Below are 144,179 nucleotides of genomic sequence, written 5' to 3'. Positions count from 1 at the left end.
GTGTTACCATGCCCGCCTCCTCTTGTGCTCGATTCTCACATGGTGAAAATGTTCTTTGAAGTTGTGAGGCGTGTACTCTGTTCTCTCCTTTTCTCATTCTGTGCTTCCTCCGCTGCTCTGTTACATTTTTCCTTACCCTTTGCTGCTGGCTCGCAGTTCTTCATCCTTTTTCATCTTTTACTCCTCAGCTTCAGGTGTGTCTGATCCTGGGGGCCTCACACTTTCCTCATTTCATCTCTAATGTAACAGTAACTCTGCTCATCCTAGCTCCCTCGCCTGCTCCACTCTTAGCCCCCTCCGGTACACGCCCACTGCCTCCTCTGCTTGTTACCTTTGTTCGGTTTCTCATCCATGTCTCTGGTCTGTGGGGCGTTTCAACACATGTGCAATCTTTGAAATATCTGTATCCTTCTAGCTTCCTTTCTCACTCCCATTCTCTCTTGCTTCGGCTTCTCTCTCGCCTCCTTCCTACAGCAACAGTTTCAGTCTTTTTCCGGACCATATAATGTTTTACGGTACTCTTGTGTTAGTCCCCCTCAATTACTTACCTTTAACTCCTAATTCAGATTCCATTTCCTGTGTTCACATGTAGTCACTGTTTAGCCCCACCTGTCGATCCCCTCTTATGACCACCAGTTCCACCGTCTTTCTAACTCCCCTTTAGTCGACTGCAGCCCATCCTGCCCGATCCTACTTTTGTTCTTTTTCTTTTAGCCCCGAGGCACTGGGGTGCTCTCCCTTCATCTGTCTGTAATGCTTCTGTCATGAGCTCCTTCCATGAGCTACAAAAGGCCAGGCTTTCAAGCTTATTCTCCCCTTCTTTGCCTGCCCTGTTCCCATGAGGCACTGGGTCAGACTAATTTGCATATAGCCAGGTTCTGAACTGGGGTGATGCAGTGAGCTAAATAACGGTGATGGATTCAGCCCTGATCTCTTGACTGGGTAAGAGTGTTCTGCTTAATTCAGACACTCTGTTCATCACCACCCCCTTTTTTGAATCGTTTTTGGCCACTATAGGTGTGGCAGGGTATACTCAGACATGAGTCCCTTGCTCACTGCACCACCAGGATTCAAGCAAGCCGGGCCGACGACGGCTGAAATGCCAGAAACCGGTCCCCGGAAGCTTGTCTCCTTTCCGGTGAAGAATTGGCTTGGTAGTTTGGTCTGCCCTGTTCCCATGAGGCACTGGGTCAGACTAATTTGCATATAGCCAGGGTCTGAACTGGGGTGATGCAGTGAGCTAAATAACGGTGATGGATTCAGCCCTGATCTCTTGACTGGGTAAGAGTGGTCTGCTTAATTCAGACACTCTGTTCATCACCACCCCCTTTTTTGAATCACTTGGTTCAAGCATGGCAGGCTCTGTCCTTCTTTAAACAGTAATTCTCTTGTGTGTCTGCACAATCCGTGGTGTCCACAATGAAAGCACTTTTTTTAAAAAAACTTTTTTTATTGAGTTTTTGTTCAATTCAAAACAGTACACTAGTAATCATACATTACACCAGGTTATAACAGTCAGTACATTGCTTGGCGTGCGGTGGCAGTTGTAAGTACAAATTTATACGTGTGCATATCAGGAGAGTGGTCATCCAGATCTATTCGTTTACTGCATTATCGTTTGGCAGTCCAACTTTACATTTCCCCAATACAGTGATATCAGCTCATTTCCGCATCTAGTTATTTCCCAGGACTGTATCAGCCCAGCATTCTAAGCGGACAGGATTACTCAAGCATCAGGCAATTACATTGAGTGTATTCCAGGTGTTTCCTGCTCACGGGGTGCACCTCATCGATCACAGCTCCTGCCCTTTTGGTCTCAATCCACACATCATAACATACTTCATCCACCCTTAAAGTTGGAGCTAAGACCTTCCCACTGTAATCTGTGTGCTCAAGTATTGTGTCTCTCCTGGATGTCTGATTTACCTTACGCCAGCAAATAACATTTCAATGGTGCCCAGATGTCATGTGGTCTAGAGGCCATTAGTAACAGTTCAGCATATGTCGCAAGTTGTTCCTGGCCATAAATAAGGTCATTTAACCAGTCCTTGAATTTAGGCACTCTCCCCCTGCCCCATCTGCATGCCACTCTTCTTTTAGCCATGAGTAGCGCCATTGCAATATTTGCGGTGTGACGCCTGTAATGGTTCGACGTATCCCAGGAGTGCCAGGACTGGGGAGGGCTCTACCTCTACATTTATTATTTCGGATAGGGCTTCAAAAACTTGTATCCAGTATGTTTGCACCCCCTCGCAAGCCCATGCTAAGTGTAAGATGTCGGCTCCTGGGGCGTTTGCAAAAACAACAAGTGATGGACTGAATGTGGATCAATGTCACACACTCCCCCAGTCAAAAGATCTGGGCCCAAATCCATCGTTTTTTTGCACTCCACACCACCCAGGGTTAGACAATGGCGATATGCAAATCAGCTCTGACCCTGTTGCCCCATGGGAACAGTCCAGTCCGAACTACAAAAGCCATGTCCTTCCCAGAACGGAATCAAGCATCCGAGGACCGGACCTGTTTCGAGGTAACACCTCTCATCAGCCCGGCTAGCTTGACTCCAAGTGGTGTGGAGTGCCTGGGACCCACGTCTGGGCATCCCCAGCGCACTTAGGGCGGCAATTGCAAAAACAACAAGTGATGGACTGAATGTGGATCAATGTCACACACTCCCCCAGTCAAAAGATCTGGGCCCAAATCCATCGTTTTTTTGCACTCCACACCACCCAGGGTTAGACAATGGCGATATGCAAATCAGCTCTGACCCTGTTGCCCCATGGGAACAGTCCAGTCCGAACTACAAAAGCCATGTCCTTCCCAGAACGGAATCAAGCATCCGAGGACCGGACCTGTTTCGAGGTAACACCTCTCATCAGCCCGGCTAGCTTGACTCCAAGTGGTGTGGAGTGCCTGGGACCCACGTCTGGGCATCCCCAGCGCACTTAGGGCGGCAATTGCAAAAACAACAAGTGATGGACTGAATGTGGATCAATGTCACACACTCCCCCAGTCAAAAGATCTGGGCCCAAATCCATCGTTTTTTTGCACTCCACACCACCCAGGGTTAGACAATGGCGATATGCAAATCAGCTCTGACCCTGTTGCCCCATGGGAACAGTCCAGTCCGAACTACAAAAGCCATGTCCTTCCCAGAACGGAATCAAGCATCCGAGGACCGGACCTGTTTCGAGGTAACACCTCTCATCAGCCCGGCTAGCTTGACTCCAAGTGGCGTGGAGTGCCTGGGACCCACGTCTGGGCATCCCCAGCGCACTTAGGGCGGCAATTGCAAAAACAACAAGTGATGGACTGAATGTGGATCAATGTCACACACTCCCCCAGTCAAAAGATCTGGGCCCAAATCCATCGTTTTTTTGCACTCCACACCACCCAGGGTTAGACAATGGCGATATGCAAATCAGCTCTGACCCTGTTGCCCCATGGGAACAGTCCAGTCCGAACTACAAAAGCCATGTCCTTCCCAGAACGGAATCAAGCATCCGAGGACCGGACCTGTTTCGAGGTAACACCTCACATCAGCCCGGCTAGCTTGACTCCAAGTGGTGTGGAGTGCCTGGGACCCACGTCTGGGCATCCCCAGCGCACTTAGGGCGGCAATTGCAAAAACAACAAGTGATGGACTGAATGTGGATCAATGTCACACACTCCCCCAGTCAAAAGATCTGGGCCCAAATCCATCGTTTTTTTGCACTCCACACCACCCAGGGTTAGACAATGGCGATATGCAAATCAGCTCTGACCCTGTTGCCCCATGGGAACAGTCCAGTCCGAACTACAAAAGCCATGTCCTTCCCAGAACGGAATCAAGCATCCGAGGACCGGACCTGTTTCGAGGTAACACCTCTCATCAGCCCGGCTAGCTTGACTCCAAGTGGTGTGGAGTGCCTTGGACCCACGTCTGGGCATCCCCAGCGCACTTAGGGCGGCAATTGCAAAAACAACAAGTGATGGTCTGAATGTGGATCAATGTCACACACTCCCCCAGTCAAAAGATCGGGGCCCAAATCCATCGGCACTCCACACCACTTGGAGTCAAGCTAGCCGGGCTGATGAGAGGTGTTACCTCGAAACCGGTCCGGTCCTCGGATGCTTGATTCCGTTCTGGGAAGGACATGGCTTTTGTAGTTCGGACTGGACTGTTCCCATGGGGCAACAGGGTCAGAGCTGATTTGCATATCGCCATTGTCTAACCCAGGGTGGTGTGGAGTGCAAAAAAACGATGGATTTGGGCCCAGATCTTTTGACTGGGGGAATGTGTGACATTGATCCACATTCGGTCCATCACTTGTTGTTTTTGCAATTGCCGCCCTAAGTGCGCTGGGGATGCCCAGACGTGGGTCCCAGGCACTCCACACCACTTGGAGTCAAGCTAGCCGATGAGAGGTGTTACCTCGAAACCGGTCCGGTCCTCGGATGCTTGATTCCGTTCTGGGAAGGACATGGCTTTTGTAGTTCGGACTGGACTGTTCCCATGGGGCAACAGGGTCAGAGCTGATTTGCATATCGCCATTGTCTAACCCAGGGTGGTGTGGAGTGCAAAAAAACGATGGATTTGGGCCCAGATCTTTTGACTGGGGGAATGTGTGACATTGATCCACATTCGGTCCATCACTTGTTGTTTTTGCAATTGCCGCCCTAAGTGCGCTGGGGATGCCCAGACGTGGGTCCCAGGCACTCCACACCACTTGGAGTCAAGCTAGCCAGGCTGATGAGAGGTGTTACCTCGAAACCGGTCCGGTCCTCGGATGCTTGATTCCGTTCTGGGAAGGACATGGCTTTTGTAGTTCGGACTGGACTGTTCCCATGGGGCAACAGGGTCAGAGCTGATTTGCATATCGCCATTGTCTAACCCAGGGTGGTGTGGAGTGCAAAAAAACGATGGATTTGGGCCCAGATCTTTTGACTGGGGGAATGTGTGACATTGATCCACATTCGGTCCATCACTTGTTGTTTTTGCAATTGCCGCCCTAAGTGCGCTGGGGATGCCCAGACGTGGGTCCCAGGCACTCCACACCACTTGGAGTCAAGCTAGCCGGGCTGATGAGAGGTGTTACCTCGAAACCGGTCCGGTCCTCGGATGCTTGATTCCGTTCTGGGAAGGACATGGCTTTTGTAGTTCGGACTGGACTGTTCCCATGGGGCAACAGGGTCAGAGCTGATTTGCATATCGCCATTGTCTAACCCAGGGTGGTGTGGAGTGCAAAAAAACGATGGATTTGGGCCCAGATCTTTTGACTGGGGGAATGTGTGACATTGATCCACATTCGGTCCATCACTTGTTGTTTTTGCAATTGCCGCCCTAAGTGCGCTGGGGATGCCCAGACGTGGGTCCCAGGCACTCCACACCACTTGGAGTCAAGCTAGCCGGGCTGATGAGAGGTGTTACCTCGAAACCGGTCCGGTCCTCGGATGCTTGATTCCGTTCTGGGAAGGACATGGCTTTTGTAGTTCGGACTGGACTGTTCCCATGGGGCAACAGGGTCAGAGCTGATTTGCATATCGCCATTGTCTAACCCAGGGTGGTGTGGAGTGCAAAAAAACGATGGATTTGGGCCCAGATCTTTTGACTGGGGGAATGTGTGACATTGATCCACATTCGGTCCATCACTTGTTGTTTTTGCAATTGCCGCCCTAAGTGCGCTGGGGATGCCCAGACGTGGGTCCCAGGCACTCCACACCACTTGGAGTCAAGCTAGCCGGGCTGATGAGAGGTGTTACCTCGAAACCGGTCCGGTCCTCGGATGCTTGATTCCGTTCTGGGAAGGACATGGCTTTTGTAGTTCGGACTGGACTGTTCCCATGGGGCAACAGGGTCAGAGCTGATTTGCATATCGCCATTGTCTAACCCAGGGTGGTGTGGAGTGCAAAAAAACGATGGATTTGGGCCCAGATCTTTTGACTGGGGGAATGTGTGACATTGATCCACATTCGGTCCATCACTTGTTGTTTTTGCAATTGCCGCCCTAAGTGCGCTGGGGATGCCCAGACGTGGGTCCCAGGCACTCCACACCACTTGGAGTCAAGCTAGCCGGGCTGATGAGAGGTGTTACCTCGAAACCGGTCCGGTCCTCGGATGCTTGATTCCGTTCTGGGAAGGACATGGCTATTGTAGTTCGGACTGGACTGTTCCCATGGGGCAACAGGGTCAGAGCTGATTTGCATATCGCCATTGTCTAACCCAGGGTGGTGTGGAGTGCAAAAAAACAATGGATTTGGGCCCAGATCTTTTGACTGGGGGAATGTGTGACATTGATCCACATTCGGTCCATCACTTGTTGTTTTTGCAATTGCCGCCCTAAGTGCGCTGGGGATGCCCAGACGTGGGTCCCAGGCACTCCACACCACTTGGAGTCAAGCTAGCCGGGCTGATGAGAGGTGTTACCTTGAAACCGGTCCGGTCCTCGGATGCTTGATTCCGTTCTGGGAAGGACATGGCTTTTGTAGTTCGGACTGGACTGTTCCCATGGGGCAACAGGGTCAGAGCTGATTTGCATATCGCCATTGTCTAACCCAGGGTGGTGTGGAGTGCAAAAAAACGATGGATTTGGGCCCAGATCTTTTGACTGGGGGAATGTGTGACATTGATCCACATTCGGTCCATCACTTGTTGTTTTTGCAATTGCCGCCCTAAGTGCGCTGGGGATGCCCAGACGTGGGTCCCAGGCACTCCACACCACTTGGAGTCAAGCTAGCCGGGCTGATGAGAGGTGTTACCTCGAAACCGGTCCGGTCCTCGGATGCTTGATTCCGTTCTGGGAAGGACATGGCTTTTGTAGTTCGGACTGGACTGTTCCCATGGGGCAACAGGGTCAGAGCTGATTTGCATATCGCCATTGTCTAACCCAGGGTGGTGTGGAGTGCAAAAAAACGATGGATTTGGGCCCAGATCTTTTGACTGGGGGAATGTGTGACATTGATCCACATTCGGTCCATCACTTGTTGTTTTTGCAATTGCCGCCCTAAGTGCGCTGGGGATGCCCAGACGTGGGTCCCAGGCACTCCACACCACTTGGAGTCAAGCTAGCCGGGCTGATGAGAGGTGTTACCTCGAAACCGGTCCGGTCCTCGGATGCTTGATTCCGTTCTGGGAAGGACATGGCTTTTGTAGTTCGGACTGGACTGTTCCCATGGGGCAACAGGGTCAGAGCTGATTTGCATATCGCCATTGTCTAACCCAGGGTGGTGTGGAGTGCAAAAAAACGATGGATTTGGGCCCAGATCTTTTGACTGGGGGAATGTGTGACATTGATCCACATTCGGTCCATCACTTGTTGTTTTTGCAATTGCCGCCCTAAGTGCGCTGGGGATGCCCAGACGTGGGTCCCAGGCACTCCACACCACTTGGAGTCAAGCTAGCCGGGCTGATGAGAGGTGTTACCTCGAAACCGGTCCGGTCCTCGGATGCTTGATTCCGTTCTGGGAAGGACATGGCTTTTGTAGTTCGGACTGGACTGTTCCCATGGGGCAACAGGGTCAGAGCTGATTTGCATATCGCCATTGTCTAACCCAGGGTGGTGTGGAGTGCAAAAAAACGATGGATTTGGGCCCAGATCTTTTGACTGGGGGAATGTGTGACATTGATCCACATTCGGTCCATCACTTGTTGTTTTTGCAATTGCCGCCCTAAGTGCGCTGGGGATGCCCAGACGTGGGTCCCAGGCACTCCACACCACTTGGAGTCAAGCTAGCCGGGCTGATGAGAGGTGTTACCTCGAAACCGGTCCGGTCCTCGGATGCTTGATTCCGTTCTGGGAAGGACATGGCTTTTGTAGTTCGGACTGGACTGTTCCCATGGGGCAACAGGGTCAGAGCTGATTTGCATATCGCCATTGTCTAACCCAGGGTGGTGTGGAGTGCAAAAAAACGATGGATTTGGGCCCAGATCTTTTGACTGGGGGAATGTGTGACATTGATCCACATTCGGTCCATCACTTGTTGTTTTTGCAATTGCCGCCCTAAGTGCGCTGGGGATGCCCAGACGTGGGTCCCAGGCACTCCACACCACTTGGAGTCAAGCTAGCCGGGCTGATGAGAGGTGTTACCTCGAAACCGGTCCGGTCCTCGGATGCTTGATTCCGTTCTGGGAAGGACATGGCTTTTGTAGTTCGGACTGGACTGTTCCCATGGGGCAACAGGGTCAGAGCTGATTTGCATATCGCCATTGTCTAACCCAGGGTGGTGTGGAGTGCAAAAAAACGATGGATTTGGGCCCAGATCTTTTGACTGGGGGAATGTGTGACATTGATCCACATTCGGTCCATCACTTGTTGTTTTTGCAATTGCCGCCCTAAGTGCGCTGGGGATGCCCAGACGTGGGTCCCAGGCACTCCACACCACTTGGAGTCAAGCTAGCCGGGCTGATGAGAGGTGTTACCTCGAAACCGGTCCGGTCCTCGGATGCTTGATTCCGTTCTGGGAAGGACATGGCTTTTGTAGTTCGGACTGGACTGTTCCCATGGGGCAACAGGGTCAGAGCTGATTTGCATATCGCCATTGTCTAACCCAGGGTGGTGTGGAGTGCAAAAAAACGATGGATTTGGGCCCAGATCTTTTGACTGGGGGAATGTGTGACATTGATCCACATTCGGTCCATCACTTGTTGTTTTTGCAATTGCCGCCCTAAGTGCGCTGGGGATGCCCAGACGTGGGTCCCAGGCACTCCACACCACTTGGAGTCAAGCTAGCCGGGCTGATGAGAGGTGTTACCTCGAAACCGGTCCGGTCCTCGGATGCTTGATTCCGTTCTGGGAAGGACATGGCTTTTGTAGTTCGGTCTGGACTGTTCCCATGGGGCAACAGGGTCAGAGCTGATTTGCATATCGCCATTGTCTAACCCAGGGTGGTGTGGAGTGCAAAAAAACGATGGATTTGGGCCCAGATCTTTTGACTGGGGGAATGTGTGACATTGATCCACATTCGGTCCATCACTTGTTGTTTTTGCAATTGCAGCCCTAAGTGCGCTGGGGATGCCCAGACGTGGGTCCCAGGCACTCCACACCACTTGGAGTCAAGCTAGCCGGGCTGATGAGAGGTGTTACCTCGAAACCGGTCCGGTCCTCGGATGCTTGATTCCGTTCTGGGAAGGACATGGCTTTTGTAGTTCGGACTGGACTGTTCCCATGGGGCAACAGGGTCAGAGCTGATTTGCATATCGCCATTGTCTAACCCAGGGTGGTGTGGAGTGCAAAAAAACGATGGATTTGGGCCCAGATCTTTTGACTGGGGGAATGTGTGACATTGATCCACATTCGGTCCATCACTTGTTGTTTTTGCAATTGCCGCCCTAAGTGCGCTGGGGATGCCCAGACGTGGGTCCCAGGCACTCCACACCACTTGGAGTCAAGCTAGCCGGGCTGATGAGAGGTGTTACCTCGAAACCGGTCCGGTCCTCGGATGCTTGATTCCGTTCTGGGAAGGACATGGCTTTTGTAGTTCGGACTGGACTGTTCCCATGGGGCAACAGGGTCAGAGCTGATTTGCATATCGCCATTGTCTAACCCAGGGTGGTGTGGAGTGCAAAAAAACGATGGATTTGGGCCCAGATCTTTTGACTGGGGGAATGTGTGACATTGATCCACATTCGGTCCATCGCTTGTTGTTTTTGCAATTGCCGCCCTAAGTGCGCTGGGGATGCCCAGACGTGGGTCCCAGGCACTCCACACCACTTGGAGTCAAGCTAGCCGGGCTGATGAGAGGTGTTACCTCGAAACCGGTCCGGTCCTCGGATGCTTGATTCCGTTCTGGGAAGGACATGGCTTTTGTAGTTCGGACTGGACTGTTCCCATGGGGCAACAGGGTCAGAGCTGATTTGCATATCGCCATTGTCTAACCCAGGGTGGTGTGGAGTGCAAAAAAACGATGGATTTGGGCCCAGATCTTTTGACTGGGGGAATGTGTGACATTGATCCACATTCGGTCCATCACTTGTTGTTTTTGCAATTGCCGCCCTAAGTGCGCTGGGGATGCCCAGACGTGGGTCCCAGGCACTCCACACCACTTGGAGTCAAGCTAGCCGGGCTGATGAGAGGTGTTACCTCGAAACCGGTCCGGTCCTCGGATGCTTGATTCCGTTCTGGGAAGGACATGGCTATTGTAGTTCGGACTGGACTGTTCCCATGGGGCAACAGGGTCAGAGCTGATTTGCATATCGCCATTGTCTAACCCAGGGTGGTGTGGAGTGCAAAAAAACAATGGATTTGGGCCCAGATCTTTTGACTGGGGGAATGTGTGACATTGATCCACATTCGGTCCATCACTTGTTGTTTTTGCAATTGCCGCCCTAAGTGCGCTGGGGATGCCCAGACGTGGGTCCCAGGCACTCCACACCACTTGGAGTCAAGCTAGCCGGGCTGATGAGAGGTGTTACCTCGAAACCGGTCCGGTCCTCGGATGCTTGATTCCGTTCTGGGAAGGACATGGCTTTTGTAGTTCGGACTGGACTGTTCCCATGGGGCAACAGGGTCAGAGCTGATTTGCATATCGCCATTGTCTAACCCAGGGTGGTGTGGAGTGCAAAAAAACGATGGATTTGGGCCCAGATCTTTTGACTGGGGGAATGTGTGACATTGATCCACATTCGGTCCATCACTTGTTGTTTTTGCAATTGCCGCCCTAAGTGCGCTGGGGATGCCCAGACGTGGGTCCCAGGCACTCCACACCACTTGGAGTCAAGCTAGCCGGGCTGATGAGAGGTGTTACCTCGAAACCGGTCCGGTCCTCGGATGCTTGATTCCGTTCTGGGAAGGACATGGCTTTTGTAGTTCGGACTGGACTGTTCCCATGGGGCAACAGGGTCAGAGCTGATTTGCATATCGCCATTGTCTAACCCAGGGTGGTGTGGAGTGCAAAAAAACGATGGATTTGGGCCCAGATCTTTTGACTGGGGGAATGTGTGACATTGATCCACATTCGGTCCATCACTTGTTGTTTTTGCAATTGCCGCCCTAAGTGCGCTGGGGATGCCCAGACGTGGGTCCCAGGCACTCCACACCACTTGGAGTCAAGCTAGCCGGGCTGATGAGAGGTGTTACCTCGAAACCGGTCCGGTCCTCGGATGCTTGATTCCGTTCTGGGAAGGACATGGCTTTTGTAGTTCGGACTGGACTGTTCCCATGGGGCAACAGGGTCAGAGCTGATTTGCATATCGCCATTGTCTAACCCAGGGTGGTGTGGAGTGCAAAAAAACGATGGATTTGGGCCCAGATCTTTTGACTGGGGGAATGTGTGACATTGATCCACATTCGGTCCATCACTTGTTTTTGCAATTGCCGCCCTAAGTGCGCTGGGGATGCCCAGACGTGGGTCCCAGGCACTCCACACCACTTGGAGTCAAGCTAGCCGGGCTGATGAGAGGTGTTACCTCGAAACCGGTCCGGTCCTCGGATGCTTGATTCCGTTCTGGGAAGGACATGGCTTTTGTAGTTCGGACTGGACTGTTCCCATGGGGCAACAGGGTCAGAGCTGATTTGCATATCGCCATTGTCTAACCCAGGGTGGTGTGGAGTGCAAAAAAACGATGGATTTGGGCCCAGATCTTTTGACTGGGGGAATGTGTGACATTGATCCACATTCGGTCCATCACTTGTTGTTTTTGCAATTGCCGCCCTAAGTGCGCTGGGGATGCCCAGACGTGGGTCCCAGGCACTCCACACCACTTGGAGTCAAGCTAGCCGGGCTGATGAGAGGTGTTACCTCGAAACCGGTCCGGTCCTCGGATGCTTGATTCCGTTCTGGGAAGGACATGGCTTTTGTAGTTCGGACTGGACTGTTCCCATGGGGCAACAGGGTCAGAGCTGATTTGCATATCGCCATTGTCTAACCCAGGGTGGTGTGGAGTGCAAAAAAATGATGGATTTGGGCCCAGATCTTTTGACTGGGGGAATGTGTGACATTGATCCACATTCGGTCCATCACTTGTTGTTTTTGCAATTGCCGCCCTAAGTGCGCTGGGGATGCCCAGACGTGGGTCCCAGGCACTCCACACCACTTGGAGTCAAGCTAGCCGGGCTGATGAGAGGTGTTACCTCGAAACCGGTCCGGTCCTCGGATGCTTGATTCCGTTCTGGGAAGGACATGGCTTTTGTAGTTCGGACTGGACTGTTCCCATGGGGCAACAGGGTCAGAGCTGATTTGCATATCGCCATTGTCTAACCCAGGGTGGTGTGGAGTGCAAAAAAACGATGGATTTGGGCCCAGATCTTTTGACTGGGGGAATGTGTGACATTGATCCACATTCGGTCCATCACTTGTTGTTTTTGCAATTGCCGCCCTAAGTGCGCTGGGGATGCCCAGACGTGGGTCCCAGGCACTCCACACCACTTGGAGTCAAGCTAGCCGGGCTGATGAGAGGTGTTACCTCGAAACCGGTCCGGTCCTCGGATGCTTGATTCCGTTCTGGGAAGGACATGGCTTTTGTAGTTCGGACTGGACTGTTCCCATGGGGCAACAGGGTCAGAGCTGATTTGCATATCGCCATTGTCTAACCCAGGGTGGTGTGGAGTGCAAAAAAACGATGGATTTGGGCCCAGATCTTTTGACTGGGGGAATGTGTGACATTGATCCACATTCGGTCCATCACTTGTTGTTTTTGCAATTGCCGCCCTAAGTGCGCTGGGGATGCCCAGACGTGGGTCCCAGGCACTCCACACCACTTGGAGTCAAGCTAGCCGGGCTGATGAGAGGTGTTACCTCGAAACCGGTCCGGTCCTCGGATGCTTGATTCCGTTCTGGGAAGGACATGGCTTTTGTAGTTCGGACTGGACTGTTCCCATGGGGTAACAGGGTCAGAGCTGATTTGCATATCGCCATTGTCTAACCCAGGGTGGTGTGGAGTGCAAAAAAACGATGGATTTGGGCCCAGATCTTTTGACTGGGGGAATGTGTGACATTGATCCACATTCGGTCCATCACTTGTTGTTTTTGCAATTGCCGCCCTAAGTGCGCTGGGGATGCCCAGACGTGGGTCCCAGGCACTCCACACCACTTGGAGTCAAGCTAGCCGGGCTGATGAGAGGTGTTACCTCGAAACCGGTCCGGTCCTCGGGTGCTTGATTCCGTTCTGGGAAGGACATGGCTTTTGTAGTTCGGACTGGACTGTTCCCATGGGGCAACAGGGTCAGAGCTGATTTGCATATCGCCATTGTCTAACCCAGGGTGGTGTGGAGTGCAAAAAAACGATGGATTTGGGCCCAGATCTTTTGACTGGGGGAATGTGTGACATTGATCCACATTCGGTCCATCACTTGTTGTTTTTGCAATTGCCGCCCTAAGTGCGCTGGGGATGCCCAGACGTGGGTCCCAGGCACTCCACACCACTTGGAGTCAAGCTAGCCGGGCTGATGAGAGGTGTTACCTCGAAACCGGTCCGGTCCTCGGATGCTTGATTCCGTTCTGGGAAGGACATGGCTTTTGTAGTTCGGACTGGACTGTTCCCATGGGGCAACAGGGTCAGAGCTGATTTGCATATCGCCATTGTCTAACCCAGGGTGGTGTGGAGTGCAAAAAAACGATGGATTTGGGCCCAGATCTTTTGACTGGGGGAATGTGTGACATTGATCCACATTCGGTCCATCACTTGTTGTTTTTGCAATTGCCGCCCTAAGTGCGCTGGGGATGCCCAGACGTGGGTCCCAGGCACTCCACACCACTTGGAGTCAAGCTAGCCGGGCTGATGAGAGGTGTTACCTCGAAACCGGTCCGGTCCTCGGATGCTTGATTCCGTTCTGGGAAGGACATGGCTATTGTAGTTCGGACTGGACTGTTCCCATGGGGCAACAGGGTCAGAGCTGATTTGCATATCGCCATTGTCTAACCCAGGGTGGTGTGGAGTGCAAAAAAACGATGGATTTGGGCCCAGATCTTTTGACTGGGGGAATGTGTGACATTGATCCACATTCGGTCCATCACTTGTTGTTTTTGCAATTGCCGCCCTAAGTGCGCTGGGGATGCCCAGACGTGGGTCCCAGGCACTCCACACCACTTGGAGTCAAGCTAGCCGGGCTGATGAGAGGTGTTACCTCGAAACCGGTCCGGTCCTCGGATGCTTGATTCCGTTCTGGGAAGGACATGGCTTTTGTAGTTCGGACTGGACTGTTCCCATGGGGCAACAGGGTCAGAGCTGATTTGCATATCGCCATTGTCTAACCCAGGGTGGTGTGGAGTGCAAAAAAACGATGGATTTGGGCCCAGATCTTTTGACTGGGGGAATGTGTGACATTGATCCACATTCGGTCCATCACTTGTTGTGTTTGTTTTGGCTCCTGGGGCGTGGCATCTATCGCAAGTATCTGTATCGCGCAATCGTTGCCTATGCATGCGCGCAGGTGTGAAGTATAGTCTGTGTAGTTACTTATAGTGAATAATTCTAAGTCAACTGCTTGATGAAATTCGCTCTGTCTGCTGCGCACAAAAGTTCCACTGTCTATCCGTTAGTTCCACACCCAGCTCCGGGTCCCGCTTTGTTCTAGCTATCGGAGTTGGTAGGTCTCTCATCCTGTGTACAGTCTTATAGATTGTCGATACTAATTTCTTAGCCTGCGCTCCTTGTACAATACTCTGTAGCGGTGCAAAAAATAGGAGGTTCGTTAGGAAAATCAGGTGTAATAGCCCTAAGTCCCTGTCAAAGCCGAATGTATAGAAAGGTATCGAGAGGTGATTGTTGTATACCCAAAAACAGGTGCTCTAGTGTTCGGAATGTACCTTTATGATCGAGATCACCCCAAGTTTTAATCCGCGTGCGTTCCGCTAATTTGTGAAAGATAGTCTCCTGCAGCAGGGGCATGTCAGGATGGTAAACTAGTGGTAAGAGCGGTGAATATAACAGAGGTGTATCCAACAGTTTGCCCAATTGGGACCACGCGTTCACTGTACTCATCACTGTTGACGGCGTCTTGTCTCTGCCAATTGGCAGGATAAATAATGCGCCCTCAATAGGGACTGGCAGAGCTAGCCAATGCTCTGCTGCTATCTGAGGCATATATCGAGGTTGGTGCACCCAGAAAAAAGCATAGTGTGCCTGCGCACTGTAATAATACAACTCGAAATCGGGAATCCCAAACCCTCCCTGAACAAATGGCAGAGTAAGCATTTCCCATTTGAGTCTTGGGCTCTTGCCTCCCCACACCAGACTGATTAGTTCCAACTTCAGCTGTTGAAAGAAGTGCCTCCCGGGATAAAAAGGAATGTTCAAGAATAAATATAATAACTGCAGTAGTAGCACCATCTTTATTATGGACGGTCTACCTGCCATTGACAGTGGCAAAGTAATCCAGCGTGTGATTTTGTCTGAAATTTGGACCATAGCTGTCCCGTAATAGTCACATCAGCTCATCTCTGTTTTTTTATATACGAATCCCCAAATATTTAAACTCATCGTCACACCAGGGTATGGGGGAATCCATGGGGAAGTTAGTTGTCGCAGCCGTGAGGGGAAAGCAGTAGGACTTTGCTCCAATTTATTTGGGCACCGGAAAGTCTGCCAAACCTTATAAATTCTCTTAGGATGGGATTCATATTCCGTTGGGGGCACAAATTTACAGCGTGATGACATCTGCGTATAGAGAAATTAAGATGTGTCGCAGATTGCATTGCAGTCCCTTGTCTTTATGATGTTGCCTCAGTTTCGCCGCTAGTGGCTCCACTGCAATCGCAAAGAGCAGGGGTGACAACGGGCAGCCCTGCCTTGTGCCTCTCGTAATGGGTATGTCCTGAGACATCCTCCTGGTAATGACCACTTTAGCTGTGGGCGATTCATATAATAACCTACCAATCCAGGATAAAAATATAGGTGGGAACCCCATGCGTGTCATCACTGCGAACACATAATCCCATTCCAGGGAATCAAATGCCTTTGTGGCATCTAGATACAATGCCGCCATATGTAACTCATCAGAAACATTATTCATAACTGTGAAGAATGTCCTCCGGTTGTGAGACGTTACCCTACCTGGCACGAAGCCTGACTGGTCAGGTAATATCAAATTTTCCATAAGGAGATTAAGACGTGTATCAATAAGTTTAGCTAATAATTTTACCTCACAGTTGAGCAATGAAAGAGGTTTATAGGAGTCACAGCTCCTTGGCGTTTTCTCTGGCTTTAGTAGCGATGTTATGAGGGCCACTCTCATTGGAGGGGGGGTAAGTGTCCCACTTCTAGCGCATCTTCGTATTCTTCTCGCAATATTGCGGCCATAAATTCAATATAGGTTTTATAGAATTCAATCGGGATACCGTCCGATCCAGTGGCTTTGCCTGATTGCATATGCATTATGGCGTCCCGTACTTCATCTAATTCAAACTGGGTGCTTAAGAACCGTCGTTGGGTATCATTCAACCACCCCAGTGACACATCCTCTAAGTATTCAGTGAGGTCAAGTCTGCCCTCCCTCGTAGTAGTGTACAGTTTGGTGTAGTGCTCAGTGAAGGCATTCAATATATGCGTTGTATCTCTATATACTCTCCCATCTCTATCTTCAACTACGAGCACCACATTTGTAGGCCGCATCAGTCTGATCGTTGCAGCTAGTGCCTTCCCCGGTCTTTTACCTTCGCCATACCGGCGAGCTGTCCAGTATCGTCCCCTAAATCTGGATTCCCGGTTGGCTTCCTCCCTATATTCCGTGAATTTTTTAGCGTGTCGTCCCCTCTGGGTTTATGGACAGGGATTCCTCAAGCAATTTCAGTTCATGCTCGAGAGGGGTCAGTGCCTTCACTATGCTCTTAAGGACCCCTGATCCTTTCGCTATACATATCCCCCTCAGGGTGACTTTAAAGGCTTCCCATATCGTTTCGACACTCAACAGTACCCTTGTTTCGTTCAAAGAAATCCAGCACCTCCTCCCTGAGTTCCTCTTGAAAGACAGTATCAAGCAGTATGGTCGGTTGTAATCTCCAGTAAGCTCTGAGGGCCTAAATCCTCAGCAGACGAGGTAAGCCGTACCGACGCATGATCTGAGTAGGTCCTGGCTAAGTGTTTCACCTCAGTGATCGCAGGACACAGCCCAAGTGACAGAAATGTGTAATCTAATCTTGCCCATGACGCAGCGTGAGCAGTAAAATGTGTGCTCTCATGTGCAGTGGGGTGCAGATGTCTCCAGGTATTCACCAAGTCATATTCTTGCGGTATTGTGTGTAACTCAGCGCGTGCTTGGGTATAATGATGGGGGGCCGGGTGTGATCTATCCACTACTGGGTTATATGACACATTGAAATCCCCGCCCCATATTATATGGTCGGACCCGATGTCCATAATTGTGGCCCAGAGTTTAGTAAAAAATTGAGGGTCATCTATATTTGGACCGTAGCAGCATATTAAGGTAATCAATATGTGCCCCAGTCGTCCCCATATCACACAATATCTCCCTTGTGCGTCACCTCTCTCTCCTGTCACAGTGAACTGTGTACCACTTTTTATCAGTATCGCAGTGCCCCTCGCATACGATGAGTACGAGGAAAATATCCTGTGCTCTGCCCACCTACCGGCAAATGTGTTATTAGGTTGGGGTTTGAGCTGAGTTTCTTGTAAGAAGACCACATGTATGGCATGTCTGTCAAGATACGATAGCACTTATTTATTTTATTTATTTTTGCCATTTGTTAAGCGCACGATTACCCTTAGGCGTCTTGGCGCTAGATTTCCTCAATCATCCTGAAAGCTCAGCGTTTCTTTCGTGGGTCACCCAGCCCTCTCACATTCCATGCTATAACATTTAGATCACTCAGGACCGTGGATTTCGTTTATCACAGCAGTTAGACCGCCTATAGGATAGATTACTCTGGAACTCACCATCACCATTTCGCAATATAGAGCTAGTATTCATTGATATTGAGCGTATAATGTCCTGCTACCTTTTTAGTACTTCAGTAACATCTCTGTAACAGGAACAGTCCCACTGCATGACATCCAAGCGTACTGCCCTACAACAACCCTTCCCCCACCCCCGCCATACATTCCCCTCAACCTGTTTACATCCTCGACGACATGTTCGTCATGTGGCCCAATGTCAAAACTTAACCATGCTATGCAGCAACATCTATCTCCCTTTTCCCCTTCCCCTCCCACCTCCCACTGAAGCAACCCCAACTTGCCAGAACAGCCTACCCGCCCGCTTCCCTCATTGTCTAATAACAGCACCTTTAACACCCAGATGCCACAAAGCAACATGGGGGTACACCCGTTTGGGGACAACTTTAGGTAGCTACACAGCCACTCCCCTCACCTCGAGCCCTGCGACCTGTACGACCTCAGGGCCTAGTCTGAGGAATGGAAGTGGGGCCTGGAATACATTACCACCGGTAGAGTTGTAAATGTCGTTGGTATCTCGGTCATCAAGTGTCCCCAGCCTCGTCGCATTGTTCGTGAGTCATCTGCAAAGTGTGTCTTTTGTGGTGAGTGAAGGTATATTCCATGGAGTCCAAACCTCATGACTCCTCATCTGTTTCCCGTGCGTCGTCTCGTTGCGCAGAGCCCAGTCCATTTGTTCCCTGTTGCTCTCGTCTTATAGTGCGTAAATAGTCCTCCACTTGTTGCGGGTTGGTAAAGAAGTGCTGCTTCCCGTGATGTGTCACCCGGAGCCTCACGGGATACAACAGTGCGTAGTCAATTTGCGCTGCACGCAGTTTCTTCTTCACCTCAATGAACTTACACCTTTCCTCTTGCACCTTTGGAGTGAAGTCCGGGTAGATCGAAAAGGAGACTCCCTCGTACGACAAGTTTTGCTTGGTGCGCGCTGCACATAAAGCCACATCTCGATCTCGATAATTTAACAAGCGCGCAATAATGGGCCTTGGTGGGTTCCCGGGTGTCGGCTTCGGTCCTAGTGACCGGTGGGCTCTCTCAACGATTAACTGCGTGGAGAAGGCGTCCGATCCAATGGTGGCCAGGAGTAGTTTTTCTATATAGTCCTCCATGCGTCCGGTATTTGTGGACTCCGGCACACCTGTCACGCGAATATTGTTACGTCTACTACGGGCTTCCAAGTCCTCATTCTTAGCTGCAATCACTCGTAGGAGGTTGTCCATTCTTGCGAGTGGCGTCGTGTGAGTAGCTGTGGTATCCTCATTGTCGGAGATACGTCTCTCCGTTTCCTTGATCCGCTCCTCATGCAAGTCCAGTTTGTGGGCAATGGCGTCCATTCTGGAAGACATTCGATCCACCTTATCTACTACCATGACAAATCCCCGTCTCATTTCCTGTAGTATCTGCTGCATATCCATGTCTGGTGACTTTGCTCCATTTCCCGCCGCCTTCGCCCTACTCGGCTCTCCGGCGTCCGATGCTGGCTTTAAACCTTTTTTTGCGGCGGCATCAAAGTTGAGTTTTGGTTGGCGAGTGTTTTGTTTACCCATGGCGCCGCTGCTGTTAATGCCCGGATTTCTATCACTGCTTCGTGAGGCTCTCCTATCGTAGGAGGTGCTGGATCCAGCCTTTTTGTGCACCTTTTGCAGCTCCTCTCGTAGCGCTGGCACTATATGGTCTATCCCGCCTGTTGCGTAATTTACAAGGCTATACACTTCACAGGTGCCGATCTAGTGTATCTGCGTAGTCACGTGCCCCTGGGTAGGGTCTTTCTTCGTATCGCCTGTGTCGCACTTTACTTACTGTTGTGACCTCCCGTTTTGCCCAGGGTCTCCTTCAGCAGTAGGTCCCACTCCTGCCAGTCATCCAGCCCTGCTGCGCTCACGCAGGTCACACTGCACTCAGTTCAGTTACCTCCAACCTTACCCGCAATTGCGAGCTATACTGATGTTCCTATGTGTCCTTAGTTGCCACTCCCGCTTGCCAGGACGGTCTGCTATGGGGTCTTGGCGTTATGTTGGCGCATTTATGTTTCGCTGCAACTATCTGTCCATTATGCCATACTCCTTTGTTGTGACCCTCTACCAGTCTAGGCAGCTATTCTGGCCTTCTAGTAATGCTAGCCACCTCCTCGCCGTGCCTCGCTATTGCAACGCCGTTACCTGGGCGCCCTCGTGGCAACTCTGCTAGTGCTGCAGTGCTCCTCAATCCCCTCTGCGCCGATCGTGCCGGCGTGGAGGTGACAACAGTTGCCCGTCCTTGATCCTCCGCCAGGCACTCAGGCCAGGTCCTCTCGCAGTATGCTTCAGACGTTCCGTAATCAGACCTTCCGTTATACTTCCCTTCAGTGCGTGGCCAGGTACACTTCTCGGCCCAGACCACAAGTTTGGATTTCCAGCGTCAGCGTGTGTTCCTCCGCTACGTTTCTGTGTGAAACCACTGTCCGATATCTTGCGGCTTCTAGGGGCCTGTTCAGACTTCCGATGCAGCGCAGTCCGCTTCAGTGTGCTCGCGGCTCCGCGGAGGTAAAGCTTGCCAAAATATTCAAGTCTGCCACTGCTTCAGCCTATGCCTCTGGTGGCAAGCCTCGGAATGCCGTGGTTTCAGGCGCCGCGCACCTTGCACCTCACGTCTCCAGCGCAGCTCCCAGTATTCTCTTTCATGTCCCTATGCTCTGGTATGCAGCTTCCGATCGCTCTCAAACTTCCACCGAGGCTGAAGCTCACCGCTGTGCACATTTGTAATAACAGGTACCCAAGTTTTGTGCCGGGTAATCAGGATAGTTGAAGGATTAATTATCCAGGCAGCAGGAGCCTCACCGAAGCGCGCCAATTCTGCGTGCGCGCCCTCTAGCGCCCCCCACAATGAAAGCACTTTGTGAATAACTTGGAGAGAATTGCCTGTAATGCAAGTAAGTCTTCCTGTAAACTTTCCTTAAAGAATTAAATGCCACAGACAGTATACAAATTATATTAGGGGTTTCTTTGTTATTGTTCTCCAAATTAAAGATCTATTGATTGGAGCCTTTGGAAAACATGTCTTTATGACACTCGCCTTGAGGAAGGAAGTAAGGCCGATGAGACACTGAACCCAAAAGGTTCCTTCAAATTAGTGAGAGAATAATCGATTATACAGTATTCGCCACTTATACGTTAACAACAGTCTTTACAACTACAACACTCCACAAGGCCACTATAGGTTTACTGAATATGAAGTGCGTCTGAAACCATTCTGAGCCATGGTTAACATTCTGAGCCATGGTTAACATTCTGAGTCTTGAGGCAATACCTGAGAACCGTTTGTGTAGGGACTTCTGAACAGATCAGTAATGTTCACAGCCATTGATGAGTCAATACATGGACGGCAGGTTTGATCTCATGCACTCCTTCTGTGTTAGGGAGGGCCTTCTCCTTCTTCACTCTGAAGGTGAATCTTCTCCCAGTCCACCAAAGTGCACCAGGAGAAGAGGCTGCAGTGCTCCCACCTGCTAGGAATGTGGAAGTCCAGCAGGCAAAGCATACACATACCATGTGGATCTGAGTTTGCTGTCACAATGTGAGAGACAACAGTTCTATACTCTTAAAGGATGTCAAGTAAAACAAGGTTAAAGAAGGTTTGGAAACTTTTTGTAGTAAAAAAGTCTAAAACAGTCACTCATCAGTCCACAATCATGTCACCAGGAGATGGGAAAAGAACTGAGGTAACTGCCACCTACAGAGCGTGCCAGAATGCTGTAGGGCCTTAAAGCCACAGTGTGAGATTGCAGACTTGTTTAGCCGTAGCCTATATAGCTACATTTTCCTTATTCACTTACCCTCAGTTCCTTTGAAGAAGTTTTGTCTTTGTCACCTATTTCCTGGTAACACTTACACATTTCAAGTATGTTAGTTTATTTAAGTAAATAAAGGGACTTGGCCTATATAGGCTGCAATAAGATTTACTTTTAAATAAGAAGGTATGGCTTCCTGAAGAAAGACAAAGATCAAATATATTTATTTTGGGAGAAGTGATCCGAGATCCTGCATTTGGGCAGGACTGTTCAGAGTGTATGATTTCAGTGGAGATTCCCAAGAAGGATTTCATATAAGGAACTATTCCCTCTGGGGTTAAACTCCAAATGAAATTATACAAATGCTTCTGATTCAATCTTTGCTGGACACTGAGAAGAAAACTTAAACACTTCTGTTGGTTTTACCCCTCACGCTCCAGAATCCCCTAGAATAGATGCAGAAATACTTCAGTATCTGCTTAATCAGAAGTTTGAAGTATGGAGGGGAGCAGTACGAGAAAAACATTTACTTTCACACTTATGCTGCTTTTTCGTTTACGCGATGCCGCAGGAGCCCCATCAGTTTGATCTGATACTTTTGGGTTTCATCCATATGGATCATAAGAAGCTTGGCTTTTTAGTGAAAGTAAGAAGACTATAACGTCAAAGGTTTTAGATAATATAAAAAAAACAAGAGGGAAACGTTATAGAGTCTGTATCTGGTTAAACAGTGAACACCACAGGCTGCTGCTAGGAGAATCCAAGAGACAGAGGAACAGTAAAGAAAGGGCCCCGATATCTGATCCTTAAACTAGCCTTGAGCAGAGAATCCATGGGACAGAGAACAGTAAAGAAAGGGCGCTGATATCTGATCCATAAACTAGCCTTAAGCAGAGAATCCAAGAGACAGAAGAACAGAAAGAAAGGGCCCCAATATCTGATCCTTAAACTAGCCTTGAGCAGAGAATCCAAGAGACAGAAGAACAGAAAGAAAGGGCCCCAACATCTGATCCTTAAACTAACCTTGAGCAGAGAATCCAAGAGACAGAAGAACAGAAAGAAAGAGCCCCAAAATCTGATCCTTAAACTAACCTTGAGCAGAGAATCCAAGAGACAGAAGAACAGAAAGAAAGGGCCCCAATATCTGATCCTTAAACCAGCCTTGAACAGAGAATCCAAGAGACAGAAGAACAGAAAGAAAGGGCCCCAATATCTGATCCTTAAACCAGCCTTGAGCAGAGAATCCAAGAGACAGAAGAACAGAAAGAAAGGGCCCCAATATCTGATCCTTAAACCAACCTTGAGCAGAGAATCCAAGAGACAGAAGAACAGAAAGAAAGGGCCCAATATCTGATCCTTAAACCAGCCTTGAACAGAGAATCCAAGAGACAGAAGAACAGAAAGAAAGGGCCCCAATATCTGATCCTTAAACCAGCCTTGAACAGAGAATCCAAGAGACAGAAGAACAGAAAGAAAGGGCCCCAATATCTGATCCTTAAACCAGCCTTGAACAGAGAATCCAAGAGACAGAAGAACAGAAAGAAAGGGCCCCAATATCGGATCCTTAAACCAGCCTTGAACAGAGAATCCAAGAGACAGAAGAACAGAAAGAAAGGGTCCCAATATCTGATCCTTAAACCAGCCTTGAGCAGAGAATCCAAGAGACAGAAGAACAGAAAGAAAGGCCCCCAATATCTGATCCTTAAACCAGCCTTGAACAGAGAATCCAAGAGACAGAAGAACAGAAAGAAAGGGCCCCAATATCTGATCCTTAAACTAGCCTTGAGCAGAGAATCCAAGAGACAGAAGAACAGAAAGAAAGGGCCCCAATATCTGATCCTTAAACCAGCCTTGAACAGAGAATCCAAGAGACAGAAGAACAGAAAGAAAGGGCCCCAATATCTGATCCTTAAACCAGCCTTGAACAGAGAATCCAAGAGACAGAAGAACAGAAAGAAAGGGCCCCAATATCTGATCCTTAAACCAGCCTTGAACAGAGAATCCAAGAGACAGAAGAACAGAAAGAAAGGGCCCCAATATCTGATCCTTAAACTAACCTTGAGCAGAGAATCCAAGAGACAGAAGAACAGAAAGAAAGGGCCCCAATATCTGATCCTTAAACCAGCCTTGAACAGAGAATCCAAGAGACAGAAGAACAGAAAGAAAGGGCCCCAATATCCGATCCTTAAACTAGCCTTGAGCAGAGAATCCAAGAGACAGAAGAACAGAAAGAAAGGGCCCCAATATCTGATCCTTAAACCAGCCTTGAACAGAGAATCCAAGAGACAGAAGAACAGAAAGAAAGGGCCCCAATATCTGAACCTTAAATTAACCTTGAGCAGAGAATCCAAGAGACAGAAGAACAGAAAGAAAGGGCCCCAATATCTGATCCTTAAACCAGCCTTGAACAGAGAATCCAAGAGACAGAAGAACAGAAAGAAAGGGCCCCAATATCTGATCCTTAAATTAACCTTGAACAGAGAATCCAAGAGACAGAAGAACAGAAAGAAACGGCCCCAATATCTGATCCTTAAACTAACCTTGAGCAGAGAATCCAAGAGACAGAAGAAAAGAAAGAAAGGGCCCCAATATCTGATCCTTAAACTAACCTTGAGCAGAGAATCAAAGAGACAGAAGAACAGAAAGAAAGGGCCCCAATATCTGATCCTTAAACTAACCTTGAGCAGAGAATCCAAGAGACAGAAGAACAGAAAGAAAGGGCCCCAATATCTGATCCTTAAACCAGCCTTGAACAGAGAATCCAAGAGACAGAAGAACAGAAAGAAAGAGCCCCAAAATCTGATCCTTAAACTAACCTTGAGCAGAGAATCCAAGAGACAGAAGAACAGAAAGAAAGGGCCCCAATATCTGATCCTTAAACCAGCCTTGAACAGAGAATCCAAGAGACAGAAGAACAGAAAGAAAGGGCCCCAATATCTGATCCTTAAACCAGCCTTGAGCAGAGAATCCAAGAGACAGAAGAACAGAAAGAAAGGGCCCCAATATCTGATCCTTAAACCAACCTTGAGCAGAGAATCCAAGAGACAGAAGAACAGAAAGAAAGGGCCCAATATCTGATCCTTAAACCAGCCTTGAACAGAGAATCCAAGAGACAGAAGAACAGAAAGAAAGGGCCCCAATATCTGATCCTTAAACCAGCCTTGAACAGAGAATCCAAGAGACAGAAGAACAGAAAGAAAGGGCCCCAATATCTGATCCTTAAACCAGCCTTGAACAGAGAATCCAAGAGACAGAAGAACAGAAAGAAAGGGCCCCAATATCGGATCCTTAAACCAGCCTTGAACAGAGAATCCAAGAGACAGAAGAACAGAAAGAAAGGGTCCCAATATCTGATCCTTAAACCAGCCTTGAGCAGAGAATCCAAGAGACAGAAGAACAGAAAGAAAGGCCCCCAATATCTGATCCTTAAACCAGCCTTGAACAGAGAATCCAAGAGACAGAAGAACAGAAAGAAAGGGCCCCAATATCTGATCCTTAAACTAGCCTTGAGCAGAGAATCCAAGAGACAGAAGAACAGAAAGAAAGGGCCCCAATATCTGATCCTTAAACCAGCCTTGAACAGAGAATCCAAGAGACAGAAGAACAGAAAGAAAGGGCCCCAATATCTGATCCTTAAACCAGCCTTGAACAGAGAATCCAAGAGACAGAAGAACAGAAAGAAAGGGCCCCAATATCTGATCCTTAAACCAGCCTTGAACAGAGAATCCAAGAGACAGAAGAACAGAAAGAAAGGGCCCCAATATCTGATCCTTAAACTAACCTTGAGCAGAGAATCCAAGAGACAGAAGAACAGAAAGAAAGGGCCCCAATATCTGATCCTTAAACCAGCCTTGAACAGAGAATCCAAGAGACAGAAGAACAGAAAGAAAGGGCCCCAATATCCGATCCTTAAACTAGCCTTGAGCAGAGAATCCAAGAGACAGAAGAACAGAAAGAAAGGGTCCCAATATCTGATCCTTAAACCAGCCTTGAACAGAGAATCCAAGAGACAGAAGAACAGAAAGAAAGGGCCCCAATATCTGAACCTTAAATTAACCTTGAGCAGAGAATCCAAGAGACAGAAGAACAGAAAGAAAGGGCCCCAATATCTGATCCTTAAACCAGCCTTGAACAGAGAATCCAAGAGACAGAAGAACAGAAAGAAAGGGCCCCAATATCTGATCCTTAAATTAACCTTGAACAGAGAATCCAAGAGACAGAAGAACAGAAAGAAACGGCCCCAATATCTGATCCTTAAACTAACCTTGAGCAGAGAATCCAAGAGACAGAAGAAAAGAAAGAAAGGGCCCCAATATCTGATCCTTAAACTAACCTTGAGCAGAGAATCAAAGAGACAGAAGAACAGAAAGAAAGGGCCCCAATATCTGATCCTTAAACTAACCTTGAGCAGAGAATCCAAGAGACAGAAGAACAGAAAGAAAGGGCCCCAATATCTGATCCTTAAACCAGCCTTGAACAGAGAATCCAAGAGACAGAAGAACAGAAAGAAAGGGCCCCAATATCTGATCCTTAAACCAGCCTTGAACAGAGAATCCAAGGGCCCCAATATCTGATCCTTAAACCAACCTTGAGCAGAGAATCCAAGAGACAGAAGAACAGAAAGAAAGGGCCCCAATATCTGATCCTTAAACCAGCCTTGAACAGAGAATCCAAGAGACAGAAGAACAGAAAGAAAGGGCCCCAATATCTGATCCTTAAACCAGCCTTGAACAGAGAATCCAAGAGACAGAAGAACAGAAAGAAAGGGCCCCAATATCTGATCCTTAAACCAGCCTTGAGCAGAGAATCCAAGAGACAGAAGAACAGAAAGAAAGGGCCCCAATATCTGATCCTTAAACCAGCCTTGAACAGAGAATCCAAGAGACAGAAGAACAGAAAGAAAGGGCCCCAATATCTGATCCTTAAACCAGCCTTGAACAGAGAATCCAAGAGACAGAAGAACAGAAAGAAAGGGCCCCAATATCTGATCCTTAAACCAACCTTGAGCAGAGAATCCAAGAGACAGAAGAACAGAAAGAAAGGGCCCCAATATCTGATCCTTAAACCAGCCTTGAACAGAGAATCCAAGAGACAGAAGAACAGAAAGAAAGGGCCCCAATATCTGATCCTTAAACCAGCCTTGAACAGAGAATCCAAGAGACAGAAGAACAGAAAGAAAGGGCCCCAATATCTGATCCTTAAACCAACCTTGAGCAGAGAATCCAAGAGACAGAAGAACAGAAAGAAAGGGCCCCAATATCTGATCCTTAAACTAACCTTGAGCAGAGAATCCAAGAGACAGAAGAACAGAAAGAAAGGGCCCCAATATCTGATCCTTAAACTAACCTTGAGCAGAGAATCCAAGAGACAGAAGAACAGAAAGAAAGGGCCCCGATATCTGATCCTTAAACTAGCCTTGAACAGAGAATCCATGGGACAGAGAACAGAACGAAAGGGCCCCAATATCTGATCCTTAAACCAGCCTTGAACAGAGAATCCAAGAGACAGAAGAACAGAAAGAAAGGGCCCCAATATCTGATCCTTAAACTAACCTTGAGCAGAGAATCCAAGAGACAGAAGAACAGAAAGAAAGGGCCCCAATATCTGATCCTTAAACTAACCTTGAGCAGAGAATCCAAGAGACAGAAGAACAGAAAGAAAGGGCCCCAATATCTGATCCTTAAACTAACCTTGAGCAGAGAATCCAAGAGACAGAAGAACAGAAAGAAAGGGCCCCGATATCTGATCCTTAAACTAGCCTTGAACAGAGAATCCATGGGACAGAGAACAGAACGAAAGGGCGCTGATATCTGATCCTTAAACTAGCCTTGAGCAGAGAATCCAAGAGACAGACGAACAGAAAGAAAGGGCCCCAATATCTGATCCTTAAACCAGCTTTGAACAGAGAATCCAAGAGACAGAAGAACAGAAAGAAAGGGCCCCAATATCTGATCCTTAAACTAACCTTGAGCAGAGAATCCAAGAGACAGAAGAACAGAAAGAAAGGGCCCCAATATCTGATCCTTAAACCAGCCTTGAACAGAGAATCCAAGAGACAGAAGAACAGAAAGAAAGGGCCCCAATATCTGATCCTTAAACCAACCTTGAGCAGAGAATCCAAGAGACAGAAGAACAGAAAGAAAGGGCCCCAATATCTGATCCTTAAACCAGCCTTGAGCAGAGAATCCAAGAGACAGAAGAACAGAAAGAAAGGGCCCCAATATCTGATCCTTAAACCAACCTTGAGCAGAGAATCCAAGAGACAGAAGAACAGAAAGAAAGGGCCCCAATATCTGATCCTTAAACCAGCCTTGAACAGAGAATCCAAGAGACAGAAGAACAGAAAGAAAGGGCCCCAATATCTGATCCTTAAGCCAGCCTTGAGCAGAGAACCCAAGAGACAGAAGAACAGAAAGAAAGGGCCCCAATATCTGATCCTTAAACTAGCCTTGAGCAGAGAATCCAAGAGACAGAAGAACAGAAAGAAAGGGCCCCAATATCTGATCCTTAAACTAACCTTGAGCAGAGAATCCAAGAGACAGAAGAACAGAAAGAAAGGGCCCCAATATCTGATCCTTAAACCAGCCTTGAAAAGAGAATCCAAGAGACAGAAGAACAGAAAGAAAGGGCCCCAATATCCGATCCTTAAACTAACCTTGAGCAGAGAATCCAAGAGACAGAAGAACAGAAAGAAAGGGCCCTAATATCTGGTCCTTAAACTAACCTTGAGCAGAGAATCCAAGAGACAGAAGAACAGAAAGAAAGGGCCCCAATATCTGATCCTTAAACCAGCCTTGAACAGAGAATCCAAGAGACAGAAGAACAGAAAGAAAGGGCCCCAATATCTGATCCTTAAACTAACCTTGAGCAGAGAATCCAAGAGACAGAAGAACAGAAAGAAAGGGCCCCAATATCTGATCCTTAAACTAACCTTGAGCAGAGAATCCAAGAGACAGAAGAACAGAAAGAAAGGGCCCCAATATCTGATCCTTAAACCAGCCTTGAGCAGAGAATCCAAGAGACAGAAGAACAGAAAGAAAGGGCCCCAATATCTGATCCTTAAACTAGCCTTGAGCAGGGAATCCAAGAGACAGAAGAACAGAAAGAAAGGGCCCCAATATCTGATCCTTAAACCAGCCTTGAACAGAGAATCCAAGAGACAGAAGAACAGAAAGAAAGGGCCCCAATATCTGATCCTTAAACCAGCCTTCAGCAAGGAATCCAAGAGACAGAAGAACAGAAAGGGCCCCAAATCTGATCCTTAAACTAGCCTTGAGCAGAGAATCCATGGGACAGAGAACAGTAAAGAAAGGGCGCTGATATCTGATCCTTAAACTAGCCTTGAGCAGAGAATCCATGGGACAGAGAACAGTAAAGAAAGGGTGCTGATATCTGATCCTTACACTAGCCTTGAGCAGAGAATCCATGGGACAGAGAACAGTAAAGAAAGGGCGCTGATATCTGATCCTTAAACTAGCCTTAAGCAGAGAATCCAAGAGACAGAAGAACAGAAAGAAAGGGCCCCAATATCTGATCCTTAAACTAACCTTGAGCAGAGAAGCCAAGAGACAGAAGAACAGAAAGAAAGGGCCCCAATATCTGATCCTTAAACCAGCCTTGAACAGAGAATCCAAGAGACAGAAGAACAGAACGAAAGGGCGCTGATATCTGATCCTTAAACCAGCCTTGAACAGAGAATCCAAGAGACAGAAGAACAGAACGAAAGGGCGCTGATATCTGATCCTTAAACTAGCCTTGAGCAGAGAATCCAAGAGACAGAAGAACAGAAAGAAAGGGCCCCAATATCTGATCCTTAAACTAACCTTGAACAGAGAATCCAAGAGACAGAAGAACAGAAAGAAAGGGCCCCAATATCTGATCCTTAAACTAACCTTGAACAGAGAATCCATGGGACAGAGAACAGAACGAAAGGGCGCTGATATCTGATCCTTAAACCAGCCTTGAGCAGAGAATCCAAGGGACAGAAGAACAGAAAGAAAGGGCCCCAATATCTGATCCTTAAACCAGCCTTCAGCAAGGAATCCAAGAGACAGAAGAACAGAAAGAAAGGGCCCCAATATCTGATCCTTAAACTAACCTTGAGCAGAGAATCCAAGAGACAGAAGAACAGAAAGAAAGGGCCCCAATATCTGATCCTTAAACCAGCCTTGAAAAGAGAATCCAAGAGACAGAAGAACAGAAAGAAAGGGCCCCAATATCTGATCCTTAAACTAACCTTGAGCAGAGAATCCAAGAGACAGAAGAACAGAAAGAAAGGGCCCTAATATCTGATCCTTAAACTAACCTTGAGCAGAGAATCCAAGAGACAGAAGAACAGAAAGAAAGGGCCCCAATATCTGATCCTTAAACCAGCCTTGAACAGAGAATCCAAGAGACAGAAGAACAGAAAGAAAGGGCCCCAATATCTGATCCTTAAACTAACCTTGAGCAGAGAATCCAAGAGACAGAAGAACAGAAAGAAAGGGCCCCAATATCTGATCCTTAAACTAACCTTGAGCAGAGAATCCAAGAGACAGAAGAACAGAAAGAAAGGGCCCCAATATCTGATCCTTAAACCAGCCTTGAGCAGAGAATCCAAGAGACAGAAGAACAGAAAGAAAGGGCCCCAATATCTGATCCTTAAACTAGCCTTGAGCAGAGAATCCAAGAGACAGAAGAACAGAAAGAAAGGGCCCCAATATCTGATCCTTAAACCAGCCTTGAACAGAGAATCCAAGAGACAGAAGAACAGAAAGAAAGGGCCCCAATATCTGATCCTTAAACCAGCCTTGAGCAGAGAATCCAAGAGACAGAAGAACAGAAAGAAAGGGCCCCAATATCTGATCCTTAAACCAGCCTTGAGCAGAGAATCCAAGAGACAGAAGAACAGAAAGAAAGGCCCCCAATATCTGATCCTTAAACTAACCTTGAGCAGACCACAAGCTGTTGTTGGGAGAATCTGAGTGACAGAGAAGCACTAACAAGAAGCCTTCAAACTTATCTTATGCACACCACGAGTCAATGCTGGGAGAATGTCATGATGCCGTTATTTACTTAAGGTAGTTTCAAAAGGACAAGGGAACCCTTAAGGTAATCAAGGACCTGGGGTATTAGTATAAACAAGAAACAATGGTCCTTAATTTAATACAATGTTTAAGACAAGATGCATTATAGACCACTATTTGCACTATAAGTAAGCATGTGTCCAGCCGGACACTAATTTAATCAATGTCAAGGTATACAAAAAATAAGGTGAACAAATTTACAGTGGGATACAGTCCTGTATCCAGTACATATAACACATAAGAGAAAAAACTAGGGTAGAGAATTTGCAGGCAATTAGGAGAAAGGGGAGGCGCTAGTGCCAGTACAAGATAGTCTAGTTGACCTCATGTAGTTTACACAATTCAAGTGAAAAATGGGAATGGTTGTGTCACTACATAAACTGTCGACGGCGTTTCGATCCTACAAACAATAAGGGATCATCATCAGGACTAACAATGAATTGCCTGAATGTGCCAGCCTAATGATTGCTGGGGAGCAAGGATCGGGAGGACGAACCGTGGATTGGGATGTCTGGGCGGGCGCTGTACCCGCGTCTGGTAATTAACAGAAAATTCAGGGCAGGAAGTGAGGTGAGATGGTGGCAACTGATGGAACCTGCATCTGGGATTAATTTCAACCCACAGCTGGATGCAGGGTTTGAAGGCCTGGCGTGAGGATACCTGCGGGGCTCCTGGCAGGATACCAGCCAATTTTCAGTGGCAGGCGGTCCTGGAGCGGTAATAGTGAAAAACGCGGTGCCCCTATTTCATCTTAGTTTCCAGAACGGGACATTGTGTGGTCCTTCCTGCCTCGATGGCGCATACTATGCATTTTTTGTATACCTTGACATTGATTAAATTAGTGTCCGGCTGGACACATGCTTACTTCTAGTGCAGATTGTTGTCTATAATGCATCTTGTCTTAAACATTGTATTAAATTAAGGACCATTGTTATTTACTTAAGGCCAGAGCCAGGCACTAGGACCCCAGAAACTGTGATGAACCTCTCCTGTGAACACCGTCTACTCGAGGCAGGGACCAGCAGTAAAAGGGAAGGGACCGAGAGCACTTGTATTACAAAGGACAAGATTTCTAATGTTGCTGCCTCACAAGGCGGCTTGTAACTAGTCCATAAATAAAAGAAGTTGATCTTACTGCAGGTGTGCTGCTCGTTTCTTTAAATGAGGAGGTGCCCTGGTGACAAGGGGTTGATCAAATAATTTCTTTTTCAGCATTAGCAAGATGAAATTTCAATTCTATCAAGGGCACGGAAGCAAGGATTATGCTTCTCGGTCTTCACTTTATTTTGACAGCAGCCAATGGAAAACTTTAAACTGAAAAGGCTACATTTCCCATGAACATAACAGTCACATGCACCAATCATAGAGCCCTATATAACATCACACCGCTATTTTATGTCCTCTTTCTTTGCCCAAATTCTGGGAATTAACGGTTTGTAACTTCAAACAATATGGCATCCAGTGAAAGAAAGCCACAGAACTCAACCTGAGTCTAACTCAGAGACCCTTGTCCAAGGGCATTGAACTACCTCATGTAATTACAACAACATCTGTAGAGGCCATTAACCGCTGAAGAAGAACTTCTATCATATTCCAAACTCATCAAGGTTTGTGTGCACTTCTGATCACTCCCTATGAGGAAAGAAACAACAGGTGCCGTTATCACTGGCTATCATAAAGAAAAGACTAAAAACCCAGAAGTGTGGGGACTCATCATACCATCATTTATTATATCTAAACAATATATCTTATTGAGAATGAGTCACCTGATATCTTCTGTTTGACTGAGACCTGGCTACAGGAGGCTGACACGGCTATTCTTAACTTGGCCTTCCCCTCTGAGTACTCGGTTTACATGCTTAATCGCTCCACTAGAGGTGGGGGAATAGCGCTTGCTGTCAGATCCTGCTACCCCTGTGATTGGAGAGGTCTAAAAATTGCAGGCTGCGAAAGTGCCTCATTTAAGATTTCCATCACCCCCCATTTCTCCTTTTCTGGCATATTGATTTATCGTCCCCCAGGCAGCGACGTGGCATTCAGGGAGGCACTCCCAGACGCTATTAGCACGCTGGCTGTAGAGTGTGCCAATTTCTCTATTCTTGGGGATTTGAATCTCCATTTTGACAATCTGACCGCGCCTGCCGTGAGTAGCACTTTGGCCGATCTTGAGGCCTTTCAATTGTCTGAATTGATCACGTATCCCACACATGTAGGTGGACATACTTTGGACCCCTTCTTTACGAATCTCGCAGAGGCAAGGGTCACAACCCCTTCCCCCCTGGCCTGGACGGATCATTTCTTGGTGACGATCCAGTGCCCACTGTATGAGCACCCTCTTAAACCCACGGTCCGGGTTGTCCCGAGATGACATTGGAATAATCTAAAACTTGAGGATTTTCATCGCCTTTTGTCTGAGGACCCGCTGGGCCCGTTGGACACTATAGAAACGGGCTACGACCGCTTCTGTGAATGGGTCACCCGGGCCCTTGACTCCCTTATTACGGTGGCTTTGAGCAAATGCGGATCAAGGGACCCCAGTCCTTGGTATGATGGATCTTTGCGTGCGCTTAAAAGTACGTGTAGACGCGCTGAGAGAGAATGGCGGAAAACTTATTACATCAGTAAAAAAGCCCTGTATCTGGCCTCCATCAAATCCTACCATCGCGCTGTCTGCAGAGCTTGTGCGGCATTCTATGCTCTTGAATTCCGCAACAGCACTAACCCATCTAAAACCATCTTTAAGGCTCTCAAAGATCTGGTGGCAAAAAAGGCCTCTGTGAATGAAACTTGTTCAACTTCACATTGCGAAACCTTGGCGGCCTTTTTTCTTGAAAAAGTCCAAGCCATCTATCGAGCCTTTCCCACGGCTATGCCCCATGGCGGAGGGCTTCTTAGCCCTCCAGTGCAGGATGTCTTACACTCTCTTCCCTGCCTACCACCTGAAAGCTTCAAGAAATTGGCTCAGCAAGTTAAGTCTGGGTCTCCGGCAGACCCTTTAAGACCGGCTTTGTTTAGAGACCCGGCATCTCTCGACCTTTTGCCGGTCTGTTCCTTGATTAATATCTCGCTTGCATCAGGTTTGGTTCCCGCCAAGTGAAAACAGGCAGTGGTTATGCCTATCCTGAAGAAGCCGTCTCTGGACTCTAGTAAACCTGAGAATTATCGTCCGATACCGCTTCTTCCGTGGCCGGCAAAAGTAGCGGAGGCGCATGTGAATATTGCTCTCTCAGACCATCTTACGCAGGTTAACATCTTGGACGCCACGCAGAACGGATTCCGAGCTGGGCACAGCACGGAGACAGCCCTCCTCTTCATGGTGGAACACCTGCGCACTGTGCTAGATTCGGGTCAAACGGCGGCGCTTGTTTTATTAGATCTTAGCGCCGCCTTGACACCGTCTCGCACAGGATTCTTTTGCAGCGCCTGGAGGAAGCTGGCGTCGTTGGTCCTGCTCTTCAGTGGTTCCGCTCTTTTCTTGCTGATCGATCTTTTTGCGTGGCCGTCCCGCCCCACCAGTCAAAATCTTACCCTCTGGATCTTGGGGTCCCTCGGGGATCTTCTCTGAGCCCCACGTTGTTCAATCTCTACGTGAGGCCGCTGGCTGATGTCGTCAAGCAGTGGGGTATGAATATGGTGTCATACGCTGACGACACTCAGCTGGCGGTCACGCTCAGCGGGGATTCTTGTTCGGATGCCCCTAGATTCCAGAATGGACTTCGGGCGGTTGCCAGCTGGATGAACTCCAACTGTCTCCAGCTGAACGCAAAAAAGACAGAAATTATGATCATCGGCAAGCAAGCGGAACTCTGGGGCGATATGTGGTGGCCTTCAGAGCTTGGTCCCACCCCGACCCCGGTTTCGGAGATAGAAAATCTCGGGTGTGGTTAGACCCTGCCCTTAGCTTTGTCTGCCACACAAAGAGAACTGCTGCATGCTGTTTCGGTATCCTGCGTGGCTTAAGACCTGTGTTAAAAAATTTTGACGCCTCGACCAGGCAGCTTGTGGTGCAGGCGACGGTGATTTCTCGGCTCGACTATGCCAGCTTCCTCTTGGTAGGGATAAATCAGGCCGAAATGACTCGTCTACAACGTGTGCAAAACGCGGCCGCTAGAGCAGTTGTTGGTCTACCCAGGTTCTGCTCCGCTGCCAACACTTTGCGCTCTCTTCATTGGCTGCCGATTAAGCAGAGGATTCAATTTACTGTGCTCTGTCTCTCCCACAAGATCCTCAAGGACTCCCCTGCCCAGATTCTTTTGAATCTCTTATCTCCCTATGTTCCGGCCCACCCTCTACGTTCGTTGGACCTTGAACTTGCAGTTTTCCCCCGGTTCAAGCGTAGCCGTGCTGGCGGCCGCTCATTTCGAGTACGTGCTGCGGCCCTCTGGAATTCCCTTCCTTTAAAGATTCATGTCATTGATGATCTTTTCGCATTTCGTAGGGCCGTCAAGACCTTCCTATTTCCTTAAAATCGCTTTACCTTCCAGTTTGCCATCTTTTTAAGCTGTGTTATGTTGTTACCTTGTCAGGCGCCAGGACGCTCCTTTGCTGGAGCAGCTGTGCGCGTAATAAATGCTCATAACATAACATAACATAACATATACGCATTCTCTGGTGGGATAATCCTCGCATCTGTGTCTTTAATAGATTTGAAAATTGTTATTGCGAGTGGTAGGAGATTTTTATTCTATGCCAGGAAAGGAGGCTCTGATTATGCTTGTTCAAAGCTGTGCCACCACCACTGAAGCAACATCCACAATAGGCTTATAAAAAAACGACTTGTAAATAGATTCGGACTACCAGTCCGCTGCTTTCCGTATATCATCCAGTTGGGACCCCAGCGTAAAAGACTTGGAGGCCATGGCACCCCTAGCTGAATGTGCACCAAAAATAGAAGTTTCAATTCCTGCATCCGATAACAACCAACGTATCCACCTGGCTAAGGTGGCAGGTGCAACAGGTTTAAGGGGTTTCTGTAATTCAATTAACATATGACACCCCATGACATAACGAAACTCGCTAGTACTTACCTCATAAGCTTTCAAACATTATACTACACATTGTTTGCAATTACCAGGGAATGCGGCATAAGAAACGAACCTGGAATTGGACTTCGCCCTACTGGTGATAGTAAATTGCACTCTCTCCAGAGAGAATATTCTACCTGAGGGATCCAAGGCTCTTACATCCGAGACCCTTTTGCAAGAAATTAAACATAAAGTTATTATCAGTTTGGGTGACAATTGTTTACGTGATCAATATTTTTAATTCAGCCAATTATCTAAGAACTTAAGGACAACATTGAAGTTTCACAAAATTAAATATTTTGATTGAGGGGGGTTGGACATTCGAATACCCTGCATGAGTTTACACACCACCGGATGCTCACTTTTGGGCTTACCTTCCAATGGAAGCTGTCCAGCTGAAATCGCAGATCTCATATTATTAACTGACCTGTAAGCCATACCTGCAGATGCTAGAGAAGGCAGGAAATGTATAACTGTACATGAATTTGCACCAACGGAATCTGCACTCTGTTCATCTCGCCAATCACACCAACGCCCCCATGCTGAAGCATAGCGTTTCTGTGTGCTCTTGGACCATTCCAGTCTGATGAAGGCCACATTGTCCTGAAAAATGCCTGGCAAACTCCATCTCTCCCAGAAACACTCCATGCGAATAGCAAGAGGTGTCCCCAGAGGATGAGGCTACCCACTGGGTCAAGCAACAGGTCCATCAGAATGGAATTCGCACTGGACACGCAAAAGCCAGTTTGAGGAGTACTAGAAACCATGCTTGCGCTTCCTGAAATGGAGTCACTAGAACTATCTCGGCCCTCTGATGCCTCACCTGGGAAAGAACTCTGGGAATCCTACATGGAGGAAATGCGTAGCTCAGGAACGGGGACTAATCCTGAAGGAAGTAATCCGTTGCCTTGGCCTCCCTAAGGGGGACCAATCCTGAAGGAAGGAATCCGTTGCTTGGGCTTCCAGAAGGGGGACCACTCCTAAAGGAAGGAATCTGAAGGAAGGAGTCCTTCGCTTGGGCCTCCGGGTCTGGGCGCCAGCTGAAGAATGATGGGTTCTGCTGGCTGAGGTGAGAGGTGAACAGATACACTGTGCAGGGACTCCACTTGTGATAAATCGCATTGAAGATCTTTGTATGAATTCTCCAATAGCTTTAATCCCAGAGGTGGCGAAAATGCCAATCTGCAATGGTGTTGCTTAGACCTGGAAGATACTCCGCCACCACTGAAATCCGATGCTGGGGGTAAAAATGCCAAAAGTCTTTTGCTATCCCTGCAAGGAGGCATGATTTGGTTCTGCCCAATTTGTTGACATACCAGCCCCACAGATACATTGTCCATCCCTGGGATACACTCCCTATTGCAAAAGAGCGCTCTAGAAGTTCCAGGAAATTGAGTGTTCCTCCTGTCACTATCGGCCCCATATGAAGATCAGACCACATCTCGCACCCCAGCCCCACCGGCTGGCGTCCAACTCGATAATCATTTCTGGAGCAGAGCCAAAAATCGCCCTACCGTTTCATGCCTCCATGTGAGTTAACCATCGGGACATTTCCGTAGTAGTCTCCATCGGCAAACTGACCTGATCTGAATATTGAGGCCATTCTGAAGGTGTAGAATCTTGAGTCGTTGGAGGGCTCTGTAGTGGAAAGGACCTGGAAAGATTGCCTGAATCCAAGAGACTGAAGCCCTACAAGATTTGCTATTGATCTCAAAGATATTGTCTGGCTGTACAAAGCAGACCTCAATTCTTTCTTGATATTCTACACTTTCTGAGCTGGAAAGACCCATTGTGTAAGGACTGAGTCTATCTGAAACTCTAGTAATTCCACGTGTTGAGCTGGGACCAGAACCAACTTATGGGCATTGATAATAAAGCCTAAGTCCTAATGAAGTTGGATCGTCCATTCTAGATGTGCTAAGATGGTCTGAGAACTCTGAGCCATAAGTATAATGTTGTCTAGATAGACAATCAAATGCACTCCTTTTGCCAGAAGGGTCTCCACCACCAGCCTCATTATCTTTGTGAAGAACCAAGGTGCGGAGGAGAGGTAAAAGGGAAGGAGTCTGAACTGGTAACATTTCCCCAGCCATAGAAACTGAAGAAAACAACAGTGAGGGGAATACATTGGGACGGTCAAGTATCCAAACGAACCAATCAGTCACCCTTCCTGAAGGATATCCCTCAGAAAGTAGACACCCTACATCTTTAAAGACCAGTAAATAAAGGTCAGATGTATTACTAGTTGTGACCCGCCCCCTTTCTTCTCCACAAGTAAGATGGAGCTGAGAAACCTGTGAGGATGAAGAGTCGCCAGGAGAGTTTGCATTTCTGATGTGATAAAATCTTGCTCTTGCTGGGAAAAATTAATCTCTTTGAATGGGGAACTCAGGCAAGAGGTTGCTTAGATCTTCAACCTGTACCCTTGGACTAACCCAAGGACCCACAAGTTTTGGGTCAACCTTGCTAACTGTGCAGCAAGAGACTGGTTCTGCCCCCCAAAGAAACCTCAGAGAGAGAAAAGAGTCTCACCTGTAGCTAAGGAGTCCTAGGAGAATTCTTGTGCCTCTCTGTAAGGCCCTCTTCTGAAGCGGTTCCTTCCGCCCAGGGCTCACGAAGAGTAAAAGGTGGAGCTGTAAGTGGCGTCATACTCACCACCCCTACCTCGTGAGTAGTAATCACGTTGTGGGCCTTGGTAATAAACCCGACTGGACACACCCACTCCTTCTGAAACGTCCAGCCCTGTGAAAAAGGGATTGACGGAAAAACGTATTAAGATATCCCTGGGCTCTGTTGAGTGAACTGCACCCCGCTACAAACTGGACAGCTCCTTAGTAAAAGAACACCCTAGGCTACCGGACCGGCATCCGAAGTTGCCAGCTACTTTAATTCATGATCAATCCTCGTGAAGACTGATCACCTGCACTCTGTAGAGATCGTGCAGTTTGGGTTCCCTAGCTGAGACACAGCTCTTTGAGCCCATCCCACTAAGATATGGCGGGTGCTGAATCCTTGGCCTGGAAATCAAGTTCCAGGATCTTAGTGAAAGGGTCAGTAACATCCAATAACTTGTCCTGGCAATTGCGCCAGGCCATGTACAGTCCCTTCTTAGGATCCTTGGATCACTTTTAAGGAAACTGACCACAGTCTGATCTACCTCCGGGGTTTCAGTCACGTTGCTGGGAAGATCTAGCCTGGGGCATTCAGAGTGTAGTTCGGCCCTGACCTCCTAATCAAATCCATGGCGGATGTGGGACTGCACATAATCAGCCACCTCCTGCGGGAGGAACCAGCTGGTGGAGCAAGGTTGGATGTTACCTCGCTCAAAATCAATCACATTTGGGTGTTACTCTGACTCACTGTGGTGAGTTTTGCGCCGTCTTCTGCTGGAACCTGGTGTGTCTTCCTGGTCAGTTACTGGAATCAGAAGAGTCAGCGGAATGTTAGGCTGACAATGACGCAGTGGGAGGAAGTGCACTATAATGCTCCCCTGAGTGGAATGCGAGGAACACACAGTAAGGCTTTATCGCAAGATCTCGGGCTACGGCCCGGTGTGTATGCCTAAATTGCTTTTTGCAGATATAATGGGCCTTTCTCTTAAAACAAGATATTTTCCTCACTGGCAGCCAGTCCAGGTCCTTCGGCAATGGAGTTGAAGAAGTACTGGAGCGGCAATTGAGAACAAGCCTGTCTGCAGCATTTTGAACAACCTGAAATTTGGCATCTAAGGTCTCATTAGCATCCGCTAAAAGGGCATTGCCGTAGTCTAGTCCAAGCCTCAGTAATAAATAGGCTAGAGTCCTAGGGGCAGAGGATGGACGATAGGGGAATAGTCTGCGCAGAAGGTGCATGTTATGGTAACATACTCCGGTGGTAGCCAAGATGTGCATTTTCATCTTTAAGGCTTGGTCTATTTTCATACCAAAATTCTTTACTGCGTGTTTGGACACAGGGGTAGGCCCCAGTTGTCTCTCCAGGTAGAGGAAGCTTTTCCAAACAGCATGATCTCTGTCTTATTTGCATTCAATTGGAAATGGTTCTTATTCATCCAATTGGATGGCTAACATGCCCAGGATGGCTAACATGCCCTGGGCGCAGCGCTTTTTTGGCGCTGTCAGATCAGGCCGAAATAAAATATCAACTGGGTGTTATCTGTGCATGAGATTATTTCAAAGCCAAAGGGCTCTGCGATCCTGGGATGGGGAGCCATATAAATATTAAACAGAGTAGGGTGGAGGCAGGAACCCTGTGGAACACATTTGTCTAGGATTATCTTGCGAGAGGAATATGGGCCCAGGATGACAGTTTGATGTCTATTTTTCAGAAAATGATGGAATCATTTGAGTTCTGGGCCTTGTATTCCGATCCCTCGCAGCCTTTCCAGCATCCTTGTGTGAGAGACAGTATCAAAGGTTGCAGAGGGATATAAAAGTACATGCATGACTGGGTTACCTGCATCTAGCCCAAAGCGCAGGGAGTCTGTCCTATATTGTTCCTCCTGATACTAGTCCAATTCAGTCTCAAAAGGGTGATGCATGGCCAAAATGCTGATTGACAGGGAGGAATGCTTCAAAGCTTCTAGGAAGTAGCTCAAGGCAGAGTGCAATGAAAGAAGACCCAAAAACAAGCACATACAATAGAGCGTGGAGGAAGCAGCCTGTCAGCACTCTAGACGAAAGCCTGAAGAAATTATTGCAACAATGTCACAATGGTGACCGAGAAACTTGTGTCTCTTGACCAGATCATACTTGGACATTTGTACCAAGTGACGAATGCTAGAAATGTCAGGACTGATCATTACTTGGCAGTATTGTATTTCAGCTGGGAGGGGTAACTAGACCTAAAAAGGTTGAGGTATCTTCAGACCTCCCTGTGGATTGTTGGTTGGGCAGTGATTTGGAAACTTCAGTCTTAGCTGAAGTGGAGCTAAGGACTCATGCAGAAATGTTGGGCATCCCTGCAAGTGGGTTTGTTGTGACCAGGTCACAAGCAAAACAGCTGTCCAATGTACAGGCCCTAGATCCTGGAACAATGGACCAGGTGCCTTAGAAGAAGAGGAGCAGAAGGGGAAAGGTTGGGCCTCCCCCAGACTCAGAGTGAGGGTCAGTCTCTTAGGGAGATGATCTTGGGCATTGTGAAGGAACTGCCTCAGATGAACTTGAACCCGATCAGGTTGAGTTCTAGGGGTCAGGGGGGCCTTCCAGAGCAGATCTGAGTTTGGAACAGCAGACCTGCCCTCTCTTGAAACCCTCAGACGGTAAGCTGCTACTGAGGCTACTGGGAATGTCAATGGATCCCACAGAATCTACTGGGAGGAAGGATTTATGTACTCAGAGGGTAGAGACCCTAAGCCTGGTGCCACCAGGAGGTTGGTTGTATCCCAGAAGTTTGGAGGTTTCCTGCTCACCCCTGCACATGCCATTCCCCTAGAAGGACACTTAGGGCAAAGTAAGACTTGGGACAGGCTTGTCCCTCACTTTCACTGGCCCCACATGTCTGAGGACACAAAGGAGTTTTGTCGCTCCTGTACCACCTGCCAAGCCAGTGGCACATCAGGTGGCATCACAAAGGCCCCCTTTATCCCACTTCCAGTGGTTGTGGTTCCTTTTGAGAGGGCTGAGATTGATATAATTGGTCCCATGAACCCTCCTACAGCATCTGGGAACAGTTACATTTTAGTGATGGTGGACCATGCCACGAGGTACCCAGAAGCCATACCCCTTAGGACCACTACAGGTCCTGTGGTGGCAAGGGCCCTCTTAGGATTCTTTTCCAGAGTGGGCTTTCCTTTTTTTTTTTTTTTTTTGTATTTATTGTTCTTAGGACAACAAACTGCAAACATTATCACAAATTAATGTACATCAAATTCATCATCAAATAGCAATGTCCACAGAGTGGGCTTTCCTAATGATGTTTTAACTGACAGAGGTACATTACTGCAATGTGGAAAGTGTGTGGACTGAATAACAAATTCACTACACCCCATCATCCTCAATGCAAATGGTTAGTTGAAAGATTCAACAAAACCCTAAAGGGTATGATCATGGGCCTCCCAGAAAAGCTTAGGCGAACATGGGATGTCCTTCTGCCCTGCCTTCTCTTTGCCTACAGAGAGGTTCCTCAGAAGGGGGTTGGCTACAGTCCTTTTGAACTTATGTTTGGGCACCCAGTTAGAGGTCCCTTGTGTCTGATGAAAGGGGATGGGAGGTACCTCTCAAAGAGGACATAGTGGGCTATGTACTTGGTCTCCGCTCCAGGATGGCTGAGTACACGAAGAAGGCAAGTAAAAACTGGAGGCCAGCCAAGAATTGCATAAAGCTTGGCATAGCCAAAAGGCTCTCCTGACTATTTATCAGCCAGGTCAGAAAGTGTGGGTGTTGGAACCTGTGGCTCCAACAGCTCTCCGGGACAAGTGGAGTGGACCTCACACTATCATTGAACACAAGGGTGAGGTCACCTACCTGGTGGACCTTGGCACTCCCAGAAGCCCCCAGTGGGTTCTTCATGTGAACAGGATAACACGTTTTGTGGACTGGGGTGACATGGGCTTGCTCATGGCAACTGATGAGGAGGAGGAAGAGAGTGACCCTCTCCCTAATCTCCTCTCACAAAACCCTGATGATGGGTCAGTAGATGGTGTAGCCTTGGCAGGCAGCCTCACTGACCAACAGCAGATTAATTGCAGGAAGGTCCTCAATCAATATAGGCATATGTTTTCTTCGACTCCCAGTTCCAGTTAAACCACCTGGTGTGCCCATGATGTGGACACAGATGAGAGTCTACCTCTTAAAAATAAGATTTACAGGCAGCCCGACCATGTCAGAGATTGCATCAGGACGGAGGTCCAAAAGATGCTTGAGTTGGGAGTAATTGAGCCCTCAGATAGCTCTTCGGCTAGCACAGTAGTAGTCCTTGTACCTAAATCTCATACCAAGGGTGGAAAAAGAGAGATGAGGTTTTGTGTAGACTACAGGGGCCTCAATGCAATCACTAGGACTGATGCTCACCCAATTTCTAGGGCAGATGAGCTTATTGATACTTTGGCCTTAGCCAAGTTCTTTAGCAAATTTGACCTCACTACTGGCTATTGGCAAAGCAGACTAGTTGAGGATGCCAAACCAAAAGCAGCATTTTCAACCCCTAGTGGGAATTATCTATTTATGGTAATGCCCTTTGGCTTGAAGAATGCACCTGCCACATTCCGAAGGTTGGTGAATACAGTTCTCACAGGCCTGGAAGCCTATAGTGCAGCATATCTAGATGATCTAACTGTCTTTAGCTCCACGTGGGAGGATCACCTGGTCTAGCTGAAGAACTATCAAGGCTATCGAGTGCCAGATAGGGCACAGTAAGGTTGTGTACTTAGGCCACCTGGTAGATGGAGGCCAGGTTCAACCACTACAGAGCAAAATGAAATGGACTGCTTCAACTACACAGGCTCCGGTCAGAGCTTTCTTGGGCCTGACTGGGTATTACAGAAGATTTGTCAAAGGATATGGGTCCAAAGTGACTCCCTTGAATGATTGCACATCAAAGAAAATGCCCACGAAAGTTCAGTGGACAACCAGCGGTCAGAAGGCATTTGATGATCCCAAGCAAGCCATGTGCACTGCTCCCATTCTGTAAAGTCCTGACCTCTCTAAAACATTCATTGTCCAAACAGATGTATCCTAGTTGGGGGTAGGGGCTGAGTTCTCAAAACTTAATGCAGAGGGCCAGGATCAACCAGTCACGTTTATCAGCAGATGGTTGACCCCCAGAGAGAAACACTGGTCAGCTATAGAGAGGCAGGCTGTTGCTGTGATCTGGGCACTGAAGACGTTGTGGCCATACCTGTTTTGCACTCACTTCATTGTTCAGACAGACCATAAGTCCCTCTTAAGGCTTAAACAGATGAAGGGTGAAAACCCCAAATTTTGGAGGTGGTCCATTTCCCTACAGGGGATGGACTATAGAGTGGAACATAGACCTGGGAGTAACCATTCCAATGCAGATGTACTCTCCAGATATTTCCACTTAGAAAATGAAGTCTCAACTGGGCAAGGTTAGTCCCATCTCCTTATGTTTGGGGGGGTTGTCTAGGAAAGTAGGATCTGTTTCTATGATTACCTCTACTTTTTGCCTGGTGTTAAGCTGTATTTGACTAGTCAACTGGGATCCTGCTAATCAGGACTCCAGTCTCTCTGCTTTCTCCCTAAATTGTTGTGTTCAGTACATAAGTGCACCCCAGATTGGATACTGGGGTACCGTTATAGGTCCCTAATATATGGTACCCATGTACCCAGGGCATAGGTACCCCAGAGATCTCCCATGGGCTGAAGCATGTATTATACCACCCAGTAGAGACAATTCAAAATGGAACTACAGGCCTGCCATATCAGCCTGTGTAAATTGGTGCTTGCACCACTTACTAAAGATAAGGTTTTCTATATGTGGGGTCATTGCATTTAAAACCTATAAGTCACCCCTATAGCAGGCCTTTGCAATCCTGAAGGCAGGGTCTTGGTTCTAAGTGAGCGGGTGCCCCTGCATGAGCATTCTTCTGGGTTGTCAGTGAAGCAGCCATATACTATATAGAGGGGCACCGCATAATTGCGTGATGAGCATCTCAAAACTGGCTGCAACGAATCCTATCATGTTTGGTATCAAACATGTGGGAATCGTACCCCCACACTGTAAACTGTGTGGGCAGTATGATTCCAAGCAATGAAAGAGCCCTTTGTTAGGCTCTCAGTGTTACCGGTATCAACGTTCTTGACCCGGACAGCACAAAATGGTTGCAGCCGACCATAGACACAATTCTGCCCTCCTACTGCTGAGCGATGCTCGAGCAGAGGAAGGCAGAACAATAGGCATCCTGTCACAGGGAGGTGTGACCACCTCCCAGACAGGATTTAGTGTATTGGGGTGGGGTGGGTGCGCCTGCCAGCGCCACTTAGTCTGCATGAGGGTCACAATTGGTGTCCCTGTGCTCAGTCCAGTTAAAACCAGTCCTGGGAGCCGCTGGCTCCTGCTCTGGTGCAAAACTGGACAAATGACATTGGAGGAACCTCCCCCCGTCCGGACCTCCCCCTGGGACGGTCCCCTGAATCTTCCCAACCCTTTCCCTAGGATACGTAAGGGCTTACCTGGGTGTAGGTCTCTAGATTCGTTGTGGGATAAGATTCAGATCAGACACCACTGCTTCTTCTACTGCCTGGGCACTCTGGACTTCGCTGGACTTTGTTAGGGCCTGACTTCTCCCTTCCAGTCTGCTGCATCGTCTGTGCCTGTTCATCATACAGGAACCTTCCAAAGCATGTGAAGCATTAAATACACTTGAAGGAATCTCCCTTGGATTAAAGGAGTCATTTCCCCGCATTTTCAAGCACCACAACTAAGTCGACTAGTCTGCTGATCCTGAGCACCTCTGGACTCCATAAGGTTCTTCAACATAGTGACCAGAATCGTCAGCCACACCTCATCGTCTGCACCTTAGCCTGCACTAGTTTTTTTTTAGGCTCCCCCGATTGCTCAGGCCTGCCCTGACTCCCATGCTTGTGGTGAGTCCCCTGGACCTTGCTGTTCCTGACCTTGCTCCTTCTCCACTTCCTGCGTGGGTTGCGATTGCCCAAGCTTGTTGGTGCTCCCGCCTCACACCGACCCCTTAGCACTCGACATCCTGTTCCTGGTCCTCCTTAGCATTGCCTGGTCCTCACAGCTGCAGAGTCATGGTTATCTTCTCCCATCCTGCAACACTCAACATTGGAGGGCATTAGTCTTCCAAGTCTCCACGTCACTACTGAGTGACATAGACTCTGTCCCCTCTGCTTGCTGGTACCTCTCATCTAGAATCCACCTTCGGATTCCACTGGACACTTTCTCCTTGTGCAACAGCGACACTTTCCTGAAGTCCTCCATTGGGTTTGACAGTGTTGTCCAACACCACTTCATACATATGCAACCGGCTTCCCTGGTGTAGGTAATGTGGGTACTAAGGTCCCCATGGGTGGGGTAGCTCTCCAACCTTCTTTCTCCTACAGGGTTTCAACAGGGTCCACTGGGAACGGTCCTTAATCTTTAAAAATCCAATCCCACACTGCACACGCTCTCCGCAGGGTCCCTATCAACTTATTAAACATGTATAGAACAGTTCCTAAGGGGATAGTGAAAGGGAAAGGGGGGGGGGGAAAGACAAAACATTTGTCTTGTGGCCCTCACACACCCAGAGAGGTGTCCTGCTTCATCATTGGGCCTTGCTCCTCGTCGGGCCGGTGCTGCAATGCTCGACGGGCTCACCGTTTCCGGGGCTCTTTGTCAGAGATCTTTATGAGAATCCGTTGGGTGCATGCGGGTGTGGGGGCAATGGGGGGTGGTGTGCACTTGTAAGGTTGTTTAAAATAGGTCAGGGTCGGTCCTAGTAGCAATTAATTTTAACAGTGAAGGTGGATCCTACCTAACTAAAAATGGGTGGATGCCCTATGGGAATGTAATGTTCCTAGCAGGCCGTCTCTGGATGGTTCTGTGGGTCCCCAGCACTTCTACGTCCTCTTGACATTGTCTTGACCCAAGTTGTGGTTCTTATACCACTCTCTTAGTATATGGTTTGGTCCATCCTGGAGCCCACTGTGTATTCTGTGCTATTTACTGTGTTTCTTTGCTAAAGTATCGTATGCATTGTGTTTATCTCTGTGTAGGAGATATTTGAAGGTAGTAGATAGTATTATATAATAATATACATATTTTTATAAATACTTGATGTGGTTCTTTTCACTTAAGATTGCATTCTGGTAAAACACTCTGCTTTACACTCCTTCAAGATTAAGCCGGAAGGCTGCTCTCCACAACAGCCACTTGGATGGCTTTCTAAGGTTATCTAAGACCTCCTGAATCACCATAAGGGTTGTGTTGACTGGTGCAAGGTGCTAAACTTACATTAGTGGACATCATATACCAGGCCAGCTTCTCACATGCATTCAAAGACTTTTTCTCCAAAATTAATAGTTTTGGAACAACAAATATACATTATAATGCAAATAGGAGATCCTCAGAAGCCTTTTGTTGCACATGTATAGAGTAATTGAAGCTTCAGTGAACACTGGCTTTACAAGTAACAGACCATAGAGCATTATAGTTTGCAACACTCTTTCCAAGGCTCAAGAGTGATTAATTTACAACTGTCTGGTAGTGTGGACTCAACTTTAACAGGACTGCCAAGCCCACAGGACATTGGTAGACTACCATGAATCGCTGAAGAGGTCGAAGGAGCAGCAACAGGAACCAGGAAGCTCGGGCGCGGTCTGTCCATGGTTGTTTCTGCCCAATAGCGATAAATGGAACCCTTTTTTTTGTGGGCAGTGTCAGACACGAGGTTCCTGGCTTGCAGCCCTGACTTCGACAGGAGGTGTATCACTGTACTCCATACTGAATGGTTGGTGTAACATAGTGAGAGCCCTGCCTCCTGTGAGATGGTTGACATCATGCGTCGTAGATAATTGAGGACAAGGAGCTCTTTTGTGTACCAAACGTGCTCTGATTCCAGAAGTTCTGGGCGAACTTTGATAGGATGCAAAATAAAAAGCAGATGGATTCTCTAGGAGTTTGGACAGATATTTGTTTTAACTCTTCACAGGACACAAAGGATTATGTGGCAAAACATACGTACATCCATTCTCATTGGAGGCCTGAGATACATACTCAATGCCTTGTTCATCTTTGCTAATCCTGAAAGACTGTAGCATTAAATCTCTATGCCCTTCTTGGCCTCTACGGGCAAAGTAGAACTGCGAATTAAACCATACTTTGGCTAACAGTCCACGAGCAGTGTTGATGCTGAGAGCGGGCGAGCACTCCAGAATACGTAAATCCATATCGCTGATCCTTGGGTTGTGCTTTGAGGCATTTTTGCTCAGCTTCCTGAGACATTTCATGATTCCAATGAAAACACTGTTGGCTGAACAGTTTCTCACAGTGGCAAAAAATTCCCTTAACATGTTGTATAAACTGGTCTTTGAGATGGTCTCGAAGCATGTGTCCAGATGATGCTCGGCAAGCCAAACCTTGAAGATGGAGACAGCTTACTTGGTGTGCCTCTTAGTGCTGCTGACCTCATTGCGACTGACCTCCAGGATATCAATCTTCATCTCAGACACAGAGGCATGTCTTGCTGGGTACTTGTGCTTGAAGTCCGGCGCAGGGTACTCCAGGGGCATCCATCTTGATCTGTTAAATTTACCAAAAACAGAGATATTCCGTCTAGAAAATTGAAAAAGCAATAATCGCTTAATCTTCCCGACTGCCCCCAGCGCTGAGATAGCCCTTCGGGGGTGATTGGTTCTCTATACAAGTACTGGATTTACATTTACATTTACTTCCAGTAACGCTCTTTCTGGTGAGTACCCTGTCTCACTGAGGATCCATCATCTTTAGATTATCACCAGGTGCCAGACTGGATCCAGACAATTTCAACAGTAGTGCTCCAGTGCGCCGGTGTGGCGTCATGGAGCTCCATACAGGCCAGGAGGTGTAGTGCGGTTCCACAAAGGCTTCATAGCACTCAGAACGCGACAGTACAGACCCGTAGAGAAGTACCTCCCCTGCGTACTAATGTCCGTTTCTCGACTCCTTCTCTTTCCTCACCCTTGGAAGCAGACTGCAAAATTTAGCACTGTTAACTGATTTCTAGTTTGGGAAATTTTTAGATGTTATAGAGCCGTTCAACAGAATGCAAAGGTGGGAATTCTATGAGAAATCTGAGATTAGAGAGATAATCCACTAGAAAGAGCATTATCGAAGTCAAGTAACTTATTCTTCTGATTATTATTTCGAATGGCAGTTTCCTCACCTCTAAAATCAAAACTGTAAGAAATTACCATTTTTGCATGACGTCCCACAAGGTTTTTGACCTATCTACTTTACTGTTTATAAAACTTTGTGCACTTTACCCGTGCTAACCAGGAGTAAAGTGTTTGTGCTCCCCCTTTAAACATGGTGAAATTGGCTTACATTTAACCCCTTAACTGCTGAGCCTGCTGAGCTCCCCCTTCCAGTGATGAGCTCTTTTTGACTATTTTGGGTAGTTTGCGCTTGGGGCGCCATACTTTTTGTCCACATAAGGTATCCACACCAAATGTTCCCCTTTTTTCCAACATCCAGGGGATTCTAAAGGTACTCAAGGTTTGTGGAGTCCCCTGGGGGTACCGAGAAAATAGGTAAAATGTAGGTAAATTCTGAGTTCATGGGGAAAAATAGAGAAGAAGATCTCTGGATAAAAGTGCCTGTTTTTTCTTAACAAATGGTTTTCTGTGCTAAAGTCACCATCTTCACAGCTTTCAGGAACATGAAGAGCTGAATGAAAAAACACATTTTATACCACAGTTTTGGCATTTTTATTATTATATAGAGATTTATATAGAGCTCTGTCACCCTACGGGTATCCTGGCGCTAGAGATTTTCCTAAAGGAAAAGCAACCTGTAAGTGTGCGAGCGTAGATAAAAGCGCAATAACTAGGCCAACTAAGTCCCTAGGAAAGAGCCAAGTTTTTAGCTTCTTTCTGAATTCTAGCAAGTTCTTGATTTGTCTGGTAGCCAGCTAAGTTTATTCCACAGACTCGATGCTGCAGGGCTAAATGCCCTGTTTCCGAATCGTGTTTTCTTGAATCTGGCTGTGCACACCAGTTTGGCAGACGATGAACAGAGGTTTCTAGCTGGTGCATACCAGGAGAATAAGCTCTGCAGTGGTATGGGACCCAGTCTGTGGACTGCTTTATGAACGATACAAAGTGATTTTAAACTGAACTCTCTGTGAGATTGGCAGCCAGTGAAGGTCCTTTAATGATGAAGATGCTGAGGATCTACATTGTCTTTTCAAAGCTAGCTTAGCTACTATAGTTTGGATCCTCTGCAACTTTTCGATCAGAAACATTGGTGCTTCTAGTAGCAAGGAGTTGCAGTAATCTAGTCTACTCAAGATGACGCTCCTAACTACCTGTGCCCTAGTAGAAAATGGTAGCAACGGAATTATCTTCCGTAGGGCTCAAACCAAGGACCTGCAAGTACTAATTGTTCTGTTTACTTGCGAGTCTAGTTGCAGATTTCTGCCAAAAAGTACTCCAAGGTTGCATACTGTCTTAGATGGAGTCAGTGGAATATCTGTTGGGAGAGGCCAGAAGTTTGCAGGGAGAGGGCAGGGTGTCTTATTCGGTGTGTAGTGTACAATCTCAGTTTTACCTCCATTGAACTGTAGAGAGTTGTCTCTAAGCCATTTTGAGGTTATTTCCATACATTCATGGCTGACTGACTGACTGAGAGCCTCCTAGTGAGAAAATCAGCTGTGTGTCAGCGTAGTTCACCACTTTAATTCCAAAAGATTTTATAATGGAAATGAGAGGGCGCATAGAAATATTAAATAGGATCTGGCTTATAGCTGATCCTTGCGGGACTCCGTGTTTCATAGCTTTATTTTTAGAGACAAACAGAGGAATTGCCACTGCTTGCTGTGTATCTGACAGGTACGATTGAAACCAGTTGAGAGCCGTTCCTCAGATTCAAAATGTCATGAGCCTTTCGAGTAGGATCTTGTGGTTTACCGTATCAAATGCGGCTGACATGTCTAGTAGTACTAGTATGACCGCTTGACTGGTGTCAGCGCGCAGTCTTATCCCATCCAAGACTGTGACCAAGGCTGTCTCCATGCCAAAGAGGTAGCCCATTTTCCCTAGTTTTTGTGATATCAACCTACTTCCAGTTTGTGGTGGATGCCAGTTTGAAGCCCATGGGTTATCCAAGAAAGCTGAAGATTTATGAAAAGTTGACAAAATTCCGAATTCAGCAAGGGGTCATATGTGTAGATCCCGTAAGGTTTTCCCAAAGAAACTAACTGTTTAACAGCCTTTTTCAACTGTAACGTTTTGTCACAGTGGGCGATTTACAAAAGTAATATACCATTACGTACGCTAGACCCTTCTGGTTCCAGGGAAACATAGGGTTTGTAGTTTCTTCAAGAACCCAATGTACCCTGAGCCAACAGCTGAACTGCACCGTAGAATGGCGTTTCATTGTGTACTAGGTAGAAAGCAATTCATATGGTGAAGTATGTAGAGTGAAAAATAGGTATCAAGGAAACCTATGTCTTTCTGAAATGGGCATAAGATATAGCAGTGGGTATATTTACCTCTCTGAATTTGTGGGGTACCCGCACTTGCATATGATTTTGAGGGAATTCTTTCAAAATATCTTCTTTCTTACACACTGGCGTACATTTGGAAGGCATGTTGTAAATAAAACAGCGATAATGTTAAGCATTCGCTGAAGACATGTTATTGTGCCTTCGTTATAGTTCCGGCTCATACTTGGAAGTACGGACGGACTCCATTTTGTTTTCCGGCGTCCATCTTGTAGGCTACACTTCGCCATGTGCTCACCACGAGGCAAGTCCTACTTCACTGACCGTCACCCCTGGAGTTTGCCCAGCAACAGGCTATAAATAGTTCCAGCTTGCTTAGAGCATGCTCAGTACGTGTAACATTTGTTCCTGCTTAGAGGGGATTGGAATGTGCATTTGAGGGGTTCCATGAACTGTTGACTCCACCCATGTATCGATCATGTTTGAGAAATGTCCATATAAGGTCGTAAAAGGCAATGTGGGGATATTTCTCCTGACCTGTGAATTTGAGCGGCGCAACGTCTTAAGTGCCATTTTAGTATAATATTGCATATTCTGCATTATTTTTAGACATGCCTGTTTTTAGCGCACTTCGTAAGTGGTGCTGCTGTTTTGGAAATGACCGGTTGGTACTTGAAGAATCACAACCGGCTCCCCCAGAGGGGACGCCGAATAGAGATATGTATGTCAAATTTGGTCTTTCCCCCATAATGTACTGCACGTTATGTTATGTTATGTTATGTTATGTTATGTTATGTTATGTTATGTTATCGGTTTTGTTGAGCACGACAGCTGCCCCAGCAACGGGGCGTCCCGGCGCTAAGAACCAAAGCATAACCAACTGAGGAAAGGGGGGGGGAGGGGGACGAGACTACAGAGGAGGGAAGAGGTGCGTTTTTACTGCTTTGCGATACGCGGACAGATTGGTGAGGCAACGAATGTGGAGGGGCAAGGAGTTCCATAATTTTGCTCCTCTTACTCTGAAGGAGCGATCTCCAATTCGGCAGAACTTTGTGCGGGGGATCACAACAAGGTGTTGGGCCACCATGTTGTGGTGGAAATATACAAAGAAGGATCCTGAATTGCGATGGCCTATGTATGGATCGTTTGATTTGAGGAAGATTGAGTATGTGGAGCAATGTATGTGTAAGCGGCGAGTGAGGCAAGATATGTTTGAATGCATACGAATGTGGGTGAAAGAGGTGCGAGAGCGGGAGAAGCGTGAGTAATCACTGATTGAGAAAGAACAACGAAAGAGTGAGCGTGAGAAGGCGCATGAGGAGAAAAAACGTGAAGCAAAAGAATTAGAAGAGAAGCATGAGAAAGAACGTCGGTTGCAAATATCTGGCCAGTACCCTGTTCGACAGCCTCTTTATCCCGTCCTTAATAAATCGATGATGATTTTTCGTTATTAGATCGCTCACCGCCCCCGTACGCTGGTCCGTCTGCCCCGAGTGGAGGAGATCAAGATCCTAGACCGCCCGGACAGAAAGTGGATACGCGGTCTATGTTATCGACCGACCGTATGACCGAGCTTCGAAAGATTGCTCATCGGTGTTAGACGGACCGGGAGGGTCGGCCGAGGACAAGGGGAGAGGTCTCCGGGGAGAGCCGTCTCCAGCGATCGTACAGACGAGTAACTTCCCCCCCACAGATGTACACCACACAAAGATAAGGTTTAACGTTCTTTATAAGCAATCTTTAGGTACGATAGAATGGTACAAGGAGGTCAGGACTCAGGGGTCCCCTCGATTCTAGTCTCTTGGATGGGAAAGGGGGTAGCGGGACAGTCTTGTTACCAATCTGGTAGAAGCGATGATATGATGGATAGCTCACAATCCTCGAGCTCGGCGTTCTAGGTGGACGGGCCGCGGCAGCGCCGGCAGGTCCCGATATGATCGTAGGTAGCGACGGTCCGCGGCGGCGCCAGCAGGTCCCGGTGAAGGTGGTAGTTACAACGGTCCGCGGCAGCGCCAGCAGGTCCCGACAAGGATGAAGGATGCAGAAGGTTGCGGCAGCGCCAGCAGGCAGGACGATAGTTCACAAGGCAGGGCTACGGCAGCGCCAGTAGTCCGTCAAGGATGAGTTCTTCACGGTGTCTCTCGACTCCAGGATACAACTGCCTTCCTGCTCTGGAGCTGCCCCAGTTATAGGTCTGGCGCCCTTTGATGTCCGGACCCTCGCACTTGGAGGTCGGGAGGTCCGGGATGAGGGAGTCCAGACACCCAGCAGGGGGGTGGAGCCAGCGCCCGGGGAGGCTGGGGGCGATCGGCACCTGGCGGGGGAGAGCCATCGACACTTCTTTCTCCCATTGACCTGCCAAGTGGTCCGTTCACCTCCTGGGTGGATGGTGGTGCCGGGATGTCGGGGTCTGGCCAGGCCCAGGGTTAGGGTCGAGCTGAGGCCACGTGGCCTCATGGTGCAGTATCCAAGATGGCGGCCGGGCCAGGCGATGGAGCTGGTAGTGGCTCGGCCCCATGATACAGAGATGTCCGGGGGCAGGAGTCCCGTAGGGGACGGGGTGCGGGTTGCTTCTGTGGGTAACACCTGGAGGGCCGGGGCTCGGGCCCTGTCATGCGGGGAGGGAGCAAGCCCTTCACGTGGCCTGTCCAACATGCGTCCCCCCCAGCTGAAGGCGGAGAGAGTCACCATCCTCTTGGGGACTCTCCTCGTCGAGGCGGAAAAAGCGTGACAGGCCATCCGCGTTGGCGTGGTCCTGGCCAGGTCGGTGTTCCACAGTGAAGTCCATCCCCTGCAGGGAGATGGACCAGCGCAATAGTTTGGGATTTTCCCCCCGCATCTGCATTAGCCACTGCAGGGGCCGATGATCTGTTTGCACCCGGAAGTGGGTACCGAAGAGATAGGGCCGGAGCTTTTTGAGGGCCCACACTACGGCAAAGGCCTCCCTCTCGATGGTGCTCCAGCGCTGTTCTCGGGCCAGGAGGCGTCTGCTGATGAAGGCCACCGGTTGGTCAAGTCCTTCGGGGTTCAACTGGGAGAGGACCGCCCCGATGCCATGGTCGGAGGCATCCGTTTGTACGATGAATTCCCGGCTGTAGTCGGGGGCCTGGAGTACAGGGGCAGTGCACATGGCGGCCTTCAGTTTCTCGAAGGCCGCTTGACAGTCGGGGGTCCAGTGGACCTTCTTCGTGTGATTTTTGGATGTGAGTTCTGTGAGGGGCCCCACAATGCTGCCATAGTCCCTCACAAACCGTCGGTAGTAGCCGGTGAGCCCCAAGAAGGCTCGGACCTCGGTTTGCGTGACTGGAGGCTGCCAGGACTGGATGGCAGCGATCTTGAGTTGAAGAGGGGCCACCAGACCGCTTCCCACTTGGTGTCCGAGATAGGTCACGGACCCCTGACCAATTTGGCACTTGCTGGCCTTGATTGTGAGGCCGGCCCGTTGGAGGGCCTGCAGGACCTCTCGGAGGTGGTGGAGGTGGTCTGCCCAGTGGCGGCTGTACACAGCGATATCGTCCAGGTAGGCGGCGCTGAACTCCTCGAGTCCCGCCAATACCTGGTTCACCAGTCGCTGAAAAGTAGCTGGAGCGTTCTTCATGCCGAATGGCATGACCTTGAAGTGGTAGTGGCCATCGGGGGTGGAAAAGGCGGATTGTTCCTGAGCCCGGGGTGTGAGACCGATCTGCCAGTAGCCCGCTGTCAGGTCGAAGATGCAGAGGTAGCGGGCAGCCCCCATGCGGTCGATCAGTTCATCTGTTCGGGGGATGGGATGAGCGTCGGTTCTGGTGACAGCGTTCAGGCCCCGATAGTCGACGCAGAATCGGAGCTCGGGAGTGGTGCCGGGAGCAGTAGCTTTGGGGACCAGCACGACCGGGCTGGCCCAGGGGCTGTCCGAGGGCTCGATGACCCCGAGCGTGAGCATCTTTGACACTTCCTCTTGGATGCAGGCACGTACCCGATCTGGTACGCGGTACGCCCGATGTCTGATAGGGGGGGGGGGCTGTCCCCAGTGTCCACGTCGTGCAAGCACCAGGGGGTGACCCCTGGGGTGAGGGAAAACAGGGTCGCAAATTGCAGCAGGAGGTCCCGGCAGTCTTGGTGCTGTTCCGGGGTGAGGGCATCTGAGAGTCGGACCCCGTCTACGGAACCATCTTTCTCACGGGTCTTTAGGAGATCAGGGAGCGGCTCAGAGTCTTCTTCCGCTCCACTGTCTGTAGCCATCAGGAGGCTGAGCTCCGAGCGCACAAAGTGGGGTTTGAGTCTGTTGGCGTGGAGGACCCGGAGGGGGTTCCGGGGAGATTCCATATCGATGAGATAGGTGACGGGGCTCTTGCGCTCAACCACTTTGAAGGGACCCGTCCACTTGTCCTGCAAGGCACACGGTTCGGTGGGGGACATCACCCATACTTGTTGGCCGGGTTCGAATTCGATGGAGGAGACATTTTGATCGTACCATTTCTTCATGTCCTCCTGACTGGCCTCAAGATTCGCTTTTGCCGTTTCTCTGAATCGTCTGGTCTGATTGCGTAGGGTCAGGAGGTACTTGAAGACGTCTGGAGGGGTCTTCAGGGGGGCCATCTCCCAACCTTCTTTGACTAGGCTGAGGGGCCCTCGAACAGGGTGTCCGTACAAGAGTTCGAAAGGGCTGAAGCCGAGGGATTTCTGGGGGACTTCTCGATATGCGAAGAGGAGGCACGGGAGTAGCACATCCCACAGGCGACGGAGGGGCTCTTCCAACCCTCCGATCATTCCCTTGAGCGTACGGTTGAACCGCTCGACTAGTCCGTTTCCTTGAGGGTGATAGGGGGTCGTGAATCGGTAGGTGACCCCGCACTGTTGCCAGAGGGATTTCATATATTTTGAAATAAAGTTTGTGCCTCTGTCGCTGACGACTTCTCGGGGGAAGCCCACCCGGGAGAAGATCCCCATTAAGGCCCGGCCGACCACCGGGGCTGTTACAGTGCGCAGGGGAACAGCCTCGGGGTAGCGGGTGGCTTGGTCCACCAGTACCAGGATGAACCGATGTCCTTGTGCTGTTCGGGGGTCCAGGGGCCCCACAATGTCTATTCCCACCCTCTCGAACGGGGTGGTGACAACTGGGAAGGGTTGCAGAGGTGCTTTGAGTTTGCGGCCGCTCTTCCCGCTGGCCTGGCACGTGGGGCAGGACCGGCAGTGGTTGAGGACGTCGTTTCTCATCTTTGGCCAGAAAAAGTGGGTCACCAGAAGACTGTAGGTTTTCTCCTGTCCCAGGTGTCCAGCCAGAGGGACATCATGGGCCAAATTTAACAAGAAGTCTCTAAAACGGAGGGGCACCACCAACACTCGACTGGCCCCTAACTCCGCGATTCTCTGTTCACTATACAACAGGTCGTTGTCCCAATAGATCCAATGGGCTCCGGTGGTGTCCCCTGCGCTCTGGGCGAGGGCTTGCTGGCGGAGTCCCTCGAGGGAGGGACAGGTCTTCTGCTCTTGACGGAACTGCTCCTGGGTGGGCCCCCCTTCTTGACGCCACTGAGTCAGGTCGGGAAGGTCCTGGAGCTGAGCGAGCCCTTCGGGGGTTTGCTCTTGGGGGTCGGTATGGTCGGTGTCCTCCACTGGAGCGATCGGGGGAGGAGGTGCTGGCCATTCTGGTTCTTCAGGTCGGGGGATGGCACGGGCGGCCATGGACCGGGTGGTTACACACGCCCAGTCCGGGAGGCCCAACATCCCCAGGTGCTCTCTTCTTTCCACGGCGGCCCACGGGGAACTCTCAAGATCATTCCCCAGGAGACAGTCCACGGGGGCATCATCTCGGACCGTCACCTTCAACATGCCGGAGACTCCTCCCCATTCGAAGGGGACGCAGGCCATCCGACACAGACTTTCGGAATTGTCGGCTGAACGGACGGGGCAAAGGATGTTCGGCAGGATCTGTTCTGGGGTCACCAGGTGACATCGGATGGCCGTCACACTGGCCCCGTGTCACGTAGTGCTTCGGCCCTGCGCCCATTAATGTTCACCCACTGACTATATTTCCTGGTGTTGGCGGGTAGGGGAGCCCGCGGGACCATGTCTCTTCCGCCTAGGCACGCTAGAACCATGGCGGCCGGTTCCCACTCTTGTTGTTCTTGTTCGCATTCCTCCTGTTCTTCGGAGATCTGCTCTCCCCCCAGGGCGGCGGCAGCTACCTGGCGGGGCCTCGGAGTCTGGTTCTGTAGACAGTTCGGGTCATTGGCGTAGTGGCCGACTCGCTGGCATCGGTGACACGTGACATTGGCTCGGAACCCCGGGCGCATCGGGGGGTTGCCCCGGCTGGCCGGGGGCGGGGTGCTGGCAGCGGGAGTGGCCGGGACGGTATCTCTTCCTCGTCCCTGGCCTCCTCCTCCTCCTCGGGGACGGTGCTGACCTTGGTTGTTCCTGTTCTGTTCGTGCGGCCCACTCCGGCCTACTCGGGTGCTCTCCCATCGGTCAGCCTCGGCGGCGAGCTGCCGTGGGTCAGTCAATTTACTGTCAAGGAGGTGCTGCCTGAGCTCGACGAAGCAGTTGTTGGAGAGGTGCTCCCACACCATGAGATTAAAAAGTTGCTCGTAGGTCGTTACGTGGCTCCCCTTGATCCAACCCTCGAAGGCTCGGCTGAAATAGTTTACATATTCCACCCAAGTTGTACCCGGGATCCGGGTGCAGTCTCGGAACCTCTGGCGGTACATTTCGGGTGTGAGCCCATATCGAGTGAGGAGGGCAGCCTTCATGTGGTCATAGGATGTCATCAGATGGTCTGGGAGCTGTAACAGGGCATCGCGGCCTTCATTGACGAACCTCCCCCATAGACCGGCTCCCCAGTCACTTTGGTCGATCCGGTGAGAGGTCATGGCGATTTCGTAGGCCTTGAACCACTGTTGTATGTCGTCATCTCGGAAATACTCTCGGACGACATCCTTGGGGATGTGGACCTTTTTTTTCTGTCGCTCCTGGGGTGCGCGGTTGCTCGGGCAACCCCAGTTCTTTGTTTTGCTTCCGTAGGTCTAATTCTGCCAGTTTGCGCTCGTGTTCGTACGCTAATCTCTTTTCTTCAAGCTCTCTTTGCCTCTGTTTTTCTTCCCGTTCTTCTCGGAGCCGCAGATGTTCTAGGTTCAGTTTTTGTTCGGCTAATTTTAGTTCACCGTCCATTTTGAGCCGTGCCATTTCTAACTCATGTAGTCTGCTTCTTTCTCTCTCTTGGATCTCTTCCTGCGAGAGACCCGTTCTTCGCTCCTCGGGAGCCGTGGTGTTCCTCTCTGATGCTGCAATGTTTTGGTCCGGGGGTCTGGCGGCCCCGGTTTCTGCCCAAGACTCAATGGCGTGCTTGAAATCGTCTTTAGTGCTTAGACCGGTGGTAGCAATGCCTAGTTCAATGCAGAATTGTTTCAACTCACGATGGCTGTACTCTTCCAATTTCTCCATCTGGAATTTCTCGGTGGATCCGCTCTCTTTGGTTGTCATTGTGGTTTAGTCGTGGGGTGAGCTACTCTCTGTACGATTACGCGTTGATTCGGATCGCGCCGCTGGCCACCAATGTTAGACGGACCGGGAGGGTCGGCCGAGGACAAGGGGAGAGGTCTCCGGGGAGAGCCGTCTCCAGCGATCGTACAGACGAGTAACTTCCCCCCCACAGATGTACACCACACAAAGATAAGGTTTAACGTTCTTTATAAGCAATCTTTAGGTACGATAGAATGGTACAAGGAGGTCAGGACTCAGGGGTCCCCTCGATTCTAGTCTCTTGGATGGGAAAGGGGGTAGCGGGACAGTCTTGTTACCAATCTGGTAGATGCGATGATATGATGGATAGCTCACAATCCTCGAGCTCGGCGTTCTAGGTGGACGGGCTGCGGCAGCGCCGGCAGGTCCCGAGATGATCGTAGGTAGCGACGGTCCGCGGCGGCGCCAGCAGGTCCCGGTGAAGGTGGTAGTTACAACGGTCCGCGGCAGCGCCAGCAGGTCCCGACGAGGATGAAGGATGCAGAAGGTTGCGGCAGTGCCAGCAGGCAGGACGATAGTTCACAAGGCAGGGCTACGGCAGCGCCAGTAGTCCGTCAAGGATGAGTTCTTCACGGTGTCTCTCGACTCCAGGATACAACTGCCTTCCTGCTCTGGAGCTGCCCCAGTTATAGGTCTGGCGCCCTTTGATGTCCGGACCCTAGTAACTTGGAGGTCGGGAAGTCCGGGATGAGGGAGTCCAGACACCCAGCAGGGGGGTGGAGCCAGCGCCCGGGGAGGCTGGGGGCGATCGGCACCTGGCGGGGGAGAGCCATCGACACTTCTTTCTCCCATTGACCTGCCAAGTGGTCCGTTCACCTCCTGGGTGGATGGTGGTGCCGGGATGTCGGGCCTGGCCAGGCCCAGGGTTAGGGTCGAGCTGAGGCCACGCGGCCTCGTGGTGCAGTATCCAAGATGGCGGCCGAGCCAGGCGATGGAGCTGGTAGTGGCTCGGCCCCATGATACAGAGATGTCCGGGGGCAGGAGTCCCGTAGGGGACGGGGTGCGGGTTGCTTCTGTAGGTAACACCTGGAGGGCCGGGGCTCGGGCCCTGTCATGCGGGGAGGGAGCAAGCCCTTCACGTGGCCTGTCCAACAATCGGGTTAACAAGGATTCTATTACTCTCGCTGATTTGTTGACAGAGCTAGAGTCATGGGAAGATAGGGAGAAATTATACTTTACTGATTATCTTTCTAATGAAATAGTATCAGCTTTTCGGAAATATTCCGATGTTCTAGAACCAGCGGATGTGATAGCTGATGCAAAGGAGTTGCGTAAAGGTCTTTTTCTTTCTCCCCAGGTACCCGAGGATTTGCGTTACGGGATGAAATGTTTCGGCTACGGGACGACGCACGGAAACGGAAAGCTGGCGAAGAGCAGTTGAATCCGAGTGGCGGCGGGAAGCAGTCATCCATCTTTTATTCAGATAAGATCGGTGCAGTGCATGCTAAACCAATGCGGGAGGCGGCGCCTTTATATGTTCCTCCTAAAGGAGCGGGTACTAGTTCGGATAGGGGGTCTCCTGATGCTCAAGGGTATTTTATCTATAACTGGGTTTATACTCCTTGGAATAGGGCCGATGTTATGGCATTGAAGGCAGCATTACCTGATCCTCGAAAAAATCCTGCTACCTTTTACGAGGAAGTTGAGGGGGCTTTGAATTCTTGTACCATGACTCTGGCCGATATTGACTTATTCTTTGGGCTTATATTACCCCCAGATATGTGGAGATCAATACGAAAGGTTGATGATCTTCAGGCATTCAAAGCTCGATGGGGGGATCTTGAGGATGAGGACAGGGAGAGAAAACCAGCACAGAAGCCACCCCAGTCGATTTTAGATCTTCCTGCCGCTATTGTAACTAAATTAAAAACGCTTATCCCCCCTAAAAAGATTGATTGGACTATGCTAGCGTCATGTAAGCAGAAGATAGATGAATCGGTTTCAGACTTCTTTACACGATTTGAGGAAACTTCTTGATTTTAGCTGTCAGTCGCTTACGGACGACACGGGTCGACATGTTTTTGTTGATAAATATGTTTCGAATTTATTACCAAGTATAGCAGCTCGATTGAAAGCGAGCAAAAGTTCTTGGACGACTTCGACACCAGCATCCCTCCTGACGATGGCTCAGTATTACGAGCGTCAGGAATTACAAGCAAAGGGTAGGGAGGAAAAGAAATCTAAAGATCTAAAAACGAAGGTTATGTTAGCGCAAGTATATGGGCCGCCTCGTAGAGGTAATTATCTGGGCGGCAGGAATTTTCCTAACTCTCCTTCGGGCCGTACTGATTTGGCCCAGGATCAATGTGCGTATTGTAGGCAGAGAGGCCATTGGGCGAATGAGTGCCCGTTGTTGCGTGCTCAGTGACAGGAGCGTGGGCAGGGGTCTATGAGGGGTAGAGGAAACTTTTCAGGCCCTAGAAACAACACGAATGACTGAGCTAGATTTGATTCTAATGTACGACCCCGAGATGGGTCCAATGTTTTTGATCGACGGAATCAGTATCAAATGTCTGACTATGCACCTCCCTGGCAGCACGATTCACAGTATGCATAGGATTGCGTAGGATGGGGTAAGGAACCAGTTGAAGTGCCAGTAGATCAGAGGGGTCCTTATGTTACAGCACATTTTTTGGGCTCTACTGATAGGTTCCTGGTTGACACAGGAGCTACTCGTAGTGCTTTGTCCAAAAAATTGGTTCCAAGGGCTCCCCTGTCTTGCTCAACGATTACGTCAATAGGGTTCGATGGAACGCCTTCTGTTAGCCCACTGTCGCAACCTCTTGCACTTTATGTAGATGAGTTTGCTGCACCATGCCCATTCCTACTTTCCCCAAACACTCCTGATAATATTGTTGGCCTGGATATGCTCAAATATTTTCGGGCCACGATACGGTGCTCCCCTGAGTACGTACGTGTTATATTAAATGACAATTATCCATCCATGGAGAGGGTGTACATGATCACCATGGAGGCTGCACTGGCCTCTTTGCCTGAATCTTTATGGGCCACGTCCGATACTGACGTGGGACAGATGATCATCCCTCCGGTGCACATCAGTGTAAAGGAGGGAGCTGTGCTGCCACGCCTGCCTCAGTATCGGACATCACAAGAGGGGGAGGAGGCACTCACACAGATAGTTCAGGATTTGATTAAAGTTGAGGTGGTTGAAGAAGTTCCATACAATGTGTGCAACAGTCCTATCCTACCGATTTTGAAGAAAGATACTGACACCAGGATTTATCGATTCATTATCGATTTGAGGGAGGTTACAAGATAGTGATACCTCAATACCCAGTGGTTTCCGATATTACGACACTCCTTACTTTAGTTCCACCAACTGCAACAACGTTCTCTGTTATAGACTTGAAGAACGCCTTCTTTTCGATCCCTATTCATCCTGACAGCCGATATCTTTTCGGTTTCACGTTGAATAATAGATCGTACAGATTCTGTAGGGTTCCTCAAGGCTATACTGAGAGCCCAAGTATTTACAGTCAGGCATTAAAACGACAATTAGATTCTTTTTTTTTACCTGACGGTGTGGCGCTTATACAATATGTCGATGACATCTTGTTGGCCGCCGACACCCCTGAGCAATGTGAAGAGTGCACTTTGTCCTTGCTTACCTTTTTGGCATCTCACAATCACAAAGTCTCGAAAAAGAAACTGCAATATTGTAGACCAAAGGTAACCTACTTAGGTTACCTTTTGTCTAAGGAGGGGCGTGCACTCACACCAGATCGCATTCAAGCTATTTTAGACACACCAGTACCAACTACGCAGAAAGAAGTTCGAGCCTTTCTGGGCCTTACATACTTTTGTAGACAGTGGATATTGGGGTTTTCATACATAGTTAAACCATTGTTAGGCTTGTTGACAAAGGATACCCTAGTTCCCCTTCCATGGACGGATGAATGTGAGAGTGCTTTTCACCAATTACGTCAGGCCCTTTGTTCAGCACCAGTATTAGGCACTCCTGATTACACAAAGCCCTTTACATTGTATGTGCATGAGAGAGATGGATGCGCGTTATCAGTGTTAGTGCAGATGCACGGCAATAAGCAACGCCTTGTGCATACTTCTCGGCAGTACTTGATCCTGTTGCCCGAGCATTGCCTGGGTGTTTTTGCTTAGTTGCGGCGACAGCTGTGTCAATACGCCAGAGTGAAGGGATAGTCTTATCTCATAAGCTGTTGGTGTTGGTCCCCCATGCTGTTGATGCCCTTTTGAATCAAACACAGACGCAGCATTTAACTAGTGCTCGTCTGACGGGATACGAACTGACATTGTTGGCTCCTCACATAACGTTGAAGAGATGTGCAACACTGAATCCAGCCACGTTGTTACCCTTTCCAGCGACTCAGCTTGAGGCGCAAGAGACTCATGACTGTGTCTTTGTGACCGAGGAACAGACAAAGGGTCGTATTGATTTACAAGACACGCCCTTTACAGATGTGGATGGAGAGCTGTGGGTGGATGGGTCCTGTTTAAAGTTACCAGATGGAACCACTTCCGCAGCATATGCAATTACCACATTGCACACGATCGTGGAGACAGCACGCATACCACAGAAATCAGCTCAGGCAGCGAAACTGATAGCGTTGACACAAGCTTGTGAGCTAAGTGCAGGATTATGTGTAAATGTCTACACAGACAGCCGCTATGCTTTCAGAGTAGCGCACGATTTCGGCCTGCTCTGGAAGGAAAGGGCTTTTTGACATCACATGGAACCCAGATAATGTATGGAGAATTAGTACAGAACCTTTTGACTGCATTGACGCTCCCTAAGAAGATAGCTTTAGTGAAATGTAGTGCACACAAGAAAGTGACAGACAAAGTGGGACAAGGAAATGCTTTATTAGATCGAGTGGCACGTGAAACAGCGATGCAGCCTGGCTCTACTTTAATGTATGTCGTGAAGTCACAAGCTCAGCGGTGGCACGATGCTAGGGAAAAGGTATTATAAATGCAAAAGACTGCTACTGAGAAAGAACGAGATCAATGGTCCAAAGATGGAGAGTTGGACGATGAGGGCTGTTGGAGGAATAAGCAGATGGATAAGTGGAAGTTACCTACGGCCTTCGTACAACCTATGGTTCAGATGGCACATGGGCTAGCACATGTTGGAGCTTCGGCAATTGTGAAATTGCTTACGCAAGTATGGGAGCATCCAGAGATTAGAAGCACAGCTAAGAGAGTGGTACAGACTTGCCTGATCTGCCTTAAATACAATCCGGGGAAAGGGACACGAACTCCAGCAGGAGGATTTGCAACACCCACTGCATCTTTTGAAGTATTGCAAATGGATTATATTCAGCTGGAACGCTGTAATAATCTGAAGTACGTCCTAGTTGTGGTTTGAGCTGTAGGTATAGGATCGTGCACTGCTGTTAGACCTATGTATATTCTCTTACTTTCGTGCCTCCAGGGCTCACCCCCCATCCGGAGTGTTGAGTCTATGAACCACAAGTAGCAGTGATCCCTAGCTGGGTATTACTTGAACCATCGAGCAGGGCGTAACACACGCCGAGGTGAGCAAATTGTATCTTAAAGACCGGGGGGCTCTAAATAGAGAGCGCGTAAGCCGCTTTGCAACCAAGATGCCAACATTGTTTGTAGATCCGACGTTTGAGCAGTATCTCACCAGTTGTTTAATCAGAAAGGGCAGCGCGTACGAGCGAGGTTGAAACGCCATTATTAGTTACGAGGGTAGAACATCAGCAGCAACTTAGTAATAAGCATAAAGACGGCGGACACCCGCCAGAGAAGTTAATAGCAAAATCCCCGTAAAGTAAACGCTCAGTGAAAGCCATTCAATGTTACCTGTGATAGTCCAATTGTTTACACGGTTCAGTTATACACTTTTCAATGAGAGATGCACAACTTGTAACGCGCACCAAATTAACTTAGAGCTTTATATAACCAAGCACTAATATAAATGAGTTAAGATGATTAATAACAGTATATGCAATGAGTTTGATGACATCACTGATGATGATTTTTTGATTATTGTAGAACTCATTTCCCTGATGAAGGCAGTAATTACTGCCGAAATGCATTGGATTGCATGAGGAATAAATGAAATTATGGATAACAAAACATGTTTTGAAGAAGCATCATTGTAATTTATTTGAACTTTAATTTCGGATTGAACATTTAGAGCTGGTTGCTCAGCACGAATCGGTGCCCAGGGGGACAGTAATACCCAGCTAGGTATCACTGCTAGTTGTGGTTTGTGCATTCAGTAAATGGATTGAGGCATACCCTACTAAGGACAATACTGCAATGACTACTGCTAAGGTGCTTCTGAAGGAATTCTTTCCTCGTTTCGGTGTTTGTAGATTGCTGTGGAGTGATAACAGGCCCAATTTTGTGGCGGACGTTATTAAGTATGTCCTGAAGGGATTAGGCATTGTGCAGAAGTTCCACGCAGTATTCCACCCTCAATCGGCTGGATTGGTTGAAAAGTACAATGGCACGTTTAAATTGAAGATAGCGAAGATTCAGGCTTCCACTTCTCTGACTTGGCCAGATGCTCTGCCTTTGGCGTTGTTGTCTATCAGATCGGTACCACACTCTCGGACAGGCTTAACGCCCTATGAGCTAGTTTTCGGGCGCCCCATGAATATATGGGGGGTGCCCAAACCGAGTTCAGTGTATGATGTACCTTGTGTTTTAATGAATGACTATTTGGCACAATTAACTGGTAGCTTGGTTTCTATTCACCAACAGGTTCGAGAAGCACTCTCTGATCGGTCCACAGGAGAAGGTCACAATCTCCGGCCTGGTGATTTTGTTTTGGTGAAGTCCTTTGAGAGGTCGAGTAGTCTGGAACCAAGGTGGTGTGGCCCTGAACAAGTCCTCCTGGCCACAAGAACAGCAGTACGAGTGACAAATCGCAGGAACTGGATACACTCCATTCATTGTCGGAAAGTGCAACCTGATTTGGTGGAACCTGCTGTACTGACTGACCATCGAGATATCCTGACTACGGAGAGAGGCCGTGCTGTGGTACCTGACGATACTGAGGAGTTCTTCTCGGACCAAACAGCGCCTGCATCGAGAAGATACAATCTGCGTCCAAGGAAAGAAGCTGCAATTGTATGAGAAGTTGTCAGAACGGTCCCTAGGTTTGTGAAACGGAGAGCCAATGAGGCAAGGGGGGGGATCAGCCATGCATTAGAGTAGTGACACCCGTCTTGGCCCGATGGTGTAGAAAACAACAGCTACCTCAGGGGTAAGAGTTCTGACAACACTTTAGTTACAGGAAGATACTGTGTACATTTGCTCGAGATGAATAAAAAAAAGATTTTTGGTTCTGTAGGGTTCATTTTCGTTATAGCAGTCATTGCTACAGTCATGTGGTTTGTTTAGGAGAAAGCTCCTGCCTGTGAACTGTATGCTGCTTCTACTCCAGTCCCTGATGAGCACTTTTTCTATACACTCCCATATCAAGAGTTGAAACATCGGCAGTCATATTTGAATAACACCTTCATTCAGATGTTGCATCATACCCACGTTGCTACAAATGCCACAGATTGCTGGATATGTGGGATGATGCCAGCTCATCAAAAGAAAGGGGGAACGCCGTTCATACCGCTTCCCTTTTCTCACAATGGCTCTTGTAGAGCGTGGTACACTTTGCTTTTTGCTACAAGGAAGCCTACCATAGGACAACTGATTTTCAAATTAACAAGGAATGTCATCAAGATAAAGATGGCTATCCACAAGCCAACGGAACTATATGGGAGTGGGAAGAATATCGACCGGACAATGAATCGACCCCTTATATCTTCACGAACACTAGAGACACTGCTGGACAAGAGAAGTTTGTGATTTTAGTGGCCCAAGCACAAGCTGATTTATGTGTACAGAGTGTAGGCCACATTCCTGTAGGTGTTAGTGACTGTATTGTCGTATTGAACATTGATGGTCTGAATAACAGTACTTTTCTTGCTTCACATAACACCTATTTTGTATGTGGGAATAAGGGATATTATCGATTGCCAGCCGGTTGGTCTGGAGTATGTTATGCATCGTTCTTATTGCCACCTGTATTCTTGGCACCTGCCTCATATCATAAAGACTTGAAATTATTGAATAATGTAACTGTGAACAGATTCAAATGGACTTTATCCATAGATGATGTTGATCAGACGGACACTAGTCTGCAACAGAACATAGATTTCAACCTAGGACTGTTTTTCTTTGTGGGGGCTGCTCTGAATAGCAGGAAAATACGGCGATTGACAAGAGTAGTGGAAGCTGTTACTAATCAAACTGCTGCAGCTCTTTTGAACCTTACTGAAGAGCTACAAATTACTAGGATTGTTGCGTTGCAGAACCGAATGGTTCTCAACGTTATGTTAGCAGATAGGGGTGGAGTTTGTAGAATTATTGGAAGTAGCTGCTGTGTTTTCATACCTGACCATATTCCTTCTGTGTATAAAGCCATTAACAAATTACACAAAATTGCAGCTGATATACATCAAGAAAATGGATCTTGGACTTTCTCTGGGTGGTTCTAGACCTTGATTTCTACATGGAGCTGGAAAGTCCTCACTGGACTATGTATAATTGTTGCCATATTATTCACCTGCTGTGTATGCATTCAATGTAGCCCTATGATATACTCGTTGTGTGTTTCACTTTGTGTGCCTAATAAACAAGCTGTTGCGGACGCTACCCATAAGAAAACTATAACTAGAGAGATAGCGCATATGATGAGCATCGATATAAACGATGAGTATTTAGATTATCCAAGAAAACCGAATGTCTTCAGCAAATGCTGAAAGGCTCGTCTGTTGTAAATAAAACAGCGATAATGTTAAGCATTCGCTGAAGACATGTTATTGTGCCTTTGTTATAGTTTTCCTGCTCATACTTGGAAGTACAGCTGGACTCCATTTTGTTTTCCGGCGTCCATCTAATAGGCTACACTTTGCCATGTGCTCACCACGAGGCAAGTCCTTCTTCACTGACCGTCACCCCTGGAGTTTGCCCAGCAACAGGCTATAAATAGTTCCAGCTTGCTTAGCGCATGCTCAGTACGTGTAACATCTGTTCCTGCTTAGAGGGGATTGGAATGTGCATTTGAGGGGTTCCATGAACTGTTGACTCCACCCATGTATCGATCATGTTTGAGAAATGTCCATATAAGGTCGTAAATCGTGTCTTTGAGCTGTAACGGCCCACTTATGAGCCCCTTCTTTGTGTATAAAAGGGGACCGCATGTCCGAGTTCCTTGTGCTACCTTGTACAATACTGTAGAGTGTTGTGTGGGCTGTAGTACCACCTTTAAAGGTTTATTAAACTATGTTTTTATATTTCCAGTTTCCGTGCCAATTTCTTATGTAGTCTGAGGACTTTGCGTACAGAAGGGCGAACCCTTTTCGCACTCGCAGGCCTTGCTGTGGCCTGTACTCATCAGGCACACATGCAGAAAAATCCAATTTACAATAACAAATGTTCTACTATTCTATGCTTCCCAAAACTCAACCTGAACACATCACATTTTTCCACTAAAAACTGACCCTTTTTTACCCAATGTGGGTAGATGTGGATTTTTGACCCTCGCTCAGCCGACACCTAGGGAAGCCTAGCAAAATTGTATATCTTTAAAAACTAAACACCTAAGGAAGCATTCCTTAGCCAAAATCATTTGCAAACTTCAAACTCTGACTAAACAACACAATTTCCTAGAATTTCTGTGATTGAAAGTTCTGGAATCTATGTGGAGCCACAATCTTGTTTCCACCTAGCATTCCGCCCAAGTTTCCCAATAAAAATGGTACCTCACTTTTGTGGGTAGGCCTAGTTCCTGAGACAGGAAAGGGGCCAAAACGCAATATAGACACATCACATTTTCCCTCAGGAAACCAACCCTTTAATGTAATGTGCCTAGCTGTAGGTTCCAGGGCCCTAGCTCAGCCGGCACCTAGGGAAACCTTGCAAACATACATTTTTCAAAACTAGACAACCAAGGAACTCCAGGGTTGTTTGTCTTGCACGGCCCGCACCATGTGTTTTTACCCATTCAGTGGTTGTGCAAACATAGCTGCATCACTACCCGTTGCAGCCTGACTGCTGCTGTGTAAAACCTGCGGTGCAACCTTTCAAAATAACTATTTTTGACAGATAAAACCTCCAAAATAAAGATTAGTAATTTACCACATGTAGGCCTTGTAGTTCAAAAGGCAGGGTACATGATATTTAAAAGTGGGACAGATAGAAAATTAATATTCTATCTATGAAAAGGATGAGAGGAAATATGTCATCATTCACCCTCCCAACTATAACTGAAACACACAGATATCATTTATCTAGTAATGGGATCCCATCGCTTTAGAAGCAGTGCCCTCACCCACTTTTGGTGGCTCATTTTATGACAGGGCATGCTTCTACACCGTCGTACTGTGGTGCACTCAGGTGGAGCTTGATCATCTGGACATAGGTGGTGAAAACTGTCTAAAAGGATACCCAGTCAATTTGCCCCGAGAACATGCAGGTGATTTTAGTTCAATCCTGTCATAGGAACCAGCCAATAAAAATAATTGGTTGGTGTAGGAAAGTGCCTCTTTTGACATGCTTAGCCCCCACATGTCGACTGGAACATGGTGTGATTTCGAATTAAAGTGGACTGGGTCCCTGCTAGCCAGGTTCCCAGTGCCAGATCTCTTTCCCAAAACTGTACCACAATTGGCACAACTTCAGCACTCCTGTGAGCCCCTAGTAAGTGGAACGAGAAAATTGGTTAGAGGAGGAGGTGGACCCACACTCAGCCAGCACCACCCCTAAGGATGGGCAGGTGATGTGAACCTGACTTTTCCAATTCCTCCATCTTGGGTTCGAGAGTATTAGCCTACCTGGATCACAGTTATACCCACTTCCCAACGTGAGTGGCCAAAAGAGGATGTAGTCGCCCTGAAGTTAGGTAGCCCATGGGCTACTACTTGTTCCTCCTTTTAACACCCCTAAATGAAGTATTTAGGTAGCACCCCTAGGCTGCTGAACTTCAGATCCTGCTGACATAAGAACAAGAAAGACACTGAAGAACCGCGAGGAGAAGAGGATGAATGATTGTCCTGGAGACAACTCAAGACCTGGCTGTTGGAGCAGTAGCGGACCACCCCCCCAAGCGCCTTGAGACCCTTCCGGGTGAGTAGTGTGCTATACAAGTGTTATGATTGATTGATTGAACCAACCCTGCCGACCTGCCTACTGTCTTTGACTCCTGCATCACAGCCAACTCATCCTGCAGCCATACTCCAGAAAGCCAGGAGGCCTGCCTGCCTTTGATAAAGAACCAGGAACTCCATTGGATTGGGGATATAAGTCCCCTGCATGCCGAAGCAGCAACAAAGTACTCAGCGTTGGGTCCGTCGAGGTGGTGACCCAAAAACGAAGTGGCAAGAGCACTCCAAGAGTGGTAGCTGGCTCTCACAGATGTTACAAGCCCCTTCCTCACTCCCTACGACCTCTAGCCGGTGACATCCCTTATGTCAAAGGCACACCACCAGACTATGCCCAACACTGCAGAAACAAGGATAACCCCATTCCTCCACCACCACCCCAGTGGCAACCACTGAAATACCCACACAGTGCACTTGCCACTAGAGTACCGGGAGAGGGTGGGATAAATGAGGGAGAGTAGGTTGAGAAAGAACACCTCGTCTGGCCTCCACTTGTCCTATTCTATTTGGCATAGGACACAGACAGCACCTGGATGGGGAAACAAACAACAGCCCTCAGTATTTCAATATATATATATAAACAATGTGTCTGTCTCTATGAACATGCACACACAAACCCTGTCATAGAAGTATGAGATGATCCCTTACCAGTTCAGGCATACAGGATAGAAGTTCTTTTCTCAGGGCTTCAAAGATTTCACAAATATTCAATGTTCCAGGATACCTCTCTCCCCATGGACACAGAAGTAAATATTTATGGTGAAAAACTCCATAAATAAGAAAAAAAACACACTTCTGAATAAGGAAGAAAACTAAATACCCGAAAACCGCGAAATAGTGGCCACTACAAAAAGATAAAGAAAAAACGCTGCAAAATGAAATGTTCGTATATCCGCCCAAACTCCACACAACGACAGCGGATACACAAATCCAGGAAGTCAATCCAATTCAACTAACTGACACGCAGCCGCGTATCACACTGCAACAAAAGGGATTCCAAAATAGAAGTCTTCACTGGCAAAAGGAAATCCGAAACCAGCGCAAGAACTCCCGCGACGGCCCTCGACGACCACAGGGCAAATACAAAATTGCTGCCTACTGTCCGTCTGATGTCCGAGATTCAGCCGAACCCCGAACTCCACAGGCAAGAAGAGGCTGGAATCCGACGATCCAGGAACCCACCAGAACACACAAGAAACTCCAACCAAAGTCCATCCGGGTGAGTCTTGACAAGGGAAAGAAACCAAGCACTGGTAAGGCGCTGCCAACTTCCTTTTGAAGGACACTGCCCTCAGACCATGTGACCTGAGTATGCATGGCCACAGAGACAGGACTACGGGACTGCGGGGGAGCCTCGAAGCTGTGCAGGTGGCACTTATTGCTGGAAATCGCCGCCGCCGCTGACCTGCCGCCCGGAGTATTGGGCCAATAGCGCTACCGCTGCCTCACTGGGGGACTACAATTCCCGGCAAGACCTGCGGCCAGGACGCCACCTACGTTGTTCCTGCGCCCGGTGGCGCATACAAACACCTGGGAGCTCCGGTGGAGCGGGAGCCTCGAAGCTGTGCAGGGGGCACTTACTGCTGGAAATCGCCGTCGCCGCTGACCTGCCGCCCAGAGTATTGGGCAACTAGCGCTGCTGCTGCCTCACCCGAGGACTACAATTCCTGGCAAGACCTGCGACCAGGATGCCGCCTACGTTGTTCCTGCGCCCGGTGGCGCATAAAAACACCTGGGAGCTCCGGTGGAGCGGGAGCCTCGAAGCTGTGCAGGGGGCACTTACTGCTGGAAATAGCCGCCGCCGCTGACCTGCCACCCGGAGTATTGGGCCACTAGCGCTGCTGCTGCCTCACCCGGAGACTACAATTCCCGGCAAGAACTGCGGCCAGGACGCCGTCTTCGTTGTTCCTGTGCCCGTGGCGCATAAAAACACCTGGGAGCTCCGGTGGAGCGGGAGCCTCGAAGCTGTGCAGGGGGCACTTACTGCTGGAAATCGCCCCCGCCGTTGACCTGCCGCCGGAGTATAGGGCCACTAGCGCTGCTGCTGCCTCACCCGGGGACTACAATTCCGGGCAAGACCTGTGGCCAGGACGCCGCCTACGTTGTTCCTGCGCCCGGTGGCGCATAAAAACACCTGGGAGCTCCTGCGTCCCAAGACGCACGTGGGCAGAACCGGGAGAAGCCCGGGACAAGGGCGGGGCCGTCTTAGGCCGTCAGAGGCCGAAAGAGGCTGGGCTGGGCAACTTCTCTAACATATACAATCTTTGCCCGGATTATGAGGTACTGTTGACTTAATATAATATTTGACATTTGCCCAGACTCTATTTTTTACCAAACCTGACGCTCGGACAGTCTTGGTGTTTTAAAAGGGTATATGGTTTATGCTTTTGAGATCTCGTTGTTCCTCTGGATTACAGTATAATATCGCAGGGTCCATTTAGACGTGTGTACTATTAAAATGGGGAAGCGGGCCTGTCCTGCGAGGCAACAAAGTATAGCTCCCCCAAAAACCAATCCCAAACCTACATCTATAGATGGAATGTTAGAGAAAGCACTGGGAGTGGTGGCTGCAGAAATTGAATGTTCAGAGAGGCGCCTATCCATCTCGCCAAATCTAGAGTTGTTTCCATCAGTTTCTACCTCGCCAGTTGATCTAAGGGCAACCAGAATAGGGTCCATCAATGATCAATCTATAATTACAGGGCCATTGAGCTTAGAGTCACCCAAGGTTATTACCCCAAGGTGCCCAGGAAGTAAATGTAAAGCCAAACTTAAACCTAATGCCAAACTACCTGTAAGAAGGAAAAAAGCGCAGGAACCAAGTATGGAAAAGGGCATCCTGGGGGGGGGGGGCACACTGAGGCTAGTATAAAACCCATTAATGACCAGCCAGCATGGGTTACACTGCTGGTGATGAATCTTCAATAGCAAATGAGAATTATTGTCAAGGAAGAATTAACCCCTGTGTTGGCAAGGCTAGATGGGCTGTCAGAAAAAATGAATGGATGGCTAAAAAATAGAGAGATGACTAAAGATACAACCAGTATAGATAGTATGCCGTGTGCCCAGGCCACCACGAGTAACTTACAATCTGGTGCCCCTCTAACTCTAAAGGAAAGTTGTCACCCTATAAATGTAGATAATGATCTGCATCCCAGGAAGCTAAATGGAACTTCTCTAGCAGACAACCTCCACGACAACAAATCCGATAAATCAGGCCCCCCCATTTCCAGTGAAAAAAGGGGATCTACAGAAAAGCTCCAGGCAGGTGGCGAATGATACTTCTCAAATTCAGGAGTCCAGCGTCCTTGAATGTAAAAACCAAACATATTGCTCCCCAACTATAAATCTACCACCGGAGTCTGCCTCATACGTATTAATACTCGCAGGGGTTCCAGAATTAAGAAGAGGATTAGTAGAAACACACCAATATCTAAAAAATAAAACCATCCACTGGTTAGCAAACCACAGTAATTTTGGTTATGAGAATACCCATAAGATTCTAACCACAAGAAGGGTGGGCTGGATAGGCGAACGTCACAAGGACATTAAAGGAGAATGCATAGTAATTAATTTTAGAAATCCTAGTATTATTGAACAAGTTTTAGCAACTGAGTACAGGAGGAATATGGGCAATATACTATTACTCCCCTTAGGTTATTTTTACCCTCCAATTAGGCCATAGCAGCAAGGCTATTTCTATGAGCCAGGAAGGAGATTTGCTCCTAAAAAAATTGTATTTTCACACCCAGGCCAGCTGCTGCACAACCTCCCTACTTTCAATATTCCAACTGCAAACAGGTTCAGTACCCTCAAGGGAGTAGATTGACTGAAGGAACCGAATTCAAATAACAAGCAGGAAATATTTCCTTTAACATTAGATCCAGAGAGCCAGGATAGCCCTGTAGCCCCAATCTACGAGTTTGAGGTCGGTTTAGCTAGAGGGAGCATGAGCGGCCCCCGACGCGAAAAAGCCCCAGGAGGGTGGGTTTACCCACTCCGAAAATTCTGAACAATTCATGGATCTTGGGCTAAAAACCCTAGACGCAACTGGACTAATATTTGCCCCTCCAAACCAGCAAACTGTAGTGCCCTCAAATAAGAATTTATTGAATCCCCAGGTAACAAGGGTCTTGTCCTGGAATATTGCTGGTCTAAACAGTAAATTAGATGACCCTGAATGGGAAACCTTTAATAATGATTTTGAAATCTGCATGTTCCAGGAAACCTGGGCAAGAGGAGAGGTCTCCAAATCAGGTTATGCCTCCTTTAGTATTTCAGCAACTTCGGGGGGAATTGGGAGACCATCCGGGGGTCTTACAACATGGGTAGGATCCCATTTGGGTGTATAGCAGGGCAAATTGATACAGGGTCAATTGACATCTTAAATGTTCTATTACGGTTCCCTTCTAAGCCCCCTGTTGTACTAATAAATGTATATTCAAGACCTACTCCTAAGGGCAAAGAATCCACCACGGTGGAAGAGTTAACTTTTTTTTAATTATAGTAGGGGGGATTTTAACTGCCAGTTTGAGCCTCTACAGGGCTTACCCCCTGATAGCTTATTTGATGAGCACTATTTTTTGAAAATCCCAGAGTCAAGATGCCCAAAAGTTATAAAATGGTCTCCATTGGTAATCCAGATGACCTGTCTCACATAGAGACATTCTTTAGGAGCTTGTAATGGGAGATCCTCATCTGAATCATCAAATGGCCATACGTTCTATAGTAAAAACAGTGGGTTTATATTAGATTATATTTTTTATTAATTCTCATTGCTGGGATAGCATGATGGATTTTAAAATCATCCTACGGTTAGATAGCGATCATTATGCGCTAGTACTAGAACTTAAAACTTTAAAAATGGGAAGCACGTCCCTCTCAGATAATCCTATTGATCCCAGGGTGGTGGTCTCTAATTGCAGGAGGAGAGTGAGATGGACAAATTTTAGTCAATCCGAGGATAAACTGAGCAGCTTATATGACGCCTTGTTACCTGTTCTCGTAGAGACGTCCACCTTATGTGGCCAAAGTTTGAATGGTATAGATTTACAGTCGGCCGACATGAATCATGCCAAATTAGGAAAAGCAACTTTTGATTTCTTCTATCCAAACAAAATTATTAGGCAGGACAGGCCGCCCTCCCATCCCTGGTATAATGCCTCTTGCCGTAAGGCCAAAAAGGCACTAGTAACATCTATAAAAGTTATTGACCGCCCTTTAATAAGGACAGCAAGAGCAGATTATAAAGCGGTCATACTAGATACCAAGAAAAGGTGGGAAGAGGAAAATTGGGCCACCCTGAAAGATGCTCTAGGGGATAGGACATGAGGACATTTTGGGGAGTTGTAAACTTAGGAACGACTACCCCTCAAAGTACGGCCGATCCAAACCCTGGATGAAGAGGTCTGGCGGGAGCACTTTGAATGCCTCTATGCAAAAGAGCGATTGCCCGGTGGTGACTTTACTAATGGCTGTGATCCATCAGTCATTTGTCCCACAGCTATTCGGGATCTTACCCCTTCGTCTGATGACGCTGTGGGCCCAAGCACAAGTTTAAATGAAATAAAGGGCGCACGGGCAGAAGTAGCTCCTGGTAAAGCTCCAGGCCTGGATAAGATACCTGGGGATCTCTTTAGGAGTGAACCAGCCATCTGGGCCCCATACTTTTGGATGCTTTTCAATGCGTTAATGCAAGGCATGAAGATTCCGTCAAGCTGGCTTGGTGCTGAAATAATTCCGATTTTTAAAAAATGCTCCCCACGTCTCCCAATCAACTATAGACCAATTAGCTTAATTGACATTTCGCAGAAAATATTTGCACGGGTCTTGCTCCTTAGGCTACAGTCATGGATGGAAGAGAGGGGGGTATTGTCCTCCCTGCAGGCGGGGTTCAGGGAAAAGCTGTTGACCCTGGACCAAGTACTAAGATTACAATTGCTGTACTGGAAAACCGTAAGCCTGCAGGGGGGAAGCCTCTACTTAATCTTCGTAGACCTGAGGTCTGCATTTGATTTAGGCCCTAGGGAGAAACTGTGGCAGGTCCTTGGAGAGATGGGGGTCCCTGATTATTTAATTCGACTTTTTAAACGCTTACACAAGTGCAACTATGCGCAAATTAGGCATGGTAAGGATGGTAATCTCATAGCACATATACATCTATTAAACGTGGTGTACGCCAGGATTGTGTGCTTGCGCCAACCTTATTCAGCCTTTACATTAATGGCCTGATTGATGCCCTGCTATTAGAAAAAGATCTAGATGCCCCTAAGTTATCCTCCGTAGAATATCGGCAATGATGTTCGCGGATGACACTCTATTGATAGCTAAAACTCATATGGGGTTACAAAGGGTGCTGGATAAATTTGAGATATTCTGTAGGGAAAGAGGGTTAGAAATAAATCTATAGAAAACCAAATTTATGGTGTTCAATTGTCAAAAAAGTACACACCCAAACCTGTCTCTTAATGGTAAACCTCTTGAGAGAGTGTCATCTCTTGTGTATTTAGGTATAACCATTACCGAGTCTATGGAATGGGGGGGCTCATATTACGAAATCTTCGCTAAAATGAACGCAATTTTCAGGTGGCATCATGAAGGTTTTTAATAAGACAAGCAATAGAATAGTTAGCCCGGCGCTAGAAATTTATAGGGCACAGGCTACAGGCGGGGCTTTATATGGTGCAGAGCTATGGAGACACCTAAAGCTTAAGATCCTAACGCAGGTGGAGAACCAATATTTAAGACAATTATTTAGATTGCCACGCGGCTTTCCGTTACTCCCATTATGATTGGACACGGGTATAACATCAATTGCCAAAGTGGCGAGCTTCAAACTCATTAACCCGGCGGCGGCAAGGAAGCTCTATTTACAGTTTAGATTTGGGGTGCTCCCTCTCCGCTATTTTACATCTAAGTAGAGAGACCAGCAAATGATGCGGTGTCCCGCGTGTGACCACACCGAAGAAACAGAGCTTCATGTTTTTTTTAATTGCCCAGTCTATTATAAAGCAAGCAAATGTTGGTTGGTCCAGATTTGTAGGAATCTTGGTAATATGCACTGTCTCGAAGTATTCAGGATACTGAAGTCTGATTCTAGTATCCCAATAGTTTATTCAGTTGCAGGGTTTTTGTTCTCCATGTGGTGCACCAGACGGGTTCTTATGAAATCATGAAACAATGTATTGATCCTACCATGGTGAATTAATAGTGTTAGCACAGTACTTTGGCTCAATTAACTTGCACTGTTTTGTATGGTTCTATATCTAAGGGCTTGTGTTTTTTAACAAGTATCTTTTAGCTAATTTATATATTTATTATTGCACTATGCACTTTCTGAAATTAAATGTGTAACTTTCACCTAGAAACATCAAACAAAAAATTGAATGCATCTTAACTTGAATAACGTTTAAATTAATCCTACTGTTTTTTTTTTATTCTGATTAGTCGTACGATGTAATTTTAGAAGTGATTGACTGTTGTGTGCCGTACTTTTTAGGCCATTTTGACTGAAATAAAGTCTTTTTGAACTGAACTGAATTCCTAACACCTTACAGTTTCATTTTCCGAGGTTAGTTGGTAACCAGTCTAGCCACTGACCCCTTCACTCTAACATGCGGGAACACCAAAACACCTGAAGCTAACGTCAGAAACAACCCTGCTCCTGTGATTTTGCATCTCCTGTTTGGTGGCATCGACAGTGTGTCAGAAATCGTCTGGGCACGACTGCCGTTCGTTGATGGACCAACTGAGGTGCATCTTTGGTGCACCCACTCCCAGGTGACAGACATTTCCACATGTCCATGCTTCCAGAGGCCCTGGGCAAGACAATCAAGATCTGCCTGTTCCACTCAGGTCCTGTTATCCCAAAGACATCAGCTTTGAAAGAGTAGAAACCAAATCCGACCCCAAGACCCGTTGGCACATGACTTGCAAAAGCCCACAGGCTTTTACCCCCAACCGCGATGGTCTTTGATTGACCGTCCTGCCTGATTTCCCCCATTGCCTGCAATACCAAACAGCGATGCAGGTTACTGCTGTGTATTCTACATGGACCATCACAGTAAATACTTGACAGTGTTTAAGCATTTTCTTCTGCAACTGTTTTCTACAGCATTTTTGGAACGCACTTCCCTAATGATACTGATTTTGGTGCCTAAAACATATATAAAGATACTTGTTGTATTTGCAAATTGGTCTAAAATTTATTCTTGAGAGTGTGTCTTATTTATTGCCTCTTTGAGTGCAACAAATGCTTGGCACTACCCTCTGTAAGACTAAATGTTCACCCGCACTTCCGCAAATAGAACTTTTGCCTTTGTATGCCAGTCTGGGACTCACTGAATTCTCTGCAGTGTTCTTCCTTTTAGTACACTATATAGAGAGGCATCTCTCTACATTGCTGGGTCAGCAGTGGGGACTATGACTTTGCATTTGCTGATACCACCCTTTCATTAATTGAACACATGAATAAACCCCAAAATTGCCTTTAGTTAGTTGTATTTTTTTAATTGGTCTATTTTTCCAAATATCTAAAATTAACTTTTTGGGCCTTGGTTGAGTTCTTAAAACTACTTGTTCGAATTTAACAGACATACTTTAGCCAGGGCAATAATAGGTAACACATGAGCAGATTCAGGAGCTCGACCTGACCCCTTACACAGATATGTCATATGCCAGGTCAAGGGCTTTCTGTAAAGGTTATGGTATTAAAACTGGCTCACATGCTACCATTGCAAAGCTTAGAAGGCTGTTGGCTGAGTATGACCGAAATCATCCAGTGGATGACAATGATTCCCAGGAGGAAAAAATGAAAGACAATAACACTGAGGGGATGATAGAGACCCCTCCCCCAGAAGGAAAAGACCCCTCCGAGTAAGAGCTTGCTCTAGAAAGATTGGCCAGGAGGGCAGCTATAGAAGCTCAACTCCTGGACATAGAAAAACAGAGAAGCAATTTTATAACTAGGGACAGGGAAGACGTATTTGACCTTAATATACCCAAAAGAATTGTCCCCAAATATACAAATTGTGATGATATCACAAAATGATTTACAACTTTCGAGAGAGCTTGCAACAGCAGAAAGGTAACCAGGAAACACTGAGGCTCTCTCCTTTGGGAACTGTTCTCTGATAAATGCAGGGATAGACCCCTGACATTGAACGAGACAGATGCTGAGTCTTATGACTTCAAGAAGGGTACCCTGATTGAGGGCCTTGGACTCACCACTGAAGAATAAAGAATCAAATTCAGGGAGACTAAAAAAACTCAGAGTCAGTCCTGGGTTGATTTTGTAGACTTTTCAGTAAAGATACAAGGTGGCTGGTTGAACAGTAACTGTGCATGACTATGATGGGCTTTATAATTTAATCATTAAAGAGCATCTGTAGAGTAACTATTATCAAGTTCCTTGTAAACATATGTCCATTTCGCCTCAAGAGCTGGAGAAGAAGGCAGACTAGTGGGTCAAAACAAGGGTGACCAAAACTACCACTAGTGGGGGGCGATGAAAAGAAATATGTAAAAATGGCCCCCTCAAGGGAAAGATGGTGACCAAAAAGATAAAAACAAAGAATCTTCTAAAAGCCCCCAAAACTCTGCTCAGGAGGATGGGCCAGAAACTCTACAAAGTCAAATGGTGGGTACCAGGGTAAAAACTGAGATCCAGAAAGGCTTGGTGTCATGACTGTCAGCAGGGTCGGACTGAGAACCGAAACCGGCCCTGGCAAAGTGCTCGGCCAACCCCCTGGGGGTGCGACCGAGCTCTTTGCAGGGGGTCGGTTTCGTCTGATTTTGTTACAGGGCCGATTTTGCAGCTATGCTGCAAAAACAGCCCTGGAACAAAAACGGCCCCCAGTGCCCAAAACCGGCCCCCGCCCTTGCGGCGTACCAGGGGATTGCCCGGTGCCCTCAACGGCCAGTCCGGGCCTGACTGTCAGGCTTTTGGACTCTAAATTGGGGACCTTTAGATGTAAAAATGAAAGGGATACTTCTAGTGCACTTGCAGTAAAAGCAGGAGTAAGTCTCCACTTGCGGGATCACATGCGAGCCCTGACCATGTCAAGGTGCTCACTGAGGCAACTCTGGGCCGACAGGGTGGGTTGGATGTAGCTACCCTGGCTGTCTGGCACAGTAACATAAATACAGAAAACAGGCACATATTAATGTGGTTAGAGTGGAAACCCTGAGAGACACTGGTGCCAGTGTCACCATGGTGACCGAGTAACGGGTAAGACCTATACAATCCTCGATGCTGATAATCAGGCTAAGGTACATCCAATGGCGTTGGTGTCCTTAGAGTGGGAAGGGCATATTGGCCACAAAAGGGTGGTGGTATCTTCTGCAATTCCTGTACAGTGGCTGTTAGGCAATGATCTAGAGTCCTCAGCATGAACCGAAGTAAAACAGAAAAACCCATGTAGCCAAGCTGGGTATACCTGAGTGGGTGTATGTAAAAATGTGAGCCCAGAGTAGAACCCGGGGTGAAAAAGAAGTGTTGTAGCCTTAAATTTTGGCCAACCTTCCAAGAGAAAAGGCAAGAAGACTGGAAACCCAACTTAACCCACAGACCAGGTCCACTCTTGTCAGGGAGAAGACTTGTCAGCCCCAGAGAGAACTGAGCCCCAGGAGCTTGGGCCTTACATGGAAGAGCTCTTGGGCCCGGGGGGACCCCCTAGGGAGGATCTGTGCCAGCAGCAGAGAACCTGTCCCACTCTTGAAGGCCTGAGACAGCGAGCTGCTGATCAGGAAAAGGAAGATGTCAGTTTCTCACACAGAACCTATTGGGAGGAGGGACTCCTTTACACTGAGGCCAGAAACCCCAAACCTGGTGCCACTAGGAGAATGGTAGTACCTCAGCAATTTAGAGAGTTTCTCCTCACATTGGCCTATTGTATCCCCCGAACTGGGCATCTTGGCCAGAAAAAAATGTGGAGTAGGTTATTCAACTTCCAGTGGTTTGGGTTCCCTTTGAAAGGGTAGGGATTTTCATTGTTGGTCCCCTTGGCCTTCAAACAGCCTCAGAAAACAGTTTCATACTGGTAGTAGTGGATCATGCTACCAGGTATTCTGAGGCTATTCCCCTAAGGACTACCACTGGCTCTGCCGTGGTTAGGGCCCTCCTTGGTATCTTTACCAGAGTGGGTTTTACAAAGGAGGTGGTATCAGACAGAGGTACAAACTTCATGTCTGCTTACCTAAAACATGTATGGTCTGAATGTTGGAGTGGCTTACAGTTTCACTACCCCATAGCACTCACATATCAATGGGCTTGTTGAAAGGTTCAACAAGACATGAAAGGTATGGATGGTAGACTCCCTGAGAAACTCAGAAGGAGATGGGATGTCTTATTGCCATGGCTGCTTTTCGACAATAGAGAGGTGCCACAGAAGTGAGTAGGTTTTTCTCCCTTCGAAATTTAGTTTGGTTATCCTGTAAGGGGACCATTGTGCCTTGTGAGGGAAGGATGGGAGAGGCCTCTCAAAAACCCTAAACAGTACATTGTGGACTATGTGATTGGCCTTCATTCCGGAATGGCTGAGTGCAGGGAAAAAGGAAAAACACAAACCTTGAAACCAAGACCCCCAACATGCCTCGCGAGCATTCCTAGGGCTCCCACAACAAAGAAACCCACAAACGGAGAGACCAACACCAACTGCATGCTTATTAACTGCAGATCAGCCATCAAACCCGCTACAGAGCTAGCTGAAACCATCCTGACCCACAACATAGACATCGTGTTCATCACCTAAACTTGCCTCAACGAGTTTGCCTCCCCAATCTTTGACATGCTCATGCCCCCAGGCTTTGTAATCATAGCAAAGACAGAAAAATCCACCGCGGAGGGGGTATAGCAATCAAAAACAAGAACACCATCTCTGTGGCGGAAACCAAAGCCCTAAAATATAACACTCTTGAATGTCTCACAGCTAACATCAAGACGAGGGAAAACAAAATCCTATCATCTCCTCTACCATCTGCCAGGCAACAACTCTTCATTTGGAGAACACCTATCTGATCTGATCTCACTCCGGGACTCCAGTAACCTAATTTTAGGAGACCTTACCTTCATTGGAACAGGGAACCTTCATTGGAACGGGGAAAACACCCTGCTGATCCATAACCTGAACGAACTCCTTCATAACAACAACCTCACCCAACACTGATTAGAGGAAACCCACAACAAAGGATCAATCCTTGATGTCATCATTGCCCAACCCGACACAGTCGCGATTGATCGCATCATGCCCGTTGACTGGTCTGACCATCACATCATCCTATTCCACATCAATCATGTGACCTCACGCCAACCCCCTTATCAGGAACACACCCACTTGGCAAGAAATCTAAAGCAGATTCCCACGGACATTTAGGAAGAAAGGGTTAGCTCTCTCCTCTCCATCGCCACCGTTGTGCACAGTGATGACAGAGGGCAGAGAATAGGACTGGGGTCTTTGTGGGTGGTGGTGCGGTGCACAGTGAGGACAGAGGGCACAGAATATGATTGGGTCTTTGTGGGTGGTGGTGCAGTGCACAATGAGGACAGAGGGCCCAGAATGGGACTGGGGTGAATTTAGGTTGGTGGGGATGTGCACAGTGAGGACTGAGGGCACAGAATGGAACTGGGGTCTTTTTTGGTGGTGGTGTGGTGCACAGTGAGGACAGGGGGCACAGAATGTGATTGGGTCTATGTGGGTGGTGGTGCAGTGCACAATGAGGACAGAGGGCCCAGAATGGGACTGGGGTATTTGTGGGTGGTGGTGCTGTGCACAGTGAGGACAGAGGGCACTGATTGTGATTGGGTCTTTGTGGGTGGTGGTGCAGTGCACAATGAGGACAGAGGGCCCAGAATGGGACTGGGGTATTTGTGGGTGGTGGGGATGTGCACAGTGAGGACAGAGGGCCCAGAATGGGACTGGGGTATTTGTGGGTGGTGGTGCGGTGCACAGTGAGGACAGAGGGCACTGATTGTGATTGGGTCTTTGTGGGTGGTGGTGCAGTGCACAATGAGGACAGAGGGCCCAGAATGGGACTGGGGTATTTGTGGGTGGTGGGGATGTGCACAGTGAGGACTGAGGGCACAGAATGGAACTGGGGTCTTTGTTGGTGGTGGTGTGGTGCACAGTGAGGACAGGGGGCACATAATGTGATTGGGTCTATGTGGGTGGTGGTGCAGTGCACAATGAGGACAGAGGGCCCAGAATGGGACTGTGGTATTTGTGGGTGGTGGTGCTGTGCACAATGAGGATAGAGGGCACAGAGCGTGGCTCAGAGCACAGAGCGTGGCTGGGGTCTGTGTGGGTGGCACTGTGCACAGTGAGGACAGAGGGCACATAATGTGACTGGGGTCTTTGTGGGTGGCGGTGCTGTGCACAGTGAGGACAGAGGGCACAGAATGGGACTGGGGTCTTTGCGGGTGGTGGTGCTGTGCACAGTGAGGACGGAGGGAACAGCATGGGACTGGGGTCTTTTTGGGTGGTGGTGCTGTGCACACTGAGGACAGAGGGCCCGGAATGGGACTGGGGTCTTTGTGGGTGGTGGTGCGGTGCACAGTGAGGACAGAGGGCACAGAATGTGATTGGGTCTTTGTGGGTGGTGGTGCAGTGCACAATGAGGACAGAGGGCCCAGAATGGGACTGGGGTGTTTGTGGATGGTGGTGCTGTGCACAGTGAGGATAGAGGGCACAGAGCGTGGCTGGGGTCTGTGTGGGTGGCACTGTGCACAGTGAGGACAGAGGGCACATAATGTGACTGGGGTCTTTGTGGGTGGCGGTGCTGTGCACAGTGAGTACAGAGGTCACAGAATGGGACTGGGGTCTATGTGGGTGGTGGTGCTGTGCACAGTGACGAAAGAGGACACAGAATGGGACTGAGGTCTATGTGGGTGGTGGTGCTGTGCACAGTGCGGACAGGGGGCTCAGAATGGGACTGGGGTCTTTGCGGGTGGTGGTGCTGTGCACAGTGAGGACAGAGGGCACAGAATGGGACTGGGGTCTTTGTGGGTGGTGGTGCGGTGCACAGTGAGGACAGAGGGCACCGATTGTGATTGGGTCTTTGTGGGTGGTGGTGCAGTGCACAATGAGGACAGAGGGCCCAGAATGGGACTGGGGTGAATTTAGGTTGGTGGGGATGTGCACAGTGAGGACTGAGGGCACAGAATGGAACTGGGGTCTTTTTTGGTGGTGGTGTGCTGCACAGTGAGGACAGGGGGCACAGAATGTGATTGGGTCTATGTGGGTGGTGGTGCAGTGCACAATGAGGACAGAGGGCCCAGAATGGGACTGGGGTATTTGTGGGTGGTGGTGCTGTGCATAATGAGGATAGAGGGCACAGAGCGTGGCTGGGGTCTGTGTGGGTGGCACTGTGCACAGTGAGGACAGAGGGCACAGAATGGGACTGGGGTCTTTGTTGGTGGTGGTGTGGTGCACAGTGAGGTCAGAGGGCACAGAATGTGATTGGGTCTATGTGGGTGGTGGTGCAGTGCACAATGAGGACAGAGGGCCCAGAATGGGACTGGGGTATTTGTGGGTGGTGGTGCTGTGCACAATGAGGATAGAGGGCACAGAGCGTGGCTCAGAGCACAGAGCGTGGATGCTGGGGTCTGTGTGGGTGGCACTGTGCACAGTGAGGACAGAGGGCACATAATGTGACTGGGGTCTTTGTGGGTGGCGGTGCTGTGTACAGTGAGGACAGAGGGCACAGAATGGGACTGGGGTCTTTGCGGGTGGTGGTGCTGTGCACAGTGAGGACAGAGGGCACAGCATGGGACTGGGGTCTTTTTGGGTGATGGTGCTGTGCACACTGAGGACAGAGGGCCCAGAATGGGACTGGGGTCTTTGTGGGTGGTGGTGCGGTGCACAGTGAGGACAGAAGGCACAGAATGTGATTGGGTCTTTGTGGGTGGTGGTGCAGTGCACAATGAGGACAGAGGGCCCAGAATGGGACTGGGGTGTTTGTGGATGGTGGTGCTGTGCACAGTGAGGATAGAGGGCACAGAGCCTGGCTGGGGTCTGTGTGGGTGGCACTGTGCACAGTGAGGACAGAGGGCACATAATGTGACTGGGGTCTTTGTGGGTGGCGGTGCTGTGCACAGTGAGGACAGAGGGCCGAGAATGGGACTGGGGTATTTGTGGGTGGTGGGGATGTGCACAGTGAGCATAGAGGGCACAGAATGGGACTGGGGTCTTTGTTGGTGGAGGTGTGGTGCACAGTGAGGACAGAGGGCACAGAATGTGATTGGGTCTATGTGGGTGGTGGTGCAGTGCACAAAGAGGACAGAGGGCCCAGAATGGGACTGGGGTATTTGTGGGTGGTGGTGCTGTGCACAATGAGGATAGAGGGCACAGAGCGTGGCTGGGGTCTGTGTGGGTGGCACTGTGCACAGTGAGGACAGAGGGCACAGAATGGGACTGGGGTCTTTGTTGGTGGTGGTGTGGTGCACAGTGAGGTCAGAGGGCACAGAATGTGATTGGGTCTATGTGGGTGGTGGTGCAGTGCACAATGAGGACAGAGGGCCCAGAATGGGACTGGGGTATTTGTGGGTGGTGGTGCTGTGCACAATGAGGATAGAGGGCACAGAGCGTGGCTCAGAGCACAGAGCGTGGATGCTGGGGTCTGTGTGGGTGGCACTGTGCACAGTGAGGACACAGGGCACAAAATGTGACTGGGGTCTTTGTGGGTGGCGGTGCTGTGTACAGTGAGGACAGAGGGCACAGAATGGGACTGGGGTCTTTGCGGGTGGTGGTGCTGTGCACAGTGAGGACAGAGGGCACAGAATGTGATTGGGTCTTTGTGGGTGGTGGTGCAGTGCACAATGAGGACAGAGGGCCCAGAATGAGACTGGGGTGTTTTTGGATGGTGGTGCTGTGCACAGTGAGGATAGAGGGCACAGAGCCTGGCTGGGGTCTGTGTGGGTGGCACTGTGCACAGTGAGGACAGAGGGCACATAATGTGACTGGGGTCTTTGTGGGTGGCGGTGCTGTGCACAGTGAGGACAAAGGGCCGAGAATGGGACTGGGGTATTTGTGGGTGGTGGGGATGTGTACAGTGAGCATAGAGGGCACAGAATGGGACTGGGGTCTTTGTGGGTGGTGGTGCGGTGCACAGTGAGGACAGAGGGCACAGAATATGATTGGGTCTTTGTGGGTGGTGGTGCAGTGCACAATGAGGACAGAGGGCCCAGAATGGGACTGGGGTATTTGTGGGTGGTGGTGCTGTGCACAGAGAGGATAGAGGGCACAGAGCGTGGGTGGGGTCTGTGTGGGTGGCATTGTGCACAGTGAGGACAGAGGGCACGTAATGTGACTGGGGTCTTTGTGGGTGGCGGTGCTGTGCACAGTGGGTACAGAGGGCATAGAATGGGACTGGGGTCTATGTGGGTGGTGGTGCTGTGCACAGTGAGGACAGAGGACACAGAATGGGATGGGGTTCTTTGCGGGTGGTGCTGCTGTGCACAGTGAGGACAGAGGGCACAGAATGTAATTAGGTCTTTGTGGGTGGTGGTGCAGTGCACAATGAGGACAGAGGGCCCAGAATGGGACTGGGGTATTTGTGGGTGGTGGTGCTGTGCAAAGAGAGGATAGAGGGCACAGAGCGTGGGTGGGGTCTGTGTGGGTGGCACTGTGCACAGTGAGGACAGAGGGCACATAATGTGACTGGGGTCTTTGTGGGTGGCGGTGCTGTGCACAGTGGGTACAGAGGGCATAGAATGGGACTGGGGGTCTATGTGGGTGGTGGTGCTGTGCACAGTGAGGACAGAAGTCACAGAATGGGATGGGGTTCTTTGCGGGTGGTGCTGCTGTGCACAGTGAGGACAGAGGGCACAGAATGGGACTGGGGTCTTTGCGGGTGGTGGTGCTGTGCACAGTGAGGACAGAGGGCACAGAATGGGGCTGGGGTGTTTGCGGGTGGTGGTGCTGTGCACAGTGAGGACAGAGGGCACAGAATGGGACTGGGGTCTTTGCGGGTGGTGGTGCTGTGCACAGTGAGGACAGAGGGCACATAATGTGACTGGGGTCTTTGTGGGTGGTGGTGCTGTGCACAGTGAGGACAGAGGGCACAGAATGGGACTGGGGTCTTTGTGGGTGGTGGTGCGGTGCACAGTGAGGACAGAGAGCACAGAATGGGACTGGGGTCTTTGTAGGTGGTGGTGCGGTGCACAGTGTGGACAGAGGGCACAGAATGGGACTGGGGTCTTTGTGGGTGTTGGTGCTGCTGACAGTGAAGACAAAGGGCACAGAATGGAACTGGGGTTTTAGTGGGCGGTGGTGCTGTGCACAGTGAAGACAGAGGGCACAGAATGGGACTGGGGTCTATGTGGGTGGTGGTGCTGTGCACAGTGAGGACAGAGGGCACAGAAACAGACTGAGGCATTTGTGGGTGGTGGTGCTGCGGACAGTGAGGACAGAATGCACATAATGTGACTGGGGTCTTTGTGGGTGGTGGTGCTGTGCACGTGGGGACAGAGGGCACAGAATATGACCCGGGTCTTTGTGGGATGGTGCTGGGGATCTGCAATGGAAAAAAGGAACTGGGCAATTTCTCCAATAATCGTGCTTATAAAACATGTTTTATAAGGACCCGGCTTATATCTACAGGATCCCCCATGCCTGGAACACCTAGGAAAGACTTTAGGGGTTCTGAATAAAGCAAAATACCACAGATCCTCATTCCACAGTGCTCCTAGCACAAAAGTCGATTTTGAGAAGCACTTTACTATAATGTGGGGAGTGAAATGTGCAATTTCACTAACCCCAAGGCATATAAAAATCATTTTATAAGGATTCCCCCTGATATGTATCTGACCCCCACCCCTGGGACATCTAGAGGAGACCTTAGGGGGGGGGCTAATATGCCCAAACGTTGTACTTTATTCATTTCTAAGTGCCACAAACGCTAAGGTCAAGTTTTGGCACAATTTGCATTTTCAAAACAGTCCTGCAATACAGGGCTGCATTTAAACTGACCTCAGGCCTCAGCAGTGCACACATTCAAGTGCAGAAAAGCTTCTCGCCTTTAAACTGCAATTCCCTTTTATATACTTTGGTCTTCAAGGTAGTTTTAATCCCCCTGTCCTATTATGTTCTAGGGCATTATAGGTGAGGTCATGCCACTCATAGGTGTCTCCTAACCCACAGTGTACCCTAGAATATGTAGGTGTTTTCACTGTATTCTAAGTGTCTCTTTCAGCAAAGCACTGGCCCTGGGCCTTGTTATGCAGAGTCCATGGTCAGTCAGAGTCAGTTACCACCAGTACCAGTCAGTTAAAAGGTTGGGGGTGCCCAGGGCACAGGCCAACTTTGCAACAGTGGGGTAGATTGGGGTAGAGTGGAGTGGGGTATGCAACGTCTTTCCAGGCCGAGAGCATGCAAATGACCGAGCCACACATGGAGCTCTGTAACAGACGTCTTTATTCCTTAATACAGGATCATGATCACATGCTGCCCGTATTGGTTCTTAGATTTTACAATCACGCTTTAACACCTCCCAGCAAGTTACATAATTCCGGTCTTTTTGGTCTGAGGTACCCCTTAACACATCAAGGGAATTGAGGTTCAACAACCTAAAATAACTGTATTCCCCTGAGAACCAGTTCACAATGTCAAAATTACAGCAATATCAGCCTATAAAATACAACTAGTTTAAAAGCAAAGTAATTTCTTCTGTGATTTATTACACATATAAAATTGTACATAAGCACTTAACACATCAAAATCTTACTGACAAAGATCTAAGATACAAAAACACATATTATAAATTAAAACAATCAATTATGACCTGCATAATTGCAATAACAGACAGAAAACAGTTGTAAAAACATTCAAGTTGTTCAATACATGGTGTATATTCAGTTGTCCTTATAATTGCCCTCTGTGTTATGCCACAATCTAATTTGTCTATCAACACAAAGGCCGGAAGCTTGAATTATACTGTGATGAAGCGTCGAAGCGTTTCGATGGGTTCAGCTGATAAAAACCATCTTTATCAAGACTTTGCAATGATCTGTCATTTCAAGGAGGACAGTAATGTTGCCCCTATATATTGTTTAGATCTTCTGTCGTTATTTTCCTCCTTGCGTTAATCGCGAAGATAATTAAAACAACTTCATGCTCTAGGACCTTTTCTTTGTCCTTGCACACACTTGTTGTATGGGCTTGTAATCAAATTCATCTATTTTATACAGAGTTATAATTTCCCAAGAAATTACAAGAGATCAGAAATACCTGAAAATATACCAAATATGTCAGAATATTTAAGAGCAAAAGGACAATTAATTCAGCAATGAACAAAAGGGATGGAAGCAGTAATGGTACCAGTAACAATTGGTCCTGTTGTACCAGTTTTTGAGCAAGGTGAAAATAGACATTCAGCTCTGACTGGTCCATTAAATGCGGAAATTCAGAAAGTGGCTGAAAATTTTTATTCAGAATTATCAGAAATCCATCGAGAAAAAACAATGCCAAATGTAAGTTTTAATCAAAGTTTGTCAAATGGTCAGACACCATCAGCTGCAGGATCTGATTCTGGGTCTTTAGAAAAGACCGTGAACAAAATAGATTTAACACAGATTCCATTAAATCCGCAAGTTCCTGAGTCTAAACAAATTGATGTTGCAAAATTAAATGCTGATTTAGAAGAATTAATTATTGACACAATTGGAACTGACTGTTTAAAGCAATATCAGGATGGTGAATTGTTGTTTATCTGCAAAAGTATACAATGGAAAACGAAAAATAAATATGATCAATTTGAGGAAATGGCTGCTGAATTAGATATAGATTTGAGTCGACAAAAGCAATTGCAAAAACATTACAGAGTAGATTTTTCTGAAAAAGAAATCGAAAACTTGAATACTACAGGCAGGATAACCCATGTAAAAGAATTAATTGTGTTTTTAAAAAGATTAGGTGAATTAAGTAAATGGAGAGTGAAATGGACAAAGAAAAGAGAAGAAGAGAAAAGAGAAAGAGGGGAAGTTGTTGCAACTGAGTATCCTATGAGAGAAATAGCTGGTGGAGGTTATGTTCCTGTTCCATGGACAAGACAGGACATTTTGCTTTTTACGAACGATTTTCCTCGGCTGAGAGAAAAGCCAGTAGAATGGAAAGGGGCGACCACTCGGTCCCCCCGAACGTATGGTTGGGGGCCCGGATCCTCCCGGGAAACCATTTTGGGCGGGGGGCGTGACACGGCTGGTATGCCCGAAGCGGCGTAGCCGGGGCGCGCCCTTTTTCCCGCCCAAGAGGGGTTGTCCTAGACACCTACACCGATGGCCACGCCCAGTAGGCGTACCAGCGGAGGGTTCATGCCCTCCCGAAGAGGAATAAAGAGAGCGGGAATCCGAAGAAGCATCCTCTTGTTCCTGTGCTTGGAAGCTGCACCCACTCGTTGCACGTGAGCCCTCGACGGAACAAGGAGCAATTTTGAGAACTTGTAATTCTTGTGTTTCTCTTTCAGCGACTTCGAGGCTAAAGGATCCAGGACCGTGTTGATCGACTTGGCGCGAATATTCGACAACAATGTCTGGCAAGAAGGCAGGAAAGAGGTCCGAGACTGACCAGGTGCTTCGCATGTTGGTAAGCAGAATGGCGAAGATCGAGCGAAACGTGGTTATGGTCCCGGTGCTTGGCCAAGATATGGCGAACATGAAGAAGCAGATGGCTGCGATGAACAATCCGGGTAAACCAAAGAAGGTAATAGGCCCGGCATTGCCGGGAGTCGCCCCTGAGGGTAGGGGGAAACGGGCCAGGAATAGGGCGGCAGGGGGGGTTCCGGTCCCCGAGGTACCCCCGGTGAGCCCTGCCATTCCAGTGGAGGCCCCGGTACCAGTCCCAGACGCGGGTCAGCCGATTCTGGTTGTGATTACGCCCGCCAACGAGGAGGACATGCCTCCTGAATTGGCCGCTCAATTGGCCGCATGGCTCGGCGGAAAAACAGGGGGTGCTACGGCACCTGGAGACACGGCCGAAGAGGCCAGGTTACTAATTCAGCAGTTGTGGCAGTCGCGAGATGCCGCAAAGGCGAATCTCCCTTTTGTCCCCCCACAGGTGACCCCGGAAGGATCGGCAGCTGGCGTCGAAAAAACAGCGGGAACAACAACCGAACCGGGTAAGCAGGCACTGCCAATTGCGGGGGAGGGCTCATTGCCCTCAAGACGAGAGAGAGTGGTTCCACATATCCCGTTGGCCACGAAAGAATTAATATGGGCTGATAAGTACGTGAATATGTTTTCTCTGTTGACTGACCATCGCGAGATGGAGTATGCCAAGACGCAGAAAGATTTGTGGCACCCGAGTGTTTGGCGAGCCAAGATGGCGGGATTCAGGGTGGATGAGACAATAACAAATTGGGCCAAGGCCTTTGCGATGTTTACTGCAATTATTGGGGAACGTAAGCCCGAGGTTTTACCTGAATTGTCTTGCTATCAGGCACGAATAATGGATTTTTACGAAACATATGAGGGGAATGAATGGATGGGTTATGACATGAAGTTCCGTAAGGCCAAAGAGTACGATTCATCCCTGACGTGGGATTGTCTCGACTCGATTTCTTGGCAGAAGCAGCTCCTGCCGGGCGGGAACGGCCGGGGTTTTCCCGCCAACAGCCCGCGGTGCCCTTTCGAGCGGGCGCCGGTGGCGACCACCAAGCAAAGACTGGTGGGAATGGGGGAAAGAGGGGGGTCTGTTGGAGCTTTAACAGGGGCAACTGCACCAGACCACAAGGGACATGTAAGTTCAGACATACGTGTGCGGGTTGTGGGAATTCCTCACACCTGGAGAGTTCGTGCAGATCCAAGAATGGCGGGTCGGGAGGTAGAGGAGGGTCCAAACAAGACTGAGGGGGACCACTGTGTACCGTTACCTACCCCCGTTGATATCATGGCAATGATCCCCTGGCTAAACGAATACCCTGATCATGCCTCCGCTGGGGTGTTGAGGAATGGATTCTTATATGGTTTCCACATCCCGGCGGGGGATTTTCGTGGGGAGCCACTTTGTAGAAACCAACTATCGGCTCAGCATAATCCAGCGGTGGCGGAGAGGAAGATTGCAAAAGAGGTTACCCTGGGCCGGGTTGCGGGCCCATATGGGCACCCGCCAGTAACAAACTTCACCTGTTCCCCGTTAGGAGTGGTCCCCAAGAAAGACCCAGGGGAATTTAGGCTGATCCATAACTTGTCAGCTCCGAAGGGTCTCTCGGTGAATGATGCGATTGACCCGGGAGTTTGTTCGGTGCGGTACGCATCCTTCGATGATGCCGTCACCATGTTGAATCGCCTGGGGCCCGGAGCGCTGATGGCGAAGTCAGATATCGAGTCGGCGTTCCGGTTGCTCCCGGTACACCCACGGGATCAGCATCTGTTAGGCTTTGTGTTCCAAGGACGTTACTACATGGATAGATGTATGCCAATGGGTTGCTCCATCTCTTGTGCTTATTTTGAGAAATTCAGCTGTTTTTTGGAATGGGCATTCACCGAAGCCACGGGGCATAGCCATGTTATGCATTACTTAGATGATTTTCTGTTCTTGGGGGCAGCCGGCGACACAAAATGTGCGCAGGCGTTACAGGATTTTTGCATCCTCATGAAGGAATTCGGAGTGCCATTGGCACCAGGTAAGACGGTGGGACCATCTACTTCACTGGAGTTTCTGGGAATCAAACTCGATTCTGTGGAGGGATGTTTCCGTTTGCCAGTAGGGAAAGTAGCGAAATTCAGGGCTTCCCTGGAACTGTGCCTTAGTAAGGAAAAAGTGACCCTGCATCAGTTACAACAAGCAGTGGGTCAGCTTAACTTTGCCCTGAGAGTGATACCAATGGCCCGCCCCTTTTCCCGCTCGATTGCACAAGCTATGGTTGGTCTCAAGGAAGGACACCACCGCACGAGACTGTCTGCAGAGGTTCGCCAGGACATTCGCATCTGGTTGGCATTTCTGGCGGACTTCAACGGTCGAGTGGTATGGAACAGGCCACCAGCGTCCTCGGACGAGCTAGGTTTGTGGACTGACTCGGCAGGGAGCGTGGGATTTGGCGCCATCTTTGGTAATCGATGGTCGGCGCAAACATGGCCGACGTGGTGGCACACCAGCGGTCTCACGAATAACATTGGGTTCCTCGAGCTATTCCCTATTTTTGTGGCTCTGATGGCATGGCCGGACGAGTTCAGAGATCGCTCTGTGGTATTTTGGTCCGACAATATGACTGTTGTTGAATGTATAAATAATCAGGCAGCACGCTGCAAGTGGATATTGAGATTGTTGAAGGAAATTGTACTACTTTGCATGAGACTGAATGTGCAGTTCAGGGCGAAACATGTGCCGGGTGTACTGAATCATGCTGCTGATGCACTCTCTCGTTCACATATGCAGGCGTTCAGGGGTTATCTACCTTCTGCGGACCTAGCGGCGGCACCATTCCCCAAAGTACTCTGGCTACTCTGTGCCCCGGATTACAAGACCTCGTGGCAGCAGGCTTAGCCCCCAGGACGAGGAAGGCATACGAAGGAGCGTTTCGTTCCTATTGTGAATTTTTGGGTCCGGCAGGGGATCAGAAATGGGGTCAGGAGGATTGCTTCCTAAAGTTTCTGGTAGCATTACACAGGGAAGGCCGATCAGTAGCAACGGCTAACAGGCACCGGGCGGCCATTTCTTTCATGGCGCAGGTGCATGGCATCAAGGACCCGACATCTTCCTTTTTGGTAAAGAAAGCCCTTCGTGGCTGGCAACGCCTTGAGGGTCGTAGAGTAGATGAGAGGCGCCCGATTGGGTTAGAAAGGTTGTCCCTGCTTATGTCGATGCTACCCACGACATGTTCCTCCCAATTCGAAGCAGTTCTGTTCCGGGCCGCTTTCGCATTAGCGTTCCATGGGGCTATGCGGGTGAGCGAACTGGTCGCAAGGAATAAGAAAGATGTGGAAGGGGGTCTGTGTCGGGATCACATCCTGATTAGGGGTGATTCGATGGTAGTCACAATAGCTAAGTCCAAGACTGACCAGAGAGCTATGGGAGACAGTGTTGTTGTCCAGCGCATGCGAGGGTCCCCCATGTGCCCGGTAAAGTGCATTGAGGAATATTTGGCGCTGAGGGCAGATACATGGGGTGGGAGTCTGCTGAGACACATCGATGCCACCCCACTGACGAGGTTTCAGTTTCAGAGGGTGCTAACATTGGCAATCGCAGCGGCGGGCTTGGACCCGTGCGATTTTGGGACCCACTCCTTCAGGATAGGGGCGGCTACTGAGGCTACAGCCAGGGGTCAGAGTGCCGAAGAGGTGAAACTGTTAGGACCATGGTCCTCGAATTGTTTTAAAAGGTATGTGCGGTTGCACATGTTATGAAGTCAAGTTTCATGCACTCACGCGTCTTGTCTTCTGTTTGATTTACAGTTTCGCGAGCATGTTATGCGGGGCGGAATTTGCAGTCGACCCGGCACCAGGGGACCAGCGGTCAGAGATCACCGGCTGAGGAGAGAGTGGTGTGGGTCGTGGGCCACTCATACGTGAGGCGGGCCGGGGACGTATTCAAAGCAGGTGACGCGACTCACGCAGCTGGGGAATACGGGTACAGAGTGACCTTCCACGGAAGGGGCGGGCTCTGTATTGACCAGTTTGAATCTTTTATCGAGGAACTCTTAGGGCGGCAGAGGTCACCGCCATCTGTAATCATAGTACACCTGGGGGGCAATGACATGGTGACACTCGGTTGGCGAGTACTACTCGAGCGAGTTTTGTCTACCGTTAGCTGGCTGGCGAGAAGGATCCCGGGGTGCACGATAGCATGGTCCCACATGATTCCCAGGAAGGTGTGGCGGGGGGGCCTCTCGGTGTCAGCACTGAACCATTCAGTGAAAAAGGTCAACAACAAAATTGGTAGGTTGTTTCGCTCGGCGCAGTTGCACAGTATTCCACATGGGTGTATTTGGGGGGATCACATGTATCTCGATGATGGGGTTCACTTGTCCCGGGAGGGGAATGTCTTACTCATAGGCGACTTCATGGCTTGGCTAAGGGGTTTAAGAAAGCATGACCTTTAGGAGGAGTTTGTGGGGGGGCCGGATTGCCGGTCAACTATCCGGCCTGTGGTGGTAAGGTCATGATCGGTGAGCAGTAATTTCAAGGTCCCTAGAGGGGAGCGCCACCCACTATGGATGGGAGCGCCCGGGGGGAGGCGGCCATTGGCCCCTCCCACGGGGAGGCGGCACCCACTAAGTATGGGTCGCCTAGGGGAAGACGGCCATAGGCCCCTTCCAGGGGAGGAGGCGGCTATATGCCCCTCCTACGAATTTCCCGGGGCCCGGATATCCGCGACGGCGGATGTGATAGACAGTGTGGGGTGGGAGGGGGAGTCCACGCTGCCTTCTTACATACACCTCACACGGGTCCTCGGACGACCTTTAAGATGGCATTGAGTTGAAATGGGGGGCCCCCCAACAAGACAAGGGAAATTGGAGTTGGCACAGAGGGTACAGTCCTCTGCGCGGCCGCCACTCACACCGTGAGGGCGAGAGTTTTGGTAGTAGGGATCTGACACCGGTTGCGACCTTGCCGTTGGCCCGTAATGCTGGATGTACAATTTTAATTTAGAAAGTATGCATTTGCAGGATGTTAGACTCGGCTAGGAAAACCTTTGTATTAGAGATTTGTTAAGGTTAGCCAATGAACATGTCTTCATCGAAATGTAATAAATGAAAATTGTACATGATATGAAACTTTTATTTTAATGTTTTAATTTTGTTTCATATTTTAATAAATACGGCCGGGAGGGTAACTCACTCCCGCCTTCCAAAAGTTCAGCCGGGGCGCGCCCTTTTTCCCGCCCAAGAGGGGTTGTCCTAGACACCTACACCGATGGCCACGCCCAGTAGGCGTACCAGCGGAGGGTTCATGCCCTCCCGAAGAGGAATAAAGAGAGCGGGAATCCGAAGAAGCATCCTCTTGTTCCTGTGCTTGGAAGCTGCACCCACTCGTTGCACGTGAGCCCTCGACGGAACAAGGAGCAATTTTGACCCACCCACCAGCCCCTTATGGCAATGTTAGTTCTGCAATAAAGTAATTTTCTCTGATAACATCTTCTTCCCTCTGTTTAGCGGTATATGAAGGTCTAGTTTAATGATAGGATTAATGTCTGAAGGTACTGTTTCTTGTAGTATAGACAAATATTGCAAATTAACAGGATGATCTTTTCTCCCTTAGTAGGTAATCAAATGTCGTATTTATTTCTTGGTCGGGCGGTAAGGTCATGATCGGTGAGCAGTAATTTCAAGGTCCCTAGAGGGGGGCGCCACCCACTATGGATGGGAGCGCCCGGGGGGAGGCGGCCATTGGCCTCTCCCACGGGGAGGCGGCACCCACTAAGTATGGGTCCCCTAGGGGAAGACGGCCATAGGCCCCTTCCAGGGGAGGAGGCGGCTATATGCCCCTCCTATGAATTTCCCGGGGCCCGGATATCCGCGACGGCGGATGTGATAGACAGTGTGGGGTGGGAGGGGGAGTCCACGCTGCCTTCTTACAGACACCTCACACGGGTCCTCGGACGACCTTTAAGATGGCGTCGAGTTGAAATGGGGGGCCCCCCAACAAGACAAGGGAAATTGGAGTTGGCACAGAGGGTACAGCCCTCTGCGCGGCCGCCACTCACACCGTGAGGGCGAGAGTTTTGGTAGTAGGGATCTGACACCGGTTGCGACCTTGCCGTTGGCCCGTAATGCTGGATGTACAATTTTAATTTAGAAAGTATGCATTTGCAGGATGTTAGACTCGGCTAGGAAAACCTTTGTATTAGAGATTTGTTAAGGTTAGCCAATGAACATGTCTTCATCGAAATGTAATAAATGAAAATTGTACATGATATGAAACTTTTATTTTAATGTTTTAATTTTGTTTCATATTTTAATAAATACGGCCGGGAGGGTAACTCCCTCCCGCCTTCCAAAAGTTCAGAACTGCGTCCGTCTTCCCATCCTTGGGGATTGTGTTGGGAGGGGGTGACAGGCATCCCGGCCATATGTTATCGGCAGGTAGACAGATCTATAAAAGTTTCAAAAGTTCTGTGGATTGATCTTGATGATTCTTTGACATTGTTGTCCCATCAGATCTTTGGACAGAATGTAAAATTTCTGTAGGTGGGCCCAGAGAAGAACCAGAACGAAATAAAATAACAGGTGCTCCTTCAGCCAATGTCATGGATTTCTATGACAAAGTAATTGTGTGGCTGAAAAATAAGATTCCTCCAAAAGAAGTGGATTGAGTTAAAATTGACAGAACAAACCAGGAACCAAAAGAATCAGTTCATTCATTTTATGAAAGATTACTGTTTTTAAACAATACAGTGGCTATGAAAAATTAAGTGAAAAGGACATAAGCCACTTTATTTACAGATTTGTTTATGGCTTGAGACCTGAAATTGGTGAAATGATTAGAAACGGAATTGTCGGGTGGCAATCACTTTCAGTTAACGACATCCTTAGAAAAGCAAAATACTGCAGTGATAAGATAGATGCTAAGCAAAAGAAGCTTAAGGAAAAAGCAATGTGGGCACAAGTGAAGGTAGCTAAACAGCAAATAGCAACCTTAGAAAACACAAATGTTTACCCGAATCAAGGAAAGTTCAAGGGGAATTTAAATAAACCAAAATTTAATATTAATATTGAAGAGCTTAAACAGAAACTCCCATGTTTTAATTGCGGTGAGATTGGACACTGGAAGCGAGAGTGTAAAAATCCGCCCAGAAATTTTAAAAATTCATCATTAAATCCACAGATGCAGAATGAGATAAATCAGCAGCAACAGCTACAGCGACAGTTAAATGAAATAAGTCAGCAGCAACAGCTACAGCGACAGTTAGTGAATCAGCAGAGCCAGTTGAATCAGCAGAGCCAAATTCCACAGCCACCATTACCAAATTGTATGAATGCACAAAGATACAGTCCTGAGACGGGATTCTGCGGAGCTGATCAGGTAAATAAATCACAAAGAGTGAATGTGCCGAATGTTTCTCAGCAATATTGGTTGAACAAAGGGAGTGACTCAGAGGATAGTTCATGACAGTGCCTGAGAGAGGAGGAAGAGTGTGTACTTGGAGCCACTCTTGAGGTAGATCAGTCAGGTCCATTTGTAAATGGTAAAGTGAATGAAGTAGATGTCACTTTTCTTGTGGACACTGGTGCTACCCGTTCTACTGTTAGATCAGTGGAAATTGAAAACCTTCCTCTCTCGGGTGAATCCATTCAAGTAGTAAGTGTAGCAAATCAGCAAATTAAAACAGACCTGACAGAACCAGTTGAAATAGAAATTGGAAATTTTAAAGATAAACACAGATTTGTTGTCTGTAACAGCAGTCCTGTTAACCTGTTAGGCAGGGATTTGTTGTGTAAAATGTACTGTAAAATATATTGCTCACTGGATGGTATTGTGCTTCCGACCTTAGAAGAAGATGGTCTGTATAAGTTAACAATGTTTATGGTTGAAGAGGAAAACAAAATGTTTCCTGCTTTTGATAAAAACAATTTGCCCGAAGAACTGAAAGAAGCAGTTAATCCGAAAATTTGCGATTTAACTGGAGATGAAATGGGTTTAATGAAACATGTGGACCCAGTAAAAATTACTGTAAAGCAAGGGATAGATTTTCCAAACATTCCACAGTACAAAATGAAAGCTGGCACTATTGAGGGTATAATTCCTGTGATTGAGAAATTCATTAAACAAGGTGTTTTAAAAGAAATTGAGAGCAGCCCATGTAATTCACCGATTATGGGAATCAAAAAGCCAAACGGAACTTACAGAATAGTTCAGGACCTGAGAAAGGTTAACCAAATTGTTGTTCCTTGCTGCCCTGTTGTACCAAACCCAGCGGTAATTCTATATCAGATTCCGCATGATGCAGAATGGTACACGGTCATAGACCTGTGTAATGCCTTCTTTACAGTTCCACTGCATCCAGAAAGCCAACACGTTTTTGCGTTCAGATTCCAGGATCGCATCTTAGCATGGTGTTGTATCCCTCAGGGGTATACTGAGAGTCCATCTATCTTTAATCAGTTGTTAAAGAAATCCTTGGAAGATTTAGATTTACCTGGAAAATCAACATTGGTCCAGTATGTTAATGATCTCCTAGTGGCTGTGAAAACACAAGAAAATTGTGTAACAGACACCATTACACTCTTGAATCGTTTGGCAGACAAGGGACATAAAGTGTCACCTGCGAAACTACAGTTTTGCAAACAAGAAGTAAAATACCTTGGTCACAGAATTGCAAAGGGAATCAGACGAGTGACAATTGAGAGAATTAAAATGATTCGAGCAATACAACCTCCAACTACACAGAGACAGCTTAGAATGTTTCTAGGAATGGTAGGTTATTGTCGCCAATGGATTAGTGGATTTTCAGTAATTGCGAAACCACTACAAAGGTTGACAAAAGCAGACATAAAAGACCCGATTACTTTGACAAAAACTGAGTTAGAGGCTTTTGAAAAGCTAAAGAAAAGTCTGTGTGAAGCTCCAGCCTTGGGAATGCCAGACTATGATAAGGAGTTTGAACTGTACTGCAGTGAAAGGGAGGGTTGTGCATTATCAGTTCTAATTCAGGGACATGGAAAAATGAGAAAGCCAATAGCTTACTTTTCAGCTGTTCTTGACCCTGTTGCAAAAGCATTGCCAGTTGCTTAAAAGCAGTGGCTGCAACAAGTGTAAGCCTTGAGCAAAGTGAAGGAATCATAATGGGATTTCCTGTAAAAGTGTATGTACCTCATTCAGTTGAAACTCTCCTTACCAGAAGTAAAGCACAACACCTGTCAGGTAATAGGTTGACCAAATATGAAAAGGTTATTCTGGGATCAGATAATGTATCAATTGCTAGGTGTGTTAATCTTAACCCCTCTACACTTTTGCCAGATGGTGGTGTTACTGAAATCAAAAATGAAGCTGATGTTGATCATGAGTGTTTTGATGTTTTGGAATACTGTACTAAACCTAGAAAAGACATAAAAGACGTGCCTTTAACAGAGTCAGACATTGTTTACTTTGTTGATGGCTCCTATCTGAGAACAGATGAGGGCATTCTGAGAACAGCATATTCAGCTTGCACAGTTGCAGAAGTATTTGAAGGTTCAACTCTTGAAGGAATTCATTCAGCTCAAGTGGCAGAATTAATTGCTTTAATTTGTGCATGTGAAAGAGCAAAAGGAAAAAAGGTTACCATAGTGACTGATAGTCAGTATGGATATGGCGTAGTCCATGACTATGGCCAGCTCTGGTCTCAAAGAGGTTATTTGACTTCTGCGGGAACACCAATCAGAAATGCAAAATTGATCAAAAGACTGATCGATGGCATTCAATTACCTGAAAAAATTGCTGTTGTCAAATGTGGAGCACACAAAAAGGGTGAGGACTATATTACTAAAGGTAATTCATTTGCAGATGAAACTGCACGATACTGTGCGAAAAACAATTTTTCAATTAATCGAGAAAAAGACAATGATCACGTTATGAACTCTCTTATGCTAATATCTGTAGTTGAAACATGGCAGGGAGTAAAATATTTACAAGATGAGGCAGATGATGATGAGAAAAACACATGGCTGAAAGAAGGTTGCAGACAGAGGGAGGAAGATGAGATTTGGGTTTACAAGGATGGTAGACCTGTTATGCCAAATTGCATGATTGCTGACATGGCACGGATGTACCATGGTCCAGGTCATTTGGGAAGAGATTCTATGATAAGAATGTTCAGGGAGACTTGGTATAATCCAAAATTTAGGATTATTGTGGAATCACTTTGCCAAAGATGTTTGATCTGCCAGCAAATAAATCCAAACAGAAAAACTGTTGTGAGCATGGGAACCATAGGACGGGAGGGTGGTCCTTTTACCAGTTTGCAAATGGATTTCATTGACATGCCACCCCATAATAAGCTGAGATATGTCCATGTGATTGTCTGTCTGTTTTCAAGATGGGTGGAGGTGTTCCCAACTCGTCACAATGGCTCAGTTACTGTGGCAAAATTGCTTTTAAGGGAGATTATACCAAGGTATGGATTTCCAGTCACTATTGAAAGTGATCGCGACACACACTTTGAAAACAGATTGTTAAAATTGATTTGTGAGGCCTTCAGCATAAAGCAAAAGCTACACTGTGCATACAGACAGAAGCATCAGGAGTTGTTGAGCAAATTAATGGCACAATTAAAAATAGAATTGGAAAAATGTGCCTTGCTACAGGAATAAAGTGGACAGATGCACTTCCACTTGTCTTGATGTCTTTGAGAAGCACACCTGATAAAAAGACAGGTCTAAGCCCTCATGATATTCTCATGGGAAGGGTTTCCTGGTTGCCGCCCCTAAACTCTGGAACACCCTTCCTGCACATATCCGAGCAAGTCCCTCCCTGTTCATATTCCGCAAACGGCTAAAGACGTGGTTATTTGACCAATAGCCTTGTATATCTTCTTTACCCCAGTTGCTGATCTATGCCCTTAATTAGCGCCGAGACGCCCACGGGTATTCGCCGCGCTCTATAAATGTCAATAAATAAATAAAATAAATAAAATAATGAGACAGGCTTTTATACCAGTTGGAAAATCATTGAGCATAAATGAAAGTGCAATTATAGATTACTGTAAAAATCTCTCTGACGTGGTGACTTCTGTATTCTATCAGGTGGGAACAGATGTGATTTCAAAAGAAAAGGAACAAGCTCATGATTTGTTACCAGGAGACTGGGTCAGAACAAAAGTTCACCGGAGAAGAAACTGTTTAGTACCCAGATGGCAAAAAGCGAGACAAGTGATACTAGTCACAACAAATGCAGTTAAATGCAAAGGTCTGAAAAGGTGGGTGCATGCAAGCCATACCATTTGTGTACCACCTCCTGATAATCCTGATGAGGATAGTGACGACACAACAACTGATTTAGACTCTGAAGAAGAACCTGAAAATCCAGATCAGAAGATCGACAAGAAAGTCGACATCTGGAAGATTCTGATGCGGATCAGGCACTGAATGAAAAAGATCTAGAGATTGTGATTCTAGATTCAGAAAATGATGAAAGTGTTCTAGAAAAAGAAACAGAGAAATAATCTGAGCCAAAAAAGATTCAAGATCAGGAGAGTGTTGAAAAGCAGATTGAAAGCTGTGAAAGCAGGAACAGGAATTCTGAAACTGGGAAGTTAGAAGTAATTCCAGAAGAGGAGGAGGATGAATTACCGAGTACCAGCTACAAGGATGTTGATCCTAACGGAGTGAAGCTGCAGAGTAAAGAAGTTCCTAGATATAGAATTGAAATCTCTGAAACAGATTCGGACAAAAGTGATGAAGAGTCTGAAATAAGAAAATTCAGAAAAGGGGCTTGGAAAGCTGAATGTAATGAAACTGAGCCTAAGAAGAAACTCTTGAGGAAAGGAGATAATTGGCCGAAAGAAAATCTAAAATTCAAATTGGTGAACAAATCAAAGGAGCAGATTAATGAGATATCAAGTCAAAGGGTGACTCAAATAAAAAAGATCAAGCAGGAAAGAAAATTGAAGTAATTAGCAGAAGGGGCAAAAGACCATTGAGGCCAAATCAAAAGTACAAATCTCCTGAGTGGGCCTATATAATAATCCCACCAGTAGTGGAGATCAGTAGCAGTAGTCAGGAGGATTTGGAAGAAAACAGTGACATTGATTAGAAATAATTTTCTTTAGGTTGAGGTTTTATTTTTGGCATAAGGCTGAAGAAATTGTGTTAGGTGACACAAGGTCGAAGAAATTGTGTTAGCTGGAAAAACACTTTGATGTAAGACACAAGGTCGAAGAAAAGCTGTTATAGGGTTACTAAAAAAAACTAAAAAGGGGAGGTGTATATAGGTATTACTACTATTTTAAAATTTTTGTTTTAGGTTAAATTTTGTAAAACATATTTAAAAAACAGAAAAATGCCTAATTCTGACAATTCAAGGTGTGCTATCCTTAGGAGATGGTGTAAAATGTCTTCTATTTGTGTGATTCTAATTATTTTAGTTTGGTTAATTTTGGCAGTTATCTTTCCTCTTGGCATAGACAAGGAGGACTATAAAATCAATGTGACAAGCAAAGCAGAGTCTACACAAGCTGTTCATGGTGTTGCAGGCAAAACTAACAGAGTTATTGAGCACAAACCAGAGATCCACCAAGATAGATCTGTTGGTGATTTTTCTACTAATTCTTTTTCAAGACTACTGACAGAATATGTGAGAGTTGTGGATGTAAAGGATTGTTACGTCTGTGTGAAGCTTCCTGCTTCAGTTTCAGAAGGGGTCAAATATAACATGCTACCCCTTACTTATGGTATTACATGCAGTGTTATAGCTAGCTTGTTCTATCAAACAGGTTGTCTGGAGTACTATCACTCAGACTTCGATGAAATATTTGCTAACCTGAAAGTTGTAAATAGTTTAAACAAAGTCAGACCTACTAAGCAGATGAGGGAATTCTTTTTGGTAACTAATGAACTCACCTACTAATATGCTTACAAAAACAATTTAACCTGCAAAATGAGAGATGAAGAAAGGTCTTTTCTCAAGTTGGTTGAGGAGAGATGGGCGATTTACAAAAGAAATGAGATGCTAAAACAGACTAAATCCAAGTTCTGGCACCTTGAGGGCGAGAAGCTCAATGGTGAAAATAGATATGCTGCTATTCACATAGATGATCCTGTTAGTGGGAAATTCTGTATTAGAAGAGATAACACGCTTTACGACAATTATTTTATCGGTGCTAGTCAGTGTGAGGATACTTATCGAATTGTAGGGGGATGGGGATTTAAAGGTGGCAAAGATCCAATTTTCCCTGGAATTAATTTTGTTTGTGGGAACAAAGCTTACTTTAGCCTCCCAGACCAGTGGTATGGGACGTGCTACCTTGGTCTAGTTTTTCCCAAAATTTTTCATGTGGACAGAAATGGAGAAGGTTCATTTGAAATTGGCAAACACCTGAACAGGTACAAGAGAGAAAGCTTCTCTGAGATCATGGGAGATATATTTGGTGCAAAAATTCCTATGGTGGGAATAACTCTGAATGCGATTAAAATTAGAAGTCTCCACAATTGTTGACAGATGGTCCACTGATACTGCAAGTGGTTTTCAATTAGTTAATACTGAACTTATTGCCACCAGAAGCATGGTTATGCAGAACCGTCTTGCTTTAGACATTCTGCTAGCAAAAGAAGGAGGAGTCTGTGGGATTTTGCATGTTCAGCATTGGTGTACTTATATCCCAGATAAGAGCCAGAACATAGAAATGCTTATTAAGAATATCACTGAATTTCACTCAGAAATAGAACCCATGGAAAGCGATAATTTTTCAGAACGTTTGAGCAAGAGGTTTGAGGCAATTGGAAAGTGGTTTGGTGAAATTGGCAGTTCAATCATTGGCAAAGCAGTTTATCCTGTAATAATCATTGTTATAGTGACACTTTTGTTAAAAATTAGCTGCATGATTCACAAAAGAAAGAAGCATGTGAGGGAAAAGCGAAGAATGTATAAACTCAGAAAAGCTCAGGAGAAGGAAATAGAAATGGAAGAGTTTCGTAGGGCTCAATATGAGAGCTCCAGACAAACTTCTGAGACAGGGGTTTAGAAATACTTACACAGAGAGTGTTCATAATGTGACGTCTTCAAAAGTTAAATTTTTTGGTAACATTTTTGGGTTTTGTTTGGTGATTTTGAAATCACCAGATGAGGGAGTTGATGAAGCGAACTTTTTAAATTAATTGTATTTTTGTTCACTGATTTGAACTTCCATAATTAAATTATAATATTAATGAGTTTTGCATGTTTTTGTATTAATTCAACCTAGAATATTGTGCACCTTCATAAACACGAGGGTTTAACATTATGTGCTCTTGTTGCATTTGCCAGTGCGTTTAAATAATAGATTAACTTTGTCTTTTCGTTTTGTCAACATTAACTGCGGCTGATTAAATAATAGCATGTGCTTATTTTTAAATGTGCTTTTGTTTATGTCGTGTCTTTAATGTGACAATGGTTTGTTCATTTTTGTGCTCAAAGCTAGGTAACATAAACTAATGGGTTAACATTAGTGAAGGGGGTGGGTAACAGAATGACTTTCATTATTCAAATTAGTTGATGTCTTGTGTTTCCTTGCATACTAGAGTGTCGGTAAAGAGGCCTGAGGCCTGGTTTAAAATGAAGGTTTCTGAAGTCCTGTCATGGCGAGCCGTGCACAGCAAAGGATGAATAGAAGAAGTCTATTGTTCATAATCTTCGAAAAACAAATATGTGGAACTGAACTGTGCAGGATGTGCCTTGTGTTGTATAACTTTGCCAAGGACAGGACATAGCGGAAAGGCATAGGGAGAGGAAGCAACGAACTGTTATTCAATGAAATGTTGCGAAGATCCTCGGAAGCTAATGTCTCACGTAGACAATGGACAAGGCCGCTTTGAAAAAATATGATTTTGAATGAGAAGGCGATGACTTCATGGACTGACGGCTGTCAGCCAATCATTTTGCGAGATGGTTCACTAATTGTATTCTTTTAGCTAGTTTTAGATAGAGAAAAGGTATAAAACTTGGCCCCTTGGCAGGAGCTTTGCTGGCTCGTTCCTGTGATCGTGAGTTACTGACGGACTTTTGACTCACGTAAGACAACTTTAAACTTTGCCTTTTCCCTTTAGGTTCCATTTATTTTAGTCAGGGAAATAGGGTTTTAGGGAATGAGATGCTTTTGCTTAAATACTTTTCAATGCTGATTTGATTTGAACTGACAGTCTAATGTACATTTACTAAATAAAATGATGCTTATTAAATGCAAATAAAGAATTAATATTTTGAATATGCTCTTTACTTGAAAATAAAGTTAATAAAATAGATTTTGAAATGACAAGCTGGTCTTGATAATTTCGAGTCTAGTTACCATTAGTCAATCCATTGCTTAGGTGGCTTAATTGAATGTACATTTTATAAAAATGATGATGATAAACTGCAGTAGTTTAAATATATAAATAGGTTTGTGAATACTTCTGATAAATTAAGTCACATGATTCAGTTGGTCAAATCGTGTCTCAGTCATTTATGGGCCTAGTGATGAATTTATGAATAATGGTGAGTATCGAGGTGTAGAGTTGTGCACATGAGACAGAATTTCTTTTGGCCCGCTGGATCATTTCTCGTTGACGCTTCATCACAGTATAATTCAAGCTTCCGGCCTTTGTGTTGATAGACAAATTAGATTGTGGCATAACTCAGAGGGCAATTATAAGGACAACTGAATATACACCATGTATTGAACAAATTGAATGTTCTGTCTGTTATTGCAACTATGCAGGTCATAATTGATTGTTTTAATTTATAATATTTGTTTTGGTATCTTTGTCAGTAAGATTTTGATGTGTTAAGTGCTTATGTACAATTTTATATGTGTAATAAATCACAGAAGAAATTACTTTTTTTTTAAACTAGTTGTATTTTATAGGTTGATATTGCTGTAATTTTGACATTGTGAACTGGTTCTCAGGGGAATACAGTTATTTGAAGTCCCACCAGAACCGAAGGGTCCTAGCGTCTGTCATATCAAAACTCTACATCTCCCCTTTGTTAAATAAAAAGTACAAACAACATTAGCATCACATTTCCTCAATGAATCGTTCAGGTGCTTGCACTGATCTGCCAGATTGGGTGGTATGCATCAATAATACAGGTTCAGATGCCTGATCTGGACATTCAGGCGGGTTCACTTCGAACATTGAGGTATATGCTTAAAATGTGAAGAGCCAATGGGCGATGTGCTGTCACCATATGTCATTTGCAAGTTACAACCCTCAAAGGGTTGACAGCAAACGGAGTGTTCCTTTTTTGCTTCTGTTTCTGTTTGACCAGTATCTAGTCCCCTTTGTCGAAGACTGTTTCCTGTACGCCTCGGTGCTGATTGGCATACACAATCATTTTGCGCTTTAGAGAATTGGCTGTGACGCGAACTTTATCGGCATTCATCGATCATCGGCCGTTGTGGTAGTTTGGTTCTGATGGCAGGACTCTCATCTTTGTGGAGTGAGGATTGACCAGTTCATCGATTGGCACAAATAGTTTAGGTTGATTCCCTGCATCAATGATCGTTGAACTAGCCTCTTGAGGGTGCCCATGAATCATTCAACAACACCATTGGCTTGAGGCCAGAGAGGTGTATCTTGTTGGTGCTTAACATTAAGGCAGACAAGAAACTCCTTGAAGTCTTTTCTATTGCAAGTTGGTCCATGGTCAGATTTGAGAAATGTGGGGATGCTCCATGTTGCAAAGATGTCATCAAGCTGAGTCAATGAGTCATTGCTGATAAGTCTTCCACCAACAGAAAAGAAGTATATTCTGAAATCTTAGCGCTTTTTTAGGTCTCGTGGCGTTTACTGCACGAAAGCGCGGTCTCGCCAGAGACCTATTGTCAGCTGCTCAGCTTCCCAGGAGACAAGAGCTGGCCACGCGCGCATGGGATCGGAGCGGGCCACGCAGGCGCGAACGCGCTCGCTGTGGCCATCTCCTGTCTCCTGGGAAGCGCAAACATACACAGCCACACCTCCCCCTGCTAACGCATGCGCACACACAGAGACAGACACACACGAGCGCACATACACGCATGCACACATACAGAGACTCCCCCGTCGCACACAGAGACACACACACACAAGCGCACATACACGCATGCACACATACAGACACCCCCCTGCCGTCCCACACATACACACACACACACGTGCGCACACATACACACACGAGCGCACCGATACCCCCCTGCGGCCCCCCCTACAACTAAGGCCCACTTACCGTCACTCCAGACTTCGCGCGGCTCTCCCTCGGGCATGGGAGCCCCGCGTCACCACTGCTCCGCGGGCGGGCCAGGCACTCTGTGGGCAAGGGCTTCGCGCAGAAGACTGAAGTCCCGCCCCCACAATAGCTTTTGTTTTTATGAGTGTGCGCGCACGTCTTGTTTGTCTTCTCTGCCAATCCATGTGAGTGTATGTTATGTGGTGTCGGGGTTACAGCGGCTCGTGACTGAGTAATGGGACATGGGCACCAAAACTTGTTGTCTGGTTGTTACTGAAGTTGGCAAGTGGAAAAAGTGGATGCCAAACAGTGACAAGATTGCGCCCAATCACCGCCTGTTATCACAAGCTCGTCTCCTAAGATGGATGTTGCCTCACTCTTTGAAAGAAACACCCCCAGCTGTGGACAAAACTGTAGTCTGGTGGGACCTGAAGACTCCTGGTAGCTGAAGCAACCGTGACTCTGGCCTGTAATTTTTATGTTTTTTTGGTCGCTTTTCCTTTCTGCGTTACTTCTTCAGCAACAAAGCAGAAGGTGCGCAAGGCAGCATCACCGCCTCCGCTGTGGTCGGCGACACAGGAAGTGGTGAGATATGTATCGCTCTTGTTGCGACGACAATGGGGACTGGGGGCGACCTCAGACACGGAAGAGAGAGCCAGCAAACCTAAGGCAAATCAGAGGGCGGCGTGACACAACGGCCCGAGCCTGGGGTGTTGAGAGGGCAAGATGGATACAAGACCGGTGCAAAAGAGGGTCTGTGAGGCAGGGGGAGAGGACCCTCGTTCACGAGAAGCTCCCACCGTTTTATTTCAGGAGTGCCTGTGCGCCAGAGTGCAGTGTCATCAAAGTTACAAAGTGCATCGTGTGGGCGAAAAAGAGTAACAAAAAAAGGGACGAGATTTACAGAAGCCTGGGGGATAGCTCGGGAGAATGAGAGGTTGCTGCGTGATCTGTGTGTGAACTGCAGCTTACCGCTTACAGTCCATTTAGGAGCCCACCCACCGTTTTATTTCAGGAGTGCCTGTGCGCCAGAGTGCAGTGTCATCAAAGTTACAAATAGTGCATCGTGTGGGCGAAAAAGAGTAACAAGAAAAGGGAAGAGATTTAGAGAAGCCCGGGGGATAGCTTGGGAGGTTGAGAGGTTGCTGCGTGATCTGTGTATGAACTGCAGCTTACCGCGTAAAGTCAATTTAGGAGCCTGTGATAGTACAGTTTGTGATGTGTGATATGTACAGAGTACATATTAATTGTTATTGAAAGCAGGGGTCTGTAGGATGCACTACAAAAAGGGCTGCAGTGTGTGCATAGATAAAGCAAAGGGCTGTATTGAGGGCAAGCCCTTGGGCGGTGCGACCGGGGCCACCGCACCGGGCGCTGACTTCAGGTGGGCGCGCCGTGTTTACAAGTATATAATATGGTTTTAAAAGCACCTGTATATTGTTTGTGCAAAGGGCGCTCTGGCAAAATGACGGTGAAGTTTTAGGATGGAAGGGATGTATATTCACGACCTCAACTTTACTGGGAAAAAAACCCGATCGATTTCTTACCATTGACTGTAAAATCCCCTCGGGTAATGCACGTCGTCCATGCAATCCTGTGTACATTTCACCTGCTCTACATCATCTGGAATTTCCCAAGAGTATTTGTTTTGCTAGATGAAGTGTTTCTGTAGATTGCTTTCGTGCAGCATTGCTCTCTTGTGTGTTGTATTCTGTCAACGGCGACGCCTCTAGGTGTCTGGGTGAGATCAGGCTAAGGGTGGGGGTTCGTGACGGGGCAGCAGTGAGAGCTCCGGTGCCCAGGCTGAAGCCAGTGCCAGTTTTTCACAGTGCCTGTCAGTGGTTCCCAATGGCGTTTGTACTACTTGCTCAATGCTCATGCATTCCTTGGCCTCCCTGTGAAGGCATAGCAATGGCCACACACTTACAATTGTAATTACCATTTTATGCGGAAGTGTATGAAGGAGGCTTACACACACAGTTGCTAAAATATTGGCAGCACCAAAGGAAAAGAAAATGCTGTGTTTACAGGTGATCTATATGGAAAGTTTCTTTGTGTGTAATAGAGAGACATGGTGAAGCGCAGGTGATGAAAAAAGGTTCATGCAGAAGAGCAGAGTGAAAGACAGTAAAAAGAAGATGACGTGTGAGACATGTAGATTGCAAATTTCAGAAAGATGTCAGGAGAAGAAGAGTGTATGTTTCTAGCAGAGTGAAAGATTGCAAAGAAAAGTGGTGCGAAGAGCAGAAAGGGAGCGAATTTGACACACTGAAGATCTCTACCCCTTCCACAGACCTTAGTAATGTTTAACTCGCAGTCTCATATTTTCAGACATGCCAACTCACACGTGTCACAGCGTGAAACACGATATCTGCTCCTTTCACACGGTCGCCTGGTGAAAAGATGATATTACACAGTGAAACAAACTATGAGCTGGAAACACTTAAGCAGAGTGGATTTCCAGCGTCTGTTTGGAGGCTCTGCCCATTACAGGGTGGGAAACCTCCCTAACCATTTGCCGACAACCATACAAGGTTTATTTTTTTTTGGGTGGTGGTTTTGTGGGAGAGTCGAAGTACCTCAACATTTGATTGGCATTAAGCCCTGCCCCTCCTCAAGCATGGTGAAATTTAGTTAGAAGTTGCCAGGTCTGTATGTTCAAAATTAAAACATTTTCACTTCTAAATACGCCCAATATTATCATTGTTACCCATTTGTCTGATCCAGCTAACAAGCATTGGCAAAGCCAATAGGTCTGGATTTTCAGGCTTATGTTTGTTGTTATATGATATGTCGGGATACAATAAAACAAAACTCACAGACAAGCAAATACTATTTAGGTGCCACAGTGTGTTCACATGCTTTAAACTCTGCCCTTAATTTCATAGGCCACACCTCTCTTATAGAGCAGTCGTAGTTTTGCTTCTTTGCCCACTGTCCTTTCAGAGTCCCACAACCTTTTGCATCCTACTTAAAGCCCTGGCTGTAGGGGAAGGGCAGCAGTAGGGGATAGTTCTACAAAGGCGCATGGTGCAAAGGCTGTAGTGTGTACCAGGGTGTGGCAGACGGTTGCAGTGTGTACTGTTACTGAGGAAGGTCTGGAGCCTGGGGTGTGGCGTGCACAGTCTGCTATTGATATGTCCCTGTAGCTCTTTCAGCTGTCTGTGGAGGGGGGAGGTGGTGGGGGATTGCTTTCTAAACGTTTCCAATTGTTGATGTGTTATTGATACTGTGTTCGGTTCGGTCTCCCAGTGATGATGTATTATTGATACTGTGTTCGGATAGGTCTCCCAGTGATGATTTGTTATTGACACTGTGTTCGCATAGGTCACCCAGTGATGATGTAATACTGATACTGTGTTTTGATAGGTCTCCCAGTGATGATGTATTACTGATACTTTATTCGGATAGGTCTCCCAGTGATGATGTATTACTGATCCTGTGTTTGAATAGGTCACCCAGTGATGAAGTGTTATTGATATTGGGCTCAGATAGGTCTTCCTTGTATGCATGCTGAAGTGGAGATAGGCACAGGTACGTGCAGCAAGGATCTCAGCATCCGTAAGCTGTGTCAGACCTGATGTTGAAGCAGCGCATTAAGATTCTGTGTAAGTGCATCTTGCCGTTTCCCGCCCCTCTGTCGTTCTCTTTCAATTTAGCACCTAATGGCACCTGTCCTGACATCAGACCCTATTGTTGTCACACTATCTAACATTGGTTTAATCTAAACTTTTCTCTTTCTCGGAGGATTGAGCACACCTGCGGACTGTGTACTGACTGAATGCATTTACCACCTACGATATGATGGATTTTGCATTTGGACTACTGACGTGGAGAATTTCTTTTTTACTGTCCTTCTAAATTCGACCATATGGCTTCTTTAGGCAGACTTAATTCGGTAAATGTACAGAGCGATGCAGAAACAGTAACAAATCTGCTTCTGCTTGACACCCCTCCCTTCCAAGGAGTTGGGCAGCTCTCAGCAGCAACATGATGATTTTTGCTGATAAAATGGGTAAGCAACAGCTTACCATTCACGAACAATGTTTATATACCAATTGCAAATAAAAAAAGAAATAATGGAAAGCATTGTCATTTACAATGCCGGTAACTCAAACTTTAATGCTGCAAGACCTATTACATTGTAAATGCTTGTTTGTGTACATTGGAAGCCGCCTCGCCAAGGGGGACAAAGATGGAGGAGCAGGAAAACAGAAAACGCCAGAATCACCTCCGCCTACTAGGGATCCCTGAAGGGGCAGAGGGGGACAATTCATGCCGCTTTATTGTTAAACTGTTATGAGACACTTTCCCTGAACACTATAACTGGAACTGGGATCATGAGATCCAGCGGGCACACCACTTACCTTTTAATCTGAGGAAGCGACTTGATGACAGCAGCTACAGCGAAGATAAGCCCAGGACCTTTCTGTTGTTTTTTGGGAAATTTCCTGCCTAGGCAGTTAGTCTATGACCAGGCCCGACCCAATTTCCAGAAGGGCACTAATGAGGTGATGTTCTTTGCCAAACCTGATTTTTGTCATGCCACAGTGGAGCGGAGGTGGCACTTGCGCCAGCTAATTGTCCCTTTTCAACAGCAGGGTGCTCAGGTTTTTTTTATGAATCCGGCTAGGCTGAAGGTTATCGTAAATGGGTCTTCTCGTATCTTTCTATCAGAGATTAAGGCAGAGGAGTTTCTTGGGGAGATTAAGGCCAAACAAAGGAATAGCTAGACAGCACCCTAGTTGATAATTACAAAAATTAACAGTATCCGCATATGCTGGACCCCTCTCTTTGTCTATTCTTTTTTTCTTCACCTTATGGTACTGGGGGTGGACGAGTTGGGGGGGGCTTGACAGGCTCCCAAGTGGGAATATTTCTCTCATAACTCCTGGCTATCCGTTTTTCTGTATTTCTATTAGTAAACAAACACGGCTTGGTTGGATGGCGGGAACTCACATCTGACCATCATCACTCAGGGAAATCCTGATTGCTCTATTATTGGGGAGGTGGGTGGGGTGGTATGTTTCAAATAGATCAGCAGTGGGAGACCTATTGGGGCTGACCTTATTGATTACTTTAGGTACTCTGAAGACAAACAGAGAGGTGAAAAATGTAACGGATAGGAGGGAAAAGATCAATAAATAGGGAAAAAAATAAAAGTATATATATCGGTGTGGGGAAGGGAAAAAGAAATTCTGATGTGTTGTAAACAAGATAATGATGTATGCTATATCCAGAAGGGTGGAATGCTCTTGACATATCTAAGATTTATTTTAACTGTATTGCATATGGAAACTGGTGGTTGTTTAATCTTGGGAAACATGGGCAATAATAAGATAACCAATCTGAGAATAGTATCAGTGAATATTTGCGGTTTGAATGATCCTCAGAAGAGGCACAAGGTGGCACAAGGGCTACGTTTGCTGGGGGCTGACATCGTCACCCTCCAGGAAACCCATATTGAGGGACCGCAGAGACACCATCTGAATTCATTGGGGTATAGAGTACTTGGGGGGATATTTCAAAGAGCACGTGTGAAAGGGGTAGGGATTTTGGCTCAAAAAATTCTCCACTTAGAGCCACATGGGTGAAATCTGATGCCCTTGGAAGATGGGTCACATCAAAATGTGATCCATCATCTGACTTCTCTATTACTTTATGTTCTATCTATGGAAGCAATGCAGATGATCCTGGGGTGATAGACTGGATTTGAGGCAAATTAGCCCACTGTCCTCTCCCAGTTATCATCTGTGGCGACTTTAATATAAGCCTACCTTGCGATTGGAGTGCCAGCAGTCTGTGTGAAATACACTGGTAGGATTCGTACTATTCAGCCCGCACCTCTCTCTCGCAAGGCTGAATTATTTTTTTGTTTCTTCATCTCTGATCCTGGACTGCTCAATTGATACAGCCCCACGATTTATGTCGGACCACAATCCACTTATTTAAAATTTTAAAGGGTTGGCTCCAGTTGTGAAACCTCGACCTGGAGCTTCGAAAGAGCGGTATTGCACGATACCGGGTATCAGATATATATGAGAAACTGGATCCAGGAGTTTCTTGAGATAAACATAGGGTCAGCACCGGTCATGGTGGTATGGGACGCACTGAAAGCTTGTATCGGAGGTGAGACCTTACGATATTCTGTTAGGAAAAATAAACAAGAAAAAGCGCACATCTTGAAGCTACAGGATAAATTGGCCAAGGCAGATTAAAAATGAACTAAGGCTGTTCAGCTGAGGGTGGGAATCAAAGCAGCACAGTTTGAAGTGGTAGCCATCAAAGCCAAAATTGGGTTGAAACTTGCAGAGAAGGTCGCTGCAAAATGGGCTTCTGCTCGAGAAAAACTCTACAAGTGTAGTGAATTTATTGGTCACAAATTAGCTATCCGAACCAGATAGCAGGTCTGCTCTAATGAAATACTCAAGATACAAGTTCCTATGGGGCAAGACTACAAATGACCCTGTTAAAATCCAGGAAGCATTTCGAGAGTTCTATAAGAGCTTATATACAGAGAAGAACATTGGTTCACCAGATATTAGAGAGGCCGAGATCTCCAACTATCTGCATACAGTCTCGCTTACTCAACTTAGCGGGGAAGAACATGACCAATTAGAAGAGCCACCTCTATGGGCGGAAATTGCTCTGCCTTAGCGAATTTGCCAGATGGTAAAACTGCTGGGTTAGATGGCATTCCTGTGGAGTTCCATAAAATCTTTTCTCCTCAAATTAAAGATCTGCTCACCACAATGGTGGTCTCCATCTTTAACAGGGCTCCTCCACCAGACTCCTGGCCATCTGCTAAGATCATAATCTTTCCAAAGAAAGATAAGTCACCGCTAGTTATGGGATCATATCGGCTGATTCCGCTTATTAACTGTGACTCGAAAGTCTACTAAAAAATACTAACCTCTAGAATATCTTTAAGGATTGAACATCTTCTGTCCAAGTGGCAACATGGGTTCATTCCTACAAAAGGGACTACCGAACATGTTCGACGGACCATCACTTTGTTTGATGCTGCTCAAGTGTCAGGAGACCCGATTGCGCTAATGTTGCTGGACGCTGAAAAAGCTTTAGACCAGGTCTCCTGGCAATTCCCTTGGGGCATCATGAGGAGGATGCATTTTGGCTCTAAGGCAATGCAAGCTGTGCAGGCCCTGTATTTAAATCATACAGCCAATATCTCAATAAATGGGAAATTAACTGAGCCAATTGAGATATTAAGGGGAACACAGCAGGGCTGTCCTTGCTCTCCATTGCTATTTGCGATGTATGTAGACCCCTTTATCAACACAGTGCTCCTGTCTCCCTTTGAATTATTACTCGGGGCTGAACCTCAGGGCTGCCTCTGGCGACAGTTAGAATACGGATACTACAAGAGGGTTAGATTCAAGACTCTGGCGGGTGCTTATAGGGTCTTCCCCAACCTCCACAAATTTTTAGGTCTGGGGAGAATGAACTTTATACCCCCATAAATAACAACGTTCATCTGCCCGCAGTATTCGGTAGATCATACTGCCCAAACTGGCATAAAGCAGGCATATTAAAATTAGGAGCTCTGATTACTGCTGAATGTAGTAATAATTGATAATCTCAGGATTCAATACAATCTGAGCCATAGTGAGGCCTTCAGTTACCTTGCCATTAGGGATTTTCTGGTACGCAAGGCTGGCGGATCCTCTGGCTTCGCCCCCAGTACCCTTATTGACAAGCTAAACAAACCTAAGTTGCTCTGCATTGGTTGTATATACACTGCATTGAATAACTGAATGCCAGATGACATGGGCAAGATTGCAAGCAAATGGCAGGAAAAACTTGATACTCCAAATAATACTTTTTATATTCCAATGCGAGAGGCACAGAGCGAATTGCTATCCGCCAAATTGCAGGCACAGTTTTATAAAACCAGTTTCTTTTTATATATCACTCCTAGTAGGATTGCAAAGTGGCGGACAGGCAAAGGAACTCTCTGCCCTAGATGCTCGAAGTTTAGCGTTGATTCTGTACATATGTTTTCCACCTGCATAAAACTTGAGCCATTACTAAGTAAAATACAGAGTTTCCTAGGGGTAGTTTTATCATGTGACATCTTGCTAACCCCCACTGTCATCTTACTGGGAATACAGGATAGGATTGACAGGAAGAGCTGTGAGGCATTAATTTTGTGGCTATGACCATCCTCAGGATTTGTATTACCTCCATTATTTTACCAATGGTTGGTCCGATTGGTAGCCACATGCAACCTGGAGAAGTCTATCTATGCCAAAAAAGGCATCCGGGTAAAAAAGAAAGGGTTAGACATGTGGGAGAGGTTTATCTTTTTGGTGCTTAACATTAAGGCAGACAAGAAACTCCTTGAAGTCTTTTCTATTGAAAGTTGGGCCATTTTCAGATTTGAGAAATGTGAGGATGCCCCATGTTGCAACGAAGTCATCAAGCTGATCCAATGAGTCATTGCTGAAAAGTCTTCCACCAATGGAAAAGAAGAATATTCTTCAATTACTTCCATGAGATGATATCCATTTCTTAGAGACCCAAAGAAATCAACTGCAACTCTCTCCCAGGCATGTGCAGGAAGGTCAGACATTGTCAGTGGATGCTGCATCACTGGGGGAGGGGAAGGCGACAAACAGTCACAATGGTGGAATGCTTTAAGGTCTTTCTCAACTCATTCATCTGGGCGAGGGAACCAAACTGTTAGGGGTCTTTTGGTAGCTACAATGCCATGATTTCCTTCATCGGCCAACTCAATGGATTGGTATCTCGGGCTCTCAGGTATGACGATTCTCGAGCCTCTAAATTATATACTCTCTTGGCTGACAAACAGCTCATCCTTTACATTTCTGAATTTTGGAATTCAGCATCATCAGCCAAAGGTCAAATAGTTTTCTTCTAAGATGATGTTGTGATGAGGTCTTTGAGGATGGGCATGTCTTTATCTGCAGTGGTAGCAGCAGTAGTTTGCTCAACGGATAGAGGTACCGGCGTGCTGGACCTCACAATGAAGTTGAGATACTCTTAAGCTGCCTTGCATGTCAAACTGTGACGATGTAGCAGCTCTAGTGAAAAGTAATCTGCGGGGTTTCGATCTTTCCCCTGCTTGTGTTCAATCTCATAGTCGTACTCTTGCAGTCTCAACCCCCCACCTCAAGATGCAAGTGGGCATCTTGGCTTTCAGGCTTACAAAGATAGTGAATAATGCCAGGTGATCCGTTATGATAGTGAAACGTTTTCCATATTGAAACACATGATAATGTTCTCAGGCCCAAACATCAGAAAGATTTTCCTTTTTTGGCTGAGATTACCCATGTTCTGTTTCAGACAGGCTTTGACTGACATAGGCCACAATGTGTCCCTGAGCATTTGGATGGCCATTGTTGTCTGCAAGGAATGACCCTAGCCCCACCGGGCTCACATCTACCATGATCTTAGTAGAGACCTTTGGAATGGGTCATTTTGCTTTGTTAGGGCTCTCAATGTGGCACTCACTGTAGCAAAGTCACGAATCTACCTTGAGCAATAACTGTCCGTACCTAAGAAGGATCGCAGCATGGTCATGTCTTGTGTGGGGGCGCAAGTGGATAACAATGCTTGCACCTTGTCCAGGTCGGGAGTCATTCCCCCATCAGAGAATATATGCCCAAATCATTTGAGTTTGGTTTCGTGAAATGTACACATTACTGCATTTAGCGTGAAACCTGCACCAGTATGTAATCGGCACACTTGAGTGAGAGCTCTGTCATGGTCTCTTTAAGCCATCCCAAACATCAGTATGTTGTCACTGTAATTGAAGCCATCTGTAACAGGTTGGATTAACATCCTGAAATATCTCAGCAGCCAAAAACACTCCAAAACTCAGTCTTTTGTATCTGAACAAACTAACATGAGTTGAAAAAGCAGTAATGTACCTGCCGTTCTCTTTCAGCTCAAGTTGATAGTATCCTTTGATCGGATCAAGGCGGGAGAAATCTTTGGCTCTGTTCAGTTGCATAATCATGTAGGCTTTATGGGAACCAGGGTGTCATTTCTCTCTCGATTACTTTATTGGCCGTGTACATATCAACACGAATGCTCACTGCACCTCCACTGTTCACTTTTATCACCATAACTATGAGCAAGACCCATGGCATAGGACCAGTGGAGCGTTCAATGATTCATGTTTTAACAGCATATCTAGTTTTTTATCTACTGCTTCTAGCAAAAGAAAAGTGACTCTGCAATGTCGTTGAGAAACTGCGTGAATGTCCTGTTTCTGTGGTTTTGTTGGTTCAGTCATCGGCAAGAGTGCTTGGATTCTTGGAGTGCAGTTGTAAACTAGTTTGCTTTCTTGCTGTGTCGTTTTGCAGCCATCTGGGGGGGGCGAGTGTGCTGGCGCAGTTGTCGATTCATTGGTGTAGGTTGCTTGCCGCGGTGTTGGCATCTGTCATAGTTGGGGTAGAGTGTCGGTGAGGACTGTGGTAAGGTGTTCTCCGGAGACTTTGTTCCAGATTCTGCAAGGGGGGTGGCGTGCATGTTTGTGAGTGGTGGGCGCAGTGGTGGTCGGTCCAGAGCAGTTCTGTGTTGTGGCTGAAGAGGATGCGGTTTCCTCCTGCGAAGACAGGTCGAGTGTGTGTCCTGCTGTGTAAGTAGGGGTGGAAACGAGTTGCTTCAGTCCTATATTGGTGAGGTGCTCTAGGAGGGCGGTGGTATTGGGGTCGTCAATGTTGTCCAGCTGGAAGTTAAGGTCTCTAAGTAGTATGTAGTCTGTAGAGGCGAGGGCATGGGGTGCGATGAGGTCAGCGATGATGTTGTTAATGGAGCGCGGGGCCAGGATGTCTGTAGACGAGGGTTCCGCGGGGCATCGTACTGGGTTGGTCTGGATTTGGATCTGGATATGAATGTGTTCTATGGGGGTTGAGGTGTCATCTGAGTCAGTGGTTGTCATGTGTAGGGAGCTTTTGTGGATGATAGCGAGCTTCCTCCTGGGCGGGTTGCGGGGAGTCTTTCCTCAGGATCTTGTATCCAATGGGCAGGCGTTGGTCCAGGTCTCTGTGAGGAAGGCAACATCAGGCTTGTGAATGCTGAGGAGGTCCCAGATTTCTATGGCGTGTCTGTGCATGTAGCATACTTTGAGGAGGATGCAGTTCAGTGGTTTGTGTTTGCTGGCGTCCGGTGGGCTGGCGGCTACTGCTGGGGTCTGGAAGTGGGTGAAGGTGCTGTGGCAGTGTAGACAGGAGATCTGGCCTTGGGTGTTGCTCGGAGTCAAGAACTTGCAGTTGTTTGTGCATCTATGGTTGAGAACGTGGTGGGTGCTGGGGTTGTACCAGCGGGGGGTCAGAGGGCCAAGGTTCCTGGCGCTGGTTGCGGTCGGGTTGTGGATGGGCACAGACCGGCTTGCTTTCGGTGCACCAGTGGCGCACCCGCTATGCGTAGCGGACGCCATTAAGTAGGGGTCAGGGGGAGGGAAATCAGCTAGTAGGCGGGAGCAGGACAACCTGCTAGGTAGAGGGGACACTGGAGCATCAGCGGTGTGGAGCGCGGGAAGCGCGAATCAAGGCAAAGAGAAAAGAGGCAAAAAAGAGAAAAGAGTTGAAAGGTGCAAAAGAGAAAAAGTGGCGAATGAAGCAAGAAAGAAAAAGAGGCAATAAGAGCCAAAAAAAGAGAAAGAGGCAGGTGAGAAAGAGAGAAAAGAGGCAAAAGAGAAAGGGGACAGAGAGTAGAGCGGAATAGCAGAAGAGCAGGGTGCTCTTCCACTAGACCACCAGGGATGAGGCACAGGCAGGAGCCTGCGGGTTGAGGAGGGCCTTGAACACCTACCTGGCAAGGACCTCGAGCTTAAGGGCAGACCCTTAGTGGTGGAGCTCCGCAGGGGAGAGCAGTGACACTGACCAGGAAGGTCAGAGGTCTTGCTCCTTGATTGTGGTGTGGTATTGGGTTCCCAAGGCCTACATGCTCTGCAGAAATACCCACTTACACCAAAGAACTGTTGGCACGGAAACTGAAAAGTACAAAAGACAAGTTTATTAAGACCCCATGGGGTGGTGGTAAATTCCTACAGCACCCTTCGGCAATGCAAGAAGTATCACACCGAACGTTGGTGCGAATCCTTCTTTTATACATTTTTACAGGTAATAAAAGATAGGCGGTACATTACAGAGCTTTATGTACATATATGGTCATTTTTGGAGCACAGCCAACTCATGGGAGGGGTTACAACTCCACTGGTCAGTTTGGCGGAACATTCCTGAGGGGTGACTGGTCCGTTGGGACTGCGCATGTACAGGCTTGACCGTTACTAAAAATAGCCTGTTGCTGGGCAAACTCGAGTGGTCAGCAGCACTAACAAAGGACTAAAGGGCGTGCTGACCACGAGGCCGCTCATTCTCTAAAATGGCCGCCGTAACATACAAAATGGCGTTTTCAAATATGGCTAAGTTAAGGGAAATAACGTGTAGCAAAACTAAGCGCTAACCCGGCCATCGTCAAATTACGACAGACGACCCTTTTAGCGTTTAGCTGAAGCTACCTCATAGTGGACGTAGTCAGGATACTCATCTTCGATATCAATTAACATTATTTGAGCAACTTCCTTGCAAAGTATCATTTCATTTTGGGCAAGAGCTCGTCTGGATGGAATACAAGCTGATAAACACATAGAACATAAGGCAGGGCCACATTGTATACATAAACATACGAAGAACAGTATCCCAACAATAATACATAAAATCGTCAGCAGTTTCCAGCCCCAAGTGCTAAGCATCGACCAGAACCACCCCGAAAGAGTCCATGTGCCATTGTCCGGGTGTATTTCAGCAGCAATTTTGTGAAGCCTTGAGATTGCATCATAAACAGACGGCGAATTATCTGGCACGTACACGCAGCAGCTACTTCCGATGATTCTACATGCCCCCCCTCGGTCAGCTAGAACCATGCAATTCTGGAGCGTAACAATTCTAGAAATTTGAAGTTCTTCCGTAATGTTCCCCAATGCAATAGCAGTATCATTGGCTACGGCCTCGACAACACGAGTCAGTCGTCGTATTTTCCGACTGTTCAAGGCAGCCCCCACAAAGGAAAACAATCCCAAATTAAAGTCTACATATTGCTGTAAGGCAGTATCGGTCTGGTCAATGTCATCCAAGACCACAGTTCGTTTAACTCTATTTAACACAAAATCATGGTAAAGAATATAATCATTGTGATACATTGGTGGGGCAATGAATACAGGGGGCAATACAAACGATACGTAACATGTACCTAGCCATCCTAAGGGAAGCTGATGATAACCTTTAGTACCGCAAATAAAGTAGGTATTTCGGGATGCCACAAATGATATGCCATTCGGACTGTCAAATGTAAGTGTGGTGTTACATTCACTTTTTCCAACCGGGATTGTACCTTTATTACGTATGCAGAGATCAGCCTTGGTATTTATAACATTTATAACATGTGAGCTAGACATATTAATGTTCCTTTGATTACTGTAAATTCGGGGAGCAGACATATTATCGGGGCGGTACTCCTCCCATTCAAATCGAGTACCCTCAGCTCGTGGATAACCATCCCTGTCATGAAAACATATTTTATTCAGACGGAAAAGCACCCCCCCTTTCGTTGGCCATCGTAAAGTGAATAGGAGAGTATACCAGGCGTTACAGGATCCATTGTGGGAGAACGGGAGTGGGATGAGAGGGGTGCCCCCTTTCTTCTGATGTCCAGGCAACATCCCACACACCCAACAATTAGAAGTGTTCGTCATATTATGAGTATGATGCAAAATCTGAATGAAGCTATTGTTCAAATAAGTCTGTTGGTGCTGTTCTTTATGGTATGGTAAGGTGAAGTGAAAATGTTCAGATGGAGCCGGGGTAGTCGGTAGCAAATGTTCTCGTACAGGGACTACAAGTTCTACTACCCAGGCTATTACTGCTATCACCACGATTGTCAACACAAACAAAATGGCACCAAGTATTCTCTTGTCTCGTGATGCTGAAGATGCCATAGTTCAAAAGTTCGCAATGTCTCAAATGTACAACTACAAAAAAAAATTAAAAACAATGGTGCTGAGCTCCGAGGTAGCCGTTGTTTTCTTCTCCGGGGTCAAGACGGGTGTCGCTACTCTTGGCAGAACTGATCCCCCCCCCTTGAGATTCCCGGCTTTCGTTTCACAAACCCCAGAGCGGTAACCAACCAGTCTCGCACAAAAAGAAAATCTTCTTCCTATCTTGGCCGCAAATCGTAGCGCTGTCGTCCAGAAACAGTGTGGTCCGGGAAGGCTCCCTCAGATTCGGCCGACGTCACAGCTGGGCTCTTTTCGTTATCCAAGATCTCTTTGTAGTCGGACAGCACAGTAGGATTCACCAGGTCCGGAGAGACGCGGCGGCAGTGAGTTGAATGCACCCACCGCTTTCTGTTGGTCACTCGTACAGCCGTTCGGGTTGCCAGGAGGACTTGCTCGGGGCCACGCCACCTCGGTTCCAAGCTATTCGCCCTCTCGAACGACTTCACCATCACGTAGTCTCCAGGACGGAGACTATGGGCCTCTCCAATGGAGTTGTCAGGGAGCGCTTCTCGAACCTGTTGATGAATAGAAAGCAAATCATTTGTTAATCGTGCCAAATAATCGTTCATCATTATACAAGGCACATCATGTAACAATCGCGGCTCCCCATATATTCATAGGCCTTCCAAACACCACTTCATACGGTGTGAGGCCAGTTCGAGAGTGGGGCACTGATCTAAGAGAGAGCAATGCTAGCGGTAAGGCATCCGGCCACTTCAATGACGTGGACGCCACAATCTTAGCCAATTTCAGTTTCAACGTGGCATTGTACCGCTCAACAAGACCTGCTGACTGAGGATGGAACACAGCATGAAACTTCTGCTGAATCCCCAGTCCCTTTAACACATATTCCACTATTTTCCCAACAAAATGAGGCCCATTATCGCTCCACAAAAATTTGCAAACTCCAAATCGAGGGAAGTATTCATTGAGCAAAACCTTAGCTGTTGTCAAAGCTGTATTATCTTTCGTGGGGAAGGCCTCAACCCATTTGCTAAAAGCACACACCACCACTAAGACATACTTAAGATTATTGCAGCGCTCAAGCTGGATGTAATCCATTTGAAGTACCTCGAATGGTGCAGAAGGTGGAACGAACCCTCCTTTCGGAGTATGAGTCCCTTTTGCAGGATTGTGCTGTAAACATATCAAGCAGGTCTGCACTACTCTCTTAGCAGTATTGGCAATCTCGGGATGCTCCCAAACTCGCGTTAACAATCGAGTGATTGCAAGAGCTCCCACATGCGCTAATCCGTGCGTCATCTGGACCATCGCCTGCAAGTAAGCTGCAGGCAATTTCTATCTCTCCATGTCCTTGCTTCTCCAATAACCCTCATCATCCAGTACCCCTTCTGTTGCCCATACTACAAGTTCTGCTTCAGGCGCTGATTTTTGGATGTCTAGTATCTCTGCTCTAGCATCATGCCATCGCTCGGCCTGTGACTTCGCTACATACATGGGGGAATCATTTCGAGACATAGCTGTTTGTCTTGCTATGCTATCTGCAAAAGCATTGCCCTGTCCCACTTTATCAGTGATCTTTTTATGTGCACTGCATTTAATTATCACTACTTTCTTTGGACAAAGCAACGCGTTTAGGAGATCACGCACTAGTTCTCCGTGCATGATGTGCACTCCATGAGAGGTCAAAAACCCACGTTCTCTCCAGAGTAAGCCAAAGTCATGCGCTACTCCGAAGGCGTACCGGCTGTCTGTGTAGATGTTCACACATAGGCCAGCACTCAACTCGCAGGCTCTTGTTAAGGCTATCAGCTCTGCTGCTTGAGCCGATTTCTGTGGTATTCGTGCTGGTTCTACCACTGTCTTAAGTGTCGTGATTGCATATGCTGCGGAAGTCGTACCATCTGGCAACTTCAAACACGATCCATCAACCCACAGTTCCCCATCCACATCTGGAAGTGGCATATCCTGTAAGTCGACACGACCCTTTGTTTGTTCCTCAGTCAGGAAAACACAATCATGATGTTTTTCCTCCTGACCTTCTTCGACTGGATAAGGCAATAAAGTGGCAGGGTTCAGGGTAGCGCATCTTTTCAGTGTGATATGTGGCGCCAGAAGTGTAAGCTCATATCCTGTTAACCGTGCACTCGTGAGATATTGGGTCTTCGTTTGATTTAACAGGGCATCTACTGCATGGGGCACTAGCACCAACAATTTGTGCGATAACACTATTCCCTCACTCTACCGTATAGCTACTGCTGTTGCTGCAACTGCTCGAAAACACCCAGGTAACCCTCGTGCTACAGGATCAAGGATGGCTGAAAAATACGCGCATGGCCTTTGCTTATCCCCGTGTGCTTGCACTAACACCGATAACGCGCATCCATCTTTCTCGTGTACGTACAATGTGAAAATCTTCGTGTAATCTGGTGTACCTAACACGGGAGCAGAGCAAAGGGCCTGTCTCAATTGTTCAAAAGCATTCTGACATTCATCTGTCCATTCAAGGGGCATTGGTGTAGTTTTGGACAATAACGCTAACAAAGGTTTTATAATGTGCGAAAACCCCATTATCCACTGTCTACAAAAGGACGTTAATCCTATGAAGGCGCGTACATCTCCCTGAGTGCGGGGGACTGGTGTATCGAAAATCGCCTGAATTCGATCTGATGTTAATGCACGCCCCTCCTTAGACAAAAGATGACCGAGGTAGGTCACCTTGGGTCTACAGTATTGAAGCTTTTTCTTAGAAACTTTATGATTGTTCTGAGCCAAAAAGGAAAGCAAGGCAAGCGTACTCTCCTCACATTGTGCATAAGTGTCTGCAGCCAACAGGAGGTCGTCAACATACTGTATAAGGGCTACTCCAGATTGTAATTCAAAAGAATCAAGCTGTCTTTTTAAAGTCTGGCTGTAGATGCTAGGACTCTCAGTGTAACCTTGAGGAACACGACAAAATCTATACGATTTATTATTTAACGTAAAGCCAAATAAATATCTGCTATCGGGGTGGATGGGGATGGAAAAGAATGCATTTTTTAAATCAATTACAGTGAAGGTCGTCGCTGTTGGGGGGACCAATGCAAGCAATGTCGTGATGTCAGACACCACCGGGTATTGGGGAATGACAATTTTGTTAATTTCTCTCAAATCAATAATAAATCGATAGACCTTGTCGTCAGTGTCTTTCTTAAGAATCGGAAGAATAGGGCTGTTACAAACATTGTAAGGAACCTCCTCCACTACTCCTGCAATGATCAAATCCTGAACAATGTGCGTCAGGGCAATTTCACCTTCCCTGGAAATCTTATACTGTGGTACACGTGGCAAAAGTACTCCCTCCTTCACAGTGATTCGAATAGGTGGAATAAGCATCTGCCCCACATCCGTGTCTGAGGTCGCCCATAACGTATGCGGGAGCGAGGCTAATGCTTCAATTTCTTGTATAGTACAAAATCTGTCTGAATCCGGATAATTGTCATTCAAAATAACTCGCACTCCCTCGGGAGCGCAGCGTATCGTTGCTCGAAAGTATTTGAGCAAATCAATGGCCAGAATGTTATCTGGGGTGTGAGGTGACAACAAAAATGGACCAAAGCTGAAAAATTTGTCAATACAAAGTGCAAGAGGTTGAGATAATGGGCTAGGAGAGGGTGTGCCATCAAACCCTATACATGTTATCGTTTCGCCAGACAGGGGAGCCTTTGGAACCAAGTTTTTGGACAAAGCGCTACGAGTAGCTCCTGTGTCGACTAAAAACTGATCAGTAGAACCCAAAATGCCTGCTGATACATATGGACCTCTTTGATCTACTGGCACTTCAACTGATTCCGTACCCCATCCTACGCAGTCCTATGCATGCACATAATCCTGATGCTCCACATTCTCACCCTCCGATATCTGATATTGATTTCGTTTATCAAAGGTATTACGTTCATCCTGGCCACGGCCCCTCTCTTCAAACCTACCACGATCACTTCCGCCGCCTCTTGCCCCCGAATAACAGTTCCTCGACCTTCCACCTCCTCGACCACGCTGATTACGTTGCTCACGAAGTACCGGACAATCCTTAGCCCAATGCCCAAACTCCTTACAATAGGCACATTGATCCTCCGCTATATACGTACGACCATACGACGCATTACTCCCTCCTCGCCTACCTCTATCATTCCCTCTAGATTGCGTTCCACGAACCTGTGCCAACATCACTTTCATTTTCAATTCCTTCGTTTTCTTATCAACACTTTCTTTAGCCTCTAATTCCTGCCGCTCATAATACTGAGCCATAGTTAACAAAGACGCAGGGGTCGCCGTGGCCCAGGAACTTTCACTTGTTTTTAATAATTTTGCAATCTCCGGTAGGAGATTAGCCACATACTTATCTACAAACAGATGCCTACCCGTATCATCTGTTAACGATTGACCACTGTAATCGTGAAACGCTTCTTCGAAACGTGTAAAGAAATCTGATACCGATTCATCTAACTTTTGTTTGCAGGAGGCTAGCATAGTCCAATCAATCTTTTTAGGAGGAACAAGAGTTTTTAATTTAGCTAAAATAGCCGCTGGAAGTTCCAAAATCATATCACATGGTTTACATGCAGGTTCCCTGTCTAAGTCAGCCCTGTTTAGTTCTTTCCAAGTTGCCCCAAACGCCGTTTCATCATTAGTTTTACGAATCGATCTCCACATATCGGGCGGAAGAATTAACCCAAAAAATAGATCTATATCGACAAGAGTCATAACACAGGAAGAAATAGCCCCCTCCACCCCTTCATAGAATGCGGCTGGATTTTTACGAAGATCGGGTAAAGAATTTTTTAATGCCATAACATCCGCTCTATTCCAAGGCGTATATACCCAATTATACACAAAGTACCCCTTTGCATCCTTCGACGTTTTATCCTCATCTGTACCGTCCCCTTTAGGGGGAACATACAAAGGTGCAGCTTCACGCATAGGCATAACATGCACTTTAGAATTCTTATCTGAACCCCGGAGAGAACACAGTTTGGACTGCTCCGTCGACCCCGGCACAGACTCCGTAGCCTTTTTCCCTTCTTCCCGCAATCTGGACGCCTCATCCCGTAGCTGGAGCAGTTGTTTGAAAAGGTCATCAACATCTGAAAGGACAAATAAACCTTTATCCAAATTCTCACAATAAACCGACACAGCTTTAGGCTCTAGAGTGTCTGAATATTTACGAAATCGAGTAACAACTTCAGTTGCAAGAGTATTCAAAAAACACAACAGTTCCCGGTCTGTCCATTTACCCCTTTCAGTTACAACTTCTGCCACAGTTACTTGATTCAAATTTAACTTCCTAGCAAAACTCCGCAACTCCGCTCCTCTCTGAGCAGATAACCTGACACTCGACTTATCCGTTTTATCTTGCTCTTCATCCCCAGAATCTTCAGTCGGAGCCGTAGGAGGAACGTACGGAGGCGGCGATCGATCTAATAACGAAAAATCATCAATTTCATTATTAAGGACAGGATAAAGCGGTCGTCGAATAGGAAATTGACCGGCTGTTTGCAAATTACGTTCCCGTTCCTCCCTCTCTTTCTTTTCATGTGCCTCCTTTTCCTCAAGCTGTAAAGCTTTATCTCGAGCAGCCTTGCGCTGCTCTTTATCCGCCAAGGCAACTTCACGCTTCATACGTTCGCGCACCGCTTTCTCCCACATTCGCACACAATCAAACATATTCTGTCTAGACCTACGCTGAAACAAACATTGCTCCATAAACTGAACCTTTCGTAAATCAAACGACCCATGTAGTGGCCATTGCAACTCGGGATCAGTTCTAGTATATTTATGCCATAATTTACTGTACAGTATAGGGGGAAGGCCGAATTTCACATACATCTCACGGTTTGGAGTTCCTTCTGGGGGAGCCGGCTGTGATTCCGCTAACCTAATCGTGGTACCATTTCCAAAACAGGTAACATGTACAATAGGACCCCCTCAAAGAGCGAATGTGGCCAAGGGACAGAGGGGAGGAACAATGAAACTAGAAATAGAAAAAAATCCCTTCAATGGCCGTATACTTCAATTGTGTGCATGCATCAATACATATCAAAGACTAGTGACAGAAGGAAGGTAATACTAAACAAAAATCATTCAAAAAATTGTATTTATTATTTCTCTTTTTTGTAAATATAACTTCATATAAAAATCGTTGTAAATCAAGCAATTCTATAGAAAACACATCAATTAATTATACAAATTCATGAAAGACATAATAGAATCATAAAAATAAGCAACAAATAAATATATATACCCCATGGTGTCAGACATACAACCAACTTACTCTCGTGCTACCAAGCATACTACCATCAAACCTCATACATTGATGAAAAAAGGAACTGGAAAACAATTAGCCAGATCACACAGCTAAAATTGTTCAAGGGCTACAGGAAAGGAATAACGGCCCTTGTAGCAGGTCTACGCGCGTTTCGGTGGTTCAAGCCACCTTCATCAGGACCTTGTTCACCATTTAGTGCAGAACCCGGGGATCAGACATGACAAAAAACCTAAAAAGGAGAATAAATCTGTCACTAAGACATCCACAAGTTAAGTTTTATAAAAAAGCATAAGACATTCACTATTGTAGTTAAACTATGGGGGCTCATCAACGCGACTCAAGTAGGCACCTATACTATGTTAGTTAAAGGGATATGATTAAACTGACTTCATAGCACAGCGAAGAAGAGACCTATTGGGCCAAGACTACCTATTCACTCACAGAGCATGTTACCGGCTAGATTATAAATACCAGATAAAAAAAGGGACACACAAATTAGTTATTTGCATGGGGGCCTATCCTCAAGTAAGGGGTCAGAGACTCACAGTAGCACAGCTGTACATTGTCTATACTTACAAAAGAGCACAGTGAGTATTTTTCCTTTTTAAAGTGCGATTATAGAGGTCACATGAAGGACCAGATCAATTGAACAGCATCTACAAAGGAATCAAGGGAGGCTGTAAATAGACATGTAATGGCGACTTGCTGAAACTCTTGCATGTCCCAGATTAAATAGGGCTTACCAATAGCGTCGTTCATAATGGGAGCAAAAGAGGCATGTGAGACTCAGGACTTCATCCGTATTGATGGCTACAAGGAGAATGTAAACGCCATGATGTCATAATTTATGCACAAATACCAAGAATTACATAACGTATGTATGCTTCCTATTGACACCCATCCTTATTTCACACTGACAATGACCTACCAAGGTGGTCGCAGTGTGTCCTTGTTCAGTGGAACTTCACGCGATTCATCTATGTGTCGTATTAAAAAGAAGATCTCAAGTTGATTGGGGCTGACGGCGAAGGGACTAAGTACTGTTACTTCCTAATCTGTGCAAAGAAGGAAAAATAACACAAGAGTCCAATAAGGACTGACACATTCCACTTCATATGCATGTCCAAGATAGCAACGAACAATAAAGCCAAAAAAAAGGGGGGAAGAGTGTAGGCTTACTTATATGCACAGTAGAGATACAGTCCATTGGTAAGCTGCTTTATTGTATACCAGCGACTCTAAAAAGGAAGAGAGAACGTTACACGCTGTTAGGGTTTATGCAGGGTCTGGCAAGAAATAATGCGCGTTGTTAGTTGGATCGGCGACCTATCTTGAAAGCGTGCAAGCGTCCATATCTAAGTGGAAGATGATAGATACGGACTATTAATGTTGCCAGATACATTGGTGTAGGTAAACCACTGGCAACACGGGAATCAGTATCACGTAAACTCATAAGCCTCTACTGTTTCTCTGGCTGGCAAAAGCGCAGATTGCTGCCTAATCCTAAATGGCTGACAATACAGAAACAGTCCAATGTTCATGGATTAACAACGAGAGCGCCGAAAACTCCGAACTGCCCTGTCCTAGCGCTAAAGCCGGAGGTACCTCCAGCATAACTCCGTGACTCAAACGCCTACCTTAAGGTCCGTGGTAACGCGCCGTAATCCTTCTCCGTCACTGCGCCCCTTGGTGAGAAGACGCTTCAGACCCGCCATGATTTATACACCTTCAAGGCGTTCCAATCCCGCGGGAAGTGAACGTCAGATAGCAGAGGTCTCCAAATGTCAACACAAACGTAGGACTTCGGAAAAACGTGCATCTTGATAGTATCGAACTAGGAGAATAATTTCTGATGCAGGCGTGGAAAAATAAATAATCCCGCTGAACCCAGAAGCTGTGGTTAAGGTCAAGTTTTAATGCGTATACAGCTTGCAATTTACATGCTTGAATGTAGCGTAACCAAAGGAGGAAGTGTACAATTTAAAGCAATTGCAATAAAGTACAACTTCAAAAATTCAGGATGTATCAAGTAGTTACGTCACTGGAATTGTCTATGCTAGTACTCCCACAATTCAGGGCATAAAGGATAACGCCGTTTTCCGGAGACTGAATTGCAACGCACAATTGCGTGAAAAACAGAGGGAGTCTTCCAAGATAAGCCTGAAAGGCCGCAAAAGGTCCATCTACAAGGTACGCAATACATAAGGTGGTCCAGCCACCAAAGAATGCAATCGAGGCATGTGTTGCAGCTAAATCATTAATACAAGAACATATAAATTGTTCTACAGACTACAATAATGTATGTGTATTTACAACAAATACCCCAAAGAATTTTTTGTAAATAAACGGAAAAGTCATGATCAGATATTTTGAACATAGAACCTGACATTCTGGTGTAGATCAAGATTCACTGAACCGGAGCTCCACTTAAGCTGCCCGAAGGGAGCAATGAAAGACAATTTGTCTAGAGTCTCATAGCAATTGCCACACTGGCACATACTGAGGGTTGCTGCGTCACGGAAAAGATATTTTACCTGGTCACATACCAAGATAGTTCTTCATTAAGTCCTCTTTTCACACTATCCAACAGGTAAATCCAAAAGGTTTCACGTTTTTTACGCGTGATTTCACTCGGTTGTCCCATTTTGGGTGTAACCTTTTCCAGGATAGACCATTTGATCTCATCCTCCTTATGGGACTTATCAATGCAATGTTGGACTAGCGGAGCTGATAGCTTTTTGGTCCTGATGGCGGACTTGTGTTCGCTGAAACGGACGCGAAACTCGCGACCCGTTTCGCCCACATAGGCCAGACCACAGTCACAAAAAAGGATATACACTATGTTACTACTACGACAATTTGTAAGACAACGTAGTTTGATCTTCTTTTCATTATAAGTAACAGTGTCAGATATCATAGCTGCCTCACAGGCGTGGCAGGAACCACACCTGTGATTGCCCAATACTGCCGGAAGTCCAGTAATGGAGAGCTGGTTGTTGATTTGGGAACTTCTCGTGGGCGGTCTGGCGTGGACCAGGATGTCCCTAAGATTTCTATTTCTCCTAAACGCCAGCATGGGGAGAGGAAGCGGGGGAACGCTCTCATCTGTGTTCAAAATTCTCCAGTTTCTGTTGATAATATTCCGAAGCTTGTGATTCAAAGTGGAATGGTTGATTACGCAAGTGATCCTATCGTGTTTGACACGTGTTTTACCTTGTAAAAGTGCAGATCTATCATAATATTTGGCCCTTTTGTAGGCTTGTCGCACCAAGCGATGTGGGTAGCCTCTTCTCAGTAGTCTGTCTTTCAGTGCATCTCCATGTTGGTGGAATGCACCAATGTCTGTACAATTGTGGCGAATTCGTAAAAATTTGCCGAAGGGTATAGATTCCCTTTGACAATTCGGATGGAAGCTGCCAAATTCCAAGATTGTATTTTTGGCAGTACTTTTCCTGAACAGACTGACTAGGTGTCCATTGGTACCTGCAATGCTGATGTCTAGAAAGTCTACTTTTTGAGTGCTCAGGTTCATAGTGAACCTCAAGTTGGTGTCACTTGCATTGAGCCAAAGGTAAAACGTCTGTAGTTCTTCTTCCGATCCTTTCCAAATGAAAAAAATATCATCGATAAAACGCTTCCAAACAAAAATGTTTTCAAAAAATGGGGCCAGTTCGTTGTAAATATTTTTGAGCTCCCATTCTCCCATGAATGCGTTGGCCACACTCGGGGCACAAGAAGCCCCCATTGATGTCCCCTTAATTTGCTTGAAAATCTTCCCATTATACTCAAAAAAGTTGTTCATGAGCACAATTTCCAAACATTGAAGAATGAAAATGTCTGGGCGATCAGATGGATATCTCCTGAGAAGAGTAGACACCGCCTGCAAAGCTCGACATTGAGGAATGTTGGTGTACAACGCCTCAATGTCGAGCGTCACAAGGATGTCTGTGGCAGGGTTAAATTGCAGGCCCTCTATTTTATTGATTATATCCCCGGTGTCACGGATATATGATGCATATTTCTGAGTCAGGGGGCACAAAAATCTGTCTACATATTTTGATAGTGGCTCAGTACATGAGCCAATAGTCGAAATAATAGGCCGCATTGAAGGATTACTTTCTGATTTGTGTGTCTTCGGGAGACCGTACAAAACAGAGGTAGTGGGAGTGGTTTTATTAAGGAAGACATATTCATCTTCGCAGATATAGCCATCTGCGAAGGCCACCTGAGTTGTTTCTTGAATATGTTTTTGCAGGCGGTCCAATTCCTTTCGCTGAGCAGGTCTATAATGGTCTGTCACTGCTAGCATTCCCAACATTTTGTCGTCATAATTCGCTCTATCAAAAACGGTAATGCCTCCGCCTTTGTCGCAAGGCTTGATGACTATGGAGGAGTTGGTTTTCAGTTCGTTTAGGGCAGTTCTTTCTGAATCAGAGAGATTGGATTGAGGGGTGTAGGTATTTTTGATCACCCTCGCGATATCTTGGAGAACACTCTGTTCAAAGATGCCTACCTCTGTGCCCACCATATCCAGAGTCGGTGTAAAGGTCGATGTCGGTTTACAGCCCGATAGATTGTTCGCTTCCTCACAAGGTAGGCGATCATAAAAAAATTTATTTAGCCTAACCTTGCGGAAGAACGCAAACAGATCTTCGTGTAATTTGAATTTGTTGAGATGGATACTCGGAACGAAGGACAATCCCCTACTGAGTACTTTTACATCCTCAGGTTTAAAATGTATAGAGGAAAGATTGTAGACAGGCAAATCGTTGGTAACTATGGTTTCCTCTTCATTTTCTACCACCAATACTGTTGGTTGCGAGTTCTTACGTATTGTTGTGGAGGTTGAGGGTTCATTTGGGCATGGGTCGCTTGATCTTGCCAGCGACCATTCCTCCCTCTGTATTGGCCCCGGTGCATCCCTCGGAGCGTGCTTAAAACAGGCATGTTCAAAAAGTACCACGAAAGCGTGATACCATAAAAATGGCACTTACAGTACTTCACACAAATGTGCCGCTCAGAATACAAACGAAATTAGAGAAACATCTCTACATGCCTGCCTATGTGAAGTGCACTACACATATAGGTTCAAAGTTCACAAAGTCAAAATTGTTAGCTAACTCAAATCATAGTCACAGTCATAGAACTTCAGTAAGCGTCCGTAGACTACCTTACCGATCACAAATCTTACCCAAATCTCAAAAGTCCAGATTCCAACTGCCAAGGTCTTTAATCAAATCAGCCAAACGGCGCTATCCAGCAACGCAGATGATCAGGATCTCAGTCGGAGACCGGCGCCACCTGGAAGGTCAGATCAGAAGGAAAGGAAGAAAACACCGTGGGTGCCAAGACTCGGGTCACTCGGTGGCAGCGTACGCGTCCATGGCGAGTTTCCAATCCTTCGTCACGACCTCTCCTTCGGGCATCCGAGTCGCCGATAAGTCCCTTCGTGGTCGCCAATTTGTGGTATTGGGTTCCCAAGGCCTACATGCTCCGCAGAAATACCCACTTACACCAAAGAACTGTTGGCACGGAAACTGAAAAGTACAAAAGACAAGTTTATTAAGACCCCATGGGGTGGTGGCACATTCCTACAGCACCCTTCGGCAATGCAAGAAGTATCACACCGAACGTTGGTGCGAATCCTTCTTTTATACATTTTTACAGGTAATAAAAGATAGGCGGTACAACGTTACAGAGCTTTATGTACATATATGGTCAATTTTGGAGCACAGCCAACTCATGCGAGGGGTTACAACTCCACTGGTCAGTTTGGCGGAACATTCCTGAGGGGTGACTGGTCAGTTGGGACTGCGCATGTACAGGCTTGACCGTTACTAAAAATAGCCTGTTGCTGGGCAAACTTGAGTGGTCAGCAGCACGAACAAAGGACTAAAGGGCGTGCTGACCACGAGGCCGCTCATTCTCTAAAATGGCCGCCGTAACATACAAAATGGCGTTTTCAAATATGGCTAAGTTAAGGGAAATAACGTGTAGCAAAGCTAAGCGCTAACCCGGCCATCGTCAAATTACGACAGTGGTAGAGTAGACTGTGGTAGATTGGGGTCGAGGGGAGTGTAGTAGATTGGGGTAGAGTGGAGTAGGGTAGATTGGGATAGAGTGGGGTGGATTATAGTAGGGCAAAGTGGAGTGAGGTAGATGAGGGTAGATGGGAATGGGGTAGATTATGGTAGAGAGACGTAGATTGGTGTTGAGTGGATTGAGGTAAAACGGAGTGGGGTAGGTTTGCGTCGAGTGGAGTTGGTGTGGAAGAGTGAGGTAGATTGGAGTGTGGGAGATTGGGGTAGAATGGGTTAGATTGGAGTGCAGTGGATAGTAGTGGAGTGGATTGGTGTGGAGTGGCGCTGAGTGGGTTAGATGTAAGGGGTAGATTGGAGTAGAGTGGAGTGGGGTAGAGTGGGGTGGTGTGGTGTACAGTGGGGCGGAGTAGGGTAGAGTGCAGTGTGGTAGATTGATCTGGGGTCAAGTAGGATAGATTGGGATGTGGTAGATTGGGGTAGGTTGGAGTGGAGCAGATTGGGATGGAGTGGTAGTTTGGAATAGAGTAGAGTAGGCTAGAGTGGGGTATATTTGACTGGGGCAGATTGGGCTACAGTGTGGGTAGAGTGGTGTGGACTGGGGTAAATTGTAGTAGAGTGGGGTGGATAGGAGTGGAGTTTATTGGGGTAGCGTGGATTGTGGTAGAGTGGAGTATAGTAGATTGCGGTAGAGTGGAGTAGGGTAGATTGCACTAGAGTGGGGTCGATTGTAGTGGGGTAGACTAGGGTAGATTGGAGTGGGGTCAATTGGGTTGGAGTGGGATGGAGTAGAGTAGAGTAGAGTGAGGTAGATGATGCTAGATTAGAATGGGGTAGAATTTGGTAGAGAGACGTGGATTGGTGTGGAGTAGATTGAGGTGGATTGGAGTGCAGTAGGTTGGGGTCAAGTGGAGGGAGTGTGGATGAGTGAGGTAGATTGGAGAGTGGTAAATAGGGGTAGATTCAAGTGCAGTAGATTGGGCTGGGTATATTATAGGAGATTGGTGTGGAGTGGGGCAGAGTGGATTAGATTGTTGTGGAGTTGGTTACATTTAAGGGGTAGATTGTGGTGGAAGGGAGTGGGATAAAGTGAGGTGTGTTAAGGTGAATTGGGGTGGAGTGAGGTAGAGTGGCGTGGGGTAGAATGGAATGGGGTAGAGTGTGGTACTTTGGAGTGGGATAAATTGTAATGGAGTAGAATGAGGTAGATTGGAAGGCTGTAGACTGGTGTAGAGAGGAGGGGGGTATAATGGAGTCAGAGTGGGGTAGTTTGCCGTAGATTGTTGTGGAGTGGGGTCGTTTTAAGGGGGTAGATTTGGGCAGATTAGCGTGGCATAAACTGGGGTGGAGTGGGGTAGACTGGGGTAGAGTGGGGTACATTGGGGTAGAGTGAATTGAGGTAGATTGGGGTAGAGTGGAGTGTGGTAGATTGGGGTAGAGTGGAGTGCAGTAGATTGAGATAGAGTGGAGTTGGTAAGATTGGTGTAGAATGGGTTAGAGTAGGGTGGGTAGATTGTGGTATAGTGGAGTGGAGTATACTGAGGTAGAGTGACATGGGATATATTGAGGTTAAGTGGAGTGGGGTAGGTTGGAGTACGGTAGACTGGTGTTGATTATAGTGAAATGGAGAGGGTAGATCGGAGTGGTTTGATTTGGGGTAGAGTGGGGTAGGTAGATTGGCGTAGTTTGAAGTGGAGTTGTTGGGGTAGAATAGGTAGATTGGGTTAGAGTGGGATAGATTGGCGTGAAGTAGGTTGGGGTAGAGCGGAGTTGGGAAGATTTGGGTAGAGTGGTGGGGCAGATTGGGGTTGGATGGAGAGGGATACATTAGGGAGACCAAATTAGGGTAGAGTGGGGTAGATTGGGGTAATGTAAATTGGCACAGAGTGGCATTGGTAGATTGAGGTAGAGTGGTGTTGATTTGGGTACAGTGAGGTAGATTCAGTTAGGGTGGTGTAGATTGGTTTGGAGAAAATTGAGGAAGAGTGTATTGCGGTAGATTAGAGTGGAAATGATTGCAGTAGAGTGGATTGAGGAGTGTTACATTGTTATATTTCATTTCCTTTTCCATTTCCCTTTTATTGTTTTAACATTCTCCCTACATTGCCCTTTTAATAGAGCTATTGTCTTATGATCTTGGCTCATGCCACTCTGTAATAATTCTAAGTGGAATTTGATGGAAAACAGTTATTGAAGTTACAGCTGCTGGTCTGGAAGCTGATGTAATGTGCCTCTGCAATTAAAGACTTTCTACTTTCATCTGGATTCAGCCTTATTTATTTGGAATTCAACAATTTTTGGCGACGAGGACAAGGGAGACAAGGAGGACAGGGAAGACAAGAAGTACCAGCTACTTTTCATGAGGCACAGGAGCAGTACGATGTCATAATTCTATGAAACTACTTCTGCCAATTTTGGAGATATACACATTCTAATTTTTTATCACTTCTTCATACCAATTGTGATATATTTCATTTTTACTTACGTTCGAAATACACGTGGAATCCTGTTTCGATGTCGATGAACTTGTTACTGTCTTCTGCTGCTGGCTGGACCTGCTGTTTTTTCATTGAAAATCCGGATTTTCTATGTACCTTTGAGAAATTCTGATGGTATTTTAACATTTTCATCATTTTGAAGCCTCTTTTCAAACAATAACTCTGCACTGCACCGTTTGCCCAAGCCCCGCGCTCCTCGTGACGATTGAGACATTTGTTTATGAGCTGGGCAAGGATCAGTTGGGGAACCCGACTTGAGAGATCCAAGAATGGCCAAAGCATCAGACCCAGCTATGGGCATAAACTTCGTAAGGGGAGATACTGAAGGGGTGGGGACTGAGGGTAGCAGTGAAGAAAAATCCCTTGGCTCCTGGGAACCTGTCCCCAGGCTGTCTTGAATAGTCTGTATTTTTTCCATAAAAAAGGAGGACAGCTCCTCGCACCATTGTGATGAAGATGGGAGGACTGATTGTTCGACGCAAGGAGTTAGAAAACTTCTAACAATGGAAAAAAATCTCCTTGCTATTGTTGTTGGCCTTGGCAATCCGCTCCGCGTAAAAACTACTCTTCGCCTCCCTGATGGCTGCATAGTAGTTGCTCTGGGCTTTACGAAGAGCATATTTGGCCAGGGGGCAGTACTCCTGACGCCAGCGATGTTCAAGTTTTTTGCAACCCAATTTAAGCACTCTAAGAGAGTCCGAATACCAGGGCTTAGATGGAAATTGTCTCAGTCATTTATTTGGTCGAAGTTCGGAGGCAGAGTCAGCCCCTTGGCTGATCCAGGCGGTAAGACTCTCAACCGCTACTTCAAGACCCGAGGCTGCCGGCGGGCGCGAGAGTAAGAGGGCCTTAGAGAGGGCTGGAATATCAATCTTCCGAACCGGCCTACTTTGGGCCGTGCCTAACGGGCCAGGAGATTTGCCTATGGTCCAGGAGAGCCGGATTCGATAATGATCGGACCAAGTGACCTGAAGGGGGTCGATAGCAGACAGGGCAAAGTTGGAACACACTAGATCAAGCATGTGACCTCCGTTGTGAGAGGGAGACCGAATCCACTGGCTCAGCTGTGCCACATCAAACAGATCCATAAGTTCTCTTGAATCGGGAGCCTCCGGACAATCTAAATGGATGTTAAAGTCGCACAGGAGGAGGAATCATGAGAAGTGGAGGGCACGAGAAACAATGACATCGTCCAGGGCTTTCAGGAAAGGTCCAGAAGGACCATGTGGGCGGTAGACTAAAGTGCCACCCAGTGTGTAATGGGGGGACATAACGATGGAGAAGTCGAGGGCCTCCCCATCCACTAGCCCCGCAGATGGCTCATTAAAGAAAGCCCAAATGTCCCTGAACACCACTGCTATCCCGTCCCCCTTCCCAGTACTACGATCTGCTCTCACAATATTAAAGCCCGCAGGAATGGCCAGCTCGACCACAGGCGCACAGGGATCGTTAAGCCAGGTTTCAGTTATAAATAGGACATCTAGATTTCCATCAGAAAGAAGCTCATAGATGTCCAGAGCATGTTTCACCATAGAGCGGGAGTTAATTAGTGCAGCTCGAATCCTATTCTCCCTCTCATTTCGAGGAGAGGAGACTAACGGCTTAATATGGAAACAGAATCGGCAGGTGGGACAAGTCCTGTAAAAATTATGGCGGACAGCCCACTGATCCCCCCTTGCACTTGGTGTTATCAAGCGCTTAAAGTTCCTTACGACTGAAGGACCTCCAGCCAGCCTGGAGCTCATAGGTGTGGCGGGCAGTGTGGCTTGCGCTGGGCGCTCCCTGGGCACGGACGGGCGCAGACGGGCTTGCCTTTGGCGTGCCCACTGCCCGGGTCCGCTGCGCTCTCGCTCCAGCCTCATAATTTATACAGTGAGGGCACCAACAGGGAATCAGGTGTGATGTCATGATTGCAAGAATATAGCTTTGACATTGAATATGTCCCAGGTAAAAGTAATGTGATAACTGATTGTCTTTCAAGACTTTCTTGTGATGAGGAAGGGGTATGTGAAGAGGAAGAGGTTATAGCTAGTATTTCCAAAGTAGTTTCAGAAAAATGTAGTTTCATTAGTGAAGAGATGTGGAAACAGGGTATGAGTGAAGATGAAGGTTTGAGAAAAGTCGTTGATTACATCAAAACTGGTTGGCCATCTAAAAAGGATGTTCCTGCTGAAATTGCTCAATTTTGGAATGTATCCAGTGAGCTTGTCACTGAAGGTGATTTAGTTTTCAGAGATGGGAAGTTTATTCCTCCTTCACCTCTTCGTAGTCGTATTTTGGATATGAGCCATGAGAGCCATTTGGAAATGTAATCTATGAAAAGATTGGTCAGGTCGGTTTTTTGGTGGCCTGGCATGGACAGGTTCATTGATAGAGTGGTCAGGGGATGCCCAGAGTGCATTGGAAGTGAAAAGATGTGTAGATGTGATCCTACGCCTTTAATTCCTGTGAAATGGCGTAATCAACCTTGGCAGAAAGTGGGTTTGGATATTGCAGGGCCTTTCAATTTCCTACCGTAGGATTGCAGATTTGCTTTGGTAGCAGTAGATTACCATTCGAAATGACCTGAAGTTAAGTTAGTGCCATATCCCAGCACTTATTATTTTATTTTATTATTAAAGAAATATTTGCCCTTGAAGGTTATCCAGAAGTACTGATTTCTGACAAGGGTGTACAGTTTAAGTCAAACCAAATGATAAAGTTTCCTAAGTTTTACAACATCAAGCATATGACTACTGCGCTGTATTAACCACAAGGGAATTGGCAGGTGGAAAGGTACAATAGAGTACTGAAACAGGACCTACTTGGGCACGTAGTTTTGGTGGTCTTTGGAAGGAAAAATTGAGAGAGAAACTGTGGTTGTATCGTATAACACCACAGTCCACTACTGAAGTTTCTCCTTTCCGGTTGTTGAGAGGTAGAGATCCTATTTCTAAATTATGTCCGTGGTGGTTCAAGAATGCTATGAAGAATTGTAATTCACAAGTTCAGGTGGAGGAATTAGCTCAGAAGATTGAGATTAAACAAAACAAGAGTAAACTACATTATGATTCTCGAATAAAGGTAAAGGAACCTTTCTTTACTGTTGGAGAATGGGTGAGAATAAGAAAACCAGGACATGATTCCAAAGGAGAACATACATTTGGAAAACCTATTAAGATTGTAAAGGTTAATCACAATAGTGTAGTTTCACAAGACGGAAGAGTATGGAATGTGAGAAGTGTTGCTAAATGTATTTCCAATGTGTCTTAAATATTTTGTTTTCTTTAGGGGAGAGGTGTGTTACATTGTTATATTTCATTTCCTTTTCCATTTCCCTTTTATTGTTTTAACATTCTCTCTACATTGCCCTTTTAATAGAACTGTTTTCTTATGATCTTGGCTCATGCCACTCTGTAATAATTCTAAGTGGAATTTGATGGAAAACAGTTATTGGGGTTACAGCTGCTGGTCTGGAAGCTGATGTTATGTGCCTCTGCAATTAAAGACTTTCTACTTTCGTCTGGATTCAGCCTTATTTATTTGGAATTCAACAGGTAGGTTTTTGTAGAGTGGAGTGAGGTATACTAGTGTAGCTTGGGTTACATTGGTGGAGATTTGAGTGGGGTAGAGTGGGGTAGGTTGGAGTGGAGCAGATGTTAATGGAGTGTGGTACAATGATTAGGGTAGAATAGAGTGGGGTAGAATTGGGTTGAAGGGGTAGATTGGTTTAGGGTGGGACTGAATGGAGTGGGCAGGGTGAATTGTGGTAGGGTAGATTGGGGTGGGGGAATGGAGTAGATTAGATTGGGTAGAGTGGAGTGGGGTAGAAAGGGGTATATTGGAGTGGAGTAGATTGGGGTAGACTGGAGTAAGGTAGATTGGGGTTGGGTGGAGTAGGGTACTGTAGGGTAGCTTGGGGTTCATTGGGTTAGATTGGAGTGGGTAGATTGGAGATGAGCAGACTGCTGCAGAGTAGGGTTCACTGGAGTGCCGTAGATTGGGGTAAATTGGAGTGGGATAGATTGATGTAGATTGTAGAGGAGTGGATGTAACTGAAATGAGGTAGATTGGAGTGGCATAGATCGGAGATGGGCAAATTGGGGTAGAGTGGAGTGGTGGTAGAGTGGGGCTGGTGGGTAAGAGTGGGGGAGAATTTAATGGAGTATGTTAGATTGGGATATAGTGTAGTGGAATAGATTGGGTGGCGTGGGGTTGGAGTGGGGTCGATTGAAGTGGTGTAGAGTGTAGTGAAGTGAATTGAGGTAGATTGGAGTGAAGTAGATTGGGGTAGAGTAGAGTGGGTTACATAGAGGTAGAGTGGAGTGGGGCTGTACGTAGTAGAGTGAAGTGGGGTAGATTGGAATGAAGTAGATTGGGTAGAGTTGGGTAGATTGGGGTGGAGTAGGGTAGATTGGGGTAGAGAATGGGGTGTAGTGGGGTACTTTGGAATAGAGTGAAGTAGGGTAGAGTGGGGTAGCTTGGAGTAGGTTGGAGTAGGTTAGATTGGGGTAGGTTGGAGAAGGGTAGATTAAAGTGGAGTAGAGTGGGGTAGATTGGGACAAAGTGGACTGGAGTATATTGATGTAGATTGTAGTGGAGTCGGTTAGTTCGGAGTGGGGTAGATTCGGAAAGATTGGAGTGGGGTAAATTGTTGCAAAGTGGAGTGGGGTGGACTGGTGTAGAGTGTGGCAGACAGTGGTATATTGATGGAGGTAGTTTAGGATACCGTGCAGTGATATAGCGTGAAGTGGAGTAGAATGGTATAGTGGAGTGGGTTAGTTTGGGGTAGAGTGAAATGGGATAAAACGGGGTTTTAGGGGTTAGAAAATTCAGGGTCGCGCTGCTCATCCTTTCAACTGACACAACATCTCTGGTTGTTGTATGCGGAGTTGCTAAATACTTATCAAGCGCCTGGCTTACCCGCTCCAAGTTGTTAAATAGTAATAATGTTTAGAGCCTGTGGGAGTAGAATCGCTGTTTGTATATTGCTGCTACTGAATGAGGGATTGTCAAAACATCTGTTTTAACCTGATTATATATATCTTTTTATTGTTTTTAATATAATTTTATTAGGAATTGGTTATTAACTGCCCATCTAAACTTTCTATTTGTTTACTAAAATGTATGTATGTTACTTTATGATATGTATATAGAATAAAGTATTACAAACAACAGATAAAACAGGGTTTAGTAGGGTGGGGTAGAGTGAGGTAGTTTGGAGTGGGTTAGGTTGAAGTGGAATGTAGTAGGGCAGATTGTAGTGATGTAGATTTGGGTAGAGTGCAATGGGGTAGAATGGGGTGGGTAGTTTGAAGTGGGGCAGAGTGGAGTGGGGTATAATGAGCTAGAGGGGGTAGACTGGGGTAGGGTGAAGTGTGGTAGAATTGGGTGGAGGAGGTAGATTAGGGTGAATTAGTATGGGGTAACTTGTAGTAGAGCAGATTGGGGCATAGTGGAGTGGGGTGGCATACAGTGGGGTGGAGTGGGGTTGATTTGTAGATTGTAGTGGAGTACAGTTAAGAAGACTGGGGTAGGGTGAAGTGGGGTAGGTGTAGATTGGGGTAGGATAGTATGTGATGGATAGTGTAGGGTAGAGTAGGGTGGAGTAGTGTACAGTGGAGTAAAGTAGGATATATTGGAGTGGAGATTTGTGGTAGTGTGGGATGGGTGTAGAATGGGGCAAATTGGTTTAGATTGTAGTGGAGTGTGGTGGATTGTAGTAGAGTAGATTGGGCTACATTGTAGTGAAGTAGAGTGAGGAAGACTGTGGTAGAGGGTAGTAGATTGGTGTAGATTTGAGAGGGTTAGAGTGAAGTGTGATAAAGTGGTGATATAATGGGGTCGATTGGGGTAAATTGTAGTGGAGGGGAGTGATATAGGTTGTAGTAGGGTAGATGGGTAGAATGGGGTGGAGGGGGTAGATTGGGTTAGGGTGGAGTGGGGTAGAGTAAATTGGAGTAGAGTGGAGTAGATTGAGGTAGAGTGGGGAAGACTGAATAGAGTGGGGTAGATTGTAGTGGAGTTGATGGGGTAGATTGTAGTAGAGTAGAGTGGGGTAGATGTTAGTGGAGTAGATTGGGGTAGATTGTAGTGGGGTAGACTGGGGTTGATTGCAGTGGGACAGACTGTGGTAAAGTGGATGAGGTTGAGTGGGGTAGAGTGGAGTAGATTTTGATATATTGGGGCGTGGTAGAATATGGTAGGATAGAGTGGGGTCGACTGGGATGGAGTGCGATAGATTGGGATGGAGTGGAGTGGGTTAGATTGGGGTATATTGGAGTCATGTATATTGTATTGGGGTAGACTGTGGTAGATTGGAGTAGACTGGGATAGGGTAGAGTGGGGTAGATTGGAGTGGGGTAGATTGGAGTGGGGTAGAATGGGATAGAGTGGAGCGGGTAGAGTGGGTTAGATTGGAGTATATTGGAATGATATAGATTGGATTGGGGTAGAGTGTGGCAGATTGGAATAGACTGGAATAGGGCAGAGTGGGTTAGTTTGGGGTATATTGGAGTGGGATAGATTGGGCTACAGATGAGGGAAAGAGGTGTTATTGAAGTAGACTGTAATGGAAAGGGGTGGGGTAGATTGGAGTAGGGTAGATAGGGGTAGAGTGGAGTGGGCTAGAGTGGGATAGATTGCAGTGGAGTACATTGGGTAGAATTTATTGAAGTAGATTAGAGTGAGGCCAATTGGGGTGAAGTGGAATGAAGTAGGGTAGAGTGATGTTGGGCATATTGGGGTGAATTGGAGTGGGAAAGAATGGGGTAGAGTGACATAGATTGGAGTGGAGTAGATTGAGGTAAAGTGGGGTAAAGTGGAGTGTGGTTGAATGGAGTAGAGTGGAGAAGATTGGAGTTGAGTAGATTGTAGTAGAGTGGAGTGTGGTTGAGTGGTGTACATTGGGTAAGAGTTGAGCCAGTTAGAGTTAGGGTAGATTGTAGTGGAGTGGGGTAGATTGGGGCAGAGTGCAATTGGGTAGATTGGGGTATAGTGGAGTAGAGTAAATTGGGGTATAGTGGAGTAGAGTAGACAGGTTGAGTAGAGTGGGGTACATTGGTGTAGATTGCACTACAGTAAAGTGGGGTACATTGCAGTGGGGTAAAGACGAGTGGGGTTGATTGGAGTGGAGTAGATTGGGGAAGACTGGGGTAGAGGGGAGCAGATTGGTGTAGAGTGGAGTGGTGTAGAGTAGTGGTATAGCTCGTCGGATTCAGGTTAGGGTGGAGTGGGGTAGATTGAGAGGAGTAGGTTGTAGTGGAGTAGGTTGTAGTGGGGTAGAATGGTATAGGTTTGAACGTGGTAGAGTCGATTGGAGTAAAGTGGAGTCAGTTGGATGTGGGAAGAGTGAGGTGGATTGTTGTAAAGTGGGGTAGGTTGAGTTGGAATGGGGTACATTGAGGTAGAATGGGGTAGAGTGGGGACACAGGTAAATTGGAGTGGGGTAGATTGGGGTAGAGTGACGTAGATTGCAGTGGAGTAGACTGAGGTAGATTAGAGTTGGGTAGACTGGGGTAGAATGGTGTGGGGAAGAATGAGGTATATTAGAGTGTGGTAGATTGGGGTTGGGTAGACTGGAGTGGAGTAGATTGGGGTGGAGTGGGGTAGATTTAATGAGGTAGATTGGGGTAGAGGGAAGTGGGGTAGCTTGGGGTAGAGTGGGATAGAGTAGGGTGGAGTGGCGCAGATTGGAATGGGGTAGTTTGTAGTAGAGTGGGGTAGACTAAGGAAGAGTGGAGTGAGTTAGAGTGTGGCAGCTTGTAGTGGAGTGGGTTAGATTGGGGTGGTGTGGTGTCTGGTAGATTGGGGTAGTTTGGGGTAGAGTAGGGTAGATTGGGTTATGGTGGAGTAGGGTAGAGTAGGTTGGGGTAAATATGGGTGGAGTAGATTGGGGTAGAGTGGGTTGGGGTACATGTTGGTGGGGTAGATTGGAGTTGGGTAGATTGTGGAAGAGTAGGGTAACTTGTAGTGGAGTGGGGTAGATTTATTGAGTTAGAGTGGGTTCCGGTGTAACGGGATAGATTGGGATAGAGTGAATTGGGGCAGCTTGGCGTAGAGTGGGGTACATTGGGGTAAGGTGGAGTGGGGTAGATTCAGG

This window comes from Lissotriton vulgaris, chromosome 6 (assembly GCF_964263255.1).
Source record: "Lissotriton vulgaris chromosome 6, aLisVul1.2, whole genome shotgun sequence".
Taxonomy (NCBI): domain Eukaryota; kingdom Metazoa; phylum Chordata; class Amphibia; order Caudata; family Salamandridae; genus Lissotriton; species Lissotriton vulgaris.
The sequence above is the reverse complement of the archived record's forward strand: the minus strand, read 5'-3'. Positions refer to the sequence as shown.